The sequence below is a fragment of the Rhipicephalus microplus genome, chromosome 8, assembly GCF_043290135.1.
Source record: "Rhipicephalus microplus isolate Deutch F79 chromosome 8, USDA_Rmic, whole genome shotgun sequence".
Classification (NCBI taxonomy): domain Eukaryota; kingdom Metazoa; phylum Arthropoda; class Arachnida; order Ixodida; family Ixodidae; genus Rhipicephalus; species Rhipicephalus microplus.
The window spans coordinates 27,804,929-27,946,626 of record NC_134707.1 but is presented as its reverse complement, the minus strand read 5'-3'; the positions used below and the strand labels follow the sequence as shown (position 1 = coordinate 27,946,626).

At 45.3% G+C, this 141,698-nt stretch overlaps 7 protein-coding genes, 1 long non-coding RNA gene and 1 other non-coding gene across 11 annotated transcripts in view; 6 read left to right on the top strand and 3 right to left on the bottom strand.

The window, feature by feature from the left end:
- The window catches only part of LOC119165279 (transmembrane protein 45B), a 4,378-nt gene extending 4,205 nt beyond the window's left edge, over positions 1–173 (bottom strand). Inside the window, exon 1 of the mRNA XM_037417459.2 lies at positions 1–173. This exon is cut by the window's left edge and continues 31 nt beyond it. The gene's annotated coding sequence lies outside the window, so the exon portion shown is untranslated.
- Positions 174–10,313: 10,140 nt separating this feature from the next.
- On the bottom strand, positions 10,314–13,535 carry LOC119165278 (transmembrane protein 45B-like). Its single transcript, XM_037417458.2, has 2 exons — positions 13,385–13,535; positions 10,314–11,597 (listed from the first exon to the last, which is right to left on the bottom strand). The coding sequence occupies exon 2, from the start codon at positions 11,534–11,536 to the stop codon at positions 10,694–10,696; it is 843 nt and encodes a 280-aa protein (XP_037273355.2). The 5' UTR covers positions 11,537–11,597; positions 13,385–13,535; the 3' UTR covers positions 10,314–10,693.
- A 5,119-nt stretch (positions 13,536–18,654) lies between these two features.
- On the top strand, positions 18,655–18,727 carry TRNAF-GAA (transfer RNA phenylalanine (anticodon GAA)). The gene has a single exon. It is a non-coding gene; the product is annotated as a tRNA-Phe (tRNA).
- Positions 18,728–20,179: 1,452 nt separating this feature from the next.
- wmd (serine-threonine kinase receptor-associated protein wmd) lies at positions 20,180–35,913 on the top strand. The gene is made up of 7 exons (XM_037416480.2): positions 20,180–20,338; positions 22,447–22,586; positions 25,198–25,348; positions 28,832–28,931; positions 29,695–29,832; positions 33,276–33,412; positions 35,525–35,913. The coding sequence occupies exons 1-7, from the start codon at positions 20,182–20,184 to the stop codon at positions 35,794–35,796; spliced, it is 1,095 nt and encodes a 364-aa protein (XP_037272377.2). The 5' UTR covers positions 20,180–20,181; the 3' UTR covers positions 35,797–35,913.
- Positions 35,914–42,836: 6,923 nt separating this feature from the next.
- Positions 42,837–50,390, bottom strand: LOC119164310 (NADH dehydrogenase [ubiquinone] 1 beta subcomplex subunit 8, mitochondrial). Its single transcript, XM_037416479.2, has 5 exons — positions 50,233–50,390; positions 48,956–49,179; positions 46,659–46,723; positions 44,664–44,766; positions 42,837–42,954 (listed from the first exon to the last, which is right to left on the bottom strand). Exons 1-5 carry the CDS (start codon positions 50,324–50,326, stop codon positions 42,895–42,897), a joined length of 546 nt encoding a protein of 181 aa, XP_037272376.1. The 5' UTR covers positions 50,327–50,390; the 3' UTR covers positions 42,837–42,894.
- Positions 50,391–53,317: 2,927 nt separating this feature from the next.
- On the top strand, positions 53,318–89,274 carry Unr (cold shock domain-containing Unr). Of its 2 annotated transcripts, XM_037416477.2 has the most exons (14): positions 53,318–53,807; positions 55,663–55,764; positions 56,022–56,118; positions 56,830–56,984; positions 59,188–59,499; positions 60,399–60,658; positions 61,776–61,941; positions 66,159–66,302; positions 72,296–72,448; positions 73,685–73,818; positions 75,720–75,955; positions 77,260–77,423; positions 84,709–84,899; positions 88,503–89,274. In XM_037416477.2, the coding sequence occupies exons 1-14, from the start codon at positions 53,787–53,789 to the stop codon at positions 88,816–88,818; spliced, it is 2,451 nt and encodes an 816-aa protein (XP_037272374.2). In that variant the 5' UTR covers positions 53,318–53,786; the 3' UTR covers positions 88,819–89,274. The 2 variants fall into 2 exon arrangements, with proteins under 2 accessions (XP_037272374.2, XP_075727496.1); XM_075871381.1 differs by lacking the exon at positions 66,159–66,302.
- A 31,884-nt stretch (positions 89,275–121,158) lies between these two features.
- On the top strand, positions 121,159–124,122 carry LOC119165276 (achaete-scute complex protein T3). The gene has a single exon (XM_075870399.1). The coding sequence runs from the start codon at positions 122,028–122,030 to the stop codon at positions 122,691–122,693; it is 666 nt and encodes a 221-aa protein (XP_075726514.1). The 5' UTR covers positions 121,159–122,027; the 3' UTR covers positions 122,694–124,122.
- A 3,983-nt stretch (positions 124,123–128,105) lies between these two features.
- Positions 128,106–129,608, top strand: LOC142768428 (uncharacterized). The gene is made up of 3 exons (XM_075870398.1): positions 128,106–128,257; positions 128,373–128,537; positions 129,404–129,608. The coding sequence occupies exons 1-3, from the start codon at positions 128,213–128,215 to the stop codon at positions 129,503–129,505; spliced, it is 312 nt and encodes a 103-aa protein (XP_075726513.1). The 5' UTR covers positions 128,106–128,212; the 3' UTR covers positions 129,506–129,608.
- A 6,796-nt stretch (positions 129,609–136,404) lies between these two features.
- Positions 136,405–141,698, top strand: part of LOC142768891 (uncharacterized) — a 139,617-nt gene continuing 134,323 nt past the window's right edge. For both annotated transcript variants that reach the window (XR_012885521.1, XR_012885522.1), the window contains exon 1: positions 136,405–136,557. This is a non-coding gene — a long non-coding RNA (uncharacterized LOC142768891). The remainder of the gene's footprint in view (positions 136,558–141,698) is intronic.

Here is a 141,698-nt window from a genome sequence, read left to right as displayed (position 1 = left end):
GGTTGACGAATGAAACGACTGTAACACTGAGCACCTATTGCACGTTTTAAGCCAGCTGCTCATCCTAGAGGAATCGATGAACGCAGCGCCTCGCAGAGGCCAACAACTGTCGCAGAGAGATGCGCACGTTTCCCCAACTGCTGCACCTAATAATATCTCCTCGACTTCATCCATACCAAGACGCGTCCGCACAGCTGCCCTCTAGTGGAGAAGTATCGCTGATGCTGGCTTGATATGGCACTTACACCTTGACCTTTTTTTATTCCTCGGCGCAATTTCGTCAAAAGCTGCAGCCGATATCAACTTTTCAAGTAGAGCCATCTGTAGAAACTCCATTTGTAAACCCTGACCTTCAGGTACTGCACGGTGTCGGTTACATCGCGACACCCGCCAGGCGTAATAGTACAGAAGCATACGTACCACTTGCTCAGACTGAGTCATCTTTTATTGTTCAGCCTGACATCTCATACATCTCGCAAGACATTGGCATTGCGATACGTCTTGGCTTGGCATGCTAATGTATGCCTTCATGACGCTTATTTTGTTTAATTATTCTCTTGTGCTTTCAGGCGTGATATTATGCGTATTGGAATGAACAGACTCATTTGGTTTTTCATCAGCACAGCTGCGTAAGCCTGTCGTGAAAACTTTGGTGTGTACAGATGTGTACGAAAGCATGGCTGATGCCTCTGTTGTAGGAATCGGTATAACATGAAAGTGAAACGTGCGTTCACAAAAATATTTTAGAGTTTATTGCGCTCACCGCAAGCTCAACCGGGCCCAATCTGTTCAATGGCGGCAATTACAAACAGGCACCTACACTAATCCCGTAATTATGAAACACATTTACCCTGACTTGTGTATGACCAATTCGTGCAAGTATTGTAGTAATCGGGCCACATTAGCGCATATTCTCTGGGAGTGTCTAGCACTAACTGGCAAAACGAGAGACGTGGCCTCCAATGAGGACCTACGGGAGCGTTGGCGGACCGCGCTGCTCAGCTCAGGACTAGATATATAATCAACTCTGAGAGGTCCAGCAGGCCAAAGAAGCTGCTGAGAGACATGGTCTCTCAACCAGCTCCTAGGCGGGAACCCAGCCCGGTAACCTGCAGGAATTGAATAAAGTTGTTCACTCACTTATTGGGCTGCGTTCCTTCCCAATGACGAAAAAATGAATGCAAAAACACAAATTGCAATATGGGGCAAAGAATGAGTGTACTCGGCGACAACTTGTCTTGGCACTCAAGAGAAAGCTACGGAGGCGGAGCTTCTGCAGATGTAGCATTACACGAAGTAGTTCGTTCTGGCGCGCGTCGCATAACGCTACGGAAAGTGACGGGGGCGCACCATCAGCGTTCCATGTAGACGCAGACGCCGCTTAGCGTTTGAGGTGCACGTAAAAAGGCAGGACTTCCTCACGCCGTCAAAAACGCGAAGTCACAACGAATAAATTAAAGCAAATAAGCCTATCTTAATGGTGGGAGCTGTGTCCTGTCTCGAATAGCTCCACGTAAGAAGTAAAGGGGGCACTTGTATATTTCACGGTGCAAATGCAGGCGATGTTGTGGAACTACATTCACTGGTGGTAAAATGCCCGCGATTTGGCTCTGTAGCCTTCGCTCTAATGCCAAGAAAAGTTGTCCCCGAGTGTAGCAGCTCGAAATGTGCAACGCGCTGCTCAAACAGAAGACACGCACGGAAAGAACACACACAGGGTGAGTGCGACCTAACCAAGGAGCATAAAGAAGTTGCTGGAGTGGAAATCATGTCCTAGGAGTGAAGCCGTATCTCTGGCAAGATGGTGGCTGTGGGGGCCATCTTACTAGGGGCATAATAAGGTATCACGGTTCAGTGATTAAGAACGGAGCGTTTCTCTCGAACGCCCAACGAGTGTAACGTGGAAGCTTTTTCGGGTCACATAGTGCTCCGAGTGCGTCTTAGTGTTACTAGTTTTCCTTAGTGAGCCTCCGATTGGAGGCAAAGTACTTGGGGAATTCAGTCACCCATACTCGTTTCTGTGTGTTATTTCGTCGGGAACAACTGTCTTTTAATATAAACTATCATAGAATTTGCACTAACATATCAAAGCACTTGATCTGTAAGTAGGCACTATCAGAAAAGAGCATGTTTGCGCCATCTTAGCAGTGGCAAAAGATGGCTTCACTTCTGCTGGCAAGGCATTGCGGGAGCTTCCACTCCAGCTATTCTTTAAATCCTCCTTGGACCTGACAATCACCATAGCTCGACACTTGAAGCGCGTAGCCTAATGAATCACAAAGGAGAACGAACGAAACGAACGCGCAAGTATACACAGGACGAGCGCGAACGAACAACCCTCACAATTGTAACTTAATTGTGTGTGAGCTGTGCACTCCTTTCGGAATCGAGGCCACGGCAGTGAGCGAAGGTACCTTGATGCCCTCTGTAACGTTAATACAAACGATGAGAGCACAGGACGTAGTACAAAATGTAAAGTGAAGCAGGACGTCGATCAAGATTGTTTTAAACGAAATGGTTTGGGTGTCTGTTAAAATCCCCTTTTCGCAAAGACGTTTCAGGATCCCTGCAGATCCCGAATCGTATTTTTTTTCAAAGACCTTGGCTTTGTCAGGCACAAGCTTCATTTCTAATGTTGCGTAAATTGAGCATTGAGCAAGCTAATATAGAACCTTACTAAAATGCTCAGAATAAAGAGGGTGGTTTCCACGTTCAACTCAACTGTTAAGATGTGTTCCAAACAGTCTGTGGTTGTTGAAAAATTAACACGTCTGCCTTTCGGAGAATACCTTCCCATGGTAGAGTGCATGTAGCGCTATAAAGCGTTCATAATTTCTTCTGAACATACGCTGACATAGTTGTACGCAATTATACCAGGAGCTAAGAAGTAGCCGGTGCCATAATTGAGGGTCAACATCTCTTTATATATCATATCAATAAAAAAATGCCAGGGACATTTTATGGCACCCCATAGGAGAGTGCGTATAGTGCTCTAAAGCGTACGCAATTTATTATTAACATACCTTGGCTTTGTGAGGGACGTGCTTTGACACAGCCTGCGCTTATTCTTTCAATTTGATCTCATTTCAGGTGCAGCGCTGAACTTCTCCTGATTCCGGTATTTGTCCATTGGCTCTCCGAACTCCAGACTTAGCTCCAATTCCCCTCTTCAACCAGCTGCGCCTCTTCGATTTTTATGTATTTTATACAACCACTATGGCATCTGCAGCTGCGTTTGGTTAAACGCTTTCGAACAACTAAAACAGAAATTCAGGATGCACGGGATTTCGACTTCCCCCTTCTTCAGTGGAGGTACCTTGCGCAGACTGTATTTTGCGGTCGCATTTGGTGTATACGTTTATCACGTGGTGCAACCACCTTGACCCATCGTAAGATTATTGCAGTCTTCTTTGTCTTCCTTCTTTTAGTCCGGTGGTGCCGAGTTGGTCTCTTGTGCGGCGTCTGGACAGCAACGTTCACAAGGAGGCTTTGCTTTCCCTTCGTTGTTCATATGGTGCCGGCTACTGGTCCTGCGCTTGTTTTTGCGCCTCGTACAAGGAGAGGATTCTCTCGCGTGAACTCTCGCATATTAATTTCGAGATACTCGCCTTCGGTATTTTCAGCCAAATGTACATCCTCATCGGGATCCACAATCAGGGACACTTCCTTTGTTTTATGCAACAGCTGCTCCCTTTTTTTGCCCCATCCAGTCGACTTTTCCCGGGGTATAGATGTGTTGGACAGTCTCATCGACACAACAGCCGCTTTGTCGCTCACGTTAGTTCCTCCGGCCCACCGCAGCCGCTCTAGTCGTGTGTCTTTCAGCGCACTGGTGGCATCATTTCTGCCTGGCCACCTCCGGAACTTCATGTGGCGGTTGGGGTGCATTGGGTGCTCTTCCTACCCTTGACCGCCTCGAAAGGCGGAGAATGGTTCAATCAGTGACATGGCCAAACTGCTCCCTACGGGAAACAAATCAGCACGTTTTGATGGAATGCGTCGTTGCTCGTGTTTTCTGGTGGGCCGTGCAGGACGGATTTCGTGGTCTCGGAGTAAATCACGCGTCAGGAATGTCCCGCGTCCTTGTACGCTACCCTTTTCTTTACCTCTCCCTTTCTCTTTCAACCCACTATTCCCCAACCCCAGTGTAGGGTAGCACACCGGATACTAGCATCTGGTTAACCTCCCTGCCTTCCTTTTTTCTCGTCTCTCTCTCTCTCTCTTGTACGCTACCCCGGCGCAACAAGAGTAGTAAGCAACTTCATTTTAGAAAGCAACTATAAAAATAGAAATGGTGGAGAGAAAAATAAACTAAAGGTATGGGTTATTGGTGATTGTAGAAAAAGTTGTTTACCGTTTAGTTCGTGGTCGAGGCTATCTGGTCGCAAACAACCTTGCTCGCGTAATCGAAGTAACTCTTTTGCAAACTGTCCAATCCTTCGTCCATGGCCTTGCCGCCTTGGGTCTGTCTCTGACAGACCCAAGGCGGAGCTTCTCCTTCAGACTGCGCCTTGTTTTCGTAAGTTTATGCGTTGACTGTGATTGCCATCAGTGTATGTGATTACGTGCAGTGTACGTATTTATATCCTACTTTTAATTCCTGTTGGAACCTGGAACGTGTACCTGCCTCTGAGCTGTTCGTGACAAATTATTCGTACATGTATGTGTGTTTGTGTGTGCGTGTGTTTGTGTGTGTGTCTGTGTGTGTGTGTGTCTGTGTGTGAGAGAAAGAGACATATCAACCGTCCATGTCTCCATAATATTCCACATGTCGGATTCTGTCCTTGCGACGAGAGCTTGCTTTTTGCGGTTCTCGTAAATGTACGCCTAGTAAAGAAATGCTTTATTGTATTGTTGCTGTTTTTAATTGTCTGTCGTATATCACTTTTTTTTCCAAGAACACACATTCCCTATACTTTTCTTCACATTATCGTCTATTAGTTCTCATTAATATTGCGTCTAACAAAGAAAAACGAGCCCATAAGATTACACTCTTACCTTCGGACTATTCTGAAGCTTTCATGTTTTAGAGTGACCTTTAATGTTCTCCCTTTCTTTCATTGCTTTTTTTGTAAGTGTGGTTCGTGAACGCAAACGCCCAGCGCCCTTCAGGTATCAGTGACTTAAATATTAGGGAAGAGCATTGTTTACTCCTTTTTTCGTACCGATGACCTAATAAATCATCTCAGGACTGAGGCACACCGATTACCTCTCTTCTACAAATCTCCGCAGTCGGTAGTCGTAGCTTGAAGTTGACCAGCGGGACCATTAATGAACTGTGTTTATAACTCCATACGGCACCTACAAACTTAAGTTTCCTTTTTAAGATTGGGTTGCATTATCGACGCTCTTCAAAGAATCAGGGTCATGGTTTTGTCTAACGTCAAGAGGCGTTTAAGCGTAGTCTATTTTAGACGACGTAGACCCGCCGCGGTGGTCTATAGTGGTCTTGGTGCTCGACTGCTAACCCGAAGGTCTCGGGATCGAATCCCGGTCATGACAGCAGCATTTTTAATGGGGTCAAAAATGTCTCAGGCTCATGTGAATGTATTTAGGATTTAGTACCACACGAGGCCCAAATTTCAAGATCCCTCCACTACGGCATTGCTCGTAATCATATTATGGTTTGGGTACATTAAACCCCATAAACTATTATTAACTAGACGACATAATTCTTTTTCACAAAGAACTCAGTAGTTGATGTGGTATAAGGATATCCGTACCACCCGCTTGTATACGAAGCCGGAAATGTGTCCCTATGGACATTCAAATACGAGGTGTTTAAATTCCTCGGCCGGTAAAAGAGCTGTTCATAATAAAAAGCAACGGCAATTGCTCTGTTCTGAATAGAAGACATATGATGATATACGCAGTTTTCTATGGCCTTTGCGCGTACTACCCCCATTCTTTGTCATTTTTTTTTTTGCAGAAATCTCCTAACTTCTGCAGCAAATATACTGAAGCAAGGTCCATAGCTGGACTTGTTCGTATAATCACAGATTATTTAAAGCAGTGCAAACGACAGGATGAAAAAGTGCCGGTATCCTAATGTTAGCAACCCAGGTTCATGCTCTGCATTCAGCATAGTTGTGAAAGATGTTTTTATTCTTTTCAACATCAACGTCTTCACAAAATGTCAAGGAATGTATCTGCGAAGATAACGACCTAGCGCGTTTCCGCGAAAGAGCTGACATCTTTGTTGAAGGTTTATAGATATATTGCCTTCTTACCTTGTGTCGACCCTTCAAGTATGGAAGGGGGAGTTGTTCTTACAGTCATCCGGTGTCTGTATTCATCGCGTAGTTTGCGCTGCTTCAAAAAAATATGGATCTGATAATATGATAATATAGATCTGATGTGGAACACCCAACAAGGATCGCGACAACTTCGTTGTTACAGCTTCAACAGCACTTACGAACTCAACTGGCCCATGTTCACTTTAGCACAGAAGCGCACACCGGTTGTACATACTGATGCTACACTGTAAAAAAAAAAAACAATTACTCCCAGGTGGGAGTAAAATGCCTCTCCTCTATAGCGTCCCCACTATTCGGAGCAACTTTTATTCCGCACCTCCGTAGCAATCTTTTTACTCCGGCTGGCCGGAGGAATTGCGTGGCGCACCCGGAATACTTTTGACAAATAATTCACTCCAGCCGACCGGAGTGATTGCCTGGCGTCGCCGGAATACTCTTTACTGGCATTTGAATCCGACTATCTGGAGCTTTTGCGTGGCACCTCCGGAGTATTTTACGAATGTCTTTACAGTGAGGTGGATCAGTATTTTAGGGGCGAAGCTCCTTAAGGCGTGGGCTGTGCGTCCCCTGTATGTAGCCACATCTCGTTTAGTTCTTGCAGTGTTTACTAGATGGCGGTACTTGTAGCTGATGATGAAACGGTGCAAGATGTTATAAACTAGATGGCGGTACCTGTAGTTAATCGACGTAGCGCGTTTTAAAACATAGAACAGGGGAAGGGACAGAAGGGAGCGCTTACTTCTAACAAAATTTTATTTCAAGGAGCGTACATATATATGCTCATGAAATTCGAAAACAACAGACAAACAGATGAAAAACCCTCTATTGCTTTGCGCTAAAAACTTATGATCTCAAAAACGACAATTCTTTTTCACAAAGACCAAGAGAAAGATTGCTGACGCAGTTCATCTCTAATCTACTAATCCTTTCTGCTTCAATATTCTCCCTTGTCACTTTATTTCTGTTTTTTCCTATGATTACCGTACCATGAAAAAGTGGTTTGCAGCCACACGTGCTGCAATGTAGTGCCAAAAAACCATCTCGACCATGTTTTCAAACGTGCTACGTCGATTAAGTATGTCTTACCAACATGCCCAACTTTATACTCTAGTCAAGTACCTGTAGTTGTTGATGAAGGACGCGAGTTGTTATAAAATAGGAATGACGTCACATAATGCACGTGTCATTGGTGGAAGGCAATCGTTCAATTTAGTGCGGCGACGTACGCTAGGGGGAGCGTTGTAATAAAATCGAGGGAAAAATTTTTCGGAGGATTCATGGTTTACCAGGTGTACCTCCGGAGCTTCTCCCACTCATCAAGATACACTTCGTGGATATGGCGGCCCTTTCTTTTGAATGGCTTGCTTTACTGTTTATTTGTCCTATGTTGATCATGTCACACGTTAGTTAAATGAAGAAATTCTCATTTATCATGAAAGCACTGCTAAGTCACTATTGTAGCAGATGAAGTTAAATAGAACACTTGAGTTTTTGTTGTTTGATTTATTCGAAATAAGCTAGCGTTTCTGGTTGATCACCCAGCATTAGGGAAAAGACAAGAGAAAAACATGTAAAAAGCCACCTAGAAAGAAAACACAAGAGAGGTCTCATAAAATCAACAGCACTCAAGTGTTAAGTGCAGCGCTTTGAAATGGAGTTTTGAATGTTGAGAAACGATGCACGACAATCAAAGAAAGCGTGGCAACCTGGAACAGCAGTTCATCATCCCCGATGTACCATTTATCGGATTCGTTGACGTCATTAGTACGAAATTTCAGGTTCACTGCATGCTTTAAATCGTAACCCCCTCCCCCAAGCACAAAAAAAGTATGGTATGGTACCTAGGTAGGGTTTCAAAGGTCACCAAGCAGCTAGCACTGGCAGCGAAAGAAACTTCCAGAGTAGGCTGCTGTACTTCCCTTCCCGAAGAAATCGTGGTTTGTCGACCGGTAATTAATGCTGCTATAAGCAGTAAACATAAGGAAACGTCAAGACACGGGTGTTTCAACTACAATTGTTTCAACTTCAACTACAATTGTTTCAACTACAACTGTTTCAACTTCAACTTTCGATTGCGTGTAAAAAAGGATCAATCAGATGTTAGGCAAGTTAAACTCGTGCCTATTCAAGAAGCACTTTTAATACCGAAGCGAGCGGTCGCAACAACGCTGAGCTGCTATAACCGCGACATCGAAAGTACCCGCGTCAAGAAAGCGATCGGCGCTCACAAACGTGTGTCCAGAACAACTGCGCATTTGGGTGCAGACTCAATTGGAAAGTATAGAATAAAACATCTAACTCGACCATTCCCTTCATTCGATTCCTTGAGTAGCAGTGCACGAGAGACGAGCCGGATATAAACCAATGCGATCGCGCCTGTCCTACCCAGTCGTGTTTCATTTCGCTCACCTTCCTCCCCGTATTCGCGGCACTGCCAGAATAGAAAGCTTTACTACCGCGTAAACAGAATCGCCGTTTGGCCAGGCGCGAACACGTTGTCGAGCAGATCCATTAGTAGCTGCTCGCATCGGGAGCATGAGCATCGTCTTTAAACACTGGCGAGCAACGACGTACCGCTTCGAGGCATCGTAAGTACGCATATAATTGGGCTATGAGGTAATTCTTAACACAATGCGTTAACGCGCGGTGTTAAAACGTTTTAAACGCGCTGCTATTTTTAAGGTTCGTCCGCACTCCCAAGCAAACTACGCGTGCGCTCTTAGTAAACAGCTTTCATTCGTCGTCGACACTGGATCACGTTTATACTGATCTAACGGCATTGCTGCGTTCAGTGACGTTTATTCAAAGGTAACAGGAAAAACAGCACGCACATAATCACGTCAAAACGTCGGCAATAGTGCGCATATATTACCAGCACTGGCGGCGGCTTGTGGCCCCATTACGACTGGTGGCGCCGCTAGCGGGATATTTTGTCCCTATATCAAACTTTGGGCGGAGTTTCGTGACCAGAAAGCATTGAAGGACTCTGATAGAATGTAGAGAAATGTATAGAGAACACATTGTTGCACTTTTTCATAAATAATTAAATAAACAATTACAGATGAAACATCAAACTATGTGTAAGGTTTTGTACATGGTCAATACTATCGTTCTGTATGTTGCAATTATTTTTGAGTGTGCTTGAGAAAGCCCTAAAATCTTTTATCTGAAGTGGTATGTTACTCCACATTTCAGCTCCTACGAACTGTAGTAAGCGTTCACCATACACGTTTTTAGTAGGTGGAAGAATAAAATTCCATGATGTCATGCATTATTGTTGTGTTGCAGTAACATTCCCCAAATACTCGACATTTTTAGAGTGTACACCGACAAAATGGCGCTTTTATTTAAGCTAAGGCAAGCTCGTACACGACAGCAAGCATATCTTGCGAAGTATATTATAACTGCAGGCCGAAATATAGCAGTTACTACATTATTCAAGGTGTTCTACTTTGTCAGCCGCTTTTAATTAAAAACTATACATAAATAGTAATCAATTTTCCTGACTTAACGTTATCATAAGTGTCACGGTGAATATGTTGGATTGATGACACTGACGTTTCGGCGACACCGCAGTTCTAGGTCAGACCGGCATCAGCATGTCTTAAATACAACATTAGTCCTGTAAGTATTTGGACGGCATGTATCTGTACACACCGATGATGAAACCACAAAAAGCAACACGTGACTTCGGGCACTTTTTGTCATCGCTTGGTACAAGAAAAAAAAGTTCAAAGAATGTTCGTTATTTTGAATATGTAATTTGGTTCCAGTACCGAGTCGAATAGGACATTACTCGACTCGTCATTCGAAGTATGCCAATATGCGTACACCACTATTGGGTGTGTACACATGTGGACCCAGATTAGAAAGGAGAAACAAAAATGACAACTACCACCTAAAGGGGCAAAACGCCTGCCTAATTTTTTGTGTGTGAGGAACAGAATGATAGAGGAAAGGAAGGTAGGAGGAAAAATAAATGGGGAAAGAATGCTAGGAACGCTAACAAAGAAATGATAAATAATCGGGTAAGAATAAGTCAAAACCATGAGAAAATGACTATAAATGGGTGGTGTATCCACTACTTTTTTTATTTGATAAAAAAAATTGCACGAGGATATAAACTACCAACGAAATGGCAAGCCAAGGAACTAAATTAAGGCAAAAACTGCTCTGCCATTGAGACATACTGTTCAAAAACTTCAGCTGTGCCTCTGGCACCATTTACTATGACATAAGTCAAGTAAGCTCCTTTTTGAAAAAAAAGTATTCCTCGGCATCTTCACTTTCGTAATATTTCACGATACTGTCACCTCGCGCGTGAAGCGTCAGTCATCGAGCCCTGTAAAGGTTCTCGCGCAGTAAGGTTCAGGATATGGCACCACCTTTTCGCAGCTGTGGTTACTTAGCTTAAACATCATCGCTCACCCACAGCATCACCAGGTATCTTCTCCAGAGCCACGTTCAGGTCGACTTCGGATTTCACGCTTTACTAATGATTCACCGAGGTCATCAGCCTCATCTCCGGAAACGACATCGTGGCAGAACCTCCCGAACGTTCGGTTCACCCCCAACGCCACAGCACCCAGCACACCAATGTAGACTAACACAGCCATCATGTGCCACGCGAATGCGCTGGCGGCCAACATCATGGCCATGTGGCTGTCCACGTCCCAAGGATTGTGGCCGTAGAGGATGAAGGCGATCTGCCATATCCAAGTGGCTTGCAAGAGGCAAAAGTATGCTCTACCCAGGGATACCAGTACGCTCTGCGGCCGACACACCTCGGCTATGATGCAGACCACCACCGCGGCTATGGTGTACACCAAGAGGATGTGCACCATGACGTCTAGGGGCGGCCTTCCGTGGACGTGGAAGTAGAAAAGCAGGCCCTCCGAGGCGACGGCAAGCAGCAGCGACACGTAGTCCGTGTGCTGCGGAAACGGGAACCCGGCGTTGTACAAGACGTCCACGATGCCGCTGAGAAGATAAAACGCGTACATGCTCTTGTGCTGGGTGACCGCCGCGTCCTCGGTGCCACCGAGTGCCGTTATAGCGCGAGCCTCGCTGGCGATGCCGTAGGAACAGGTGACGATCTTCAAGATGCCTTCTATGCTGAACTTCCGTGAGAGGCAGGGCACCGGGTACGAGCAACGGCATGCGAAGGGTTGTTTGTTCTGCCTGCTGCGGATGTAGTTGCGCCACATCGCGAAAGTCCACCATGTACCGAAAATGAAGAGGAATGTTCCGGGAATCGCGTGGCCTATGAAGGTGCCCATGGTTGTTCAAGAACCACTGGACGACGGTGACGGTGGAGGTGGCTCCTACTTCGCACTTGTACTGCAAAGTAATGGAAGAGAGGCAAACATATAGAATTAAGTTTCATCGCCGGTCAGTTGTCGACGCTTCTGACTATGATTATCCTATTCGAAGATCATTGTATGCTTAACGCTGGGGACAGGTCACGAAGGTAGACGTCGAAAACACAATAATGTAATGTAAGTGCATTAACTATATGGCGTGCATGTATGAAACATTGTGGTGAAAAGAAATAACACATTTTTGCTGCCTTTCTTTGCAGCTTGAAAAAAAATGTTCTAAGAAGCCTTTTTTTTATTACAAAAAGTGCAAAGGGGGTTTCCGAAGACGCTCTCGAACTTCGAAAATTTCATTTGTTGTCTAAGGTCAATATTTATCAAATTAGTTTACTAATTCTAAATAACAAATTATTTATTTACAAAACCAAAAAGTTGTCCGTAGCACGAAAAGTGGCTGTAAGCGATATGCAAATGATTTCACTCGGCTACCTCTCATACTGTATTTTTTTAACCCTTAGCAAAACATAGCTGTGACACCCGGTATGTGTTTTTTTTTACTTCGATAAAATTCTGAGTCCATTCTTCGTGCAGTGTCCTAGTATATAGTTTTTAGCTTTTCAGCCCTTTCGGTTTACTGCTGAAGGTCGATCATCCTCTGTACACTTTACGCAGCTGACGTATGCGTCTTCTTGATATTTATGCGTCGCTTTCACATTACACGCAGAAACTCACTACGTGTAAACACTTTAGTGCAGCTAGCAATCCACCTAGTCCCTTTTGCAGAAGAAGCCATGGAGCATATGGCTTTCCCTAGTGGGCAAGCCGCAAAACGCTTCTTTGCCTTGGATGATTTCCTTCTAGCAATGCCAGTTCTCCCGGACCCTACCAACACGGTCAAGGGCAGCACAGAATTCAATGTCGACAGGAAAGCTGCTCGGCTTGACAACATACAACCAAAAGAATTTTCTTGACGCGTACGTGGCGTGCATCTCGTTAACATTGTCCGAAGGACTGCGAACAGTTTCGTAGAGTCTCACAACTAATATTTGAACAGCTACACATGAAAAAGCTACACATTCTTCAACACATGAAAGAGACGCAAGCGGAGTAAGTACTGCATGGTTCATATTGTCAGACAGACCTGTTGTAAAAGCCGTCGAGAACCAACCAACCGCATGCTCGCGTGCCAGATGCCTCTATGCATAGTCGTGACCTGACGTAACCACATCGGACACTGATGGGCCCGCGACAATCACGCGGACTACTGATGGGACTGTTACGTGCGACCCATTTCCAAAGCAGTTTCGATTTTGCTTATCTATCTATCTATCTATCTATCTATCTATCTATCTATCTATCTATCTATCTATCTATCTATCTATCTATCTATCTATCTATCTATCTATCTATCTATCTATCTATCTATCTATCTATCTATCTATCTATCTATCTATCTACACACAAGCCGACAGTTCACTGCTGAAACAATTTCAAATTATCTACAGCGTGCACATTTGTTTTAGAGTTATTAAATAATATGAGTTGCGAAACTCCCGATAGGCTCCATGTATCAGAATCCGGACACGTCGTTGGCCCCTATGTTGGGAGTGAGCAGATCGTCGCGCCACCTGTTAATCTGCATGCCCAGTATTGAACGCATTATTAATGTTTTGTGTTGTTCCCTGGTGACGCAAAAGTCAGCTAATTTTCGAGAAATTGGGCTAACTACGTGTACGGGTTTTAGAGCGTAGTTTCGCGACTGGTATGATTGAATAACTCTCCATTTACTTGTCACGGGGCTGTACTTACGTTCAGTGGCGCACGTGGGTTCTGTACCGTAATGCTGACCAAAGAAACGGACGAAAAATGAACGGCGATGACACGCTTAGAGACAGCTGCTCTTTAAAAGCCTGGTAAGTTAAGAAGAATACAAAAATGCCACCGCTTCGAACAAGCCAGCAGCACGTGTTCCCGACTGCTGTACTTAATACTTCCGCGACGTCTTAAAAGTCAACATTTTTTTTTTTCAATTCACCCTGCCCTTTAGTAACCGAATCATTTTGATGCTAGCTTGATTTCTATTTTTTGTTTGTTCTTCTTTCCCTTTCACGATAAACATCCGTGAAAGCTGGAGCCGCTAACGACATTTAAAATCGAGCATTAATTCACTAGAGAAGGAATTTGTGGACCTCGATTTTCAAGAGATGCGTTGACTGAGAGTCATCGAGCTAACTGTTCAACTTATGTGTTAAGCTACAGCAGGTTATGTCTACTCGAGTTTCTGCATTGCCGCTCATTTTTAGTCTGCTTATTTTATTTCAAGCCAATACTCTTCCCATATTCTGATCAACAGTCTTAATTCTTAAGGTAGAAGGCATTATCAATCGACGAACAACAAGGACAACAGTGCAGATGATTTACTGTGTGAGGGCTGGGTGGGCTAGGCATGAAGGCTGAGGCAATGAAAACGACAAGAACGCGCTTTATTCGAACATACTGAAAACGTGCCGTCCGCGCCGAAAGTGGGAGCGAGATCTTGGGCCTGCAGTTGAGCTGCCATAATAGCGCCACAGGTGGCGCTAGTGATTAGCTAGGCCAGCTGTGGCCTAGCTAATTTAAACAAATAAGTGCTTTATGCACCTCAATAGACAAGGATGAATCAACTGGCGCAATGGCTCCATTTTCACAACAAGAGTGGGAAATGGCTGAGAAAAGGGTTGTACATCAACAGGCCCAGATGGCATTCCAATTATGCTGATAAAGACATTAGGTCCGAAGTCTAAGCAGGCTTTGAGAGAGGCAGTGAGCAAAATAATAATCGATGGAGAAGTTCCCGATGGATGGAAACTTAGCAGGATGAGCATGATCTATAAAGGAAAGGGGGACAAAGCTGACATAAACAACTACCGTCCTATAACAGTGGCATCAGTGGTCTACAGGCTGGCGATGCAGATTATAAAGGAAAGACTGCAGGCATGGATAGAGGATGAGGGGGTGCTGGGGGAACTGCAGAATGGGTTTCCGAAACACAGGAGGTTGGAAGACAATCTGTTCTCACTGACGCAGTGCATCGAAATAGCAGAAAAGGAACACAGGCCCCTGTGGCTAGCATTTTTGGATATCAAGGGAGCGTACGATAGCGTGGTTCAAGAGGAATTGTGGGAAATACTGGACACACTAGGCGTGGAAGATGTAGTCACTAATCTTTTAAAGGATATCTATAAAGGTAACAAGGTAATTATAAAGTGGGAAAAACAGGTATCCAAGCCAGCAGAGGTAAAACGGGGGCTTAGGCAGGGGTGTCCCCGGTCACCCTTATTATTCATGATGCACCTACAAGGATTGGAGGCCAAATTAGAGGGAAGTGGACTGGGCTTCAACCTCTCTTTCGTGAAACAAGGAAAACTCATTGAACAGGCACTACTAGCATTGATGTACGCAGATGATATAGTGCTAATGGCCGACAACAAGGAAGATTTTCAGAGATTGGAGGACATCTGCGGTAATAAGGGAGATAGGTTAGATTTCAGATTCAGTAAGGAAAAATCAGCAGTCATGATTTTTAATGACAATGAAGGTAGTGAGCTTAGAATACAGGAGGTCACGCTAGAGATAACAGATAAATACAAATATCTGGGCGTATGGATATGCAATGGGGCCGAGTACCTAAGGGAACACGAAATATACGTGAACACAAAAGGTAACAAGAATGCAGCGGTAATGAAAAACAGGGCACTGTGGAATTACAATAGGTATGATGTTGTGAGAGGAATATGGAAAGGGGTCATGGTTCCTGGTCTGACATTCGGCAATGCGGTCTTGTGTATGAGATCAGAAGTTCAAGGAAGATTAGAAATTAAGCAACGTGGAATAGGTAGGCTTGCCTTAGGAGCTCACGGGAATACACCAAATCAGGGAGTACAAGGTGATATGGGATGGACATCATTTGAGGGCAGGGAAGCTAGCAGCAAGATAAAATTTGAGAAGCGATTGAGAGAAATGGGGGAGGAGCGTTGGGCTAGGAAGGTATTCAGCTACTTGTACATGAAGAATGTCGATACAAAATGGAGGAAGCGAACCAGAAAATTGACTGGTAAATAGTTGGAAAACAGCAGGGGGCCAAACCAAAAAGAATCAGTGGTTAAGAAGAAGGTGAAGGAAGCTGAGACCGATATATGGAGAATTGACATGATTAAGAAGTCCGCACTAGAGATCTATCAAACTTTTGAGCAGGAAATTGCCAAGGAAAAGATCTATGATAATACTTGGGGTGGTTCTCTACTGTTTGAGGCCAGGACGGGAGTATTGCTAACCAAGACATATCAGGCCAAATACGAAGGCGTAGACACGGTATGCAGTGCGTGTGGAGAGGAAGAAGAAACTGCCGAACACTTGATAAAGTTCTGTAAAGGGCTTCACCCTATAGTTCCGGATGATGGCGCAGAGTTTTTCAAAGCACTGGGGTTTAGGGACAGGGAGGGCAAAGTAGACTTTAAGCGGGTAGAATTAACTAGAAGGAGGTTATCTGATTGGTGGATAAAGTCAAGGCACGAGTGAAAATTAAACCCTTCACTGCAAAGTACGAATCCTCAGCCTCACTATTTAAGGGGAAAAAATAAATCTAGTTTTTGGTTCATTAAGTATTACGGCTTGGTGGCGCTAGGCGCCGCCCGATCTAAAGGGTACAGCCATATCCATCCATCCATTCATCTAGCCGCCACGCTACCATGCGTGCGGGTGCTCACATCCGGCCCTCCTTGTTGAACGAAGTCCCTTTGGTCTGGAAAAGGGGCACTGCTGGGTGGATTCTGCGATAGAAATAGTCCTTCAAGCGCTCGGGCCCTTGTCTGAGGCATTGCAGGCTCTATATACGTGTCGCATGGTTCTTCACATCCTCCGTGATTGGCTAGCTTTTGACCAAGCAACGATGTGTGATGATGTCATCATGTGACGTCACGACGCAGTCGGGTGATGTCACTCATAGCGTCACGTTACATTCAGACCGCATGTCGCGAATTATACATAGTGTGCACGTGCGTCACGCAGCACCGATTCGTCACTTCCGAAATACGCCACCGACATGCCTGGGTACCTACTGACTCCATGGCCGACCGCTGCCGTGTTGTTTCCTCGTGCGTGCGCCCGTACAGTTTTGCCTAACGATGCAAGTTGGAGCAATTATCAGCTGCTGGTGAGGCAAATTGATATAACAGTCCACGAAGAGCGAGCAGAGCGTCAGGGTGTTCTATGTGCCGAAAGTTATTACCTAAAATTGAGAACGCACACTGCGATTTTCCGAAAAGCACCGGCATGTTTGGCTGGCAGAGATTAACAAAAACGACTTGAAGAACCAATTATATTTGCGTCTTCAGGCGTAACTTCATTACGGGTAAGTAATGAAGTTACACCCGAAGCACCTACCTGCAAACAGAGATAGGTACTGAATATACAAACTTGTTCGCGACCGCTACGCGCACAATCAGCGTGTCAATGAAGCGGTTAAAATTGTGAAGGCAATCACGGGAATTCGGATATTGCATTCAAACAAAGTGTGAAAATTGATGTGAAACAATATTCGTTCACTCGCGATTTAAATTATAGGCGCACTCGCGATTTGAAGTACAGGCGATCGGTTCAAGTTCGGGGACAGGTTTTTTTTTTTTTAAATTAGTCTATTGATTCCCTAAAACGGTCTGCATCATTTTCACGGACAATACTGTACATTAGCGCACAACAACAAAAGTAATATACAAGGTAAAAAATGAGTCATAACATACGCGAAAAAAAAAAAGTGACCGGCATTAGCGCAGCACGCACCACGCTAAGTCTCTGCCTTGCATAATATATTCCTTGGCTGTTTCCACGAATTCCAATCAAAGACGCTCAACATCATCACTGTTTAAAACACTCGGGGAGCCGCCTTGCTACTTTGGTGGTGTGGGCCACAGCAACATATTGAAATTGGTTTTAATAGTATATATCCTGTAAACTTGCCTAGCTCTGCACGATGACTCATTTTCCATGGGAGCTGTGCGCTTCGCTCATCCACGTTTAAAATTGCGGCTCGAGAGACTTTGAGCTTTTACTTGTTCTTAAGCGATATAATGGGCCCTCGTAGATCGTGGCGGGCAGCCGGTGTACGCGGTGACTTGTATACGTGTCACACGTTTCGATTTTTCGGTCTTGTATCGAGTGAACAAGCGAAGCCTTCCTGACCCGATGAGCTCGTTAAAGCGTGACAACAAAAAAACCGCACGGCTTCTCTTCAAACATCGCGCACAGCAACAGATGACGAGCCCTCAACAAACCGCGCTGAAGCACGCAAACTGTTGTAGGTACTAGAGTGTACTAAAACCTATTCTAGTACACTGTAGTAGGTACCCAGCGAGGTACCCGGGCATGGCGGGAGATGGCGACAACGGCGGAAGTGACATCACATGAACACTGTGTATATCGGTAGGCACTGAATAAAAGCTGGGAAAACTGAAGAACGAAATTATATTCGAAACAAGCTACTGTTACGACCAATAAAGTTTATTTCAATCATTTTTGAACAATTGGCTTTATTTTTTAAATTTTTGGTGGAATGTGAGCACGCAAGCCGTGACGTCACATTCTCTGAGGAGCATGGAGGGTGCACGTGTTCTTGTCTTCGTCTTCCTTTTTTTCTCTTCCTTCCTAACTTCTCTAGTTCCGCAGTTGTAGTAGTGGTTCAGAGGAAGAGAGAAACAAGGCGCTAACCTATGTAGCCCATGAGAGAGCATGGCTAAGCGCTATGAGGGATGTGTGAAGGGGGAGACAGGGAAGGAATAAGAAAGGTAGCCCACATAGAGGGTGCTACACGTGGATTTTGTGAAAAGAAAACAATAAATTTTTTATTTTTCTTCAGTTATTTTGTTTTCCTGAAATTGTGGTTGTCTATCAATTAGAGAACTCATTGTTTTAGTGTGCTGGAGAAGGCAATCGAAAAACAAATTAAGTAAAGCGCAATATAAGAAAATACCAACACGTGCAATGAAAAAAAAAACACATTGAGGTCCCTGAATGACGTCATTTGTCTTTAAACAGATTTCCCATCAGCCGAAATAGCTCAGTTGGGAGAGCGTTAGACTGAAGATCTAAAGGTCCCTGGTTCGATCCCGGGTTTCGGCACTATTTTTCTTTCATCGTATGCGCTAGTTTGACTAAAAGAAAAATTGCCTTTCTTTTTAGGGCTATGTATTGATCTTCCCTCGTCCCCTCCAAAAGCTTTCGGCGCCCCTGACCCACCTTCGATAGTGCGGCGATGTTGTATGACGACGTCCATAAAGTAACAAAAGTTTGACGATTAGTGACCAAATTTTGTATATATAACATTGTGTTAATTTTTCGCACTGCTCGTGTGGACGCTGAAGACAAATATTCGCGTTTGACGAGACATAAAAACTTTACTTTGTAGTTACGAAAAATTTTTCGAAACCTGGGATCAAACCAGGGACCTCCAGATCTTTAGTCTGACGCTTTCCCAACAGAGCTATTTCAGCAATTGGCGCTTCGGGATCATAAAGAATACAGACACCCCGTAAAAAAATAATTTTGTTTTGAGAAGTTGGGGTTTAGAGCACGGTTTGTTGCACAAGCAGTCGCTGTTTCATGCATTTATGCAGCTCGAGACTGGAGAAAGGGTCACACTAAAAAAAATGCATGTGAAGGGAAAATAGCGTGATATGGACGCTTGGACAACATCGCTTGCTGCTACATCGCTCACCAAGGCACACGAGTGATTGGCCGTGGGTCCATGCATTAAAGCTACAGTGTCTAGAAGTATACTACCAGTACATTTCTAGACACTGTATTAAAACCGCAGGGTGCCACCATGATGGAACAATATTTAGCTTTCGGGTGACGTTCACTCGTACTCTCCCCTATATGCTGCAATAACCCCTGGCAGTTTTTGTGTTTTGCGGATCTCTGTTACATCGCAGCAAGAAAATGTCACATGAAGTCGAGTTTTTGGCTCGTGGTAACAAAGAACACGGATGACGAGGCTTCACTCGGAGCGCAAGCAGCGTGATCGGCCGCACCGGCACGCTCTCAACATAACAGAGTCTTTTAAATGTTAAAAAAAAAAAAACTCCAATACCAACTTTACAAATATGGCGACGTCATCCTCTAAACAAATATGAAAATGCTCCATTCCGCGCGCAACACATCGCGTAAATGGCCAGTGGTATCTCTCCTAAAAGTAGTTAATATAGACTTCATACCATTTTCGTTTTTTTAAAATGCGTGAACACGCCTGTTTATACACAGTTTGTATTAAAATTGAGTGTTTAAACGTCTAAATTTATTGTTTATCTAATTTATTACGATAACAACATTGAATTGTCCCATTATGTCAGCGCTTTGATAGTTATATCCTGATCCTATATATTACTCTATTGTTATAGCAACTCTTTTTCTCGAGGGTCAGTATAATCAAGGAGGTTTAAATAAAAGCAAATATTATTTTAGCCTCCTTGAGTATAATACCTTTATACTTTATGCCTTTGGCGTCCGAAATTTCTGAGCAGAGCGATGCGGCGGCGCCACGTCTCGGAGGTCACGGGAAGTCAGCTGCTCGTCGCATGCCGGTCTCCCAGTTTCCGGCGGCATTCGAAAAAAACATGGCCGGCTTGAGGCAAACGCCGCTCACTTGTTCTGGTCACACCCGCCCCGTGGTGGACCTGTGTTTCTCACAGTTGTCTCCGACGGGAGCCTACTACCTGATCTCAGCATGCAAAGGTGAGCGCGGCCAGGCGCTTCGTAAGATCCGCCACCGGTAGTGGTAGAATGAGGGCTACGCGTTACGATGCGAAACGCTCTTTCATTCCTTGATTCCATGTGCTTCGCTCAGAACGCCGCTTTCACCGCCAAGCCCTCATTTATAAAGCTTATGCCATGCTTTATTTCTTTATCCTCCCCCTATAAAGGTCGTCGTATTGCGATGTTCTTACGATTTGTCGTTCGTACGTAGTTCTAGTGTTCTGTGTTCGTAACTGCGTAGGTATGCTTAATGCCAAACCAACCGTCACGCAGAGATTGCGATTGCAGTTAACGTTATGTGTCTTCAGCGCTGACACACAAAAAAGGAGGTTTGTATGGACACGCCAGCAAACATTGACATGCCGAGTCCGTGTCTTGTGTTCGTTGATGCCCCCCAAAATACTGATCGCACCTGCCGGTTGACAAGTGATGAATCTTGTGGTGTCTAGGAAAGGCGGCTACAGGAAACTCGGGTAAAAGTTTGACGCCTTGGTTTAGCAGCGTTAATAGGCTCGACATGTTGGGCATCTCACAACACGTAAACTAGATGTACTCGGTAATGGTATTAAATGTCAAAGGATTAAATTGTTGGGCGTAAACTGCGTAACACGGCTTGCTCGTTTGTTCAGGCGGACGCAAGGAGCCACGTAAAGCTAGGCTACGCCGGATATCGCTAAGAATTCTCACTGAACCACAAGCCTATATGTGAAGTTTCGAGGTATAAATCACGGTGCTTACACATATGCAACGTCTGCAGCCTCTACACACACCGTGAGGTTGACATAATAATAATAATTGTCGGGCTTGAACGTCCCAAAACCACCATGTGATTATAGACACCGTTCAGTCGAGTCTTCCAGTCTGACTGCAGCGCCAGAATACATAGCCCAGAGGATAAAAAAGGCAATTTTGAGCAACGCCTCCTGCGACATTGCATGCTTTTCCCTAGAGACGGGAAGTTCTTTGTAGTTCAGTGCTTTCTCCACAAGGAGCACTTGAAGCCAACACTACTACTTCTGCTGGATTCGGAAACATGACCATATTGCTCTCAAGACGGCAGTAGACATTGCTTCAATCTCAGAGGCTGCAGGCTTAAAGTGGTCGTCGCAGCGAGTGCTCGCAGCTGACACTGTTTCAGGGAGCTAAGGAGGAGAGAACAGGAGAGGGCCAGCAACCAACTCTTCGGCTCAAGTCGCAGGCATCTTTCAAGAGGAGGCGTTGTGTTGAGACCGCTTTTGTGAAAATGGAACGCGACATGCGCGTCTCGCACCCTGCATCTGTTGGCGGATCGTGGCCGAGATACATGAAGGACGCGTGCATGTGCTTATTTTCTGCATACCAATATTGGCGAATGTCAGAGACGTTGAGACTGGGCAGTGTGAGCAACGCAGCTCTCTCTGGCCACTGTGCGGTGCCTACGAGAGACACCGTAATGGAAGGCTCCAGAAATTTCTATCATCCGGTATTCTTTAACGTGCACCTAAATCTAAGCACAAGGGCTTCAAGCGTTTTTGCCTCTATCGAAAATGCGGCCAGGATTTGATCCCCCCACCTGCGGGATCAAATCCTGGCAGGGTGTTTAGCCACTAGACCACCGTGTGAGAACCAGCTGTGAGATTGGCCACTTTTGCCTGCGGTGACGTCGTGAGTTTCTATCATGCCTGAAACATGGGCGTGTGCGATTTTGCTTTGCGAGAGGCTCAGAAGTTTATTGATCTCGGTATGTTTAATCACATGTTTGAGTGCAGTAGTGGCATATATTGGAGCAGATACACAGACACTGGTTAGCAATCTTTTCATAGATACAGATGGTCTGCATTGGTTTGATTTTGGCCGCCATCTTGGGGTTCTAACTTACCGAGGAAACACGCATACAAGAGTCGTGACTTGCTAGGGGCGAGAGGTCAATCGGTGACAGCGATAATCAGCTGAAAAACTGCCACCCGAAAGGACGCAGCAGTGCTCGTGTGGGATTGCGTACTTGTGGTGCCGTGGCCGCCATGTTTGGACTGCTAGAACACTGAGAAAAGCTGCTGTGTCAAGGTATGCCGATGTGTTTTGCTGACAACTTATTCTGTGTATTTCAGATGGCAAGCCGATGCTCAGGCAGGGAGATACAGGAGACTGGATTGGGACATTCGTCGGGCACAAAGGTGCCGTCTGGGGTGTCGCTCTCAACAAGGACGCGTCCAGGGCGGCCACAGGAGCTGCCGACTTCACCGCCAAGGTGGGTGCCCTTGACTTTCGGACTGGGCAGGTTGATTCATCCGGTAGGCATGCAAAAAGCATTCGACCTTCGAAGGACTGTGAAGAGAAAAAATGATTTCGCTTGTATCCATCAATGTCATGAACATAGCCATAGACAGTGTTAATGAAGTACCCTCAATATTACGATTGCGAGTTAGTGTCTTGATGTAGGGGATGCATTTATATTGTGTATCATATGTACAGGCACCTCCAGCTGAACACTGCATCTACTTCTTATGTTGAAATGATTCTTGCAATTCTTCGTTGGTTCATAACATGCTGAAAGATGAAGTGCTATCAGATAGCATCAGTACGCTAGGGGCATTAAAAGTTGACTTCAAAAATGCAAGGCCACCAAATTATTTTATAGCACCACCTTCTAGTGACATTACCTTCTTTGCCTAGTGACATCCAATCTGCTTCTTGTCAGCCACAAGACGCAAGTTGTGCCTGTGTCTAAAAACTTGGAACTTGTCCAAAGAAAAAAGGAGATAACGGTTAAGGTTAAGGTTTGTATTTCAGGGTATAAGATGAGGGCTGATTAACTGTCACCATAATGAATGAAAATTGTCTTCATTTAAAGAGCTGATGCTTTGCTTGCGAGCACCTGGGATTGTGGTGGCCTCTCAATGAACTCTAGCAGTGCGTCATTGCACAGCCTGAGTTGATTCAAAGGCCATACAAAGGTAAGCACAGCCGTGAACACACAATTAAAAGTCGAGAGTACGCTGAAGCTATAGAAGTCAAAAGCCAAAAGTTAACATAAGATCTAACGAAGTCTACCAGAGCTCCACTCCATGAAACACAATGATGTATTCCAGAGGTCAACAACCTGTGTGGCAGTATTACTTGACCCTCAGCACAGCATTAAAGCCCCTCCCTCCTTTTTCTAGCCACTTCCTATATGAACGCAGACATGGCACTTTTCACCTAAGGGATTTTCACTTATAACCTATGCTTGAATGCAATTTTGTGACATGCGCGCTCAAAGTAAACATGATTTCTAATGCAGTTTTACAAATTAGTGTCAATTCATCGAATTTTCACGCTTCACCTGCAAGGCCCCCCATCCTTCCCTCTCTCTCCCAACATTTTTCGTGTGGCTCGCCTGTGTTGGCTTCATGAAACTTGGCCCTTTGCCTCAAAAGGTTGCCAAACCCCGGTCTAGCCCCATTATGAACGCATACATGAAACATTAAAGGCACTGATAGCTGGCCCGACGCACGATTTAATTAGAGTCTGGAGGAAATGAAAAGACCCCGAATTGCAGTGACAGAATCAAGCGTCCTTTTCATGAATTCAGTAGAACTTATATATTAAATCATGTTTAAAATAACAAAACCATATGTCGCATTGTGTGGAGAAAAAGCCTAGAAGGGAGTCGAGTAGTGTCATTATGGAGTTCCTTACTTTGCCGTGCTTAGTGTGGAGCTTCATGCCCACCATATAGAGGTCTCAAAATTAGAGAATGCACATTGTCACATAGTCATGACATCGACAAAGGCAACAGTCAGCGCGTCAATGAGGAAACTTGATTTGGCCGAACTTGTGCCGCGAAATTAAAAGACAGACTACAGCGCTACACTCTGGCACTGATAGCGATGAACGGAGCATCGGCATTTATACATGTGCCATAAAATATTCTAGCCTTATCACTAGTTGTCGTGCAAGCTCTGGAATAATCTCGATGTTGAAATTGAAAATGTTAAAACTAAAACTAGAAACTTGACTCACTTTCGTGGCTGATTTGGTCCTTTCTTCAGGTCCCGAAACGTCTGGTCATTTTTTAGTTTTAATTGTAGCATTAGAAAGTTTGGTCTAAAGGTGGCTCTAGAGTTTACTTATTTGCACTGGTCATTCTTGAAGACATGACTTAATTGGTCCTAATACATTGGGTCAGTTTTTCATTTTTAGTTTTAACATGAGAAAATTTGGATTGAAAATGGTGAGAGTTTATTTGATTCATATGAATTTTTACCCAGCCAGACAAATCTCTGTCGAATCTGTTCACCTTTAAACATGTTGAGCAAAGACGTATGCGCACTTAATGCATGAATGTGCAGCGAACCGCTTTGCACCTACTTGAACTGTTTTCTCGCTCACTTCCCACTGTTTCCAGCAGATGTGCTGTGCTTAGTACATGAATGTGCAGTGAACCGCTGCGCACCAACTTCAATCGCTCTCTCGCTCACTTCCCTCTGTTTTCAGCAGATGTGCTATGCTTAGTACATGAATGTGCAGCAAACCGCTGCACACCAACTTGAACCCCTCTCTTGCTCACTCCCTGCTGTTTTCAGTAGATGTGCTGTGCTCAGTGCACGAATGTGCAGCAGACTGTTTCACACCAACTTAAACCACTCTCTTGCTCACTCTCCACTGTTTTCAGCAGATGTGCTGTCTGTATATGCAAAATATATAGAATAGCCATGCCCACTGCCTCATAACAATATAAATGTGTCACGGCAGCTGCCCTGTTTACCAATCCGTGAACATAAGTAGACCTGTAAGACTTCCATTCTGCTGAAGAAAACGGGCACCGTAAAACTAGTTGGCAGTCATTTAGTGTTGCCTAAATTTTCTTTCCTCCACAGCTGTGGAATGCAGTGGCAGGTGAGGAGCTCCATACGTTTTCTCACCCCCACATAGTGCGTTCCGTGGACTTTGACTCTGATGGCACCAGGCTGCTGACAGGAAGCAATGACAAGTCGCTCCGCATCTTCGACATCAACAAGACGGACTCTGGTAAGCCCTGAAAGAATGTGCATAAGGCTGTTGTGGCAACTCATCCTTTCTATGATGTGTCTGGTATTGAGACATTATTAAATTAAATAAGCTTAACTGTGTTTGTTGATTCCCCTTCTACAGTAGTCATAAATTGATAATCAGGACTACAGAACGCCTGCAACAGGAGACTTGACGAAGCTGCGGGAAGCATGGCAAGGAAACGCCTCCGATGATGAGACCACGACAATGCACCATTCTTTGGCAAGAAACAAATCTTGGAGCTGTTAGTTATGCTAATAATGCCATCATACTTATCTTGAAGGCCATATTTTTGCTCACACAAACCTGGAAATGCATGGTTGTCATGCACCAAGTTCGAAGTGGGATCTTTTTGCGGGTAAGCAACGAAATCAAATTTTGACGAAATATATTGGGCTTGGACGCTTGGCTTGGACGTCAGGCTGCTAAGCAGGATTGAATTGGACTGGAGCAGGCCTGTGTTGCGTGGTCGATCATGGTGCAGAGTGGGGTGGGTGATTTCCAAGAACGAAGTGGAAATTTAGAATTAGCTGTAAAAGAAGAGGGGGTGCTTACTTGGAATGCTATGGTACAGCCGACGTCCGATTTCCTGGACCTTCAAGGGACCACAAAAATGTCTAGAAATACTAACACACACAAAATAGCACCTTTTTCATGGGTATTTCTCACTGAAGTAAAGGGTCATGGCAGGAGTACAAGATTCTTGCTGCAACTCAGTGAATGCATCGTTTTGGTGGCTTTGAAAAAGCAATTGATTAAGGAAGGAAAAAGTGCCGCCATATCCACGAAGTGAATGATGATGAGTGGGCGAAGCTCTGGAGGAAAACCTGGTAAACCATGAATCTTCCGTACATTTTGCCTACTAGATTTTATTACAATGCTCCCCCTAGCGTACGTCGCCGCACTAAATCGAACGATTGCCTTCCACCAATGACACGTGCCATATGTGACATCATTCCTATTTTATAACATCTCGCATCTTTCATCATCAACTACAAGTACCGCCGTCTAGTTTATAACATCTTGCATCTTTTCACTATCAGCTACAGGTCCCGTCATCTAGTGAAACTGCCATCTCGCCGTTGAGTGTGAAACCTATGTAGCGGCTTCCTTTTTCATTGTAAACCTACGAGGCGGATATATGCGCTTCGAAGGCATAGATGAAGACTAAGGAGCAGTCTGCACCATCGCTCTTAACGGCAAATCCGCTTGACAAAGAGTGCAGCGCCAAACTAACATTTGATGCTGATGATCGGGAAATGTGAACGCTGAAGATATCGTGCAGCAGCACTGAATCCACTGCCGAGCTGTCAACACATGAACGACCACAGTGAGGTTTGACCACAGGTTTGGCTAGGCTATGGCTGGGAACGAATTGGCATGTGCTAGATTGCAGAAATTTCGGTCTCGAGGGTATGGCTGCCATGGTCTGGTGCTGCTGGTCACACCTGCAATGATGCATTCGAGGGTACAAAAACAACCAAAATGACGGGGGCGACGGTGATTTCCAATCAGCGGTTAGCTGTAAAAAGTTCAGGAAATTGCATGGCCAAGACTATAAGCATCCAAAGTTTTGGACTTCTTAATACATTGACTCTATGGGAAACTTGATGGGGTCCGGGAAATCAGGCATGTCTGGAATTTCAGGTGTTTTCAAAATCGGACATCGACTGTATGTACATCAGTCAGTTTGTTCCATCGTATAATTTTTATTGCGATAGCAATCACATAGGCACTCTCGGCTGGATTTTGCCGTCTATGTTGGCGTCGCCGTCACTCATCGCATATGTATGCGTATCTATATATATGAAAACGCATTAAAGAAAAAATAATCCAGAAAAAGAATCTGCGTGCGGGATGGAACGTAGGACCTCTGAATGGTGAGTGCAAGACGTTAGCCACTTAGCCACGAAGGACTACCTCCTTGAACGGCAAACTATTAGGGGCGATGCTCCTTATAGAGGCATCCATTCGTCCGTCATAGTCGTAGTATGTAACCAGTCTTACATTTTGACCTACAAGGTGGTGCCGGTGGGAGATTTCTTCTGTGCGTTGTTGAACAATAAAAAATTCGCAGGGTGCGCGTTAACTAAAAGCCGAATTCTCCTGTCTCTCATTCCCCCTTAGCAGCCATTGGCATGTACATTGAGCACTATCTGACAAGAGAGGGTTGGTACGTTAGACTCGCTGGGCGTAACCTCCTTGGTTTTAGAAAGGTTTAGTGAGCGTTGGGCCACAGTGCCATGAATACAGTGAACTAGTATATACCATGAACTCGAGGTGGTCAAAGGAAGTAGACACGAAGTGCAAGCCGTAAGAAAGTGTGCTTGGGCCTCCTCTCGTTCAGTCCTTGGAATGTCCGCTGGATGGCGGTGCTTCTATATGAGGAATATATGATGAAAAGATGCGAGATGGTGGTACTTGGAGTGTTGAATAGGTGGACGAACGGACACACAGGCAGATGCATGGATGCACGAACGGATGGATGCATGGATGGATGCAGGAGTGGATGCATGGACAAACGCAGGGACGGACGCACAGATGTACGTGTGGACGCACGAACAGACGCACGCACGGACGGGCAGATGGATGCACAGATGGCCACACAGACGCACGCATGAACGGACGGAAGCAAGAACGAATGGACTGACGGATGCTTCGCCCCACTCTCCATCATTAACTCCGTGGATATGCTGCCATTTTTTTTATATCTACCACTTACCGCTGCTGACGGGCATCTTGGGCGGGAACTATCATGTTTTCAGCATTACCAGCAAGATGGCGCCATGAGCGTGCGTCGCCACATTGTCACGACGCGGCGGCGCATGCTCTCATCTCCTACGTATACTGTGTCCTGCGGAGAGGGGCCAGAGTGTACGCTCACGCATGTGCTTATCTTGCGGTGGAATAATCGTACGTCTTGGCTGGCCTTGGGCTTTGACCGGAACGATTTTGTTGTTGTTAATGGGTGCACAAAGGTCACTGCACTCGTTGCACAGTCTCCGCTTGGGAAAAGGGCGCGCTTTTCAGACACAGTGAAGTAACAACTGAGATGCTTATTCGCGTTCATCTGCACCTGTCAGTACGTTTCGTGCATCATGTGTGCATAAGAAACACGGGGCACGTTTCGATCTGCTTGTCATACTGCACGTGAGCTTCCGATTTGTTGCTGTCACATTCATTGCTTTGCCTTTGCGACGAAGCTGTGACTCTTTCTTTTTAGTAAATGTATACATTTCAGTGCATTGTATTACTGTAGCATACAGCGAGGGAAACGTTTTCACAGACCTTATGAGTACTTCCTTTTTCTTTTGTTAGTGCCAAGAAGCAATCTGCATAATTATATTTTCAGAATCTAAATGATATGTAGAACCTTAACAAAATAATTTTTAAAAACTGTACAACCTGAGGGAAATAAGTTGGCATTAAAAAAATCGACTAGTTGGTGTTTTCTCCTACCAGATCCAACTGTGATGAAAGGACACACATCAGCCATCAAAAAAGTGCTGTTCCTTCAAGATGAAAAGCGTGTCGTGTCTGCATCAGATGACAAGACAGTCAGGTAACTAACTGCCCTTTTCTGCTAAACTAACCTTATGGAAGTGGCAACCAGAGCACTGATGGCTTAGTGTTGTTGCTCGCATTATCCCAAACAGCGAAAAGTAATGTGATGCTTTTGCTCACTCGTTCTTGCATGTTTCGTCATGTAAACATTGTTTTTCTTTAGCGTTTGTCATAGAATATTACGTGTCCCTATGCTTGCGTTCAATTACTAGTACGCGATCACTGAAATATGTGGGGCTTATAAACAAAATGAACATAACATCGTTTTGCTCTCTGATGCATTGCTACAGCTGTCAGTACGTCACGTTTTGGGTGTGGGTGACTTCATTTTTTTTTAGTACTATTAAGTACTGTCATTCAAACACAAACCAAACTGGAGGCGGTCACAGAAAAGTTCTATTTATAATTCTCTGTATCGAATATATGTCAATGGTGTAATCAAGGGGACTTCACAGTTGTTTTGTGTACACAGTAATTTGTTAGACGTGCCTTCCATGCATGCGGGTTCGACTGTATACCATGTTCTATCACATGTAACCCGGCACCCCTGTGTGTAACTCCCATTCCCAGCTATACAGAGGGAAATTTGCTAAGCACCATCCCCGCATGTCACCCTGAAGTTGGCCTTCTTGCAGAAATTGCTGTTTCACTCTCTCCACAATGTGTTTTAGTGCTAGTTTCATGCCATAAAATATAGCAGAGGCCAACAGTGCATGCTTGTTTCAACGGAGTGTCGCTGATGAGAACACTGGGCCCTTTAGGTTCTGGGATTGCGTGAGCGGGACAGAGGTGGGCAAACTGGAATTGCCCAGTGCCCCGAGCGACCTCGAGCTCACCCCTGATGGCAGTATGCTGCTGGTCACCCATGGCCACATGGTGAGCACATGGAGCACTGAAACGTGAGTTTTCGTTTTGTGTACTTTGGCGGGAAAAAAAAAGAACGTTTAAAGGGGCACTGACACGAAGCCCTTCATCTGTCAGTTTCTTGCGCATCAAAAGAAAGACTCATGAGCCTAGAAAACATACTGTCAAGTGTCCGTGCACCTTGAGGAAGTGATTACACAGTTTCTTTAAAAGCTAGTTTCGGTTCCTACTTTTATTCCATGTCACCGCACGGTAAGAGCTTCCCATCACATGCACGATGTCGTGATGTTTCCACAGTAGTTCAACACAGTGGCTGGTGATGTAGAAACAGCCATTTTGAATGTTTTAGTGACATATGAGCGACCATTCTGGAAGTTTTCATACCGGTGTCGTTGCAGCTAGTCAGATTGCTAGGTGAAGCCACCCTAATAGTATAGTAAGCAGCCTGATATTTAGCTAGTGCCACTGTCGATAGGTGTGTCATGTGAAAAGTCACTTTACTATTCAAATACCTTATCTGCATTTGGTGAGATTCAAACTTGCTGAGAGCCATCTCTGTATACAGGGGATTTGAACGGTAGCATAAACTCGCCACGGCGAAATAATGTTGGTACCCTTTCGAGTTTTGCCTTCAACAGTGGAACGGAATAGCGTTATTGTGCCTCGTTCTCATTGCCTTATCATTTACTTGCCATGCCTCACTACTCTGTGGACGTGGCCATTCTGTTTAGCCACTATGTGTTACAGTTGTACAAGCTCGTTAACACATCTTGTAAACCTAATTGCCTTGAGCAATTGAACGCTGCAACAGCCTTCCGGAATTCGTTGTTGAGGAGTGCGACCCAGACAAATTCAAGGTGTTGTTGTCTTCTGGTTTTAGCTAACTTTCCCGCCATCCAGCTCGTCAACTAGCTTCTTTTCAGCAATAAAGTTTTCGTTTGTTCTTCTTTAAGGTATTCATTGGTGTTCGCATCGGACTGCCTACATGTTGTATTAGTTCTTACACTATTCCAGTTTACTCTGCCTTTTCTGTTTATCTGCTGTGTAATTACTTCGCTTTTTAGTTACTATTCAAACTATGCATTTGTGTCATGACATGTCCCTGATATTATTGTTCCTTCTTATGTAATGCATTGTATAGGCCTTCAAGTGTTAACAAATTATGATGATGATGAAATTGTTACCTAAAAGTGTGCAGTGGTGTTACAGTTTTATAAGTATCAATACACTTCTTGCGCGAGCCCATATCAGGCACACCGCCTACAAAAAAAGTCTGCGCAAGCCCAGCACTAATGCATGAGCCCTGCCCAGTGGGAAAAGTGGTGTAAGATTTAAAACACTAGCACGGACCTGGACTGGCCCAACATTATGATGTCTCTGTTGTGGACAGGTAAATGCTATTGCAGTAACTTACCGTCGTAAAGGGACTGAATGTCTTGCTGATGAGAGTGGGGCAAAAGACAGCGCTACTTGTTAGACAATCATTTTATCGTAGCATCTGTACTTTAAGCCTTAGCTTGGCCCGCTTCGGCTTGTCTCGATTTTTGATAATTTTGGGCTGCCAGAGCCCAACTTTAGGCTTGAACGAGCTAAAGCTTGGGCATGTTTCTATCAATTCATCAGAAAGTATTGAAAGTTAGTATAAGATTGCTATACTATATTGCTACTATATTATACAAGGCTACCTTATGGTCTGATATTGTGCCTGGATAGCCGCTGAGTGGTTGCGATGCCCGCTGTTGGATTGTGGCTAAGAGGATTTGAATCTCATTTCGCCAACAAATCTTTTTGCCAAGATTATTTCTCTCTTTCTTCCCTTCTCTCTTTTCTGTACTCATTCTCTTGCCTATCAGAGTTAACGCTCCCCACTCCAGACAAGCCAACACACGTGTTCTGGGTACAAAGCAGAAAAGGACGGAGAGGGTGCATGCCAGGTCATGATGACTATGACAATTTTCTGTCTATAACTCACGGCAAACTTCGACCATAACAGCTCTGTTGTAAAAAGTATGTACATTCGAACCCCACTACAACGAAACTGACAGGGTGCAGAAAAAATTTCGTTGAAGTGAAAATTTTGTTGTAGTGAAATCGAAAAAATATAGCTGATCTTAGCTAGCAAACCAAAGAAACGTTTATTCTCGAAATTCAAAAAGTCCGCTGCTTCCCATTTTTTTCCCAGCAGCGTCACAACGTAATTCTCACCTATGCATAGCAACGCCATGATGAAAAGCGCACTGAAACAATACCTACAACTGCTTTCGTGAATGTACCAAACAGTTGCATTAATGCGTTAACACCAGAAGCTGTCCGCCGTCAAAGTATACCTGACAATGCCGAGATGGAGGCAGGGTATCGTAGAGCGGTGACTTTTGCCTTACTCTATGCCATTCTTATCATCCACCACTCGCGGCTAGCTGATCTTGCTAATGCGGATGAACAGCCACTCTGATTAGTTACCACAATGACCAAGCGCGAACAAAATGATATGCATTGGCATCGAAAAAGGCATCGTTCCGCACAGCTGCGTGGAAAAAAAAAAACCTTGAGCGACTGAGCTTCAGATGGTCTGCGGCTCAAAAGCAAGCCAGTGGCAGGGCAGTCTCATTGCCATCACTTTCGAGCAATGGCGGCGCCCATGCTTGCTGAACAGCGGTGGTTTATGGTGGTGCCAGCACATATTTTAGGCTTCGTTTACATATTTTCAGGTTCTGAAAATTCATCAAAATGTTAAGGATTGTGTTTAGTATATACCAATAAATATCTGAGCCTGGAATTGCATCGTGAAACTTAGTTGAAGCGGGTCGGCAGAAGAAAAAGTGTTCGTTGTGGTGACAATATTTATGCATTGTCTCCTGTAGACTGGTGACGGGAAACCATGAATTTTTCGTTGTAGCGGAATTTGACCGTACATACAAGGCGAGGGAGAGTGAACAAGGCAAGAACGGGCACTCGGATCCCTGTCACATCATTCAACATGCTTAGAGGCGACCATGTTTGAACGGTGTCGGCGAATGTGACAGTGATGTGCATGCCCCCATTTGCTTTGTCGGCTTGCCTGGTGTATGTATACGATACACTCTCGCACGGTACCCGATGGGTCCATAAAATACGCTCCATTCAACATGAGTTCCATTTACTGGGAGATGACCAGGGGCCCAGAATGCAAGAACGAAACCAATCTTTTCAGATTTATTTGTTTCATTTAAAGAGCGGTTCTGTGTAAAAGAACTTTATTTGCTGAGAGTCCCCTGTATGTGCTTTTTCACGGAAATAAATCTGGCTGGAAGTCTGGCTTTGCCTCTGTTCTGTCCCGTATTCTAATGTATGCACTCGTAACACTGTTCATTGCCTGTGATTGGCTCGGGCATGAGCTTTCGGGGGCCACTTGAAGCCCATGTGCCCGGCTATTTCGTACTGCTTGCCCTGCAGCGCACGTTGGTGTTTGTCTGACAAATGCGTCCGTCTTGCGGAACAGGCTCGAAAAAATGAAGGAGTTCCAGATTCCGAGCCAGGTCAACTCGGCATCCCTGCTGCCCGACAAGTCGGTCTTCGTCTGCGGCGGCGAGGACTTCAAGATGTACAAGTTTGAGTACGAAACTGGAGCGGAGCTCGGTGAGGCTGATGTCTCTGGTGTTCGATCGCGGTACTTCCCCTACTCAGTTAGAACATCTAAAAAGACGTCTGAACCATCCACAAAACCACGGTGTACCTGCCCTTGAAAAAGACGGTCGAGCTAGGTGGTTGCTGCTCACCGTACATACTTTCTCATGGTAAAAACGGTGCAAGAACATGATACGCAATTGAAAAATACACAAGGATGTTCGTTTATTCATTCATTCATTCTTTATTTTCAACAAGTCTTTTACAGTCAGTTGGAGGGTCCCTCATGTCTCGTGTTCTTGCTCCATTTTTAACCATGAACCCACATCAACTTGCCCAGCTGTCAGAGATACATTTTATGGGCTAATATGAATATCACGCATAGACTCACAAACCTCCTTATAACAAACCCAGATGTAAAGAAATATTGATTATAACGAAATAAATGGTAAGAGCCATGCCATATAAAGTTAGGAAACAACCATTATATGACTTTTTTTAAATAACAAACCTAATTTCATGTAAGATGCAATTCTGTTAAATAGTGAGGTATGAGTGTAGACCTATTTCTTGATTTTGAACAGCAGTAGACGTCGTCGACATACTGAGGCGATTGTAGCGACGTCGAAACACATTGGCACCGCGCAGCCCAGAGCTCACCACCGCCTTATATGATCGCGTTACAGCTGGCTCGGCAGCTGCTAAGCTGACTCCGAGCACAGCTTATTGGGGAGCCTAGCTCTGTTTACAAATGCAATACATATCTATAAAGAGTAAAGAGTGTGCATTACTGTCCAAAACATTGTGCGGCTGAGCAGCCATGTCATTGTTCCTGTTGAAACCTACAAGGATGTTAAAATGTCAGACCTTCAGACCTGAAACTTTAACTGACACAAATGAGTGCTGTGTGTGAAAGTCGGCTATGTTACGAGTAAGCACTGTTGGATGGACGGAAGAGGAATTTCAGTGAGAATAAAGCCGAGGAAAGTACTATAGGTGATGTTACTTATGTGAATGAGAAGAAAGCAACGGGGACGAAAAGATAACTCGCCGATGTCAAGGACTGAACGCGCAACTTTCAAATAATGCAGCCAGTGCAATACCAACTCAGTTAAGCGGCGGTCATACCCCCACCTTATACTTGTGTATATATCTGTGATACAAACAATATACCAGAAACATGCCCCATAAAGTGGACGGGGGATCATCGCGGCTGCAGCTTGATTAGCAGAGCATGCTGACGCACTATTTAAAAGTTGCAGGTTCGGTCCCTGCCATCGGCTCGTCATCTTTTCGTCCACTTGACTTCCTTCAAATATAGATCATAATTATTCACATTATTTCTATTTCACATTAGATCATTGTTATAACCGTGGCTGTGGATGGAGCCGACATCCTTTCTTAAATTGCAACTAGGTATAGTGCTTGCAGACTTTGCTGAAATGATTAGTATTGAGAGGAGATTGCGCTTCAGAAACATGTTTTTGTTTCTGAACAGATTATGATACTTTCACCGTTTATGCATACTTATGTGCAGATTCCAAACCTGTCCTTCTTTTGCTACAATATGTACTTCTTACAATAATAATTAAGTTTTGTATTGTTTGGATCAAGATTTATTTCTGAAATAAATACCTCATGAACACCTGATAAATACTTTTTAAGTAAAACAAGAACGGATCTTCCATTACAATGAGAGTTTCGATTCGGTAAGCATTTGAAAATAAGTTGGTGTCAAGCTGAGATTTTGCTCACGGAAGTTCAACACACCATAATTTTTGTCAGAATGGGCCTAGAATGTCTATTCTTGTTTTACTGCATACAGTAATCATTCCATGTTATTGCAATCTTCTGATTAGCTGTGCAAGTCTCGCAGTTTAGAAATAAATCTTGCTCTTAACAAGATGCCTAGTATGCATGATATTTTGAACACTGGAAATTGTACTAGAAAAATGATTGTATATTTTTGATGAGCACATGAAAATACATCAACTGTGAAAGGTTTATAAAAATCTACCTAAAATTAAACAAATATGAGTCCAAAGCAGGGTCTCTTCTTTGTTTGATAGTTTCTGCTGATCCTATCAGCACGTGGTTATTTGACGGTGGTGGTATCCGTTTCAGATTCATTCAAGGGACACTTTGGACCTGTGCACTGTGTGCGCTTCTCCCCTGATGGCGAACTGTACGCAAGTGGAAGCGAAGACGGCACGCTCAGGCTTTGGCAGACGACAGTTGGCAAGACGTATGGCCTCTGGAAGTACGTACAGCCGACTGAGGGCCCCGCCGGTGAGGGCGTGGCCAACAACAATAACAACGACATTCCCACACCCCCCGACGCCGCCGCAGCCACGCCGCCGCCAACTGCCAACAGTGCCGTCAAAGCAGAGGCGTGATGCCCTCAAAAAGGCTAGCGCAGGCAGGAATCGGAAACTGAGCAACTGGAAAGCTTTTGGGGGTAGTCTTGGATTAAGTAGGAACAGAAAAAAGTGCGGGCAGCGCTGTGCGTAAAGCCTACTACAGCATGGCTGAAGGCTAGCCTAAACCGAGGTCGGCCCACAGCCAAGAGTTTCAGAAGTGTGGTTGCTACATGTGTAGGCGGATTGTTCTTCTTCTTTTGCCTTTTTTTTTTCTATCATGCTTGAAAAGGTGTGCATAGCCGTGGAGAGGCGGCAAGTCCTCCAATTCATGTATTTTTTTGTTCCGTCATCCGCGTTATGCGCAGATATTATGTCGGTGTCTACGGAGGTGAGGCTGCCATCTTTACCAAGCTCAGAAGTACGGGCATTTCATATTTTCCCTCGTCTCTTGTTTCGTAACATTGAAACCCATTTGCCAAAAGTCTCAAGGCAGCCAGAAGTACTTTGGAGTTCACTGCAGTAGCACGCACAATGCTCATGCCTTAGTTTTGTTTTTTGTCTGTTTCAGATTCTGTCTTGATAGTAACTTGTGTTGTGAGTGTGTTATAATCGCTTTACCATGCCAAAAGCTTAGGCATACTTCACTTTTTTTGCCAGCAAAGCTTCGTTAGGCTTAGAATTGTGCCCTCTTTGTTATATAATCAGAAAACAGGTTTGCTTTGCTAAAGGTTGCGCAAGTTTTGTACCTTGTTTAGTTTGCAGTGTGTTAGATCGTGGAAAGGAAAGTATAAGTTGAGCAGGAAAGCACTGACTCTTGCTCGCAAGAGTCTATTGAAGCTCTTTGTTGTTAGGTTTAGCCCTGAAGCACTTGTTCCTCCAAAGTCTTCACATTTCTTCCATATGGAGCACATCAGACTTTGAAGGAGAGAGCTTGATGCACAAGAGAGACTGCAATTGAGTGCACTGTGTGTTGACTGCAGTGAATGGTGCCGAAACATTGCAAGTGGCGCTTGTTTTTTTACGACATTAAAATTTTTTTGCACTGTTATTTAGTGCATGAGTGTTCACTTATGTTTTTCTTAGTGATTTTGCAGCATCGGCTTCCTAAGAATACAGAATACATTTTGCATGAATCTTTGCTTAATAGCAGTAAACTATAAACTACTTGCTTACCGACAATGTATGTAAATTTCGTAAAATTTTCAAAGTAATAAATATAGCACAGAAATTCGTAGTTGCAGGGAATTCGGTTTAAGTTAAAATCTTCAACAGACTTCAACAGCAACCTCATTGGATGAAAGACGGCTCCATGTTTGTATTTGCTAACGTCACATAGTTTGGAATGACTTCTTAGAATGGTATGGGTAGTGCAGATGATATTGCGAATGTGTCACACTTCATTGGTACAGTTTTAGATAATGTTCGTTGCCGTAGGGTTCGGTTTGCACCAATGAAACAGACCACTTGAAAACAATGCTGTGCGATGCAAAACTTTTTCCGCTTTTCAACAAAAACATGGAATTGATATTTTGCATTTGTCGAAAGCTTATTTGGCCCACAGACTTTTAATCATAACTGAATAATTCTTGGTGCGTTGGGACTCTATTTGTGCGCTTTAATGTCCGTTGAAGGAAAATGCGCTTGTAATGTAACCATGTTGTAGAAAGAGGAATAACTTTATTTAAATGAAAAAAAAATTCGCAGAGGAATGGCAATCAGGCCGTTTCTGGCTGCCACCTCCTCAGCTCGCTGTATGGCCCGGAGTTGTACTTCTAGGCTCGTATTGCAGAGTACACTTTCCCACGCCTTGAACGAGGAAGTGGTAGTTACGAGGCCAAAAATTACATAACAAGATTTTGTGACCAGCGATTACTTATACGGTTAACCCACTTTTAGCTAAGCCTTTGTATATGCATTGTTTTGGCAGTTTTCTAGTTCTGTGCAACTGTATCTTTGGAGGTGTGCCGCTTTTTGCTATTCGCCTACTCAACTTTCGAGTAACAGAGGATCCCTGTTTTTCACATCGTGTTGATAATAACCGTGCACTTGTCTGGGTAGTCGCGCCTCTTAAGCCGCTGTAAAATAAGTCTCTTATTGCCCGTCTTTCAACAGTGCACGCGTGATGTTTTTTTTCGAGTGCGGACATTTGATTTTGACGCGTGAGACGCATAGGCTCTCCTCTTTTGCTTCCCTCACACTGGCAATCTGCTGGTGAATGAGTTGCGAATGTGAACATTTCGTTTGTGTTATGGATGATTATACAAGATATCCTTTGAAGCCACCAACTGTGATTTCCAAGAATGGTCCCTGCCCTCCTTCACCTACAACGAGAGCGACGCTTGCCTCAAGCCGGGGAGAAAATTGTCGAATCGTTTTGAAATAAAAGATTGGCGCATAATGCCTGAGAAATCAAACAATGTTTACTTTGTCTTTCTGCAAGCATTGCAATTCCATAAGAACCACTCACAGGAAATTTCGATGGCAAGATAATGAGTGAGATAAATTTGTGTGACCACGTATTGAACATCTAGAAGATATCAAGAGTAAATATAGTGACTAAGTGAGTTGCGAAGCACCTCTCCGATGCCAACATCAATGCAGCGGCATTGCGGCCTATGTCACAAGTTTGCGTTGGCTGGTTGCGATTCACACCATGCGCTTGCGCTACCTGCAATTTCTTCCTCCTAGCCCGAGGCTTAGCATGAGCTGGCTGTCAGTCATGGAGGAAGAAATATATAGGCATTGATGCTTCGGTTAAAATGGCCATCTGCAGGCGTCCTCATAAAGTCAGATGAAATATGAAAATAACACGCTTTGACGGAGACATTTCAGTTGGGGGCGCCTTGCGGTGCAAAGTTGCAACCACTAAAAATTGAAAGGCAACGCTACTGGCCAAGCGCAGCCGAACACTCTCCGCGTCCCCGCTCTGTGGCTGCGACGGAACGCGAGTAGCGCGCACGATCCGTACGCTTGAAAACAGAAACGGTGGCGATTCCCTTTTCTGTCAGATGCTGCCAGCATGATTTGGATCTCCGGCAGTGTGACGTTATCTGGCCGCCTTGAGGAGCGGAGTTGCACCTCCTAAATGTTTCTTGCTCCATGCTGTCAGTGCAGCGCATATTTTCGTGCACCGCAACCATGTTACAGTTTTGCATGGTCACATGGCCAGATGTGTTTATCCTGCTACCAGAACTGCTCCTGCCTATCTCAATGCTCTTTGAGAATGAAACTGACCGAGCAAAACGCTCCGCCCCTTGCGACGCCAACATCAACACGGCGGTAATGTAAATAAACCTTTGTCACAAGTTTTTGTTAGCTGTTTGCTGCATTGCTCTGCCTGCAATTTTTTCTTCCGTGTCTGCCGCTTTGCGTGTGATGGCTGCCAGTGCGGTGCCTGATTGTGCACAGCGGCCACATCACAGTTTTGCATGGTTGCATATGTAACCAACTGTGCTTACTTTGCTACCGGAACTGCTTTTGCCTAGCTCGGAGCTCCTTAAAATTGGAACTGCGACTGACCACTCTAGAAGTTTCTCCAAATAAATAACTGTTGCACACTCGTGCAACTGAGGTTGCCAGCAGTGATAGGTGGGTCATAAGCTACCTGTTGCAAAAAAGACAATGCAAAATTTTTGTGTGTGCTCCTTTAAGTGTGTACCCACAGGAATTTTTAATTATTTTCAGATTGCTGCCATAAATTAAAACATAATGGCGTCGAAAACCCTGAAAGTAGCATTGTGGTGCTTTGAAATACATCAAATATATTTCGAGTACCACAACTTTGACATTAATGGTATTGATACTGAGGGGGTGCTTTTTTGATAACGTTTCATCGCAGTGCGTTCTCGTGGAAAGACAACTTGATGACATACGCAAATCTTTTCTACTCGTAATGAACATAGAGTGACAATAGTGATTATTCGCCTAGTTGGTACTTGCTTAGTGACATGCTTCGGCTGTGAATAACACACACACACACACATACATACATATATATATATATATATATATATATATATATATATATATATATATATATATATATATATATACACACATATATATATGTGTGTGTGTAAACACAAAGTACATTAATATAGTACAAAGTACACAATTACATTAAAAAGAAAGGTATATCAACAAACCGTCGGTGACATTATACGTATTGAAGACGAGATTCTTTGAGAGCTGGATAGTGTAAAGCTGTGTGAAGACTGCGCATGTCTGTATGTTGTTACTCAAGTCTGGCTTTGCGCTCAGTCTACTTTAGTTGGAAGTGCCACTTGTGCTCGTCGTTGTTTGTTCCTTTACTTAATGTTATTTGCCGCCGAAGCATGTCACTAAACATAGAGTGAGTGGTGGCCCAGCGAGCCCAACAGTGTTTTCTGTGATTCGTGCTGAATGCGTTAACTCAGTCGAACAGCATTGATTCATGAGGACGATTTCTATTGCGGGCCCCGCCGCGGTGGTCTAGTGGCTAAGATACTCGGCTGCTGACCCGCAGGTCGCGGGAATGAATCCCGGCTGCGTTTTAGATACAGGTGAAAATGCTGTAGGCCCGTGTGTTCAGACTTGGGTGCACCTTAAAAAACCCCAGGTGGTCGAAATTTCTAGAGCCCTTCACTACGGCGTCTCTCGTAATCATATTGTGGTTTTGGGATGTTAAGCTCCACGTATGACTCAATCAATGTCTATTTCGGTGGGGTCGTCTTGCAGATTTTTAGCAGCTAGAAATATTGATTGAGTTTAAAAAATATACTGTTTGTCTGGCACCAGTGTATATAGAAGTGTTAACACTGCATACCAAGAAGACGAAAAATGTCTCTTGTGCGATGCCTCAGAATCGTGCCAGTACCCCTTCAAATGTAGCTTGAGCTGCTTTGCGTTTGAGACAAGCTAGCAGCCTTGTTGTCTTACGTAAGTCTAAGCACACATTTTTTGCCTCCGTCAAAAATGCAGCCACCGTGGCCTGTATTCAATTTATAAACTTCAGGTCAGCATTTGAGCACCATAACCACTAAACCACCATGGTGGATAACACTTAATTGTTCACAGAGCCACCAAATGCCCTACAACTCTTTCGAAACTTTGATGGCCGTTTGATGGTGATTTGAATCTGATGATGAGCAGCGGAAGTGAAAATGGTGCTAATGTGCTCTTTCGTTCATAGTGTGCTGATACTCACTATTGAAAATAATAGAAATTTAATGAGTGCTTTAAAAAAGGTGTCTGTATGCATTGTGATTAATTTAATAAAGTAGTTTTTCCACTTGAAATATGCAAACTGCACGTACGCTCGAAAACAGCAGTATCGTCTTCATCGTGCCGTCTCGCCCTAGATCGCTCACCATGGTTTGCTGCTTGGCAATGTTGAAAATGAAATGCCTATTCATGGCTATGAGGAGACGACATTTTACGTTAAGGCTGTGTAGCAGCGTGACAACTCGTAGAGTTGAAAGAGTCGTGCCGTTTCGATGGCCATTGAATATACCTTTCTGAAGTGTCCGTCTCACGAAAATACAAGATCTGGAAGCTAATATCTCTTAACAGCTCTCGAGGATGTGGGTTTAATTCTTGGTCTGTGCATGCCCCCTATTGTATACGTTCGTCATCTCTGCCATTGGTGTTGACCAACATCCAATAAAGAGCGAGTGATGTTAAGCTCGTCATAAAATGAATCTACATGTTCAGTGCACCTACCTTCTTCATGAAATACCATATTGCTGTAGAAACCACCGTGCTGCATGATTCATTTCATGTTCTGCATTTTGGTGTTTGAGCAGGAAAAAAGTGACAGCTTTGCCGCAGAGGCGAGGCAATGAATGCGATAGCAACGAATTGGAAAGTCACCCGAAGAATGGCAAGCAGACCGAAACGTGGCCCGCGTTTATCGTGCACAAATGATCGCAAATAAGCGTCTCAGTTGTTACTTCGCTGTCTGAAAAGTGTGCCCTTTTTGCAAACAGAGACTGTGCAATGAGTGCAGTGACCTTTGTGCACCCAGTAACTGCAACAGAATTGTTTCGATGAAAGCCCAAGGCTTACGATTGTCCCCATTGCAAGATAAGCGAGCGCACGCGTGCACGTCCTTTCTCCGCAGGGAAAGGTACGTGTAGGAGGCGAGAGCGCGTGCCGCTGGGTCGTGATGATCTTGTGGAGCGCACTCATTGCGCCATCTTGCTGCTAATGCTGAAAACTTGATAGTTTCCCCCTCCCCCTTGAGATGCCCTTCGCCAGCGGTAAGTGATGGATATAAATAGCTTGCCGTTTAAACGTTGAACGAGGTGTTATTTCGTGACTAGCATCTCGCACTCGCAATTCAGAGGCCGGCCGTTCGATTCCCTGTACCGGAGTCTTTTCTCTGGATTATTTTTCTTTCTTGCATTTTTATATATATATATACATACGTATACATATACGGTGAATGACAGCGACGCCAATGGCAAAATCCAGCCGAGTGTCTTTTATAATTGCAATAAAATTATTTGCTTATAAAAAATACTCTGATAATTAGCTGCAGAGATGCTCAAGCCTGCGATTTGATGCTTTCTGTGCCAATTCACTTAAAATGCGCAAATCAATGCACTACCACGTCTTTCCTCTTGTACAGTATGAAGTGTTTGGTAACTGATATGCGAACTTGACACATTTCTAGAAAGTATATCATAATGTGCAGCTGAACGAGATATCGGAAACATTTCAGTCTTCACTTTCTAAACTTGCCTATCACATATGATCACACTGTAAAGCAGAATCACATTGCTTATTTAGTGATTCATATTAGTAATGCTGAAGAAATTAAAGAGCAGGTCAGTAAGACATGCCGAGATTTGCTTGCCCCAATTTTTCTGATACAGCGAGGGCTTGAAATTTTCTTTTGCTGACATTGGCATGCATGCCAGAAGATTATCATATGCATCAGAGGTACCTGTTGAATGCATATGTTGAATGTTGAAAGCCTCAACATATTTTCCCACAATCTATTCGATACACCTTGAATGCCGACTACAGAAAAACGTTCTTAAGCTATACCACACTTCCCACAGCTGGCGTAAATGAGAGAGACTCCACGGGCGTTTGTATAATCTATATTTTTAATATTTAAATGGCCACCGTGTTTACACATCAGTAACCTTAATCTGCCGGCTCGAAAGTGTAGTGGACAACTCCATCATTTGGCATCTCTTGAGGAATCTGGAAAAGTGTGAAAACGAGGAACATCATGAGAATTGGGGGACAACAAATTGTGGAAAGTGAGCAAGACCAGAATGTGAGCAATTATACTCGTACCTCAATATAACAAACCCGTAAATAACAAAACATTGGTTATAACGAATCAAATGAAAAGTACTCATGTATCAGATAGTGCTGGAAACATAGCCAACAAATTTTTGTGCAGGGAACACTGTGCAGTATGCGAATTCGCCTAGACTCTGTGCTTGCGGCTTCGAACGCATTTTGTGGCTTTGTCCATTGTCGGATTTCAAACCTAGTGTGACACAGTGGAAGCTTCGCCATTTGTTTCTTTCTCCGCAGTTCGCTCCCTGCATCATTTCCAGAGGCGGCATTGCTTGCTTTGCATTAGACAAAGCACTGAGCCTGCGTTTCATTGTAAGCTATGTTTCAAGCAGTGCTTAGTTCATGAAAAAAAAAAAATATCTTGCTATTAGTACGATGTCTTGAATATACATTCATATCAAACATTCACCACAGGACATGTTCGTGGTTGAACCTTGCTTCACAGCGAAAAATCTCAGCCTAGGGTTCTCGGACTCAAATCACCTAGGGGGCTGCAGTCTCAAAAGTTAGACCCACAGAACTGCAGGGTCCGGAACAGTGAAAAAGGTTGGAGCAGTAGTGTAGCCAGAAATTTTGTTTCGAGAGGGGGAGACCTTTTTTTTTCTTTTTTTATGTTTGTGTGTACATTAGCAAGTGTACTAAGAGACATGCAAAATTGGAAAATGTTGGGAGGAGGGCAGAGTCAAACGCTCAACCCTTCATCGTCCAGGCCCTTGCAATAGACTAAGTTTCATGACCGCAGCCCGCTTGCCGAGGCGAGTCGAAGCACCTGGTCTACACTCTAATACCCTGGTCACACTGGCAAGTTGGGGGTCACTTTGAGATGAACTTGCGCTCCCAGAATGTCACTTTGGTGGTGCGCCGCTACACAAGAAAGGGAAGTGTTCTTTGGAACTGACAGTAATTGCGAAGGGTAACCAAGAGCAGATGTTGGCTATTTCAGGCAACGTTTCTTGTGTAGTAACGTCTTACACTTATAAGTAGCCCTTAATATAAACTTTCGGTGCAAATGCAACAATTGCCACCATTGCGAGGCATGTGCTGGGAATTCCTCCAGCGGCTGTAGCTGTAAACCACACGAGAGCGAGAAATGCAAATTAGTTTTTTTGTAATACTATAATATGCTTTAATGTATGACCATACTCCTAATGACAAAATGATAACTCAGAAAATACTCAAACCTCTATATAATAGATGCGGTTATAACGAAATATTCATCATAATGATGTAAATGAATAGTCTAGCATTAAATATAGTCTACCAAATAGCTACCATGTTTTCAGATATAATGAACTTATTTTTGTGTAAAATGTAACTTTAACGCAACTATAATGAGGTCTTGAGGATACTACGAACTCGGTTTCCGATAGTAACTCAATTATTCGTGAGCCACTGCCATCAAGACTAGAGGCTCCGCTGCTGTGATGCGAGTTTGGCAAATGATTCACCAGTGAGGGCCATTGACTGCCCCCCGTCTGACAGTGTGCGAATGTTACCACTGGCGTAGTGCACTCCCTCGCACCACACCCATGTTGGCCCGTGCCACAGGGGTACAATACTTTCTATGGGAAGGGAAGCGAATCACCGTGGCCGTTCGTACGTACCAGATCAGGACTGTACTTGAACTGGAACTCGGGCCGGTCGAAGAAGTCGATCAGGTACCAAATGCCAATGACGACACCGAGGAACGTGAAAATCTGCCTCCTCCTGGTAAAAAAAAAAAATAAATAAATAAAAAATAAACCAGGCTCGGCAACAAGGGTGCACAAATACTTGTAGGCCAATGGCATAGCTTTAGAACACGCTAGACTCGAAACGGGACCAAGAAGTCATGTTCCATTTACCAAGTGATCAGTAGGGATGAAGACTTTGAGCAAAAAAGCCATCGTACTACAAGCATTTGTTCCAATGAAGCCGCAATTCGGCTCACAAGATTTCTAGGCTTGTGCAAACATTCGAGCACTTGGCATATTCGAATAAGTACTACATTATTCGAATTTGCTTCATTTAGAACTTAGGCTACTGGAAATTTTTGACAAATAGGTTTATATTTATCTGCACCTGACCCCGCCGTAAAGGTCGCTTCATAGCAGTGACGGGGTGCTGCACCACGAATACAGCTATCCAGGGTAAATGCATTTCTGCAAAGCCACACTTAAAGCTTGAATAAACATCTTACTGTCACATCCATACATCACTTTTGATGTTTAGATGCTTGTTATCCAGCTTATATGCACTAACTATAAAAAATTTCAAAATGTAACGTATTTTACAGGTAATCACTTGAATTCTACCAAAAGTGGAATCCTTCTACATTATTAAAAGTTGGCAATACTGAACGTTGTTCTTTGAACCAGAATTGAATTTGCACAGCACTTGTTTTATTTAAAAAAAATAATGTGCATTTTAGTTGGGTCATTACAAGTATGCTTATTTTTCCTAATATTATGCAAGATATATTACTTGAATTTGATTTGACATTATTCAATCAAATCAATACTTACTTCGAATTCAGAATTTACTATTCGCACAAGCCTAAAGATTTCTGTTCACTGAACTACTCAGAATCCATTTTTACAATCATTCCAGAACAATGTTGATACTAGTGCCCCGAATGCGCAATGACCACAACTGGAGCATCAGGAAGTCACAATACAGGTGGTCATTGACACAGGGGCTGTAATCCCATTTCGTACATCAGGTGCAACGCAATGTAAGCTAGTGAAGCTTCTTGCAGTAAGTGCATCCACACTATAAATTATTTCTATGATGATGCCATTTATACTATTTTTGTTTTGTTGTTACTGCTGAGTAATAATGCACCTTATAAACAAACAAAAACCTCTAACTTATAGCATTGTCACTAGGCTGTTAGAGTGAACAACTTGGCGTGCTGGTATTGCAGGATCTGAGAAAAGGTGTTGTGCGAGAGCGACTTCTATATCTTTATCGCAGAAAGAGTGGAGACTTGTGAACGTGACTGAGCAGCGATAAAACACGGCATCGTCTGCATAAACTGCCCTGATGTTTTTCTTTGGATTGAACCCGTTGAAAGTGGCATCCTGTGTGTGTGTCTCTCTTCTCGTCTGTCGTCGTCTTCACACCTTTTGCCTCTGATCACTCAGTAGGCTGTTTAGGATTGCTTAGCTCTTTGCCTTTTGCATCCCAACTTTTACGATGTAGAAATATAGAATACTCTTGCAGTTAATAGTGTCCCAAATATACGTTTACAAACTTTCAGATGCAATGCAGCTATCTTCATATGAGGTGTGGCTCCATAATAATGTTTGATAGCTTCTATATTAAATGTCAAAAGTGCACGATCAATACAAAAACATTTAGCACGAAACAAGCAACTTGTAAGATTTCAGCAGCATCAGCATTAATGCATTGGCATCTGAGAAGTTTGGAAACTTGCACTACATGCAAGTACATGCATTGAAGTGTCCCTTACAAAATACAAAACGAAAACGAAAAATACAATACAAAAACGAATCTCAGCTGCAATATTTTTAGCTAGCCACATCACTATAGAATGTCCCAGCTCCTAGTAAATGCACCACCTTTTGCAAAGCCAAGTGGCAAAGCTTGTCACTTACACTGGAACACGGTGCCTCTTCAAGTCAAATCTTTCGGGGGTGTACGCATCGACATAGATGTTAACCTAGATAGAAGAAAATAAAGGAATCAAATTTTTCGCAGTGATTTGATAGCCAATCAATTGTGCAAGCTGCTGCCAATGGAAGGAACACTAAAGTGATGCAGTCAATTAATTTTAATTGATTAATTACAATCTGGGAAGCCCAATGCCGGTAATCCCATTATCCTATATTCATTAACAGAGGGGAAAATTATGGTGAAAGTTTCATTCCTAAATTTTGCACTGAAATTTATGTGCGTGACATTACAAAGTGCATTTTCCGTATTTTGATGACATCGGCTCTAGGAATTTTCCCTGAAATTCGGCATGTTGAGTATGGCCTCCTCATAGGATCATATACTTGATTTTTACCAATTAGGAATTACACTCAAACCTCGTTATAACCAAGTTGCATCTTATAATAAAATGAGTTTGTTGTGTCAAAAATTCATTATAAAGGTTGTTTCTCACACTATCTATTGCAAGACTATTTTTAATTTATTTCATTATAACCAATATCTTGTTATATCCATGTTCATTATATTGAGGTTTGAGTGTACATATAAGCCAACAGACACTATCAAAATCTTTGATGTCGCGACCTTTGATGCAGGAGTTTTAAGGCACCCTCATTTTCTTCCTTATCAAACCTGTTCTTTTGGTAGCACTGGTGTTTTTGGTAGTGTGAACTTTTGCTTTACAAAAATGAGAAAAATCATTTCTTTCTTCAAAGTCCGTTTAATCGACATTGCTTCATCCTTGCAGCAAAATTGTCACTTTTACACTGTAGCTGTCTCAAGTCTACTCTGAGCCATCTTGGCCACAGTAAACCATCATGCAGTTCGGGTGGCCAGAAGGTGGAAGTGAATAAATGAATAATTACAATGACGAAGATTATGATGCTCGAGACTGCCTGAGTCAGCAAGTCACACAATCTCCCTTTGCCCAACCAAGTGCAAGCATGCGTATTTCAAATCTAGCGGCGAATTCACGACACCGCATAATCTCACTAGTCAATCACATACGCTCGCCCACTTCGCTGTCCCTATGGTCTTCATGGCTCAATTTTTGTCTAAGTTAAAGGGGTATTGACACCAACTTTCAAAGTTGAGTCTGGCAAAATGATGTGCTTCCGCCATACAATATAACATATAAGATGCATTAAGGAGACTCCTTTCATAACATCCCATCTTTGAATTACAACACATTACATATGTTGGTTGTTTTTTTTTTCAGGAAAGCTTTAAACCCTAACTCCGGTGATTTTCTGACCATGTCAGGATAATGGTGCTTTTATGTTCCTTAGACACTCCTCTCATGCACACGATAACTGAAATGCTCAAATAATTGCAAAATAATTATTAATTATCAAAAAACTACAATATCGAAACCGATACCTAGCCGAGTGTGCTTCTACGTCTGACGTAAAGATTTGCCTGATGCTGCCGGAACCTGCCTGATTGCACAGAATGCCCGCCAGTGGCACTACCTGTACACGCAGTTTGCAGCGATCGGCTGAAATGCTTGCGCTGTTATGGTGAATATATGGCGAATTGTGTGTGGCTCACAACACAACACCACTTGGCACGTATCGCACACCCACCAACACGGAAAAGGAAATCGCACACTCAGCCAAGGAAGCTCTGGCCAAACCCACACAATCCATAGCAGATGCTGCTGTGGCACATCAGTTCATCACTTCTGCCAGGCGAAACTCAACATCACACACACAAAGTTGCCATTAAATTTGGCGAGGGAGGTGAGCGTTTCGAGGCAAGCACTAAAGCCAGCAATCTGGCACGAATGGCGCAAATTAACGTACCCAGTTAATTTCACTGAGATCCGCTGAACTCGACAAATCGCCGAAGTTGGCCTTTACGCACCGGCATGACAATGTGGTATAGAATGCTTGTGTTTCATGCAGAAATCTTGGTTAAATTCCCGCTCAAGCCAAAAATTTTCGTTATTGATTTATTTGCATCTATCTCAATTTTTCACAAGTAAAGAGCACCGATTCCTCTTTAACAACCAGGGACACCAACTCCGGAATTTCACAAAATAAGCTCTTTAACGCTATCACATTAAAACATGCTGTAATTATTTAGCCAGTGTGTGCCCACGCTTACCAGTGCATTTTTCACAAACTCCTGCGGGCTCGGCCTTTCATACGAAGCAAAAACGGGAGGACAACTGAAAACTTTTGTTTCAGTACCCCTTTAAAATGAAAACATTAATCCGTCTCTCATGCTCTCTCACCGGCTCGCCATAGTTTCGTTTCAGGGTGGGAAAGTCGTAGTCCTCTTCGGGATCCCTGGTTCCCGCCGTCACCGTTGGGAGCTTTGGGTAGTCGCCCCACGTCAGACCCTCGCTTTCGGCCCGCACCTTGTAGTCCTCGTACAGCATCTTGTACTTCTTGGCGGCCGCTCTCATCTCCTCCTCCGTCTGCGGCGCCGGACCCGGGCGCCAGTCCTTGTTCCAGTCTATGGCCAAAACACAAAAAGTGAAAACGAAGGTGCAGGCTAAGAAGTCATGTTGAAATTTGATAGTCCTGGGTTCAGCAGAACGTCTGGCGGGAGGCATAGATTTCTTGCAAGCAAACAAGCACTGGCCAAAGTTACAATGAAAAAAAAATTTATGACGTTTCGAGACCCCTACAGATCTCTTGAGATACAAGCGGCAGAAGTTGGGCCATGCCTTCATTTATGTAGTGGATGTCGCAATGATTTAGTGTGTGTATCGGGTAGATTTCCCACGTGTCTAATTAAGAGTATGGGGCGTCGACTGGATTGATAGTGATTCCAAACAAAGGCGGGATGACAGAGATCTGACTTCCAATCAATGTTGTGGCCTGTGCAAACATGATGTTTAGCTAGTACGTTGGCGGCGTTGTGTCCCTTAGCTGCGTACGTCATTTTGGTGCTGCAATTTTTTAGCTTAGCTTTCGCATCAGTCGGCGAACGAACTTGCCGCTTGTAGAATAGCTAGAGCGCGACACTATTCCAGAAGGTGATACTCTATACAGCTCATTGACGAAAGCGTACTGGCTTTAGGACCACGCCATTGGCAACGCACCCGCCACGGTAGTCTAGTGGTTATGCTGCTCGACTGCTGAACAGCAGGTCGCGGGGTCGAATCCCGGACGCATTTTCGACGGATGCTCAAAGCACGTGTGCTTTGACTTAGGTACACGTTAAGAAACAACAGGTGGTCTCAATTTTCGGATCCCTCTACTACGGCGCAATCAATGATCCATGGTTTTGAAAAGTTGAACCCCATCGATGATTATTATTATATTCGCAGAGCACAGAATCGGCAGCCGGCTTCTGACGGTTTATTTTGGCGGACAGCACCCCTTTAGGTCATTTGAAAGCGTCACATAGAAAACTAGTCACATTTTCAGCAGCGAATCGGTTCCTGAAATGGTGAACATCGCATGCCATGGAACATTTATTCCTCGCCGTTACATATCTGCGTTTTGCGCGAACGTGTAGTTAATGCGATATACTAAACTAAACCGCAGGATAGAAACTTACGGCTTGCTGGTCGACATGATGTGATCACTGGAGCCTTCAGCTGGCACCGCGCGATTTGTCCGAAACGACCCGAAAGACCTACGAGGGCGGCCATCTTTTTTCCCCCTAACTTGCTGAGAGCGTTCTAGAGAGATGTAAGTGTCTCTGTTTATCTCTCTTGTTGCTCTACGATTTTTATCCACCGGAAACGCCGAGATGTACCCTGGCGGCGGAAAAGTAAACTTCGGGAGCCAACATGGCGGCATGTCGTCAGTGGTGTGCCGTGGAGAGGTAATTCCTGCATTTTCTTTGCGCCGCATCTCCGCTCGAAGCGGTCTGAAGTTCGTGTCAGGAGCTGTAGTTAAACCCCGACTCGCGTCTTTGACCCTTCGCGCGAATTTGTTCGACGTACCTGCCTTCCTGTCGGCATGCTTTTGACGCGGTGCTGCCATTCCGTTGTTCCGAAGGCACTCTTTTTCCCCCCTCCGTACCCAGTTGAGAAAAATGTGTCTCGGAACGAGGTTTCCTGTGACGTTAGGAAAATTCGAGATCTTCTCAAGAAGGTGAGATGAGCCCGCGTTACCACAGAACAGTCGGGACGCTGGAATCGGCGTCAGAGTTTCCCCTTGCGAGGCGCTCCGGTACGCGTCCCGACACTACAGTAATCATGTGCGCCGTAGGCGCACCACCTCGCCGGTAGGCTTATCACGAGCCCGTCCCAAAGCATTACGCCGCGTTATTAACGACTTCGTCGCGTCGTGTAAGTCTTTGCGCAAACTGTCACCGACGCCTTGACACACTTTTCGTGACTCGGCAAAATGACCCGTACGCTACGGGAACGTTCTTCGGCCACCTCTTCGAAGTAGTCGCCCGATTAGTCATTCTCTGCGGGTGCTCTTCGTTGTCGCCTCTCACTGTGCAATCACGCCGTTTTTTTCGAGGCGTTGGTTTACGAATACAACGAGGAAGCGTGCTTGAACTTGGATCTGCGCCTGCGGCGTACACTGTTCTGTTTTGTTTTTGTCGTAGGGTTGTCCTGTGTCGCGATTGCACCGTGACGTAGCAAGAATAATCCGGGCGTCTTGATTATCGGCCTGAGCCTGATTAATTGCGTACCGTTACCGTGAGCCTTTAATGCGAAAATACTGGCTTCTCCCGCCGGTAATCCGCAAATCTCAAAATTACTCCGCGATTCTGCATTTAAATCTTTTGTTCCCCCCCTTCTTGCTCTGAGTTTCCTCGAGGCCGTTTAGTAGCACGACTGCCAACTTTTTTTTTCTTGCCTATTAATTTTGCGTTTGTCGTTCAGGAGCTTCTAAGCACGTAGTCTTTCAAGGATTTTCTCACATAGGGGTACCGTACACCTTTTCGCTGCCTATGAAGCGTTCAGCTACCTAAAAACTGATAACCTGTGCGGGTGCTTCGCAGTTTGCTAGCTTCAGCACCCGTGCCGCTTTAGGCCCTTTCGTAAGGAACAGGGACTTATCTTAAGCTAATTCTAGCGGTGCTTTTGTGATGCTGTGGTAGATAGATTATTGGCAGCATACAGCAAAGCCCTGAAAGGCAGTTTATGATTATTAATTTTTTTTTAGTACCAGTAGTAGTTGTGACTTTTCTCGAGGCTTTAAGTTCCTGTTAAAGTACATCTATTTGAATGCTCACTATTATTACTAATTATCTCTGGGTAAATAATGACAACCATCGTGAGGCACAGCAGTCCTTCCTGCTCATCCAGCACATTCAATTCATATCTAGCGCTTTGTCACTAACGAAGGCTGGCGGAGTGTGTATTCATTGCTAGAATCGGAGGCAGATTTCTTAGCTCCTGTGGTCACTTGAGAATTTTCGAAAAAGGGGTAAACTAGTTTTATGTCCTAATGTCTCTTAGCCAGATAACTGATAGTAGTCAATAAAACTAGTAATGTAAATGAGGATACTTCAACACTTCCCTGTATTAGCCTGAATGTTTCGCACAATTTCATTCTCATGTTGTCCAATACATTTACAAGCTAATGTTTATACTGCTTTAAAAAGATTTTTTGTCCTTGCCTTCATCAGTTTGAAATAGATTGTGTTTTAATTCTCAATAATGTGCAGTAATTGTTACGTAATGTGCAGATGTTTAAAATTGTTGCCCATTACAATTGGTTTGCAACTCAGTCGCTGCTGTTCGTAAGTATTAACAGTTCACAGTACACGCATGAAAACTCAATTGCTTACTTACTGCTGCACACAACTTCGCGTTGTCATCCATTAAGCGATGACTCACACTCGGAAGAATTTCGTGCATGCAAAGAATGTCGCAATTGTTCCTGTTGTTTCATGCATGCTTTAACCCTTTAGTGCCTAATGTTGCAATTTCGCGACATACCGAACAACTTCGAGCAAGCAAGTCATTGAATGTGTGCCACCTTTAATCCAGGCTGTCAAGTACTAAGGGGGAACATAGATTTTCGCATGAAAAATGCAGCCCTATATTGTGTAATTGTGTTATGTATTTCATGCTAGAACTTATCGCTTTGTAGCAGATGGTGGAGAGCGTGAAGCGCGCGCAAAGAGCGCTCGCTTTTTCGTTTCTTCTTGCCTGGCTGACCCAAGTTCTTTCTTCAATAGTTTTGTTTATTTGGTGTGTACACGCTTAAGACATGCCACACGACATTTTGGGTAGTTATGAAGTACGTTTTTCATTGCAAGGTCCTCCGTTCTGTGGCATGCATAAAAGTATGCATTAAAGGTGCATTTTGGATATTTTAACCGCAGAATCTTTTAAAGGTTGCTCTTTAAAGCTGAAAAATGAAAACAATTTTTATTTTCTTTGCAGTTTCATAATTCAGGCATTAAAGGGTTAATGCTGAAATAACAAATATTTGAATGAGAAAATTTCTTGTTTTTAATGTTAAAATGGCTGATTAGGCTATAGCTCTGGCACGGCTTGCTTTCTGGTTGGCTCAGTGTAAAAAATTAGCCACAGTGTCTGTCATGTTGTGGGAAATGTGTGCAGGGTAGCAAAATGAATGGTGCACAACTACCTCGAGCCTAATGTGCAACTATCCTCTTTCCTTTTTCAGCAAAGCTCACCACTAAAATAAGAAAAAAAAAATTGAAGCAAAACTCCACCACCGAAAAAAGGCACTCACACGACAGATCCGGTCTGATTCATCCATATTCTACGGAAGGAAAGAAAGTATTAAAACCAATTTCGTCCTCGATTAGTCCGAGAAGCTGCCAAAAAAGAAAAGAGGAAAAGAACCAGTTGACAAAAGAAGAAGAAAACGGTGCCGCGTTTGTCCACTATTGGAAAGAAAGCTCATTGAACCAGCGGCAGCATCAGAATTTTTAGGCCTTGAAAAAAAAAAAAGGAACTCAAGTTGGAAACAGTGCTCCAGTTTTTTTTTTGTTTGTTTTCCATCAAGAAGTTTTACATTTCAAAAGAAGGAAAGGAGTAGACGGAAGACCCACGTACTGTTGGGAAATCCAACGAAGCCAGCGTTGGAGGGAAACCCTAAGCCGCACAAAGCACAAGTCGAAGCCTGTCTCTTCATCTCTGGCCGGTTGCGTCCACACCTGGTACCATCATGGCTAGCGCCAAGTGGCAGGTGAGAGTGACCGCATGTCGTTCACAGGTACTGCTTGGTGGTGATAGTGTGATCACGGGAGTACATTCGTGGCCATCTATTCCCGTCTTGAGTGGATACTTGCGCAGGCATGGGTCATGATCATGGTGTGTTGCATAGTGTGGTACTTAGGTGGTATTTGGCGTGGTACCACCAAATAACGCTACATCTGGTGGTAATGGTGGCATTGGATGCTTTGTCTCTCTAGTACTGTGACATGTGTACAATTGCTTCTAATAACATCCCCTATGCATTCTCGGTTGTTATTATTGTTGTTATTGTTATTATTGTTGTCATTATTATTGCATCTAAAAAAAACGAGTCCTTAAATCGACACTTTCCTTCAACCATTGTGTTGGATGGTAATGGGAGTGGTATTAGTTGCTCTGCCACTCAGTCTTTCTTTGCTGTGTATTAGGCAAAGCATGCACAAGTGGAGACAATTGCTGAGCATGATAAGGAAGAGTAATATCCAGTGTGGTACGTAAGTACGAGCCATTGGGTGTGGTAACGCCAAAGAATGCTTGTCTGGCACATACAGTTGGTGGCAGTGCTAACAAGCGAACTTGTTGAAGAGCTACTCACCAGGTCTGGCAATTTCGAGCTAAGTTCGATGCGTAGACGGGCAGGGCATTCATGATCACATCTACCAATTTTTGCGATGCTACGTGCTGCGGAGATGGGTCAAATTTCAAGATGAACGCCCAGAGATTGAGGGCATGACGGTACGGCAGTGCAGTGACATTCATTCTCTACATAGACGACTGTGCTCTGACATTGGAAACAGTGGCACGACTTTGTGAAAATTATTTAACACGACGTGTAGTTTATGTAATTTGTTGCTTGAAGAATTAATAGAGCTCTTGATAAATAATGTGACGCTATAAGGGAGTGTGTGCATCTTTTTTTTTTTCTTTTTTTTGCCCCTGAATTGCAACGAGATGAGGGGCTAATGTGCTGGCGTTTCGCATGCGCTTGTGTCCTCACTGTCAGCGCATCGAGCAGACAGCAATGAAAGCAAAAGTAACACTCCTACGCGTTCACGCACTCTTTGTGCTCACTTATTCTACCGTGTTTAAGCCAGCTTTTCCAAACCATGCCGGCAGAAACAGGCAGTAGACAACAAAATAACGCTGGTTAAGTATAACAACAACAACAACAAAAAAAAAAAGCCGCTCGCATTCTCGGCGGTTGGGTTTGTTCAGTCATGTCATGCGCACAAGACCTCTTGACTGGATGCCGGGGAGGGCAGGGAAGAGATTTGGCTTGCGAAGGCTATGCGGAGGAACAGCAAGCGTTTCGAGCTCGCCTCCTCTCATCCCCGTTTTGCGCTGCTTTAAAAAAAAAAAAATTGTTTTCTCAGCTCATAATGAACTGATTGAAAATGTTATTGTGGCGAAATGCTCCTCATCGGACACACAACTTCTACGGTCTAAGTAAGATTTGTTATTGGGCCTGGTGATTGGTCCTTTAATAATGTAGTGTGTAGTGTGGGCACACATAGCTAGAGGTGCCTAGTGGTACCTAGTGTGGTATCTTCAAACGTTGGAGAGAGAGTGTGATTCAGTACTTGACCAATAAATGGGGCTCATTGCATAACACCAGTAAGTGACTGAAGGCTGGTAGTGTATGGGGTTCCAAGAAGTATTCAGTGTGGTACATTGAGGAGCCATAAGTGCTGACAGTACTGTGTTGGTAGCTTTGGGAATCGTGTTAAACAGGTATAAGAGGGTGCCATATTTTGAATGGTACCTGAGGCATAAATGTGTGTCTGTGTTTGGTGCGGTATCACAGAGTGGTGCTCAGTGCAGTAAATTAACTGTCTGGCACTCAACAGGGCGACGACGAAGCCGGAGACCAGGCGTCGTCCGGTTCGCCCAGACAAAACGGCAAACAAGGCAACGCCCACAGGGAAGCTGGCATTGTTGAAAAGCTCCTGGTAAGATATTACAGTGGATCAAGTTCACTTCGCAGTCAGTGGCGTGCACTCGTCCAAAGTGCATTTAAACCTAAGACAGTTGAAAAGTTGCCACACATATTGTGAGTAAATATACAATATATAAAAGCAATAGCTGATATTCTGTTTGAATATCTTTAACTTTTACCCATTAAAAAGGCCATTACCATTCGGCATCATCTGCAATGCCACCGATTGGCAGTGGTAACATATTGTTTTTTGTTTTGGCTTGGCTGCAGCACTCTTATGGATTCATTCGATGCTGCGAGCGGTCGGCGCGACTGTTCTTCCACTACAGCCAGTTCTCGGGAAACATTGAGCACCTGCGCATTGGAGGTGAGTCACCCTGGGCAGGTGTTTTTTTTTTTCTCGCAATTGTTCAATCTTCGTAGCTGGCTTTCATAATGTCTCATACTGTAATAAGTGCAGATAACTTGCTAGCAAGGTGGGTTGCATAAAACAAACAGTATTGAACAAAAATCAATTCAATGATATCTTAGGAATGACATTTGTCGTTACCATATACCGACAAACCGTAATGCAGGCTTTTATCGTCCGCTTATTCTATGGCCACTGCACGGCAAAGGCCCCTCCCAATGATCTTCAACCGACCCTATCTTGTGTGAGCTGGTTCTGTTTTGGGACCGAAAATTTTTTAATTCCATCACCCCACCTAACTTGCCGCAGTGCACATCATGGAACTTGTACACATAGCTTCTTTTCTAAAACAGGGCAGCAGAATAATGAGTATGAGAAGAGACAGAACGAATGCATAACCCCAGTGTTCAGAGCCGCTCCTTGACTTTCCACCGCCTTCAATGCAGTACAGACGCATTTCGAACACAATCCTTTCTCCATTGCCAAGGCAGCCCAAATTCATTTAAAACGCGCTGTATTGAAGGTGCTGGCAAGTTGAGGAGTGTTTCTGGATATGGGGGTAAGTGTGGTTCTACATGTTTGCTTGAGCTTTTATACAACAGATGCACTTGAGGTGTGTGTAGATTGTCATGCTTTGGCACAACTCCTATGCATTCCATCTTGCCTCAGACCCGGTGGAGTTCGAGATGACCAATGACCGAAAATCGGGAAAGCCCGTAGCCAGCGCTGTGGTTAAGATATCTTCCGAGGCCTTGTCCAGTGAGGTGCTTAGCGATGAGGTGGCAACGGGCTTCATCACGACCGAAGCCAAGGACGGTGCCGAGGTGAGACAAAGAAAAAGCGTATTTTTTGGCTTCGGTCTTTTAAGGGGCTATATCTGCCTCCTAAGGCACCTGCTAAACTCACCAAAAGCTCTGCGACCGTCATATGTAGCCACAATCCTTTATTATTGCGCATTCATCGTCAAAATATATGTGATTTGCTTGTGATCTGTAAGGCATTGATTCAGTTATCGGAACAGAGTATCTGACGTCGCCTCAACGAGATACCCACAGAGCATGGCGGAGTGTGCCGCCCCGCATTTTTCAATATCTTCATTTTTCTTGCTCTCAAATTCTCTGTTCTAACTTCTCTGTTCCAATTAGCAATCGGAAATTTTTATTACACGGGCATTGTGTAACTTGGCTGAACATTTCTCTTGGCACCTTTTAAAGTGACGTGAAGGAGAAGGGTGATCTTTTTCGCATTGCTAAATTTGCACTTCCAAAAATTCTGACACTCACTGCGAGACCGCATCTAATAAGCAAGAAAATGTGCAAGAAGGAAATGCAGGCGACAATACCACATTACAATCCCAACAACAAATGCCGTGACATCGTAGATTGTGACGGTATCTACTAGGTGCTGCATAGTACCTTACTAATGAAAATGAAGTGCTTTGTCCTCCGAGGGGACTGTTCACTTAACCGATAAAGTTCTGGGATATTCCTTGGGGCAATTTTCGTCAAAGTACAAAACATTCACGTCACGCACGTCGACTTCGGCACAAAATTGCAACACAAAACTTCTGACTTCGATTTTGTCGTCCAGTAATAAACTTAAAGTCGTGAAATTAATGTGATTAAAGTTTTCAGCTTATGAATCTAAACCATAGGTTGGCAAGTCTTGTGGGGCCCACTCAGACTCACGAAAATTTTCCCCAGTGAACTCATCCACGAAAATTTCCGTGAACCAGACTCACTTGGACTGAAAATCAGTAGAACATTACTCACCCGTACTCACTCAGACTGACGGCTTGTTAGCCCTGCGGCGGTGGTCTACTGGCTAAGATACTCGGCTGCTGACCCGCAGGTCGGGGGATCGAATCCCGGCTGCAGCGGCTGCATTTTTAATGAAGGCGGAAATGTTGTAGGCCCGTGTGCTCAGATTTGGGTGCACATTAATGGTGCATTCAGACGACGGACCGAATCCGGATTTGTCGTGGACGCGGACAGCTAATCCGCGGATGGTCCGCCTGCAGGCGCATCCACACGACGGACGGTGTCCTAAGGGAAAACAGCCGGATTACCCTCGACAGCAGATTCGGCGCTCACCTGCGCCCGCTCGCTGGCAGCAGACCGGTTTGAGAGTATTCAACATGGATGCCCGCAAGAAGCGAAGCTTGGCTGCGATGTCTGTCGCGTTGTGACAAATGAACGAGGAGTGTTATTCTTTCAGGAGAAAAGGTAGTTGCTGGCAGAATGTTCTTTCAACACCATTGTTCCCCACTTGTAGAACTTCTGAACGCGTCTCTTATCCGTTCTTAGAAGCGGCCCGTCACCGGTTGCAGAAGTTAGAATATTTCACCACCATGACGGCTAAGATTAATCTCGCATATTGAGTGACGGCGGCGACATTTCCCGAACCACCAAAAGTGATTTCTGCATATTTAATCACCTGAGAACAAAGTTTCCGGAAACTAAGTAAACAATGCTCAAGCGTAGATGTTGCCGACCAGTCATGCAGCTGTCCGCGAGCCATGGGGGACATGCCGCGAGCAGACGAAAAGTGTACTGGTTGCCACCGACCCCAAGCTATTCCGCTGAAGTACCGGCTCTCCCCCGCCAGAATCGCGATGTGAGAAACAGGTTGGGTTCATCCGTCCGCGAGCCCCGCGGACGAGTCGCGGACGAGGGGAATCGCTGATGTGAGGTCACGTGACGCGCCGTCCGTCCCGCCACATCGGGATTCGGTCCGTCGTCTGAATGCACCATAAAGAACCCCAGTTGGTCGAAGTTTCCGGAGCCCTCCACTACGGCGTCTCTCATAATCATATGGTGGTTTTTGGACGTTAAAGCCCACATGTCAATCAATCGATTTTACGGCTTGATCAGTCTGAGCGAGTGTGGGTGAGTCGACTCATGATTGAGTTCGCCAACCTACAGTGTAAATCAATTCATTCTTTTGCTTTAGTGTTCCTTTTAGACCCTTTAAAGCCAACGAACCTAGGTGTAGACCCCGTGTGCTTCTTCCTCACGCGCCACGCAGGGCCGTGTGGCGTACGAGAACCGCGGCGAGTGCTTCTTCCTGCCGTACACAGAGCAGGACGTCGAGGAAGGCTACACGCTGCACCAGAACGACAGCGTGCGCTTCTATCTGGCCACCTGCAAGGTGACTGGGGCCCCCTGCGCTAAGCTGGTGCGACCTGAGAACGCCCCCGCCAAGGGCTCACCGGAATCGCGGGCACCTCCGCGCAAGAGCCTGCCGTCGGCCTCGCCGTCTGGGCAGCGCAAGCAGGGCGTCGTCTGCGCCCTCAAGGACACTTTTGGCTTCATCGAGCGGGGAGACGTGGTCAAGGAGGTGAGAAAGGCGGCCATTTGCGGTAGTGGAGTCTCGGTGATTCAAGCTCGAGTCGACCTCAGCGTGTGGTTTTGAATTCATCAGATGTCCCCATAAATGCGACTCGGGGTAACTTGCAGATAGTGTCGAGATGTTTACCATTTCCCAGCCCTGCAGCTTCATCATGGACATATTGCCTGTAACGTTTTTGGACCAAGGGATCATACAACACTCGTTTTACAGAACGTGTGCAAGCGAGTGTAAATAAGGGATAAAATAGTGTGTCTCATAATAGCTTGTAGCACCCTCACATTCTAAAGACACTTCCTGGTGCAACAATTCACCGTGACGTAAGTGACCTGAAGGAACGCGCAGCTCCCAATAGATCAAGACCGGGCCTTTTATTTTGTTTTCTTAGCTTTGCAATAGTTGATGCATGCATTCTGACTATTTTAGTTTTGTTGGTAGGCAGTCGACTTTATTTGTGACTTTTGTGATGTAGACACGAATGTTCTGCAAGAAGCAACAAAAGCAGCCGATGTTTCTTGGCCTGGCCAGGCAAGAATTTATAATTATTGGAATATGAGAGCATAGAGGTCCAACCAAATATTTTAAGATTTGATTGAATTCACCAGAGGTTGGAATCATTAGCAGTTCACTGCATGTTGTAACACAGCGCATTGTGTCGCCTTTTCTCTCGTCATCGTGTCTCTGTGCTGTATGTTTGCAGTCACCAGTGTCAAATTCGTTGCCTGGCATCTTTGCAGATCTTTTCCATTCGATATCTTGACCGCACAAAAAAGACGAGGATAGAGGGACCTCGCTCGATGCTCGTCTTTTTTTTTGTTTGTTTTTTGCGGTCAAGATGTTGAGAAGTAAGCACGAGCTAGGCCAAACTCGGGTTCTCCTGATGCTTGCAGATCTTCTTCCACTCAAGCGAGTGCAGCGACTTCCGAGCCCTCTCGCTGGGCGAGGACGTCGAGTTCACTGTGCAGCTGCGCAACAACAAGGAGGTGGCATGCAACATCACGCGCCTGGCGCCTGGCACGGTCATCTTCGAGGACGTCGACCCTGAGGTGCTCCAGGGCCGCGTGACGGTCGTGGCCGACAGGGGACGGCCGTCGCAGGCAGCCGCCGCGGATCCTCTGCCGGGACGCATCGTCTACATGCGGGGCGAGGAGTAAGTGTCCGAAGAGGGTGCTGTTTCTGTACCTGCTTAAAATGCGTTTCCAAAATCTGCAGATGCATCTTATGTTGCGACTTTACCTTTGAACTTGCTCTATACGATATTTACTCGCATAATCTTCGCTCTTTTTTTTTCGTGGAAAACTGATGCAAAGTTGGGGGGTGCGGGAATTACGCGGGGAAAACGTTCTACAAAAACGTACAGAGCGAAAAAGAAAACGCAGGTCGGGATTCTCACGCGCGAACAATAAAAGCACAAGTTCAACACAAGGCAAGATTTATTTGAGACACAAAAGGCACAATCAAATCGTCGAGAATTAGAATACCGCACGCAAAGCTTGTGGGCGTTGTGGGTATAGCGTTAGCGTTCGTCGCTTAACAGGAGTTGTAAAAGGTAAGCGAAGGACGTCACTATTGGGCTGATGGCCATTTAACAGAATCGACCGCAGTTGTCTTCTGAAGAAATAAAGTTAACCATCAATCCCAATCTTAGGCACGCGGAAGGCCCAGCACGTCTTGGTGGCTTTCAGCTGCCGTCACCAGTACCGAACACAAAACTGCTTTACTCCGAAGGCCCTGTTGCGGTTGTTCAATGCACGATCAATCACTTTCAACTTGAAAGCAGCCGTGTAGCTTCTGTATCACCTCATAACATAACAAGATTACAGACACAACATACAAATCACGCCGCAACGCGCACTTGGCACTTCGAATTAGATTGGATTGTATTTCAATGCAATAATAGTACGCTCTATGCTTAGGAGATGGCGCCAGACAGCGCACGCTATCATCATCAGTCGCTGGAACGAGCAGACAACATTATTGCAGCGATTTTCGGGGGTGCGATGATTACTCGAGGGAAAAAAAATCGTATTTTTGTTGGCCAATGTCGGGGGTGCGAGAATTATGCGAGTACGAGGATCACGCGAGTAAATACGGTATTTTCTTCATGCTATATGCAACAAAACACAATACCTTTAAAGCGTGAGAAGTTTATTTGGTTTGCTGTTCTTATTATACTGTTAGTGTTTCTTTTTGTGGCTTTAAGTGGCCTCACTGGTTTTCGTTATTGTGTGCACTCTTAACCCTGTTTTAAAACCACTTTTCGGCAGAGAGCTGGAGATGCCTTACGGGGAACGCGATCCAAAGTGCGAGTACTCCCTTCAAGTTGGTGACCAAGTGCAGTTCAGCATCGCCACCGACCGCCGGGACGGTCTCCAGCGGGCCACCAACATTGAACTGCTCGACCAGTCGTTTGCTAACGAGGCCCGACAAGTGGTGAGCATGACCACATGTTGTTTTAAGTACACTCAAGTCTCGATACAACGAATTTGCATATGATGAATTACCGCTTATAGCAAATCGAGAAATAGCTGTGCAGTACAGTGGAACCCCTTCATAAGAGACACCAGGGTGCCTACCGTAAAATATGTGCTAATAAGAAAATGCATGCGTAGTGCCCTGCTTATAGACATCTCATATAGAAGACTAGAATTGCTGTCCTAAGCGTGCCCCTTATAAATAGGGTTCAACTGTAGATACAGTGTTGAAAATAATTGTTTATAACTAATTTTCGAATATACCAAAGTAATGTGATGGCAGATGTGACTTTGTTATAATGAAGTTTGAGTGTATGGCCAAAAGAAGTCATTCTTGACTATGTCATGTAAATTGGAGATTCAAGAGGGTTCTGTGGAGTTGTGTGCTTTGCTATTCATCACGTTTGCACGGGGGCTGTGTTCATTACTACTCAGTGCTGTCAGTTTTCGGTAAAGTATTACAGCATTGGTTCCTATGTCACTGAAAGCTGCACGAAATCTACCGATTCATGATGATATGGCTCGTGCACACTTTCTGTAGTGAGGAAAGGCAACAGCATCTTTCCAAAGGGAACCCTGATGGAATGCGAAGCAGCCACATTGCGCACAGTGACGTGACGTGTTGAACTGCGCTAATGCGGGTGCTGCGGTGAGCGCTGGAAGATTTCTTTGAAGCGATGACTGGCTTAGGTCTTGTCGTTTCTGCAGAGAGGACATGGGGGCTGGACTGCAGCTGGCACGCGTTTCGCCTCGACTCCACGACCTTGTGATCAGTGAAGTGCACGCTGAGAGGTTCTTGCTGACATTCGATGTCAAAGTTGGCACACACCAGATCGATGCATGTTCCCCTTATCGTGGTGGGTAGTTTTCGTTCCGCCGACACACACGTCAGCGAATGCACGTCAGTATGTAACCGACGAGCCATTGTCTTCCTTTTCCTCTGACGTCAACATTGAAGTCTCCCGCGACTATAAGAGGCGCACGTCGACACGCCTCGCTGCAATTAGTCAGCATCTCCTTCAGACAGCTCTGTATCTGCTCCTTCGCAGGTTGAAAGCAAAGTACAGGGCGAGAATCGCAACATCGCCGATGAGCAAAGCAAGCACACTTGGATATAGAGTGTCTTCGAGAGGTTCCGGATTGTTCAGCCAGGTCGCCTCCAGATTAGTCGGCCGATACCGGCACTTGCGGGCGGGCGTTCAGTGGAGGGGGCGCGACCCTTTCAAGACGTTGCCGGCGTTGGCCTTCCGCTCGGTTTTCTTAGCTCACGTCTCGCAGGTGTTACCCGTGCACCAGCTCCATTCTCGAATGCTATCCACGTGCTTGACTCGCACCTCCTTGGTGTCATTGGTCTTCCACTGCCTACGCTTGTGTTCGGCTTCCTTGGCTCGCGCCTCGTAGGTGTTGTGGGCGGGCAAAGGAGCTCCGCTTCCCATGGTTCTTTTCATCGCAGATAACAAGCCGAAAGAGTGTTCACTCTATGTGCGTTCGAATGTTGCAAGCGGTGAACAGGGTGAGGCGAGAGAGAGGTGACATGCGGGAAGGCGTGATTTACTTGGCGCCGCCCCAACACCTGCGGTGACGGGATGGGAGCGCGGTGCAGCGCATTGGCACAGAGACTTGAAAGAGCTGCTTCGCATCTAAAAATCACGAGACGCCTCTTGATGTTTGTAGCTTTCGTTCTGGCGATGGATGTCGTCCTGGCTCCAGCCATAACCCAACCGAAGTGGCAAAGGGCAGCGCAAGATGTTTGGGTGCTGCTTTACGGAAAATTTTGGTTAGATTATACAAAAACTGTTCATTGTTATGGAACATTCTTATTTGCAGTGTGGAACTTAGTGCAGCATTGTGGAAAAGCTGTGTGCAGTGTTGTGGGACATTTCGGTGTCACTTTACAGAAATGGGTGCAGTGTGACAGAACAATTGTATGTTGCAATATGAAACTGTTGTTCGTAAGAGTGAGAAATGCTTTAGTCAACCGTCCTTCACTTTTTCAGATGAAGAGTACGACTGTCTGGCTGCCTGTACATGAGTAATGTTGTATTGTCACACATGTGCAAACATTTGTTGGCTAGTTTTCATGTATGTATGTTTCCATTTCGAAATGAACTTAGTTGCTGGTTCATCACTTACCGCATTTGCTAGAATGTGTAGGGCATTTAGTAGAATCTGGGGAAAAAAACCCGCTACGTGGTTTTTTTTCCCAGACTTTGGCTACCCAAAGCTGACCCTCGTGTTACTGTCGCATAGCAAAATAAATGTTATTTACGACTAGGGTGCTGTAGTAGTTCATAACCAGTATCGTAACGGCGTGCAATGAGGAGAAAAAAAGCTAAAGGAATATTTAGGATGGAAGTGGCATTCGAACCTGGGTCCTCTCAGTAGCAGCCCAGTAGTCTACCACAGAGCCATACCGCTCCTAGCAACTCCTCTGCACAAAACCCTAAGACCCTATACAAGTGTTTTGCCTGGAAGGAACTGCACTAAATTGCATTAGATAGCGTGGTAAAAAGCAAAATAACAACGAGGTGTTACACAATATAAATTGCAAAACAAGTGGTTCGTTGAGTGCTCAACCCATTACAAAGGGCCGAGCTATAATTTGTCGTCAGCCACCTCATCGATTAAGAGGTGGCTAGGAGAAGCGGATGACTGCTGCAATTTTCAGTGGTGCGTGCAGAGGGAAAAAAACGTCATTTTCGTTGGGCAGTGAGGAGGTTGCAAGAATTATTAGTGCGATGATTGCGGAAGTAAATATAGCAATAGTGGTTGCATTACAGTCAAGTAAATACGGCATCTCGTTCACATGCCTTAATTGTTTTGTAATTTATGTATACTAAGAGAATTTCACAGCTTTATGTCAATGAATAATGTTTTTAACTATGTCATCCTGTTAGCCCTGACACATATTGTGCCCCTGGGAAGTTGTGTTCTCATCATGTTGGTAGGGGCGTATTTTGCCATTGTCATTTTAATCTCAGTGCCACCAGAAGTGTGCCCTATGCCTTGTTTGTGTTTGTTGGTAAGGTCATTTGGCAAGCCCGGAAGGGGTTGCCACAGCATGGAGTGTTCTCGTTATAGCAGCGGCCACTGTTTCGTTCTACATATGGGGAGTTGCCAACCAAGGCATGCTTGAAATTTTTGTCTAGCCATTGCCACGCCTGGCATTTTCACACCGTATCTCTTGGCTAGACTGAAGGCAATCTCGGGGCTCGACGTACTGGGGTGCCAACAGGTGCTGACCCTTGTTGCCAAATACCGCCGACCTAAAGGGCAAATAGTCATCCTGAGAAACCCATTAGAAGCAGTGAGATCGAATTTTCATGAAAATGATGTTCATTACAAGCAGTGAGAAGAAGCAGAAGTGCAGTAAGTTTTCTTATTTTTGAAAATATTTTTAATTATGAGAAGGGAATAGTACCGGTCTTATGGGAAGGCGAAAAATATTTATAAAGTATTTATTGTACAGCGGAAATATGCACTAGGATGAATGTGGGTCCCCAGGTTAGCCTCTCCAGTATGCTTGCTACATATTTTGCCAGTGCACGAATAAAGTTTCTTGTGGGATCCGAACGTAGGATCGATTTCAATATTCACGTATTTAGTCATCGACAGATTTGTGGTTGGAGTATGTGACGAGCACTAAAATAACCGTATCTTAAGGAGAAACGTCAATAAGCGCAAAAAATGCAACAGCAGACCAACAAATTTGTGAACGTTGTCATGGATTGTGGCATTTTCGGTTTCGAGGGTACGGCAGCTACGGCACAGTGGGCTCAACGGTCCGAAAACAACCAAAATAGCGGCCTCGATACTGACTTCGAGTCTGCGGTTATCTGTAATCGAAATTTTGACAGGTTGTCAAAGTGTTTACCCCAGCAATACAACATGTTTGTTAATTTTTCATTTCTTCGAGCTTCTATGTTACCCTGAAGTTCTGCCTTTTTTAGACGGTAGACTGGATAATTGTACAAGTGGCCTGGTAAGCAGAGGAGCCTAAGTCCGCATATAAAGAAACTGTCAACTCTAGTGGTGATAACTCGTTCATATTCATTGCCTTGTGTGGCGAAGTTATTACGCCCTACCGTAGAAACAAGTCCAATGGCAAGGAATCCTAGGAAGTGGCGAACTTTCCTTCTTTTCTCTTGTGCTCCTCTCTCTCGGCGCCCGTCGTAGGGTGTTGTGGCGACCGTGAAGGAAAGCTTTGGCTTTATAAGCTGCCAGGACCGCGACAGCCAGATCTACTTCAAGACCTGTGAACTGCTCGACCCGGACATGACTCTGCATCCGAGCGACGAGGTGGAGTTCACGGTGGCTCAAGTAAGGGACCCTCCACCGGCGCCCGCTGTTGCTGCACTCGACTTGCACATGCTTCCACACTGACGCACGTGCATGCTTGCGATCTCGGGGACGCTGCCTGCAACGCTTGTTGCAGCGACATGGAATGTTGCTTCGACAAATGGCTCTTTGCATGTCTCAATCTTCATTTAGGGAGAGCTGTTTGATGGACAAGTGCAGTAGACTCATTAGACAGAACCTGAAGGGACCAGGAAAATATCTTTTATTCTGCAGGAATTTTTTTATTCCGAGATGAACAGTGGTTCAGAATGCATGTACAAAACCAATCATATTATTCGTGTAAGCAGCAGTTGCACTTGAGAGCTTTTTTTTGTTTACTAAGATCTACTGTACATGCCCGGAAAGGTTTGTATGTTGTTACTACTAGCTGTTTTACTATGAAGTCTAGTACAGGATGGCATAGGGCAGCACGAAAACGCAGTCCTACGTCATGTATTCACACCAGACCCCAAGTCCTCAGAGACTGAGTCACTTTGGGATGTTGAATCCTTCCTAAAGGAGCTCAGCAACACGTTTTGTGTGTAGTCGGAAAACGCTGCCCATTGGTAGTTGAGGCTCCTGAACACGCAAGCCAAAATTATAGCACAGCACGCTTTGAGAATTTACAATAGTCTCAAAGTCAGCTAGAAATCACTTTATCTTCTCTCAAGAGTGAGGCTGTATACTAAATATCGTATTGCAAGCCCGATTAACATGCCATAAGCATATATGAGCATGGGGGGCTAGGGAACTACCGTAATTAGTCGAATCAAACGCGCACCTTTTTTCCGGTTAAGCAAGTTCATAAATCGCATGCGCGTTAGAATCGAGTACGAAAAAAAAAAATGAATGCGGTCATTATATTGCCATTGACAATTCCAAAATGGCCGCCCCCTACGTGCGTCGGCATGGCGCGTCGGCCATTTCTGCCTATGTGTTTCCTTTGTGCAGCACTTCGTACGTGTGCTGAAAAGTTCGTCATCTTGTAGTGCATTAGCATCGACGGCATGGAAGGGCCAACTCCAAAAACTCGAGTGCGCCACGATGCCACTTTTAAAAGAAAAGTCATCGCGTGGGCAGAAGCGGACGGAAATCGGGCCGCATCGCGATCGTTCGGAGTTCCCGAAACGTGCGTGCGGGACTGGCGTAAACAAAAGCAGAAAATTGTCGACAGCAGAGCTTCACGCAAAGGCTTCAGTGGACCACAGCAGGGTCGGTTTCCTCAAATTAAAGAGCTGCTCGGCGAGTATGTGCTTCAGCACCGAGCGGCACAGCGGCCCGTGACGACAGAACTGCTCCAAGTGCGGGCTATGCAATTAGCCTTAGAAAAAGGTCTGATGCGGAGCCAGTTTAAAGCGAGCAGGTGCTGGCTAACTAACTTTATGAAGAGGAAAGGCTTTTGCCTCCGAAGGGGAACGGGCCTATGCGAAATGTTTTGTGGAGGAGTACGATGAAAAGCTTCACAGTTTTCAGAGGTTTGTCCTAAACTTGCGGCACAAAACGGCTACCTGCTTGGGCAAATTGGGAATGCCGATCAGACGCCTCTTTACTTCGACATGCCTGGCACCACAACCGTCAAGAAGAAGGGGGCGAAGCAAGTTCGCGTGCTGACATCGGTCTACGGTAAAACTACAGTGACGGCAACGCTCTGTTACACGTCAGATGGGCACAAGCTTCGCCCGTACCTCATATTAAAATGGAAGACGCTCCCGAAAAGAGTTTTTCGAGTGGTGTGATCGTGCGGGCCAGCGAGAAAAATGGGTGCGCGTTGCAATCGATGTCTTATTTTTCTTTTTTATTTTTCCGTCGTGCAAATCGGGTGCGCGTTACAATCGAGGGCGCGGTAGAATCGAGTAAATACGGTACTAGGGCCACCGCGGGAGGCTGCGACATGTCTCTGTGTGCACACGTAAATGCACTGAAAAGCTGCGACATGTCTGCATGTGTGCAGGCGATCGCACTGAAAAGCCGCGGCGTGTCTGCATGTACGCATACGATCGTTCTGGAAAGCCGTGCATATAAGAAAGGTCACAGCTTTGCTGCAAAGGCAAAGCTACTAACACGATCGCAACGAATTGGAAGGTCATGCAAGGAATGCTAAACAGGTTGAAACGTGCCCCGCGTTTTTCCTGCACAAATGACGCACGAAACGTTCTCACAGGTACAGATGAACGTGAATAAGCATCTCGGTTGTTATGTCCCTGTGTCTGAAGCGTCTCGGTTGTTACTTTGCTGTGTCTGAAAAGCTTGCCCTTTTCGCAAATGGAGACTGTGCAACGAGTGCAGTGATGTTTGTGTGCCGAGTAACTGCAACAGAATCGTTCCGGTGAAAGCCCAAGGCGTGCGATTGCCCCTACCGCGAGATAAGCGATAAACGGGCGTACACGTGAGCGTCCCATCTCATGGGCTAAAGTACGCGCGGGAGATGAGAGCGCGTGCCGTTGCATTGTGACGATCTGGCGACGCACGTTCATTTCACCATATGAATGCTGGTAATGCTGAAAACATAGTAGTTCCCCCGAGATCGCCATAACAAGCGGTGAGTGGTAGATATAAATAGCTTGCCGTTTGAACGTCAAAGGAGGTGTTTCTTCGTGGCTCTGTGGCTACCGCCTCGCACTCACAATTCAGAGGTCGGGCGTTCGATTCTGCGCGCCGCAGTATTTTTCTAGATCAATTTCTTTTTTTTTTCCCCTATATATAGGTACGTATACATGTATGGTGAGTGACACTGACGCCGACAGCAAAATCCAGCCGATAGTGTCCATATAATTGCTCTCGCTATCAAAGTGCTCAAGGTCATGAAGCATGTGTCGCGTACCTCCTCCTCCCATGCGATCCCTCCCTGCTTATCTTCCAGCTCTTTAATCGGAACGAAAGAAGAAAGCAGTTGCAGTGTGTGACAAATATTTAACTCCGTTGGCTCGTAGTGGACAGATTCTAAAAATGTTTTTACGGTGGTCAATAGTCAGGCAATAAGCTCCTTTATTGATTCCATTGTATGGCTACTTAGAAAGAGGTTGCAGGGTTCCTGACATAAAATTTTTTCGCTGAGGCAGCTTGTGTAATCGATTCTTGTGAGCATGCCTATATCATCTACAGATCTCGACGGTAACTGCAGCTTTGAAGATAATTTATATGAATATTGTAGTTGGCGCACGTGATCCAGCACAGTACACTGCAGCTCATAACATTGATATTATACAAAGGGGCCTCAAGGTGGCCCGATCTTTTGCGTTGTCACGACTGCGACCAAGCTGTGAGCCGGTGCAGCTAAATAATGATGTCATAGCCACCATTGCCCTTTTTTCGGCACTTGTGCTAGTGGGCAGCCATTTAGCGACTGCTCACAAGTCCATGCCCTCGGCCAACACGTGGAATCTCCATGAAAGTTGTTGGCATGAGATGGCAATAATCATGACAGCAACCACATTACACGGGGCACGTGGCAGGGCAGAGAACACAAGCAGATAATACAGGCAGCGCGGAAGTGCATCAGTTTTATGGCAGCTTGTCATTCATGGAGTTCTTCCTAACTGGAACTTTCTTGCCGCTAATAATGCCCGTGTGCTCAGATTTGGGTGCACGTTAAAGAACCCCAGGTGTTCTAAATTTCCGAAGCCCTCCACTACGGCGTCTCATATTCATATAGTGGTTTTGGGACGTTGAACCCCACATATCAATCAATCAATCATCTTGCCGCTAATAAACAGACTTATTAACTCTCCCACGTTGTAGGAAGAAATGTGTCCTGTTAGGCCTAATATGCCTCCAGCAACACATTGCAGCAGAGAAACTGCCACACAGAAGATTTTGAGCGTCTCTGTAAACCAAGCTAAACCCAGTCTTTACTGATGTTGTTGTATTTGGAAAGGCATGTTAAGTTGCCATACTCTGCAACTCTGCTAATACCGTATTTACTCGCGTATTGAACCCACTCACATAATGAACCCACCCCAACCTTGATCCTTGAAAAAAAAAAAAAGGAAAAATATTTTTTCACATGTATCTGTTCATTTTATTTCGGTATGATAGCCAGTATCATTAATGAACAAAACAACTTTAAATCAAGCCATTGTATGACAAAATAACAATGAAATGAAAGCAAAGGATAGTTATGCAATCATGCTAAACATTTGCTAGCGCGGGCGACATAAATGAAAATATGAAAGCATGCCTTGTATGGCAAAACACCATCTATAGAATGCAGGAGAAACCTCTTTGCTGATAGCGCCATGCAAACACAGCGGCACAAAAGCAAAGCACGTGGCGTCCAAAATGGAGGTCACGCTGCGTCATGGAACACGCCGCGCGCTCGCCATCTCGGACCTATGCAAAGCGCAACCGCACCCACCGCGCCGATGGCGTGTTGTGCACCCGCAACATCTAATACGTTTGTGCGCCGCTATCCAACGCTTTGTTTTCATTGCTGGATTTGTCGTTGTGAACTTAGTTGGGACACCTCTGCGTAGGGCGCGTTCGGCCGGTACACTAGCTCTAACAGCATGCGCTGGAGCATTGGAACCGAATGGCTGGACGACACTTCGGTGTCGATCCATGCACTTTCATTACGGGATGAAACAGAAAGAGCTTCGGGCTACAAAGAAAATTTGTGGCGCATTTCACGGGTCTAAACAGGCTAAGTCGTTACCCAAAATTTTCGCTGTTATAATTCCCGTGACTTTTTTTTTCGTGCGTAACGAACCCTCCCCCTAAATTGGCATCAACTTTTCTGGAAAAAAGGTGTGTTTATTACACGAGTAATATCAGCATATAAAAACTTCATGCTGCAGAAAAATCGATATATTCCACAATACAAAAACAGCCTTGAATGCCACGCTACAGTACAAGCTCATGTTTGTATTGAAGTGCGCATTTTGCATGGAGCGCAAGAAAATATGAATCATGTGCCTCTTAATCTCTTTTCATGTTGCACGCGGTGGTGGTGTAGGTTCTAGGGAGGTAGCAGGTTGGGCGAGGCTGTTGTTTGAGCTGGCCATCTTGGTATTGGTTTTACACATAAGGCTTAGGGGGTGACACTGAGACATTTCCTTACGAAGCCTCGTCAAGAATTCTCATTAACTGTTTGCTGCAAGGCATGCTTCTGCACATCTGCCTCCTGTGATCGGGTGGTGCTTGTTGCGGGTGTGATTGTCTCTAATTGCAGCATCAGCTGCATGGATGGCTAATGTGATAGTTATATTGTTGTGCTTGCCGATTGCGAAGAGCTCTGAGAGTGGTTTTACGGAGCCTGCCCATTGCTGACGCTGCTTGTTTGGGGCAACCTTGCCTGTTGTGTACAGACTGCGTGACTACGCTCAATGCAATAAAGTCTAGTGTTCTACAATGCACAAAATATTACCTTATTGTTTATTCCAGTCTTAAATGTAGAGTCTTGTGCTATAAACTATTCATCTGTATGCCATTTGCACATCTTTGTGATGTGGTTATTTGTCTATTGTTGGCACAAGGAAAGAAATTGTCTCCTTAATGTCGTTTATTAGTAATGTACATACATAAAAAATTATTTTTATGGTCAAGTGAAGCAGCTAAACAAGTGTACTAGCTTTCATCAATTTTGCTTAGAAAACAAGTAAACACCGCTTTAAAAGGGCACTAAAAGCAAAGAACATTTTAGGTCACTGTAAAAGGTCACTGCTGGGGTACAATCTGTACAGCAATGGTTTTAGTTATACGAGAAATTAAGGCGAACGTAGGACATGATTAGTGCCACCAGTGGGACATTCTGAAACATAAGCGTGAAAGCGTAGTAGGACCTTAGTACAATTAACCACAAATATTCAAGCCACTCATGAAAAGAAAAGAATAAATGCATTACAACACTGAATAAAGTATGATACAGAACAAGTGCAAAAAGAGCATGTCCAAATTTAGGAGGCCTTACATGTTTGTATTGTGACGCCAGCTTTTTATTGTCAGTAATCACTGCTTCATTTTCTTTTCACTGAATCTAGGATCCCGCATCTCCCAGTCGTTTCTTGGCCACCCGAATTCGCCGCCTGTGGTCCGTGTGCGATGACCAAGACGGCCCTCGCACGAGACGCTCGCTCTCCAACGGCGATGGGTCTGCCCTCAATGGCGACGAGTCCAAGAACTTAAGAAACAGGGTGAGGTCCAGCGACTGTGTATAAGTGCAGGGCCTTAGGTACCAAAAAAAAAAGACAACATTTTGTGAAGTGCTCATGCGTCAACTCGTATCACCAAACTTGGAAATATTTTTTTCTAAATTTATGGGCGCAATGTTCATAATACTTGCTATTATGAAAGTGTAAACGAAAATGCATTTCATGCACCTGGAAACATTTTGCACTGAAGCCATGATACATGTTGCATAGAAGAGTTTCAAACCATTTCTGATGATTTTTGAATACTTCAAATTGCACATTGAGTTGATAACGCTGTCATGATCAACAATGCCAAAGTAGGCAGTGCTACATGGTGAGGCCACGCGTGTGCCTAGCAGTTTGATTCTGAGAAAGTCTCTTCTCCTCTCTGTACTTTTCGGTATCCCCTCGCTAACCATGACATCAACGTTCTTGTCAGCTTAGGCTATCCACTAGAAAGAACCTGTTTTTTCGCAGTGTATGTGCACTCCTAGCGCTTTCTCACTCGGTGAGCCGGAGCACTTGGCCAAGGGGAGAGATGAGGTGACGAACGAAGCATGTGGAAGGGAAGACCGGAATAAGCTAGGCCCTCGTTTGTATCATTGAACACATTGAACTCCGCTATTACGATGTCATTTCATAAAACTGTCACGGCTACGTGTTCATTTAGGTTTGCGCACAACTGCAACACCACAACTAAATTTTGACCTCTGGGTCGTTCAGGGGTACCTTTAGTACATTGCGTATATACTGTCGCAGTGCACTTTTCATATGTTACAGCAAAGTAACAGAACGAGGCTGAACTACGAAATCTTACCTAACGGGAAGAAAACTCTCAAAGTTTGCATAGTATGATGTGCAGCGGTGTTTGCACTCAGGTGATGAAACGGCACTATGGAGTGTGCTGGAGCGTTCATGTCCATGCCAGTCGAGATGCTCGATTCGAATCTGTGACCAAAGTGCAGTGCGAATGTTCTGTGTACTGTTAAGCTTCACCACTTATGTGTGGTAAAGATTTCACATTTCTATCTTGTTGTTCTTGGTTTGATGTGACCAGTCAAAAGAGCACCATGACTTCACATACACACTGTATGCCTGAAGCGTTCTAGGGAATGTTTTTCCCAATTCGCAATACTTGTGACATCGTTTTACGTGCAAACAGCGTTTGGTTGAGCTTACAAATTCTTGGAGTGTGTTGCTATACATCTAATCCGCTACGCTGTCGATCGCTCTATGCAGGGAGAGTCTGGCAAAGGCCGTGGTGGACGAAATGGATTCCGGTACACGCACCGTGGCTACATAGCGGCGTTGAAAGAAAGCTTTGGCTTTATTGAAAATGAAGAGCACAACCAGGACGTATTCTTCCATTTCAGGTATGCACTGTGCAACTGTGCACTGTGAGATACCTAACCGGCGCTTTCTACAGAGACATGCGTTTTAAACCACTGTAAATACCCACGTATAATACAAGGGTCTTTTCCAAATATTAGCGTTCCAAATTTCCGCTTCGTGCTATGTGCGGATCCGAACAAAAACTTGCTCGAAAAACGAAATTGTGCTTGGAAGTTTCGGTTTTGTAACTGCCGCTTGGCTAGGCTTCGCTTTGTCTACGAGTGGCTACGGCTTGGCTTTGTTGTCTTCACGCCGTCGCATGTCAGTAGTGAGCGCTAGCGCCATTTCTTTCTTTGTTGTTGAGCATTTGGGTGCTTGGACAGCGGACGGGGGACGTGTGAACCTCGCTGTGTTCTGTGCCTCACTTCGCAAAGGTGCAACATGCCAGGGCATCGAAACCAGTTCTCAGCTCATTCAAAAGAAAGGTCATCGCAGCTGCCGAGGAAATCGGCAACAGTGCGGCCGGAAGACAGTTCGGAGTCACCGAGGGAAGTGTCCGTGGATGGCGACGACAGAAAAAAGTGCTTTTCGCGCGCAGCGGAAAAGTTTTCGCGGTCCAAAGAAAGGGGCCTTCCCAGAAATTGAACTCTCACTGGCAAAGTTTGTTCGACAGCAGTGGGCAGCGCACTTGCCAGTCAACATTGAGCTGATGCAGATGAAAGCGAGGGAGCTGGCGTGAGAAAAGGGGATGTTGAGCTCGGACTTCAAAGCCAGCAAGCACTGGATCTACCGTTACATGTGCCAAGCCGGATTTTCCCTACGCCGGCGAACCTCCATTTCTCAGAAGCTCCCTGAAGCCTTTGAAGAGCTTCTTATCTCATTTCAATGCATGTGATTACGTTGTGTCACTCGCAGAACTTCCAGCTGGGACAAATCGGCAACGCCGATCAAACGCTAGTTTACCTGGACATGCCATCGCCCCTTACAGTTCATGAGAAGGGCTCGAAGCAGGTTAGTGTCCCTACCTCCGGCAATGAAAAAACGCGTGTCACAGTGATGTTATTGTGCACGGCGGACGGCCACAAACTCCCACCTTATGTCGTCTTCAAGTGCAAGACAACGCCCAAAGGGGGAGGAGCTACCAAAGAATGTCATCGTGAGATGTCACGATAAAGGCTGTATGAATGAAGACCTTGTCCTAGACTGGGTAAAGTCCGTGTAGTGCAGACTGCCTGGTGCCCTGCCCTCTTTTCCTTCCATTCTGGTGCTGGACGCGTTTCGCTTCCATTTGGCCGACTCATTGAAGAGGCTCTTGCGCGACTGCGGCACAGAACTGGTCGTGGTCCTGTGTGGGATGACCTCTCAACTGCAGCCTCTCGACGTTTGTGTGTGTAAATAAGCCGTTCAAGGATGCGGTTATGCGTTGCTACGTCGATTTGTCTGACAAGGAAATGGCTGAGGAAAGCGCAGTTGAAGACGACAGCGATTGACATTGCGGATGTGTGCTCAATGAATGTGTTTTTGGTGCCCTTTCCTACATTGTTTTATGCGCAGGCACAATTTTTTTTTTTTTCATTTCGCGCCTCTAGAATTTGGCCTCGTATTGTATTCGGGTTCGTATAATATGCGGGTATTTATGACAATATGCACTAGGTTGATATAATACTGGTGAACCCTTTTATAAGAAACATAAACTGGGGAGCAGTTCTTGTCTTGCATATGAGCTGTCTTTATAAGCATGGCACCATTTACGCATTGCCTTATCAACCCCCATATTAATGTATTCACACAGGTGTCTTTTATACCGATTTGTCTGCTACGCCAGTGTCTCTTATGGAGGGCTCCGACAGTAGATTGGTTATTGAATTAAAATTATAGGCACCTTTTTTCGGGGGATGCATATTTCTTGCTCATCCCACCCAACCCTTTGTTGTGTCTGCAGCGTGTTTGAGGGCAACCCACAAACCCTGGAGCCTGGCCAAGAAGTGGAGTATGGAATGGTGCTCAAGGGCACCAAGCGCAGCGCCGAGTGCGTGCGCAAGCTCCCAGCCGGCACCCTCGCCGATCCCCAGGAGGTCGTGAAGCCTGAAATTCTCAACGGCACCGTCGAGCGCCCCGTGCGTTGCTTTAACCCGGATCAGGAGCAGTATGCAGGACTCATCCGCCTCAGCACTTCAGGTGAGTCAGCCGTGAGCAAGAGAAGAGAAGCGAGATTGGTAAAAGCAAACACGCTGAACATGAAATAACAGGGCACTCACACATATCTGCTCAGCTGTTTCCAAGCGTTCTTTGATGTGCACACAGTTGCGTTCATTCAACTTGCAGGGCTTCGCACTGTTTGAGGCTCTTCGAAACAGATCGCTGACGCACCCTGTTGTCGGGCGTTAAGCTTTATTCAATGCAACAATGAATGATCACAGCCGTGTATCGACCAGACACTTGAATGGGCTTAAGGGGGCAGACTGGTCTTTGGGACCAAAAAGTCACACAAAAAAATCATTTTTTAAAATTCACAAATTTGGTTTTTGCAAGTAATTTTATATATCTGTGCAAATTTTCACACACCAATAAATGGTAATTTTTTTGTAATGTCATTCTAACTGTCCAGATTCTCGGTGCTGTTAACATGCAGAACCTGCGAAAAAATTGGGAACTGACTTAGAGGCTTCTTTATAATTTGCCGGCAACTGTGCTAGAAGCTCTGCTAGATATTTATGAACACCTTTATCAGGTTTGAAAAGCATGCGTACCATGATTGTTGCTCTTTGAAGAAGCTGTGTGTTTTCAGTTTTTTTTTTTCATTTTTCTTAAAAAAGTAAATTTACGACTGTTGAATTTTGAGGCCTCAATATCTCTGCAGCAAGGGCAGGTACAACAATAATTCTTTTTTCAATGGAAACCTGCATGTGTGTAGAATGCAAGTATGGGAGCAGAAATGAGAGTACAAGCCATTTTATTTAATTACTCATAAAAAATTGTGAGACATTTCTAACTGCTTTGAAAATGGATAGTTAATTTTGCTGTAAAATAGCCAAGAAAGGCCTAAAAACAGCAAAAAAAACCTCTTGCATACTTTCAGTCTTTAGTAATTAGTATATGTTGGCATATCTTAAATATCACTTTTAATTAAGCTTTTTTTATGGCGGCCTTAAACAATAGAGGGTGAACGTCAGTTATCTAAAAAACTCGATGAGTTAACAGGAAAACTGATTAGATATTTGAAATCAGCAGAAAGAACTGCATAATTTTGTGCAGTTTGATCAAGATCCCTGAAGAAATAAACAAAAAAAAAAGTCCAAGAACATTCTGCCTGCCCCCTTGAGTATAGGTACGTGACTGCCCGTCTTTTTCGTAACTGGCGTGCTTCGTTCACTTTAGTTTTTTTTCTTGAAAAGGAACATCTAGGCTGATTTCGGTGCCAAATCGCTGCCCTGTCATTTCAGGAGCGCAAAGAGCTCGACGTTTTTGTTACTTGCGTGCAGGGGAGAGTGCAGAGCCCACCGCCAGCTACCCGTTTGGCATCACTAGCTTGGCGGATAAGCACGAGCTGCTCCAGAAGAACGATGTGGTGCAGTTCCAGGTTGCCGTCACCGGATCGGGTGTGGAACGAGCCGTCAACGTTGTGGCTGTGCGAGCTCGAGTGCAGGTCAGCGTGGGGGCATTCTTGTTGTCTTCTTTCTCGCTGTATGGTGGAAGTCTTCGCTTACCACTTCTGGCAAACGCCATCTGGAAATACTAATTAGGGTTTTAAATGGACACTAAAGGAAACTATTATGTTGACGGCGATTCTTGAAACGGCGGTCTAGAAACCTCGTAGTGTTACTTTTGTGTCAAGGAAGGGCTTATTCTGAAATATAATCGTGTTATAATGGGTTAGCGCTCTTCAAATTACTTGCCTCGAGTGCAACGCGTCGCGTCACTGTTGCCGTGAATGTCGCCTCGAGCTTCAGTTCTGAGAATGCATCAAAATGACTGTGTTTACGATATAGCAATAAATATCTGAGCCTGGAATTGCATTGTGAAATTTTTTAAAGAGGGTCAGCAGAAAAAACAGTGTTCGCTGTGGCGACGATACTTATGCATTGACTCCTATAGACTGCTGACAGGGAACCGTGCATTTTTCGTTTAAACGGCGTACGTTGTAGCTGAGTTCAACTGTACCTAAATTTTCATTGTTTATGCGAGAAATAATGTAATTACTCATTATCTTTGGGAATTAATTAATTTACATAAAATATACCTGGATAGTTAAAATCTATCTTTAAATCATTAGTATAATCATTAGTTATTAATCATTAGTTAAATCATTAATCAGTTAATCATTAATCATTAGTTAAATCAAAGTTTAAATCACTATCTCGAGAAATAATGTAATTACTCATTATCTCGGGAACTAAATTCGAACCGCAAAATGCGAAAAAATGTGTATGAAGGCATCGTGGGGGCTCAAAATTTCGTGAATTTGCACGGATATTGGCCATCTTTGACTGCGCGCTGCTCCCCGTCGCAGTGCCGCCCGCCATCGCGATCGGTTGGGAAAGTTGCATCCGGCCTTCTTCTTACAGCTCCGACGACCGCCAGTTTCGTACGTGGGCAAGAAAAAATAAAAAACGAGGCCTTTTTATCACGTGATTTGAGCGGTTTGAAACGCGCGGCACCCTAAGCCGCATCGCCATTGGCTACCGAGTCATTGTCAGCTGTGTTGGTGGCGGCCATCGGCATTTGGTCCGTCTGCTTTCCTGCGCGTCTACGCATATTTCCGCGATGACAAGCCCGAAAAAGTGCAACGTGAGACCGCAGAAGTTTCGAACGAGGCACAAGTTCAAGGGAAGGCGGCGTAAAGCACCCCGAACGACGGCGACGAACGAGAACGCGCCTACGTGTGCTAGGCCTGACGGCGGCATCGACGAGTGCGCGAGCGACAGTGGCTGCGATGAAGGAATTGACGCTGCGCTTTCTTTCGTCAGTGCTTCGGAAAAGAAGCTCGGCTTCTTCAAAAAAGACGAAAGACAGCGCGATGAGGTTTGTGCAACGACAGTTTTGTGCGACACCCTCTTGCTGACGACACTTGTGGCAGGTGCGGCATGCCCTGCTTGCGGTATTCAAAAACTTGCCGTTCGGGAGCCGGCAGAAAAGCGCAAGGGACTTTCGTTGCTCCTCGAACTTCATTGCGAAAACAGCGAATGCTCAGCGACTGTTCTTTCGTGCTCCTATACGTCACTGCGTGTTACGGCGGACGGCAGCAGCCGAGTGAGCCAATGGTACGACAGAAGGAGCTCCCGAGATAGTTTCGCTGTAAATGTGAAGGCTGTGGTGGCTGCACGCGCTGTCGGCATTGGGTATGAGCAATTGTCAAGATTTTGCTCCATTATTGGACTCCCAAAGCCAATGCACCACCGAGGATTTTTTTCGATAGCAAAGAAGGTGCACACCGCTGCCATGGCAGCTGTGAGTGAAAACTTGCGCCGATCCAGAGAGTTGACGAAAGAAGTAGCAGGCGAAACTGATGGGGCTGTTATGTTCTACGGCACTTGGCAGAATAGGGGCCACAAAAGCCACAACAGGATTGGCGCAGTTATCTCCTTAGATACTGGCCTCTGCTTAGACTTCGAGGTCATATCAAATTACTGCCTGACATGCAGTAAGCACAAGGATATGGGCCCAGACGAGGAAGTGTGGCAGGCATTCCATGGCCCAGTCTGTGAAAAAAATGCAGACTGTTCCTCCCATGCCATGGAAACGGAGGCTGCAATGCGCATTTGGCAGAGAACATTGACTTATGACACCCCACTGCATTTCATGACATTCTTGAGTGACGGTGACAGCAAAGCTTATAGTGCAGTTGCAGAGCCAAAAGTCTATGGTGCTGTCAATATAGAAAAAGAAGACTGCACTAATCATGTGGCCAAGAGACTTGGCACCGCGCTACGGAAGCTGCATGTGCCATTACCACGAGGGCAGAAAATGAAAGAGCCAGCCATTCAGAAGCTCCAAACATACTATCAGATTGCCATAACAAGCAACAGGGGGAGTGTACGGGGTATGTACACTGCAGTATGGGCTTCGTACTTCCACTCATGCTCTACTGACAATGCTGGCAGCCACAAGTTTTGCCCTGCAGGAACAGAGTCGTGGTGCAAACATCAACGCGCTGAAGCACTTGTGAACCTGCACCACGCCACACACCTCTCCTGACAAAAGCACAGGGATTGGCTGTTTTGCCCATTTATAAACGGCTAACGGATGAGAAGCTCCTTGCTCGATGCATCAAAGGGAAAACCCAGAACGCATCGGAATCCCTGAACAGCAAAATTTGGCTACTTTGCCCCAAGACTAAGTTTGTCTCTCGAACGGTTGTCGAGACTGCCGCAGCTATGGCAATCCTGTAGTTCAACAAGGGTCATGCTACTTTCGAGCATATCCTGGAAGAGCTCAACATACTGCCATCTAGAGATCTAGTTACTTTCAGTGATTCCCGCGATGCGAGGCGCATCAAGAGAATGTCCGAGCGTCCGACAGCAGAAGCAAGGGCCCACCGTCGTCGTGGAGTGAAAAGGGCACGGCTAGAAGAGAGTGCTCGCAAGGACCGTGAGGGCACAACCTATGCTGCAGGACAGTTCTAGTAACTTGCAGTGCTTTTCAAAGTTCTGTTGAACATTATGGCCAAAGATTATGCATTTTTAACAACTCTGTGATAAAAAAAAAAAGGTTTCAAACTTTCAAATGCGTTTTTCTCCTTTTGCAGTTTTGTGTGATCTGTGCTTCTTATACACGCTAGTTCGTATACTTAGAATTGTCATACCTCTATGAAATTTTGCACATAGCATGATGAAGGCCCATAGAGTGCAAGTATCTATTCAGATTGTCAGTGCTGCTTGATTATGTTTTTCAAAAATTACATAACATTGAAAGCCCTTGGCAACTAGAGCCATAGTAAATTTTTGTATTTTATTATTGTATTTCACCTTTTTACACACAAAATTTATATAGTTTTTTGCACTCTACAGTTCCAAAGGATCATAGTCAGCTATATCTGCATGCTTTATCTCAAATTTTTATAGGTCAGAATTGTTGCATAACAATGGCCATAATTTTTCAGTATCTGACCTGCAGAAAGAAAACCAAGCAATCTACATGAAAATAAATGACATATTTGAAAAGAGGAGAAAAACCTTTATTAGCATGCCAATTTGTGTTAAATTCAGACTCTTATTAAAGAAAATCGTTTTTCGAGTAGCATCTCCCCTTAACCCGGGGGGACATGGGCCTTGGGCAAAACATTTATTGCTACTGCTACTAGAATAATGAAACTTGCAGGTAATATGTAATTTAATGTGCCGATTTCAAATATGCAACCAGTTTTTCTGTATCTCACGAAGAAAAAATTTTATACAACTTTTTCTGTTTTACACTTCTGGGATGACTGGCAAAAAATATTTTACAATAACCAAGCTAAAAATTATATTTATATATTCCTGAATGCTCAATGAGTGCAAGAAGCATAATTTCGTGTTTCTACATTTATTTTATCTCAAGTTATAAAAGTTCAAAAATTTTTATTGAGACATGAATTCTTTGTCTGTTGTTTGCCCAAAATTTCAAAATGTTTCAGGGTGAAGAAACATTGTATTATAGGCATATTGCACTCTTTGGAAGTCTAGCTATAAGACAAAAAAAAACCCCATTAAAATTGGATGATTAGAAGGGTAACAACAGCCACCCAGAAAATTGGAGACGGCCAATAAAAGTGTTTTGAGAAAAGTGGGAAAAACTAATAGACATGTGAAAAAAGCCTTTTATTCTCCTGGATGGGCGAAATTACAACAGCCAGTGGCTCAGAAGGCTCCTGGAGAATAGTCTGGGTGGGGCTTTCCTCTTTGCCTCCGCTTTGCAGCTGCCTGAAAGGCTGCTGATGACCCCCTCTTCCTTTCTGCATTGATAGTGCGTTGGGAGTCCTTTTCATTAGCCCTTCGGCTACCCTTGGCGGTTTGCTCTACTTGGAGCTCTCGCAATATGCTTGAGCTGGCATTGTGGGTGCCAAGGTTGAACCTCATCACAGCCTCTCCAACTGCTGCCTCGACTGCATATAATGAGGCATTTTTGTCTTTGGGCGCGAGGCTCCATATGACTGAATGCAGTGCCTCATTAGCGTTCTTAGTTTGTCCTTTCAGGCACCGCTGCAGCAACTTCTTGTCAGCCAAACGCTCAAAAATGGGCCGCAGTGCACTGCTGACCGCTTCTGGCAAGTTGTACGTGCTTTTTGGTGGTGGTTCGTTTTTTGCCATGGCCGAGTTATATTTACACCATGAGTCAGGACCATCCGGACAGAAGTTATGATTGGGCTTCTCATCTGTCGACGTAATGTGATAGAATGTGGCCCACACTGCGTTGTGCATTTTATCTAAGTCTCCAGCAAAAGACTTGATAGCCCATCCATAATAGCTGGAGATCTTGGTGATCAGGTCTGCGGTCAGCCGTCCTTTACCACTAATGCGCTGCGCATCACCTGACTTGTGCTTTTGCACAAGGGTGCGAAGCGCTGTGCCCATTCGCTTCTGAATGTGGTTGGTGCACTCTTCTTTTACCACAGGAATAAAGCCATAAACTTTGGCTTCATCAATGGCAATGAATGAGCGGCTATCACCATCACAGAGCATGGTTGTATACCTGAGGCCATGCAGAGAGAGTGAACGTTGAAACAGAATCTTTGCTGCCTCAACTTCCATTTGGCCTGCCTTGCAGCTTGTGTTTTTTTGGCATAAGTGCTGTGCCTTCCATGCAGCATAATCTGGGCTATCTGGCTGCGGCCCACACTCACAGCCGAGGCAGAAATTGGAGAGAACCACGTAATCTAGCACATATCCTGTAAATAGCTCAATCACGGTGGCCACACCAATGTGAGAAGAGTGTCCACGTGTGTGCCATGAGCCATCAAAACAAACAGCAATGTTACCCGGATTTCCAAAATTCAGGTCACTGTACAGCTGTTTCACTTCGGCAGCACACTTTGCCAAGTTCTCAGAGCATGCTTTTGCCGTAGCTGGGTTCAGCTTGGTCTTCAAATAATGCTGGTAGGTCTTATTGTGAAGATCTCTGTGAGAAACTCCAATGGCAGAAAAAATGTCATTTAGGGCAGTCTGCCCATTCCCCGTGCTTTGCACCGCCCGTGCAGCGAGAATATTTATTTCGAAGGGATTGCACGTCGCCGAGCCAGCAACTCGCCGCGAGCTCCACTGCGATCGCAGTTCACCGCAATTGCTGCACGACACTGTCAGTTTCACGGCGATGCCGTACTCACGCGTGTCCCTCTCAATAGTTAGATCACCACGGCACACACGGCAACTACCAACCTCGAACAGGTTATTTACAAGGTCCAGGTCAACAACCGTATACGCCGTGGTTGAACTCGGGGCACTGTCACTCGCGACGCACTTCATTTTCCTTTCCGTCGCCGATACTGACGCTAGCTGGGAAAGTCTCTGCTGCGTTTGTTGCTCGCGCAAAGCACAATCTGCACTTGTTAAAAAAGTCGAGTCCAATCTTGTGCGCTCAGGCCGCGCAGCTCCGGTGTCCTGCACGGCCGCTGCCGCAACCGTCGGGGCGAAGTCCAGGGTGTGCGCGTCAGTCGCCGACTCGCGTTCCGCCGTTGTCGTGTTATCTGATGCCGGTCCAAGGTGCACAGCGGGCTCCGTCGAAGGCAGCGATGCATTTCTTCGCTTCGCAACACGCTTCCGTCACGATTTGCCAAACTTGTGCGCGGTGCGAAATTTCCGATAACCGTTAGGCATGGCGCACGACGACAGACGACAATGGTCTCTTTCAAAATGACGGCAGTTCGTTTTCGCTGCAAGCAGCCGGAAACAACCACGGACCAATGAGGAGGCGCACTTTTGTCACGTGGCGGCTGTGGGCCAATGAGATAGCTAGGTTTTGTTTTCTTTTTTGTTTGATTATTCAGTTACAGCTTATCACTGAAAACTCGCGTTTGGCGGAAAAAAAAGGGCGAAGGATGCAGTTTCAAAGGAGGCCAAGATGGCTGCGCTCCGTGGCACGGTTGCAAATCGGCGGCGGCGCGAAACTGATCGTTTTATGGCGTTTACCGCGAGCGAAACTAGAAAGTTCGCGTAGTAAATATGATCGTCCGGGAAAACTATACTGTTTACAGGCCTAGAGTTTTGCGAGAACGTGCAGGAAGATGTCCTGAATGCAACAACAACAAAATTGAAAAATCATTTTTTTTCGCTATTTTTTCGCTTTCAAGACCCGTGTCCCCTTTTAAGAGGCCTTGTTGTATTCGAGGCAGTCATCGCATTGTTCAAGACAAGTGGTTTTGTCTTCTTCGGGGCTTTGAAGAAGAGAAAGCCACCTGTGAAAAGGTTGACCCCAGCAACACCATGTGTTGTCGTGTTCAAGCAATCTTCACGTGGGCCATTGAGAAGCATAATTATGATGTCAAGATCTGGGCTGTGCTCAGTCGGCTGGTCTGCGATTCGAACAGTTATTGCCTAGGGCAACTTGTCACTCTACGTTATTAATTGTATAGAATTTTCACAAATACTATGTTCTAAATGAACCTTTATCATTTATAGTCTGTGTGCAAAAATTTAGAATTCGCAATACGCGAGGAAAAAAACCTAATGTTCCCACTGTGTAAATATCCTGGAATTCAGATTTGTGGTCTGCCCTTAATTGTGTCTGCAACATGTGCTGTTCAGTTTGACGTAATATGGTTTCTTGATTTTTTTTATGCCCACTGTACTTCCGAGATCCAGCAGAATATTGCGCATATTCCGCTTTGGGTGTACTGTAATAGCAAGGCCTCGTCTGAAGCATTTCGTGTGTCCTAGGGTGCATCTAGTCACTGCGATCTGGATGTGTCTCTTAGTTTTCTTGCATGAAAGGGTCACTGTGTCTTGTAAACCGCTTCACAGGCTACGGTGGAAGCAATCAAGGGCCAGTTCGGCTTCCTCTCTTACGAGGCCGAGGAAGGGCGCAAGCTGTTCTTCCACACGTCCGAGGTCAAGTCCGGCAACCACCTGCAGGTGGGCGACCGTGTCGAGTTTGTGGTGGTCTACAACCAGCGCACCAAGAAGTACGCTGCCTGCAGCGTCGTCAAAGTCGGGTATGCTGCCGCTGCTCTCTTGCTGCGCATTTTCGCGTGTGATTCGTTTGTGCGTAATTCGTCGTGGAGTATCGGTTAGCTCTGCCTTGCACCACGCTTGTTTTTCAAGCAGCTCATTTGGCTTTCTGCGAGACTACATAAGTATGCATGGACAAGTAAAAAAAATTGAGAGATTGGAAGCAAACTTGATATAAATACAGTGAACTTCGCATATCTTTGGGTGCCTAATTTGTGAGGCATTCTCAAATACAGCCGAGCCCACTTGTAGTAACGAACCTGAGTTGACGCGGCGTCCGTTCGCTGTATCCCGAAGTTCGTAGTAAATGAAACACAGCTTTTAAAAAAAAGTTACGGGTGAAAACACAAAACTTTTTGCCCAAAAACGTCCGTGACCTACGTGTTCCGAAGAGCAGAAGCGATAAAGGTGGTCTTGAGTTTACAAACGGCGGGGTGCTCTTCTCCAAGGCCCGTGGCATAAAGTGCATGAGGCACTGGCTCCAAAGTTTCGTCGTTCTCGCAATCCTATTCCTTTAAATCGCTCTTGCTGCGTATTTTATTCTCAATGCCCTAATCCGTGCACGATTCCACGGTGTCAGTATCATCATCGGCCGTAATGAAACCATTGCGACATATTCTCACCTGCTCTCCCAGGTTGGAGCCAGCAATGCGCTGCCACAAATCGCTGCCGCAGTAGTCCTGTTCGGAAGCTTCAGGCTCGGCATAGAACCCGACGCCCACGAAGTCGGCCTCACGAAAACAGTTTCGTGTGCCTCGTCACCACCGCCCACGAAATATTCACCACTACCGGGACGCCCGGAGCGGCAAGTTGGCTGCGAGGTGGTCAACAGCTATGAGCTCCGCAGCGCGGCACCTAATGTTCGAATCGCGCCCAAGCCAAGCGGTCCCATTTTCGACGTTTTTTTGAGCGGCAGGAAAAAGCGTGCAAAGCCTCCCGTCCGTCATCCTGACAACACACGCGCACATGCGGCACACATGCCAGAACGCGTGGTACAGCTCTGGGCCCCTTTCCAGTCGGAAAACGAAACTTCTAAATTCCAGCCAGCATAGCTGGCGCTGCGGAGCAGTGGAGCTCGGCGAGGGAGTTGCGATAAAGAGAGGAGAGCATATTTGCGAGAGAAGGGAAAGAAGTTGCGATAAAGTGAAGAGAGGGGAGGGTACGGCAGGAAGGCGGAAAACCAAAACACGTGGGAAGGAGGCAGGTCAAGTAGCTTGCTTAAAAGGTCCGCGAAATGTGCAACTCGCGCGTAGAAAAACTTGGAGTGCTTGCGCGCGCAAAGCGCGGCCGCCTGGATAGGCGTGCGCGGCGTTGAATGCATCGGCGGCCGGGGTCAAAGAATTGTTTTGTTGGACCAGCGGGTTCGCTTGGCCTCACCGACTACAATATATTGGGATTCAATCCGCGCAAATTAACGGTCGTTTTTACGCTTCTGCATGCGTGCGGAGGCATGCTGAGCCGAGTGCGAAGGGAGCGAGAACAGGTCCTAAACACAAAATGAATCGCGAATCATCAGAGTTGGTAGGGTAGCGTACACGCGTGCACTAGAACGATACTCTAAAAAAAAGAGCGAGTAAAAAGGGTGTCTTTTTGTTCCACAACAATAATCGTCATCTATATTGCGTTCCATCCTTGCTCTATCGCCCCGCATCCGGTACTTTCCGGTCACGATCGACATGCCCATTATCAGGGTTACATTGCATTCGCGATAGGAACGTGGCCAGCGCAGAGTTTTCGAAAAAGGAAGCGCACGCAAGCCTGATGACGATTATTGTTGTGAGACAAAAAGACACCCTTTTTACTCGATATTTTTTTAGAGTACGATAAGACAAGACGCAGACGATCGGATACAGTCGGTGGACGACGATGTCTGCAAATGGTCTGGTCACTCCATGCTGGCGATGCCCACGACAGTACCAGCGATCAAAAACAGGGGAGATGGCAGACCGGTCTTCGAAAGATTGGAGGCAGTGTAAAAACAAGGGCTTCGTCTGGCAATGCGGGGTGCTCAGAGTAGCGGGGGGACAAAAAACTGAGGGGTGCGTAACGAAAAGCGGTCGGGGAGAGCGGCAACTAAAGGGGCGCGAAGGCAGGGGCGGCGTTTAATAATAGGAATCTACCATATTTACTCGCACAATTCTCGCACTTTTTTGAGCAGAAAACCAACGCAAAGTTGGGGGGTGCGAGAATTACGCAGGGAAAACTTTCCACAAAAACGTACAGAGCGAAAAAGAAAACGAAGTTGCCGCAAATCGTGATTCTCACACCGGGAACTAACAGCTAGCTTTGAGAAGTATTAACTAAAATTTACCTCAACAATAAAAGCACAGCTTCTACACAAGGTAAGATTTATTTGAGACACAAAAAGTGCAAGCAAATAGTCGCTAATTAGAATACTATAAGCAAAGCTTGTGGGCGTTGCGGGCGTGGCAGTAGCGTTCGTTGCTCAACAGGAGCCCTCGGAAGGTAAGCGTAGGACGTCAGTATTGGGCTGATAACTCTTTAACAGAATAGGCTGCAGTTTCCTTCTGAAGAAATTAAGTTTATCATCAATCCCAGTTTTAGGCATACGGCAGGCCCAAAGCGTTTTCGTGGCTTTCAGCTGCCGTCACCTGAAGCGAACACAAAGCTTGTATGCTCCGAAAGGCCTACCGACGGCCCTGTTGCGTTGTTTAGATCATGATCTATCACTTTGAACTTGAAAGCAGTCATGTAGCTTCTGTATCGCCCCATACCGTGACTAGATTACCAACACAACATACAAAACGCCGCAATGCGCACTAGCCACTTTGGCTTAGCTTGGATTGGATTGAATCTCCATGCAATAATAGTACGCTTGATGCTTAAGAGATGGCGCCAGATGGTGCGCGCTATCATCAGTGGCTGAAACGAGCAGACGACATTATTGCGCAGTTTTCGGGGGTGCAATAATTACTCAAGGAAAAAAAAGAAATTGTATTTTTGTTGGGTGATGTGGGGGGTGCAATAATTATGCCAGTGCGAGGATTGCTCGAGTAAATACGCTATAGGCACCTCGCAGATGCCAGATTGGTTATCGAAACTGGTTTCCCAAAAAGTCAGCAGAGCACTGACTCCGTTCGCTGTAAGGGATTGGCGGGGCTCGGAGATGTTCGTTGTAAGTGCGATTTTGTGCCATTAAAACAATGTACATTTTCGCGGTCACGATGATATTGTTTGTTTCAAGCGAAAGTTCGTTTGAAGTGGTGTCGTTATATGTGGGCTCGACTGTGTTCGAATGCTTTTGTGGCACCGTCACCAGCAGGTGATGCTATTTGTTTTCCTCTAATGTGCGGGCTACTAGCAATAGGTCAGCGGGCTGCATGTTTGAGATGTCTGGTATTCACGAATTGAAAAGTGCACCCAAGAAGTAACAGCCTTCGTGGTGAGATAGTATAAAAGCAGTTTCACAATTGAAAGGAAGGTTGTTTGAAAGCTCGGTAAATGGTGCTGTTGTAATGGCATTAATTGCTTTTACCCGTATCTTATTCCATAATTCAATTGCATGTAAAAGTGCACGTGGCTGAGCATTGATTGCTTTTTGTTTCTTTTCACACATGTCTATACAGAGAGTCGCAGCCAACGCAACGTCCAGAGCGTCTTGTAAGCCGGCTACGAACCCTCTCCACGGAGGACTCCGGTCCCCGCATCATCATAGTGCGTCAACCACGTGGTCCAGATGGCACTAACGGGTTTGCCAGCCGCGGAGGGGAGGCAAACTCGTCGGCAACACTTCTCGAAGAGACCGAGGATGCCACCGAATACGAAGAAGGACGGGGAGACGTAAATTCTCAAGACGGAGCCGAAGCCAAGCCCGACGAAATGGAAGTCACTGACAACACGCTCGGTGCTATGACCCCTGTCGAGGGTGAAGTCCAGGCCTAAATGGTTTTTAAGCTTAGCAAGGGAAATCTAGGGATTTTGTTATTCTTTTGCTCTTTTTTTATTGCTCTTTCGTGATCCCCATTTGTGCCGGAACCCTCTTTTCCGGTGCAAGGAAAATGAAATGGAAAAAAAAAGTGGGTGCCACGAGACTGTAACGCGATTTTTCTTCTGCATACCACCTGTTTCTAGGTTCTGCGCTGGAGCGTGTTCGTGGCGACTTTTCTTTTTTTTCTTGGTTTATTTCTTTCCTCTGTCAGTGTATGGAAGTGAAAACAATGTGGCGAATATTATCTATTCTCTTCTTCAGTTCAGCATGTATGTTATGTGTGTGTGTTCTCATTTTTTACTAGTGTCTTTTATATAAGTTTCACAGTATGCAAGTGTTGAGAAAGCTTGTTGTTCAGGTATTTGGAATTTGAAGTCAGAACTGTGAAAAAAAAAAAAAAAAAAAGAGAACGGTGCGATTGCTGTCTCGCAGTGCTTTCCAAGCGACTATGAAAGTGGTGTGTGCGTCTCTTCACCATGGCTCCAGTCTTGTTTGTGTGTCGTCCTGCCTCGGCTTGGGTTTTTCTTACAATTTTTCTCCCAATCCTCTCCCCTTATCACCTGTTGAACTGGTACAATTAGATAATGCGCTCGTTTAGGAAACTTCGGAGTGGTGCAGTTTCTAAGAATCCGGCCGAGGCAGGCTCCTTTTCTTCCGTTACGTCGGGTATCCCGACTATAGGCCTGTACTGGCGCACTTCATTTCTTTTTGCAGTCTTTTCATACTTCTCCATTCAGTCAGCTTTTTATGTTTTTGTTATACCTCTTCAATCTATGCCCCCAATCAAGCTTATCATTTTTTTCTCCTGTGTGGTGATCTGTAGGAGTTGCACAACAACTTTGATGGATCTTTTCGTGTGTTTGTGCGTGAATATCCAAGCAACGAACAGCATCACTAGCACTTATAAAGGAATACGAACTGGCTGATACGAGTTGATTAAGCACAATGTTATCATTCCTCTCCCTCTCGTCGAAACCGCGGCGTGTTCCACCCGTATGTCTTCTAAAATCTTTTGCCTCCACACACACACGATGCCGCCGCCCTAATACTGTCACGTGAAAGCAATGCTCTTTGGGATTAATACTCAAGGCATATGGTCGGCTTCTGTACTTGCACTAACCCCCCCTTTTTTTTTTCACTTGTTGCTGCTGCGAATTTGGCAAACTCTGGATTCAAACTCATGGTAAGTCCCTCATCGAAATGCTTCTGCTCCAGTTTGTCTAGTATCAGCATTTCGACTTCTTGCCATATTTTAACCAAGTTTACCTACACCGAGTTTGAAACAAAATGTGTCATCAGCAGTTTACGGTTACTACACGACTACCCTGACGACGACAGTTTCCTGTGCCCTGGTATATGAGTTTCTTTGCATGATTGTTGTGTGCGGGTAGAAAATCTAGTGCACGTGGAAGACAACTTGAAATTCTTTCTGACCTACCACTGGCCTGGTATATCTGGAATTCGCTGTACGACTCGGCATTTGCGGTTGTCTGGCTGTGCTTTTGCAGAGACAGGCTCATACTGTTTGGTCCCAAAATTTATGGCAAAAACCATACTGTATGTATGAAAACGTGTAACAAAATCCAGAAATATACACTGTTGAAGGAAAAGCAAGAAAAGTATGACCAAATGAGTTTCCTTTGCATCTACTGTTCACAGCTTGAGTGCGTTTAGAAGCAAGGGGCAAGTGTTGGAATGAACTAGGTCTAAGCGCGTACTTGACACTCCTTCGTAGTTCTTAATTCCGACAAGGAGCAAGTGTGTTGTCGAGCACTTCGCAGTCATCCACCGTGGGGAGTGACTTTTTAACATATGGAAAGTGCGGGTGAGTAATTCAACAGCTTTGATTTCCAAGAAGTTTTCAAGTGTACGTCGAACAGTCTGCACAGTTTTGTCGCGTCAGTTCGGTCGCTTAGTCATCGAGAGTGGTGTTTGTGGCATGTTATAGATTTTGTATGCCTTTACCGTACGGTGCGTTTCTTTGCAACTCTCCTGTAACAGTTGAGGCCTTCCTATTAAGGCTATCTGCTTTACCTTCGTTTTATTTACATTGGCTGAATGAATTTGCTGTTCTTTGTTGCTGCCTTGAAGATCCTTGTTTTGTTTGTACACAGCGGCATATAAGTAAAGTTTAAAATTTTTTATTGAGGTTACAAGTGGAGTTGAATGTTTTATCCTCCCTAATTAGGGGATGAGAAGCATTGAACAGCACCATTTCAAAGCGGCAGCACTGTAGGAAGGTTTGTCACTTTTGTAGGCTTACAATTGCAGTACTGCGCTTGAATGTCAAGGAAACATTTTCATTTTTATTTTTTTTTTGCATTCCCAATTTCGGAGCTAGAATGCCAATGTCTTTGTTGCCCCCTTTTCTATGTCCTTAGCCGGATCTGCACCATTGCAGGTACCATTGGAACTTAGTTTTGCTAACTTGTACACTTTGCTGCGATTTTCTTTGAGAGGCCTTTATATAGTCTTCGAGGCGTTTGCACGCTGCGTCGAGCTGGAGCCCAATACCACTCCTGTTTCATCTCCGTGTTGAACGTTTCGAGCTCTCTGCCTGCTTTTGAGAGAGGCGGGAGTGCAGTTGATGAATGGATGTGATTAGCAGGAGTGTGCATACTGTCTTCTAGTACAGCATATTATGCAAAATATTCTTTTGTGCCCAATCGCCTATCACTGGAGAGGCTTGTGAGGCGGGCTAACCCTGTTCTGGCATTGCATTAGACTTGCATTTCTAGTGCAATGTTGTGGTGGCTTTACATCGTACCTTAGTTCTCTTTGCTGCTCGGCTTGGGCAGTGCTTAAAATAGTGCTTAAGGATTCATTGTTAATATGGTGTCTATTATATTAAAATTTACTAAATTTTGCCTTGGAAGGCTTTCATTTCCCAAACGTATTTAGTGTGGCTTTTCTCCCCTCTGTTCTCACTGCTTTGAACATTGCAGCAGCGAGCTATTCGATTTTGCGATTTCTTTCGCATGCTGATGAGTGCTGCAAGTTTTTTCGGCGCTGGACCGTATTTTACAACTTTGTAGCCCTAAAAAAATCATCATGTGCTTTTGTTTTTCATCACATTCTTTCTGAGAAAACTAATGAGGGCGTAATTAAGAAAGAATGCACAGAACTTTTATTGGTGCAGTCAGCAGGTTCCTAAAAGATTCCAAGACGGTCTGACTTTCAGAAATTGTATTTTTTGAAGCGCCACTGGCATATTTTCATTGTAGCATTGTAAAATTTCAACCAGACCACTTCGTGCTTTGCGTGTAATAATTCTTTGAATCTGTAGGAAGCACTTGCATGGCTTCAAAAAAGGAATGGATGTGAAGTCTTACCAGTAGCATTAGCAACTCCAAAAAATTGCGGTTACACAGTGCGTTGCTTTCAAAAACTATTCACATGTGCAGTGTGGGCATCATTTGGGTATGCACTGTCTAAAAATGCTCTCCTCACTTTTTTTAGACATTTTTCTGTGCATTTTTTTTTCATGTGTTGCGAGTGTTATATGTGTCCTGCTCAAAATCAAATGCAAGAAGTCCCGCCTTTATTTAGTTGTTCTGGGATATAATTGCTTTTGATAGTCAAAAGTCAGTTCCCATTAGTGAAAAAAAAATACACCCGGCATTGAAAACGCTGGCTGCCAGACCACTTGCTGTGTCAGCAAGTTTCCCCTGTGCCCGGCCAATGCAGGCATGGCCGTAAGGTACCAATAAAAGTGGCCATCGTTTCAGTGATTTGACAATGCCGCAGCATGTGATGTGAAGAAAGAGACTACTTTGTATAAAGGGCTGAGGAAAGATTACTAATGAATTTGTCGCGTTTCTTTTGGCATACTTATCCAACGAATCGGGTTTAACAGAGCTAGGGAGATTATCTCAAAACGATTTGTAGGTGTTCCAAATCGACAGATGTCGTTGTGCCTCGCAGTGTCGAAGGAGGCCCCTCGATATTTTTTTCCAGTGTGTCTAAATGCCTGCAGTCTTTTTGGATTGCATGCAGAAAAGTCTTCGTAAAGGAAGGCAAATAAAAGAAATGTTTCTAGCCACTTTTTTGTCAATGGGTGATTTCTTGAAGAACTTGCACTGCCTCTACATAAACTTTAATGGTTACCCGAATGATCAGATTGAAACAAGTGGTCTTGGTGACACCTTCATGACGCATTATGTGCGCAGGATTACACTTGTGATCACTGTCAAGTGCCAGAAGCATTTGGGGGCTGTTACTCCTCTTCGAAGTTTTAAACTGTTAAGAGAACAGGAGCACAGCTGCACAAACAAAATGGCACGAATATCACACACAAAGTAAAAGTCTTCTTCACAAAGTGAAAGTCTGTGGGAAGTCTGCATGTAGTGTGTGTATTTTCACCCATCTTCATTATGTAGTTTGAAATTTTGCTGAATCCACGAAACGACTAGCAGCATGCCAGGCTTATGTTATATTGAAGGTCATGTCTGTTGATTTGGCACTGAAGACAATACAGAGAGAGCCGAGGTTGTATCTATGCAGCATATGCATGAGAATAGCAGAAAATAATTTTTTGGATTGCACGAGTTGAGAATTCGATAAGGTACTGTTACGTCTTTGGGCTCGGCTGTTCTCGTACGAGCTCTTAAAGCCACAGGACAGACGAACTTCATTTTGTGTTGATTTTTCTATCTCGCGCATCTCAAACAGGGCGCATGCAGTTCTGGCTCTTCACAGCCTGCACGGAGCCGGTATTATAGCAGTGGTATTGGTCTTTCAATTTTTGAAGATAAACGAGCAGTCGTTTCTTTTGGGAAGTGAACGAGGGGTTGAAAGCTGCTGACCCGTTGCATATGGATGAGCTGTTACACTTTACCATCATCATCGGCAACAGCTACAACCTCTACGAACTGCTGCGGCTCACATGACGGAGGTAGCCACATGGTATGGCTTCCGCTTTCAGGTACTTTTAGGTGAGTGCATAGGGGCCCTTTGTCGTTCGGTGACTCAAGCACAGAGCAATAGTATCTTTCAATCACTTCCAGTTGAGCACTTACCGTTTTCGGAAAGTACCTATAAAATCTTTTAAAAGGAAACTGGTAGAAAAACAACCATCCTGGTTCAAGTTATCCAGTCTCGGAGCTCGGAAGAGCCCTGCGACATTTTTCCAAGTAGCCATGGAATGGATTCACCGGAAGAGCTTATTGTCTGTCTATTTGAGTGCCGCGAAAATATTTAGAACCCGTTAAGTGCGATAGGAGTTGCAAAAAATTTGTTGCACGCCGCGGCCCCAACAGTGCTAAGCTGGGAGGGATGATACAAAGGGAAATAAAGCGCGCCACGTGACCTTGAGAACTTGCCGCGCAAGTATGCTCGGACACGTCGCGACCTCCCGCGGCGGCCCCAGTAACTCTCGGGCGCACCATTCTCAATTCAGCCAATGGCATACTTGAACCTGTGACGCAATGGTTTATGAGTATATAGCATCATTAGTCGAGAGTAGAGAACGCAATTCGTAATCAACTTAGACAACCAATTGTAAATTTCAGGCCGTGTGCTGCGCTATACTGGCTCGTGTGTTCTCGGGAACCTCGACTACCGATCGGCCACGCTCAAAAAGTGCTGCTGGGCTCCTTTGAGGGTCAATTAACTTTCAGGCGAAGTAATAAATTTTTTAAAGACTATTATTTATCCTGTACATGACACGAGCAAGCCAACCTGGCTACTCCCCGATGGAACATTTACAGCGGTGAGCACTGTTAAGGTCAGTACGCGAGCGCGTAGCCGACGGCACTGTAAGTGCCACGTAAAAACCATCGTTGGAAACGTTGCATGTGTGCTGCAGTACACTCTTTACGCGCGCACCACGTCATGGATACGCTTGTTCGTTGTCTGCTAGATGCAATTTATTGCGATAGCGATTATATGGACACTCTCGCCTGGGTTTTGTCGCCGTCATTCACGGTATATGCATACGTATCTACATATATGAAAACGAAAGAAAAAAATTTATCCAGAAAAAGACTTTGCCTCACGGAATCGAACGTCCGACCTCTGTATTGTGAGTGCGAGGTGTGTTAGCCACTGAGCAATGAAGGAGCTCCTCAAACGTTTGAACGGCAAGCTATTTGTGTCTATCAATTACCGCTGGTGATGGGCATCATGGGGCGAACTATCGTGCTTTCAGCATTACCAGCGAGATGGCGCAATGAGCGTGCGCCACCATATCGTCATGACGCGGCGGCGCGCGCTCTCATCTCCCACGTACTTTGCCACGCGGAGAGAGTACGCTCAATCGTACGCATTTGGCTTTCACCAAAACGATTCTATTGTAGTTACCGGTCGCACAAAGGTCACTGCACTGACTGCACAATCTCCGTTTGCGAAAAGGGCGTGCTTTTCAGACCCAGCGAAGTAACAACTGAGACGCTTAATCGCGTTCAACTGTTACTGTGATTACGTGCCCCGCGCATGAGAAACGCGGGGCACGTTTTGATCTGCTTGCTATTCTTCGCGGGACCTCCCATTTTGTTGCTATTGCGTTCATTGCTTCGCCTTTACGGCAAAGCTGTGACTTTTTTGTCGGCCAAGGTGAAGCATCCTGCATTTAAGTTATTTTCATCTTTTCAGTTTTCGTTAATAGTCGAAATTTAAACTGTTCTATACTCAATTTTGCATTCACGCACCAAATTTTTATCCAGATGAATCTTGAAGTGAAGGATGCGCCAGTTTGACAGAAAAAAATAAGGCTAGCAGACGGCAAACAAGCGTAATCATGACGTGGGGCGCGTAGTGGAAAAAGTGTATCGCAGACATGATCGCAGAGCACATGCTGCGCATGAGCAATCGTTATGACGATGGGCGTTACGCGGCGATGATAGTGCCGTCGGCCACGTGCTCGCGTGTTCACCCTAACAGTGCCCACCGCTGCAGGTCGAGCCTCCTGGCACTATTGGGGGCGTACTGGACAACCAGGACTTGATTGTGGTAAGTAGTTGATTTGATAAGTCTTTCCAAGCGGTCCCGCGTAATGCCGGGCCCCAGTAAACCGCAGTCCCAGAGAATGTGTTCTAATGTGCATGTACGTATTTTCCTTGCAAGTTTTGCATGCAATTTATATCCGCTCCATACCACTCCCTAATTTGAACCGGGAAACAGCACGATTTTGATTGTAGTTTTTTTTTAGTGTTATGGTAATTTCGTTCTCTTTAGGGTGGCGTGGGGGTGCGGATAAGCTTTTGTACCCACATAGAAGTGTTTAGTTATTCCATTTTACGAGGTTAATGTATGTTTTTGTGGTGGAATCCGTAGGTGGAGAGTTACTTTTTCAACACAACATATTTTGCAAATATGTTTGAGGGTCAGTTTCTACTGAATATTTGGCTTGTCACTGACACATTATCCATTGTGAAAAGCACACACACACACACACACACACACACACACACACACACACACACACACACACACACACACACACACACACACACACACACACACACACACACACACATATATATATATATATATATATATATATATATATATATATATATATATATATATATATATATATATATATATATATATATATATATATATGGGCCTTCTCCTTGAAGAGAACCCTGATGGGATGCGAAGCACTTGCGGTGCTCCCGGCATTGACCCGGATGAAACGGGCGTCGACGCGGGTGCGGGAAGAATGGTTTCAAGCGAAACTCGGTGTAGCGTGTACTCGACTAAACGTTTCTTTCAAATGCAAGAACAAGAGAGACGGCTTGGGTTTCGTGCAAGTTTCATCAGCTGCAGATGTAAGCTAGCCGAAAGAGTAGACAGATTTAGTCACGCGTCCACAGCAGCCGTACGGAAGCAGCCTGCTAGCCATTTGCAATGGCAGGACGCGATTTGATTGCGGACACGCAACTAAATCTGTCTAGTGTTTCCACTAGGCGTGCGGTCGAGCATTGCGGGCAGTAGAGAGGGTGAATCGAGAGGTTGTGAGCGGGAGGAGGAGCCGGCAGCTGCTGAGGATGAAGGAGAGTGGGACGTCAAAGTTCAGTTGCGACTTCACTTACTTGGCACCGCTGCAACACCTGCGGCGAGGGAGTTTGTGCGGACTCACGGGACAGCGTTACACAGACGGGTCAAAGAGCTGCTTCGCATCTAAAAGAGAAAACTTGAATGACGCTTGTGCTCAGTGGCGTAACTAGGGGGGGGCAAGGGGGTACAAGTGCCCCGGGCGCCACTAGGGAGGGGGCGCCAAGCCGAGTCCTCGGGTTGGCGCCCCCTGGAAAGGTTGTCAATGTTTTTTTCCGTAAAACCGCCTGGAAGGGGGGAGGGGCGAGGTTGTAATGTACGACTGGAAGTGGGGATGGTGGTGAAGGAAAGGGTTGCCGCAATGGCTTTTGCATCGGGAAAAGGATCCTCTATTTTCATTTTGCTGCGCTACCTCCGTGCCTTCCCATGACCCTCGGCTAAGCTTTGTTTTGTGCTCCGCAGCACTGGGTTAGATGAGTTTCAGCGAACCCCACCAGCCTCCCAAACCACTTACTGAAAGCTTCCCTGAAACCAACCACGTACGTAAACAAAATAAAATAAAAAAGTTCGAATGCACCTTTTTTGAGTAAGAACAGAAAACTCCAACGAAATAGCCGATCGTCCAACGACTAATCGTCCACGCAGCGGCGGAAGGAAGGGCGAATATAATCCGTGACCTCGGCACCAAAGGCTAAACAAAGGCGTTTATTCGCAGAGTTCTCTGGAGGAAAGACGGAGAAAGCGTGACACGACGGCGACGTTTGTTGATTCCCTGCATCGCGGGCGCCAGCAAAGCAATAGAAGGGCGGGGGTCAACGTTTCCCACATGCCATCCACCGCCATGGGCAGGTTCATCCTTTGGCCCAAAGAACACGCACCTGCGAAAAAAGCGCAGAGCGTAGTGTACCCGACAGCATGTGCCGACTGCCCCGCTTCGTACGTTGGAGAAACCAAGAACTTCCCTGAAAGAATGCGGCCGCACAAGGATGACCTCCATCAATGGAACAGCGAACGGAGCGAAACGGCAGAACACTCCGACCAGTTTAACCCCCATACCAGACCCGAGGGCGCGGTGTCTAGCTGGTTGCTTTGTTTTGTACTCACCCTGCATTCCTTGGGATGCACAAATAGCGCGAAAGCTTAGGTACGAGAAACTTGGGCCTGGGAAGCGCCCGTGCCGTCAAGATTTTTGCAGTGTGGACTGGAAGAGAACAATGACGGGTAAGGGACTTCCGGAAGTTTGAATAAAAAAAGAAAAATACTATACAAAAACGCGGGCGTAGCTCATCGAAATCAGAACTGGTGGCCCTTGGCCTCCGAAATGGCCCGCCGCGCGCCAGTAGGCAATCGCGGAAGCCTACATTAGCGCTAATAATAATAATAATATAATAATAATAATAATATTATTTAATATTATTATTATTATTATTATTAATATTATTAATATTATTATTATTATTATAATTAATATTATTATTATTATTATTATTATTATTATATAATAATAATAATAATAATAATAATAATAATAACAAACATTATCACGGGCATAATGAGGGGCGCGGAAATATATTTGCCCTGGGCGCCGTCCTATCTAGTTACGCCACTGCTTGTGCTTCGCCATCAAAAGTAGCATGCGATATCACAGTCGGACCCTCGCACGCATGACCTTCTAGTCTTTCTTCGCTTTTCCGTGGACGTCTCTACTGCACCGTAAGGAAACGAATGACTGGCTACTGCAAGTGCCGTCACGTGACCATATGGCATCGGTTTTGTCAAACAGCGAAGGGTCCATTGAGTGCCTGTAAAAACTCGCGAACCTCGCTGCTCACCCTATCGATGGGGCCTTGCAACACCTTTCGAGCATTGTCAGAAACGCTGCCTATTGGTAGTCCAGGCTCCCCAGAACACGCGAGCCATATAATATAGCACAGCACGTGGCCAGATATTCAGAATAAATTCTTAAAGTCAGCCAAAAGAGTTTTCTCTCTGCAAATGACGCAACAGGCATAAACAAAATCACTGCGTCTCAGGCCAATTATTATTAATTGGCTGATTTGAGCATGGCGCGCTTGGTCGTTACTGGAGCCGTCGCGACTTGTCCACGGATGCGCGTGTGATCGCGCTGAAAAGCTGCGCATTCAAAGAAAAAAAAGCGAAAAAGTGCTTAATGTCGACAAGCGCAAGTGCCCTCCTTGCTTAGCTTCCAGCGCTTTCGTCGGCGTGATTGAATGCAATTGCAGCGTGCGATGAGTATATCTAACTCGTGCTCGTGCTGGATGGATTTAATTTTTTTTTCGGCGTTGGTGAATTTCTCAGGCAATAAGCTCCTTTAGTGAACCCATTCCATGGCTACTTAGAAACTGTCGCAGGGCCCCTAACGAATGCAGATGATGACAATTAAGTATGTCTGAAAACTTTATAATTGGTGCGCCTCAAGACAACCATTCCTCTCGCAATTCACGTGTTTTGACACAGGGCGTGATTCTACTTTTCTGCCACGCAGTATTACATAAGCATGTAATGGGTGTCATGTAATGGGTGGACCCATTACATGACATTTAGTTTGTTTTTTTTTCGATACGATTTCAAGCAATAACGTAGATTGGTGGTAAAGTATACCTGCTTGCCATGCAGACAGCCTCGGTTCGATTCTGACTCAAACCGAACATTTGAGGAGCTTGTTCGTAAAGCTTCTTATACTCGCGCTTTGTCTGTGGTCGACGGCATGTACACTACTTCTCATTGCGTTCGCTAGAGGCGCCACGGTGTTACCCTCGCAGTTACGCTTTCTCCGGTGAGTCACGCAAGCGCCACGCTGCCACAACATAGAGTTTCCTAAAGTCAACTAGAGGGGAGAGACTATGACGCTGCTATCGTTCAGCGACCATGGGAATGAGGGGTAGCACACAGATTTCCCTAGTCATCGTTCTTGCACGCCTCGAATCGCCCTTGTGACTTCGTTTACTGTCGTGTTTCGGTTTCGTTTTCTAAAGGAAGAACGAACCCTTTTGAACTTTGTGATCCAATTTGAAATGGTAAGCCTAAAAGATTAAGGTGCACGGAGAAACGCAACTGCACAACATTTGCTGATTTTTGTTTGGTGAAAAACAGATTCAAGCCACGTGAACCCAAACGGAGCCAGAAGTACGAATAATAGACAAATCCGTGTACAAGCCATCATTCCCATGCTCGCTGAAGCATCGTGCGTTGCAGCTTCCATAAACACAAGCGCCAGAGTTCCCTCTGTGTACTTATAGGAAAGTCTATGCGCCACTCAGGGTACCTGCACACCACCTGCACATTCGACGCCACGTGCTCTGTTAGATGGGTGACCGATAGAGGGCCGAGCGGGTATACAGTGCTCGCGTTTGGCGTACTTCCTATCTCTTCGCTGAAAGCTCACTCAGTGAACACTCTTCGTTAACGCTACGCATGATAAACACACCAGAAGCCAAGGCAGCAGCGCGGCTCTCCGCCAAGACTTTGCGGTGAGAGCTCGGGAGGCCAAGTGAAGTCTTGCCGTTAAGCAAAGCCGGAGCTGCACGCCAGCGAATTAGGCGCGTCGTCAAGCAATTCCGTCACGTCTTTATACGATTTTAGAGGAGTGTGTACGAAGGACTCATGGATTACCTGATAATCTGCGAGCAAGCTCTCTAACATCATTCACTTCCTGGAAATGACGGTGATCTATATTCTTCATTTTATTTGCATCATGATTTTTTGGCCATGGAAAGAAACAAAAACACAATGATCAATTTGAAACAGTCTCGAAAATATATGCCAGACAGGACGGCCAACTGTCCATTGTCTATGAACAACATAATCTCGTTAGAAAATATATTCTAAACAATAAAACTACCTCTCGGGCTAGATGGTGTTGAATCTTAGACGTCATATTTTTTGGTACAAATAGAAAGAAAACAAAGAAATGGCTGAGAAGAAAGGGAAAAAGCAAGCGCTAAGCATCAACTGACTTCATTTAGGGAAACCATGGGAAAGACAAGTTATATAAAGCGCATGCGCGCATCCGTAGCATAGCTAATCAATCATTGATCTGAATGATCCGAATTATTTGTCGAATATATCAATTAACGTGTCATTAATACACTCAGTGCCCTTTTTCTTAACATGGAAACGTTTTGGAGACATTGTGCAACAACAGTGCAAATAACAGCACAGTAAATGCACAGGACATGGTCCACGATGATTTGGCGACACGGTGCACTGGTGCTATTTGTCGAATATTTTGTAAGGCACTATCTCGTCTTTGATAATCAGCTTTATTTCTTCTTTTATTTTTGACTGCAGGTCTCCACAAAAAGCGTTTTGGTTCGTTCGCGAAAGCGCTTATGCGTATTTGTTCCAAAAATAGTTTGGCGATGATGATGCCGAAAACGTTTTTTTTTAATAGAAACACGGGAAGGAGCATGTGAGGCGCCCGCCACTACCGAGCAGCTAGAGCGCGATTAGCGACGATCGCGCCCCGAAGCGGACCCCCCCCCCCCCCACCCACGCGCACTTGAGTGATCCGGTCCGTTTGTCACGACTCTCCATTTAAATCAATTCCTCGCCACTCGCTTCTCTAGTGGCGCAGCAATCACAAGGGTGCCCCCCTCGCAGCTACGCCCGAGTAATCGTCCCCTTACAGAAAAATGACTGGGGATTTCCCTCACGTCCTGCGGAATCACTTTCGACGCTTTTGAAGGGAAGGAGGGGGAGTGCAGTCCAGCTGCATGAACCGACAACTGTCGATCCTAATTCATCGCTTTGCGGGCCGATCGTGCCTTGGTTGCTCGAAATCATTCCTAAAACGATGTAAGGAAGCAAGCAAACGAAACACTGGGGCGAGAAAGTACGCATCATCTATCTTCCCCGCAGTGAACTAACAGATCTCGTGACAGACATGTCCGTAGGTGTACTTACGCGGCCACGACAAGAGGCCGGTAATTTCGCCGTACCATTTCGTAGCCGGATCATCTCCGATGATATCGCGCTGTAGCCATGTACGAACGCTTGTGAGGTTGGGTGTACAACTGCTTGTCGTACATGTTCACGCCAATGTACGCAGGGTACCCTGTTGTGGTTCTCATGAATGAATCCCACCATCCGCTTCCATACTACGAATTGCGTACGCATGCCGTTCGTACGCATTCCCGCATAGAGTTCTGTAGTTGCAGTTGTCGTGAGAACGGCTGCCAACTCCACGTACTACGCCGCATCATCTCCCGCTGGATCTCCTCGTGACGTGGGCACCAGGAGGGAGATGTACATGCAATGGGTAAGCGGGGAGTTGCTTCTATTGTTGTTATTTGCCTCGCACTCGCTATGACGATTACAGAGGAGCACCCATACGTGGTCTCACGACTCGTGGGACTCTCTTGCAGAGCTTACCGAACGCGCGCTTTTATACTTGACTCCCGCTCCGTGTGGCCAAGAGTACAATTATAAACGCGGTCGGCTTTCATAGCTCTCCAGTGAGTATTTCGTTGGTCCATTTGACATGTGCACCCAACGCTCCATGCGTGCAGATATGCCCGGTGTGCTTAAAATAAATGAATGGACCGGAAGCTTATTAGTGAGCCATCTGTAGGATATGGAACGTTCTGCTTTGGCGCGCCGTTTCGACCACCCAGGGAGTCGGGCACGTATGGTATCGCCGTACGCGCGCGATCTATTTACTGTTATTAAACCTGCTTGCTTCGAGACATGTTTTAGTCATGTCTCCAAGCAAGCAAAGGTGATTCAATAGTTCAGCAGAGCCACATAGCGCAAACCTGATGTACGGCGTTGTCCTGTTGGAGACAGTACAACGTTATCTGTACGTCCAATTCATACTAAGGAGACATGAATCAATATATGTTGTGGATTAGAGGACAAAAGAGAGTATACTATTTGCTATTTAAGATTATTAGAACAAAAGACAAGGTTGGACGGGAAATTACAAAGTGTACGGTAGATACACGATAATACAATCACAGAATGGGTACCAGGAGAAGGGAGACGCAGTTTATAGAATAGCTCGAGAACTGGGTGGTGTGATGAGATCGGGAACGTTGCAGGCATGTGATATGATCAGCTTGGTATGTTTAAATTTGATATCTTGCAGGCGAAATATTACGTCAGCTTGGCACAATTGAATATTGCACTTTGGAGGCATTAGAAAGGTTCTTTGGTATCACAAAACTGGGAACGTTGTTCACATCAGATTGGATCGACATGGTAGAATCAAACGTAGATCCTTGCACACACAGTTAGGATGAATTCAATTTGAGTAAGACAATTGTAATTAAAGGTATGTAGCGGTAGCCTTCCCAATTCAGTGCATATAACTTGACCGGTGGTGCTGACGTCGTCGTCTATTTCGAAGAAAACAGCTTGAACTGGCCGTTCGACGTAGTCGGCTTCAAATCGACTGGATGAATTTTTTTGGTTAAAAGGCCAGCCCTGTGCGTGTTACTGCGAGGAGGAGGCTTCTAAATTTAATAAATTCGCTCTTTGTCAGCGCGGCCGTTGTCATGGCGACACAAGTTCAGCTGAGGGAAAGACATGAATGACATTCGAGGTCGCGTACACATCCAGTTTCATTTCTGCTGCGGCTTGAACCAACAACGACTTATTCACTTGCTGCTGTGGACTATACAGGAACAATCAGCTACTTTTACTTGCTTACTTATAAATTTAGTGCCTCATATGAACGCTCTCTGTCGCGTGAGAGGCACTTCCTGAAAGACGATCCCTTCATGTTCGCAAACCGCGTGCTGGCCCACTTCTTACGCTCTCCTATCTAATTCCAGCACCCTCTTCCCCCCATAAACGTGCACTCGGACATGCTCAAACACACATAAACGCATGCACACAGCGGCTTCCGTCTGTGCGCACGTTTTCTCGCTAATACAGCTCGGCTACCATACACCGGTGGATCATTTTCAATTTTCCACTCGGCTCTGACGCACACATGCTGAAGCGTTAAATGCTGCAGCGACAACCCGAAACCTTCCATTGCCTTTCCCTCTACGCTTTCCCACACCCTTGCGGTGCCTGCTGCATCTCACCGTGACCGCTGCATCTCAACCGTGTCATCGTCTTGACGGCCGTTAAGAACTGGTGCGCACGGGACTCCACCGCATCTTCGAAGGGGGGAGATGAGGGGGCGTTGCCTAAAAAGCGACCGTTCACACAGAAAAAAACAACAACTAAAAGTATTGAAGTAGCTTTCCACCCATATCACTTTCTTCCGTTCCTTCTCCTTCCTCTACTCTCAGACTTTTTCGTTTCCCATCACTGTATCTCAAAAACAGCAACTTAAGGTGCTCACCATTGCACAAAACACTGCTGGCTGGGTGCCGGACTTCATGTCGACGTTCACCTTGACTGCTCCTTTTTCTTTACTATTCGTTTCTTCTTTCACAGAGCTGTAGATGGGTAGAAACAGTCACGGTAGTGCGCTTTTCTTTCCTGCTTAAAAATCACTTACACCAATGTGCGGGACCGTTCTTGCCGCCTCCCTCTGTTTTTGTAGCGTATTCCTTCCTTCTGATCCTTCTTCTCCGTCTTTCCATCGCCGCTTCCTTCTTTCGTGTTTCCGCTACGTAGACAACGTAGCCATTCCATTCTCCCTTCTTTCCAATACCGGCGCTGCTTGTGAAAGGAAGTGTCCAATCAGACTGACTTACCTGAAGCCCAGCTAGAAAAAGAAAGCTAGAAAACCAGTGCAAGACTCACCAGCCGCCTGGTGCTCTCCGGGTTGTTTCACATGTGCAATGCTGCTCCTCTTTGCGAGTCATGTATACTGTAGTGCCCCGCACGCTTTGCGGCCGCGTATATAGCGATTGAAGGGCCTGAGAAAAAACAGCAAAGCTCAGAAGCGGAAGTCATGCATGTGCGTCCCACACAGACCGTGACTGCAGAAGTGTGATAGTTGGTCAGGCGTTTGTACATGGGAAAAACAGTGCGAAAAAAAGACAGAACAAGGGAAGGAACTCATAAGAGCAGTGCTGACCATTGGTTATGAGCTGACACGGGACTGCAGAGTTGAGACTATAAATACGCGGCAGCAGTTAATCAGAACGTTGGTTCAGAGGGTCCAAACGTTCTCTATTCCCCTCCCCTGTTACCGCATATTCACATACACCCCTAAAGGTGTTTTCAATCTGTTGGGCTATACGTCGTACTTCCGCGCATGGCAGAAAATTCTTTTCCGGGCTATGTACCATATCAGCGTAATTACTAGTAGAATTTGGTTCTACAATCGCGGTATACTCCGGAAACAAACTTTGCGAATAAAGCTTTCATACTGTGATGAAAAAAAAATGATGAAATTCTTTTGTGTGGAATTTGTGGGTGCAGCTTCGAGATAATTCCCTCACTGCAATACGTAGCGTTTTTGCAGGTCAATAGGTCACTGCCATGTTGGAAGCAGAAAATGCTCCATTGGGGGTCCATGCAGCATACGCATGATGTAGTTGCTAGGACATGACTGAGCAAACACCCTTGGACATGGAATTTGTATGCAGCATACGGGTGATGTAGCTGCTAGAACGGGGTGGGGCAAACGTCGTTGGACATGCGATTTCCAGGCAGCAGACGGGTAAAGTAGCTGCATAGAACATGGTGGTGCAAACATTCTTGGGCATGGAATGTTCATGCATTATATGTGTGATGTAGCGGCTAATGTAGCTCCTAATTCCGCCTTTAGACATGAGATGTACATGCACCATGAACATATAGCCGCAAGCGCACTGTTGTGTAGTCAGTGTGGGACTTGGAATGTCCATGCAGTATATGTGTGATGCCGGTGCTAGTACGTGGTGGTGTAGCTACTATTGTCCATGGGATGTCCATACATGCATGCATTTAGCTGCCAGTGTATGGTGGTGAAGCGAGCACAGGACACAGGGTGTTCACACAGCATACGTGTAATGTAGCTGCTCGTATATAATGGTGCAGCCAGCAATGGAATGAAAGTCAACGCACAAATTTCGCTACAGCTTGCTTTATTGCAGCGTCAGACAAATGTTATACTCGTCATGTTTGATGAGATTCAGCTAAGCTACGCGTTTCGTATGCGACAGCTTGGAAAGAGTACAATCCTACGTGATTATATATGGACTTAAAAAAAAATTTAAGTTGCGCTTCGAAGACTAAGACATCTTGTATTATGTACTTGGAAAGATTCGCGAAGCATAGGCAAATGCCACAACAACGTCTCCGAAGCACGCAAGACCAATGAGTTAAAAATTCTTAAAGATGAAGAACAGGAAAACAAAAGAACAACCGCTGGAAAAGAATATGAGTGGCATATAGCTGGTTCTTCCGATCGTCTACCTTTTCGATACTTGTTTAATTTCAATTTACTTTTTTATTCATAATATTATATTACGATAGATAATACAGAGATAAGGGTCTCAAAATCAAGGACCTCACCTGGACCGTTAACCGGTAACATAAAGTAAAATACACAGCAGAAAGTGTAGTTACACTAGCGAAAAATCTACAAACAAGTTGAGGACACAAAAGCGTTGTAATAAGGTGAATAAACAATCATGGCTAAACTACTCAGGTACAAAATAACAAATTATCTGCCAATTTTATTTTAAGTCGTGTACCAGATAGCCTATACCCCGCGACAACTTTCTGTGGCAGCACAGCCAAGGCTACGGAGCCGAAGCACGCTTGTCTTACTGCGCCACAGCATGTAGTCCCTCAACGAAAACGTTTGTATACTGTTCTGGGTAACTAAGATTTTACCATTCGTCACTTACATTTTTCGCGGATTTATTTTTTAATTAGTGAATAAAAACGTTGCGCAGTAGAAAAAATTTCGTTTCACGCTCTCTCAGGTTTTTTGGGGGTTTTTTGGCTTCCGTCACCTTAATTTCCGACGCTTCCGTCGCCTTAATTGATTTTGCCTACTCGTCCGCCGCGCGGCCGCAGAATGCCCAGAAAGTGGTCTAGTTCACTCCAGTAATTTTAGCGCATACTTGAAACTCGGCGAGAAGACGAGCGTATCGCGACCATCTAACACCGCGAAATTTCTTCACCAGGCGATAGAAGTACACGCCTCGCACGTATTTTTTTCTTCTTCTTCTTCTCTGCAGCCACGGCTTCACGACGCCTGTACACATATACATCGAACACACGCGCGAACAGATCGGCATTCGAACCCCCTCGCTCGACCCCTCCACGGATTTCGGGTTCGCGCCAAGTAACCCCGGATGAGCGTGACCTCGCCCGGTCGATTGCCCTTTGATCGGCGCCGAAGATGAAAGGGAGCCGCCGATCTCCTCCTAAAGGACGGCAGTGCGTGCACGTGTGCATGCGTGGCGTATTGTGTGCCGATGCGCGTCTGAGGGCGCCCTTGTAGCTCCTTCAGATGCGATAGCGCGTATAGGTGAAACAACGAACCGCGAGGTTATATTAGTCAAAACTTCTGCCTTCCGATAATTGCAAGTGCGGCGGGGCGGCGTTGTAGTGGGCTTACATTTTAATTGAGAAGTTGAAAGATTGGGGACCTCGGTCGGCTAGGACTCTTAGGCACCACAGTGTTTCCTAGATTATTTTCCGAGGCGAAACTCGTCGCTGCGATCGTTCAGCAAGGGGACGATTGGTGGTGTGTGTCTTTGTCTACACTCCGTGCGTGCACGTTTGGAACGCGCTTGTGACTTTTTGCGCAGTTGAGCTGGGGTTTTAGGGGCGAAGCTCCTTAAAGCGGCACCCGTTCGTCCCTCGTCGTAGTCGTAGTGCGTAACCAGTCTTGCGCTTTGACCTGAAAAGTGGTGCCGGTGGGAGATTTCTCCTGTGCGTTGTTGAACAATAAAGAATTCGCAGCGTGCGCGTTAACTAAAAGCCGAATTCTCCTGTCTCTCATTCCCGATTAGCAGCCATTGGCATGCACATTGAGCACTATCTGGGAAAAAAGGGCTGCTAGGTTATACTCGCTGGGCGTAACCTCCTTGGCTTTAGAAAGGTTTAGCGAGTGCTGGGCTGCAGTGTCATGAATAAAGTGAACTAGTATATACCATGAACTCAAGGTGGTTAAAGGTGGGAAGTAGACAAGAAGCGCAAGCCGTAAGAAAGTATGCATGCGCCAGCTCTTGTTTATTCCTTGGAATGTCCACTGGATGGCGGTTCTTCTATATGCGGAATATATGATGAAAAGATGCGAGATGGTGGTACTTGGAGTGTTGAATAGACGGACGAACGGACACACAGACAGATGCATGGACGGACGCATGGATGGCTGCACGGACAGATGGACGCATGAACGGACGCAAGGGTGGATGCATGGACAAACGCAGGGGCGGACCCACGGATGGACGTGCGGATGCAGGAAGAGACGCACGCACGGATGGGTGGATGGACGCACGGACGGTCACACAGACCGACGCATGGACGGACGGATGCTTCGCCCTACTATCCATCATTCACACCATAGATATGTTGCCATTTTTTTGTTTCGGATAAAAGACCGGCTCGTATAAGCTCCACAAGCTTATTTGAATTAGCGAGCCTAATGTAGTCAACGTGGTGAAATTAGCCTGCTAGGGTCTTGCTGAACCTTGCGAACTTCTCTCCGCGGAAAAGCGATTGCAGGTCACACGGAGATTCGGAGCTGAATGAACGAGACATAGGCAAGTTCATGTAACACTACATTCTATAGGCACCACATCAATAAGCCCATATGTTGTACTGACGACAAAGACGCCGCTGGAGACATGAACTGGTCGGTGTCGCTAAGCAAAATACAAGCGTTTATTGTGCACTTGAAGCTTATAGCATGAAAGAGGGGAAATAGAACAGGAGAGAACAAGGCTAGAGAATGAAGCATGCACGTTCTGACTTGCGTCCACTTCAGTAAATGCTGGCGTGGCAACACTTCTTCCACCTTAGTAACCATTACGGTCCACCAGTTTCTCTGTACTCGTTGAACGTCGTAGTTGCGCTTCTGACGGCGTGTCCTTGGCGTCTTCGGTAGTTGCTTTGTTCTCAAGGGGTGCCGATTCCTGAGCGTCCATGCTCTCCCAAAACAACTCTTTGTTGCATTTTCTTACTTTGTCCACGTGGTGACGGGCCATGCCTGCCTCAGTCTCGCCTTCCAAACGTCGAGCACTGGTCGTGGCCCTGACCCTTACCGTAGTCTGTTTGTCACCTGTTATATAGTTTCGCACCGAGGCGAATTGACCGTGGGAGAAAAATTCTAGTCAGTGTTTTCGATCACCACTGGGGGGTAATCACCAGAGAAGGATTGGCCACCCTGGTGCAGTATATGGCACAGAGATCTGTACCATATCTCTGTACCCTGGTACAGAGATCTGTACAGTAGCCGGGACAACGACGACTTTAATACTATAAGAACTAGCAGTGATCCAGATGACACGCCACCAGTAATGATAGAAGAAGTGAGATAGCCTAGGAGAGAATGCAAAGAGGCAAAGCTGCTGGTGAGGATCAGGTAACATCAGATCCGCCGAAAGATGGATGACAGATTGTGTTAGAAAAACTTGTGACCCTGTTTACGAGGTGTCTCCTGACGAGAAGAGTACCAGAATCTTGGAAGAATGCTAGAATCATCTTAATACATAAAAGAGGAGATGACAAGGACTTGAAGAATTGCAGACCGATCAGCTTGCTCTCCGTAGTATACAAGCAATTTACAAAAGTAATTGCTAACAGAGTTAAGAAAACATTCGAATTAAATCAACAAAAGGAACAAGCAGGATTTCGAACAGGCTACTCAACAATCGACCACATTGATACTATCAATCAGGTAATAGAGAAATGCTCAGAATATAACCATCCACTAGACATAGCCTTCATATGTTACGAGAAGGCGTTTGATTCAGTAGAAATATCAGCAGTCATACAGACACTGCGGAATCAGGGCGTCGATGAAGCATATATAAACACCTTGGAAGAAATTTACAGGGAATCAACTGCTACCATAGCGCTTCATAAAAAAAGCAACAGAATACCGATAAAGAAGGGTGTAAGTCAGGGGGATACAATCTCCCCAATGCTATTTACCGCGTGCTTACAGGAGGTTTTCAGAGGCCTAGAATGGGAACACTTAGGGATAAGAGTTAATGGAGAGTACCTTAGTAACCTGTGCTTCGCCGATGACATTGCATTGCTGAGTAACTCAGGGGACGAATTGCAACTCATGATTACGGAGTTAGACAAAGAGAGCAGAAAAGTGGGTCTTAAAATTAATCTGCAAAAAATGAAAGTAATGAACAACAACCTCGGAAGAGAGCAGCGCTTTGAGATAGGTAATAGTCCACTTGAAGTTGTAAAAAACTATGTCTACTTAGGGCAGGTAGTAACCGCGGAGCCGAACCACGAGATTGAAGTAACTAGAGGAATAAGAATGAGGTGGAGCACATTTCGCAAGCACTCTCAAATTATGAGAGGTCGATTGCCACTATCTCTCAAGAGGAAGGTATATAGCAGCTGAATCCTGCCGGTACTTAGCTACGGAGCAGACACATGGAGACTTACAAAGAGGGTTCAGCTTAAATTGAGGACGACGCAGCGAGCAATGGAGAGAAAAATGGTAGGTGTAATCTCAAGAGACAAGAAGAGAGCAGAGTGGATCAGGGAACAAATGGGGGTTAAAGATATCATAGTTGAAATCAAGAAGAGGAAATGGACATGGGTCGGGCATGTAGCGCGTAGGCAGGACAATCGCTGGTCATTAAGGGTAACTAACTGGATTCCCAGAGAAGGCAAGAGGGTTAGGGGGAGACAGAAGGTTAGGTGGGCAGATGAGATTAAGAAGTTTGCGGGTATAAATGGGCAGCAGCAAGCACAGGACCGAGTTAACTGGCGGAACATGGGAGAGGCTTTTGTCCTGCAGTGGACGTAGTCAGGCTGATGATGATGATGATGATGATGATGATGATGATGTTGATGATGATGATGATGCGATCCGCATGCGCAACAATACGCGCAGTGTCTGAAAATTTTGTTGCGCACCCATATTCAGTACATTGTATAGCTAGGTGCGAATAAGGATTGTCTACTAATTAGCCTATGTGTTCTTGTTATGTAAACAGTGGTCTGTTTGGCCTATGAAAACATGTTCACACGAAAAAAGCGCCTCGCAAATAACGACCTTTATGCATGGAACAATCGAGAACATAAGTTTTGCAGTGCAAGCTTTTTTATTAACACCTGTTGTTTTTACATGTAACTTCCTATCAAGTATGTTATCGCAAATGCCTTTCAGTTTATTTGGGGCTGACAAAAGAACTTAAACGTTGAATATTCTTGCTACCGTTTTGAACTCATGTGACAGTTTATGTGCAGAGGGTATGACGACAATTTTACTTTTATCCGCAGACTCCTAATCACTCTCTATGGCGCGTGTTGTTATCTTCATACGTTTAATGAGCTGCTGCACATTCATCCTAATGGCATTTTCTGAAGATCGTGCAGGTCTGAGACGCTCGACCTGTCTTACACAAATGGCGGGGATAACATGAACAAGCGTTTTTTAAAATGAACGCCTACGTTCCTGGTTGTTCTCGGCTTTGTTGTACCTTATACAACTCTTCACTTATACCATTAATTTATTTCATACATTTTTAATATCTTTTAGTGTGTTTTCATAATAATAGTTCTAGTGCTCAAATCGCGGTTCGCTGAGGATCAAATTCTGGTGTGCTGCTTGAAACACGTCATTTGGCTAGGGGCTAGCGGCACAAAAAAACTCACCATAGATGTGCAACACATGCACTAAGATTCGTATTAACACACCAACCTTATTCTTACACCGAATTTTCCTTATCCGTGTCGTGCGTTTGATAAACAAAGTAGGTCAGTATTCCCAAATAAATGTTGTTGCTGTCGTATACTCGGTTGCTGTTTTTTTGTGTCCATATAACGCACGTATCGTGTTCAGGGACGTACACTGTAAAAAAAAAAAAAGGTCTCATTTGACTGTACTTTTATACAAGAGAGAGGGAATGTGTAGCATTCGGTTTAAAAAGGCACGCTGACACTCACAAAGGGGTACTGACACCTTTTTTTTGAAGGCAAATTTACTCTGGCACACAAACCTTCTGTATACAGACATTACTCCGAGCAAGTGTGATGCTTGGCAAATAGTGATAACATGTTTTATTCCAATAATGAAGTCACATTTCTGATGGCGCACACTGATGTCGACGCTAGCTTGACGTCAGGCTACAGTGCTAATTCTAATGACTTCACGATGCAGTCTGGCCAGTTGCGGTGACGTAAGGTACCGAAACTTCCGAAATGGCCGCTTGTGCGTCAACAACAAAATCTGAATGGCTGCCTGTGCGTCACAAATGCAGCCACGGCTCACGGAGCGATGCGGTCGTGGAAACGTCACTTTATCTTGCGCGAGCACGTGGCGAGAAGTTGATTGATTGATTGATATGTGGGGTTTAACGTCTCAAAACCACTATATGATTATCAGAGACGCCCTAGTGGAGGGCTCCGGAAATTTAGACCACCTACGTGGCGGGAAGTCCATGCCGTGTTGTAACGTCAGGGGTAACCGTAAGTAGATTTTTTGAAAACACACTGTAATGACTTTTTCAGGGTGCACTAGCGCTTAGCACTACATTTTCAAGGCTCTTGAGGGTTTTGCCTTTCATTTGATCCAAGAAAGCGAGAAACGTAAATTTTTGGGTCAGTATAAAGAGAGGCACGTAGCGACTCTTTTTTTTTTTTTGAAAGTTGTGTGTCCCTCGAGTCTCCTAAAGAGAGTATGCGCGTCTTTAAAAAGGGAGTGCTGCACATGCGTGACATGTATAAAAAGGGAGTCATCTCATACAGTGGTCTATAATAGCTAAGGCACTCGGCTGCGGACCCACAGGTCGCAGGTGCGACTACAGCCGTGGTGGTCGCATATCGATGGAGCTGAAATGCTAGAGGCCCGTGTGATGTATATCACTGCATGTCAAAGAACAGTAACTGATACAACATTTCCACAGCCCTCCGCTATATGGCCAGCCTTATGATCATTTATGAACATTTCACAAACTCAACCACACCAGCATGATGACATCTGTTCACCTTAATCTAGCACATCGAACTCCGAGCAGACTAGATAACACCTTTAACTTATCACGCATGTACGGCAATATTAACGCTTTCAACCAGTCGGCTCTTCCACGAGCTATTCGTTTGTGGAATGATTTGCCAGATGATCTTGCGTCAGAACAAGACCACACAAAGTTCTATCAGACCCTTAAAAATACATATGCACCAAAAACTGCTTTATCGCATCTTCGTAATCATCCGTGCTTATAGGACTGTTGCAGATGTTTTTGCACTATTGCTAGGTTGTATAGTTACTGTCATAAATTTTTTTGTACTTCATCTTCACATACTGTAACTCACTTTTCTAGTATGTATTTTTGCTTACATGTTCATAAGTTGAACTGCATTTCCTATTATATTGAATATTTGCCTATGTATATATATATATATATATATATATATATATATATATATATATATATATATATATATATATATTTATAACATATCTGTACCGCCCCCCTTACTTACACAATGCTCCTCGAGGGCTCTGTAAGGTACTGTAAATAAATAAATAAATAAATATGGTGGTTCTAGCTCCAAAACCTCAGATATTAGTGTTAAAACCACCCGTATTTACAATAGGCGATGTTCTGCATGACTTAATTTTCTGGTCACGAAAGTATCGTAGCTTAATTGGGAGACACTCTTCCTACCTGTGGAGATGCGAGGTCTGCAGTCATTGTACAGACTGGTTCACTGTTAGAGGGAACAATAGCGTCCGGGACGTGTGCGGATTTCACCCCCTTGCCAAGTAACAGTGGCGTAGATTTGTATAAGACTATACCAGTGGCGTACAAATATGAGTTGGTGTGCTCATCGGTAGCTTGGAAACCAGCGACTTTAAAGGAACTCACACATGTGGGCCCTTTTAAATTGGACGACAATGCCCGTAGTAATGATGTATACCGCATTCGGGGACGAAAACAGATGGAGCAATATTGCGCACTCCCGTCAGTACAGAACGAATGAGTCTAACAATGCGCGTATACAGTTAATCGGCAATCCTTCGGGGCATTCTTTTAATGTTTTTTTTTCGCTTATATCTTAAGTGATAGTATATCTGCCCAGATTTGGGATTAGCTTTAACGCAGCGTTTTTCTCTCTGCTTTTCTTTTACATCACAGCGCGAGCCGCGCACAGAAATTAGGTTAACGCATTCGGTCGAACTTAGGAAGCGTCTGCAAAAAACACTTGCGCTTCCTCCACCACATTCGCACTTTGCCTTTGTCTTACCTTCGGTTTCTGGTCGGTATCTCATTACTCTGATTTTTCACACCCACTGGCCCATGTATATACTCTGTGCTTTAAGATGACGAGGGAACAGTTATAGAGACCTACAGATGGATAGATAGATAGATAGATAGATAGATAGATAAATAGATAGATGGATATATATATATATATATATATATATATATATATATATATATATATATATATATATATATATATATATATATATATATAGATAGATAGATAGATAGATAGATAGATAGATAATATGAGGTTGAATTGGTAATTTGGTAATTTGGGAATCGGTAATTATTTACCAAAAGCAGCGGCCACTAAATATACAAGTCTATATTTAATATGTATATTTTTATATTAACCGGAGGCATGAACACACAGATTAATTGCGTGGAATGATTAATTTGAAGCAACTCCTGTGGCATGTGCTTCGAACTGCGAGAGCTGCGCCCTCGTCCGCAAGTTTGTTATGTATACCTTTGATAGGTCGATTTAATTTCTCAAGTGGCGGCCGCTTTTCATATGCATGTAATTATCAACATACTTAGCGATACTTTGAGTTTGGTATTAGCATTCCGATACGATTGATTGATATCTGGGGGTTAACGTCACAAAACAAGCATACTAATTATGAAAGCCGCCGTAGTAGAGGGTTCCGGAAATTTCGACCACCTGGGGTTCTTCAACATGCACCCAAATCAGAGCACACGGGCCTACAGCATTTTCGCCTCCATCGAAAATGCAGCCACCGCAGCCGGGATTCGATCCCGCGACCTGCGAGCCAGTAGCCGAGCACCTTAGCCACTAGACCACCACGGAGGGACTTGGGGAGATGGTTATGTTGCTAGATAGATGAATAAATAGGCCCTGATATAGCGGAGCGTGTGTAATAACCCAAAAAGCAGGTATAATAATGATATTAAGAACATTGCAGTCATAAGACGTTGTAACTTGGTTCAAGAGGCATCTTCGGTCGTAGAGCCGTTCTATTCGCAGATATTATAAAGTATAATGATATTGATGACGACGAACAAAGTCTTTTTGAGGTATGCATGCAGTCCTTATAATACTACGCATGTACACGTTGTAGTTCACGGTTTCTATACAAATAAAAAGGGTCGATGAAGATAACACATTAGCAATCACTGTAGCACTGGTTGACGCACATGGCTACGCAGGGACACATGCATGGGCCCGTCCTGGTGCGTGTTTTGTTGCACGGTAATTTTTATGGCGTAAGTCTGATATAGATGCTAAAGAGATGAAAGATCCTTGGACAGGAGGGGTCCCTGGAGCTAACCCGCTTGTCTTGTTCAAAGCAGTTGCAGCCTCCAAGAAGAAAAAAAAAAGATAACTTGTCCAAACATTGGCTCCAGCGACCCCCGCCATGAAGCTATAGCTAGAAGGCAGATGTATCTGAAGCTTCATGACACATGCCCTGAAGTATCGCTTCAACTAACTACTGAAAGCACCTGCATTTTCAAGTCCTCTGCCTTGACAAAGTAGGTATCTTCAAGGCGCCTGCCTCGAAGCAATAGCTTAAAGACATATATTGCTGCAGCCAAAGTTTGGACAAGCGATCTTTTCTTCTTCGAGGTTGCGTGGGACGGCTTTATGCTCTCCCATAGTTCAGTACCTAGTACTCTAAATCGTTAACCACTTTTTTCTAAACACACACACAACTGCCTTCAAGAAGACAAGCGGGTTGACTCCGACGATGCCTGCTTTAAAGAAGACACGACCTCTTGCTTTTTTTCTAAGGAAGGCAAGTCCACTTGACCAGGCGTTTGGCGCCAGCCATACCCTCTGCTTAAGCATTTTTCGTCTTTTCAAGTCTCCCTCATTCTTGTATACTTCTGCCTCGTTAGAATAAATAGTAAAGACATACCATGTCCTAAATACGCGTTGATGTGGTGCATGTTCTCACCGGGTCCCCGCTCTGGGACCCCTTCGCGAGACCCATCTCAATCTCTCCGAATCCATGTCTTGTATGTTTGCTTCTCCGCGCGTCCCTTGGGAAGACAGCGTCAGCAAACTCGTTAGGCAAAGCAGTTTTCTCTGCTTGCGGCCCTACAGTGCCACCGGTGAGCTTACAGATGACGAGGTGCTGAAGGCAGGAGAGAAAAAAAAAAAGACAGGGAAGTAGGCCACGTCTCGTGTCGGCTTGTTTGCCTCATGTTTCATTCGCTCTTTCTCTCTCGTCTATTCCTTCACCATACGAAGTATTTCCATCAAGAGATGCACGGGGCGTACACAGAATGCTCGGGAACTTACTTTGATCAGGTGTATACCCACGAGAGTCTTGCTTCGCGCTCTAAATGCGTACAAAGTTTTTTTTTTTTTTTGTCGCACCTTGTACTAGTTGATACAAGCGGCCGACGAGGCTGATTGCGAAGTCAGCAAGAACAGCCATCGAGAGAATTTTTTCTGAGCAGTCAATCCATTGGTATCTATCTATCTATCTATCTATCTATCTATCTATCTATCTATCTATCTATCTATCTATCTATCTATCTATCTATCTATCTATCTATCTATCTATCTATCTATCTATCTATCTATCTATCTATCTATCTATCTATCTATCTATCTATCTATCTATCTATCTATCTATCTATCTATCTATCTATCTATCTATCTATCTATCTGTCTGTCTGTCTGTCTGTCTGTCTGTCTGTCTGTCTGTCTGTCTGTCTGTCTGTCTGTCTGTCTGTCTGTCTGTCTGTCTGTCTGTCTGTCTGTCTATCTATCTATCTATCTATCTATCTATCTATCTATCTATCTATCTATCTATCTATCTATCTATCTATCTATCTATCTATCTATCTATCTATCTATCTATCTATCTATCTATCTATCTATCTATCTATCTATCTATCTATCTATCTATCTATCTATCTATCTATCTATCTATCTATCTATCTATCTATCTATCTATCTATCTATCTATCTATCTATCTATCTATCTATCTATCTATCTATCTATCTATCTATCTATCTATCTATCTATCTATCTATCTATAAATGACATCAGGGGTTGTAAAATTATGTAGCTATTTTTTATGCTAACGCATTTGCTGCAAGAAGTACCACTGCAAGAAGTATAGCGTTACATCGGACATATGAAACAGAGTATAGGATGTGTATTTACTGAAATTATTGATGTTCAATGCAGTAAAAAAAGATGCCCTACTTTGATGCAACTTCGAGCACCAGTGCGCACGATGTTTGATTGGGTGGTCTACCGCCTGAACTGAATAGGGCATGAAAAACAGGCATTGATTTGCATTCCTTTGTCGGAAGGCTACATGCGCGAGTGTAACAGAACACGTCGATCACTTCCTGGTCATGCACTTGCAACAACAGCGACAGCCCACCTTCTAACCCAGCACCACCATTGCTACCGTAGGCTTCGAGGGGTTCCAACAAGTTTCTGAACAACTACTGTTTGTTCTTTGTCTTTAGGTAGACGTGTACCTATTCATCGAGCCACGGCCACACGCAAGGAGGCGCGTTGATCTGGGAGGTCCCCTTTTGTGCTCAAGCTTCGCAGCCACGCAGCACGCGTGCGGAACCCGTGTGGTCTCTTAATCAGCGACCGGCTGCGCATGTGAAGAGATAATATTGAACGTGTTGCGTTGTGCTAGCGTGATACATAATGCTCTCGAGTCACTGAATGTATTCGAATGTTTTCACGCTGGGCGATATTATACCAACATTTCAGTGACATTTTGTGGCACGTAGCACAACCACACTTTTACAGTGAAAGCTGTTATGAGATCACTTTTCGGGTCACGCGCAGTTGCATGTTGTCCGCCGCCGCCGCCGCCACCGGTGTCCGTAACCACATCGCATGGATTTAGAAAAAAAAAAGCCTTGCATCAATCACATAGTAGGGCTTGAACCCGGGTCCGCTGGGTACCAGCCCAATACTCTACCACTGAGTTACGCCGGTGCCTGTAACTTGTCAAACTTGCCTTAGGTAGGCATGACCTAGCACCAATGGCACTGTGTGGCTCGATCCTGGGTCCGCTGTGTGCCAGCCCAGTATTCTACCACGGAGCTACACCGGTGCTTGTGAGGTGTTGGCAAACTTGCCTTAGACAGGCTTGATGTCGGCAAAGCAATTGCATTAATACGACTTATAAAGTGTTTTACAACAGCGAAAGAACAACCAGTCGTCACACAATGTGAATATCGTAACGATTGGGCTGTCCAATGCTCCAACCCATTACAAAATCTTGTTCTTTTTCCCCTATTAACTGTGCCGCATATCCACTTCAGCCTCAATTCCGCATCGTCGTCAGCCACTGCACAGACGATTGGCACAAAATTCCTTACAAGTGTTTAGCGGATACCACGCTTCTGGGAAGAATGATGAAAAGCAGCCTACTGAATGCCGGCCTACTACACAAAAGCTTATTATTAATGTCCTAACGGGTACCATGCAAGTGTGCTTGCAGTAGTTACCCAATGAGTGTTCTGAAAAGGCTCTGAAATGCCACTCTTCTAGCTTTTGCTGTGACTGTACTGTGCCTACCGCGCAGGCCTGGCGTTTTTGTTTTATGAACGTATTGTGCTGGCATACGCGTTCCTGCGTTGCTTGGGTTGTTTTTCTGAAGAGAAGTGAAGTATAGTACGTTATCCACATAGTCATTGCTGACAATGTTCACCGGCATTTGTTTTACGTTACGTCCTGTTAATAGATCAGTGTCTCATCGTAGCATATGGGACTAAAGGCGGTGCCACCAATGCTATTCGCCCCGCCGCGGTGGTCTAGTGGCTAAGGTACTCGGCTGCTGACCCGCAGGTCGCGGGTTCGATTCCCGGCTGCGGCGGCTGCATTTCCGATGGAGGCGGAAATGTTGTAGGCCCGTGTGCTCAGATTTGGGCGCACGTTAAAGAACCCCAGGTGGTCGAAATTTCCGGAGCCCTCCATTACGGCGTCTCTCATAATCATATGGTGGTTTTGGGACGTTAAACCCCACAAATCAATCAATCAACCAATGCTATTCATGACTGTCATAGACTGCCGCGCCACCAAGCGGACTTCATGAGCGGCCTCTCGAGGAGGGTCAGTAGACGACGCAACGACAGCACTACCTGGTAGGTGTTCTGTGGCACTGCACAGTCGCTCACTTGTTTGGCTGTGCTAGTAGCCTCAATGTTAACGAGGCGTTAGCAAGAAACAAACACTATGACTATTCGTGTTTCCTGCATCAGTGAACAAATTGGGTCATCTGTGACACGATGAATTTGATTCGTTTTTGCGAGACGCAAAGCTTTCGTGACAATAAGTGGCAACTAGCGCTTTCAATGATAGCCCACAGCGTACACCCTTAAGCTCTCGCGAGGTTTTCTGTAGACGCGTATATACGATTGTTGAATGTTATCGTCCCACCTTTTCAGTTGAAAATCAACTTGTTTTACTTGTTATATAGCCTTAATCTATGCTTTTGTAGTGCATGAATTCCATAACATTGTGCACGAGAAGCCGCACAGACCCGCTATTCGCCTTCCAGCGCTGCGCTGCTTGTTTTTACGTTCGTTGACAGGTGGCAGCACTCTGCAAGCTAATTATTTGTTGACCAGTTTCAGAGCTAAGTGTTCTCTGCGCCCAATTAAAGTGGTGACGCGGAGCGGTCGTAGTCGATCGGTGGAGGAAATTCTTCAGATTGCTTTTAGCAGTTATGTGAAAAGAAAACATCAAATGCGACGCGATTCACATTACATTTGACTCGGCAAGTTAAACTCGTCTGAGAGATCACAATATGGTCATGCACCGTTGCGACCGCATAAGCCGCCGCAGTACACTCGCAGACATAAGGCAGCTGTAAACGTAATAATATTTCATCTCAGTATTAAATTTGCTGCGACACGCTCAGCGACATATAATGTTCTCGTACATGAACAACTCCCTGTTTCAGCCCCATATTGCCTTCTGTGTAATAATGAAAGACCATGATTGCACAAGCATATCAATCTAAAACCATCTTCAGACAATTATTAGGCTGTAAATGAAAGCATAAAATCAGTACGCGAATGAAAAAAAAAAAGGTGTGGCCCCATTGAGAACAGAAATAAATATTGTATTTACGTTGTGGTTCAGAAGAATGGGCAACGAAGCAAGTAGATATGTTTACAAAAATAATTATTTCAAGACGAATTTCACGGCACCCTTTATGCGACCGTACCATCCGCGTTCCACGGAGCAGAGCCCAACAAGTCGGCGTGACCCAATCAACGGAGCTGCATGTTTGTTTCGTTCCAGTCCGCATCGAACAGGATGATATCGGCGATGCAGCAGCCCATTTGAAGCCACGTATGACCCTCCCCGCAACCTCGCTTGTAAACACTACCCCCCTTCTGACATTGCAGGCGTATCTTTCCCTCACGACTTGGATGGCAAGCATAGGTACCGCTTGCAAGGAGTGGGGAAGCAGCATGGTTTCACAGATGCAGGAGGAGGGGGAGGCGGGGGTGACGGAGTTGGGGGGGTGGGGGGGGGGGGCGTGCTTTAGCGGCGGGTGCGCGGCAAAAGTCACGAGAGAAAACGCGCACGCAGAGATCCCCATGGTGGCCTGGCAGCTAAAACAAAAGGACGAGGCACGCGATCGCTTCAGTGAAAACGTGGCTGCAAGGCAGTTACATGGCAAGAAGGGGGGGGGGGGGTCGAGGGGTAAGAAAGTAAGGAAGGGGGGGCTGAACACGCAACTAGGGGGGCGGGACGAGGAGGGATGGAGTTAGCCAGAGGTGCGGGTGGTAGGGGGGGGGGGCATGTTTTTTGGCAGACCCCTCCTCTTGCACGCTCGTCTCCGTGATCGACTTCCATTGGCCACCCATTGGGAACTGGGAGGGAAGAAACATGCGGAGTGAATGAAGCAAAGAAAAGAAAAGCACGTTCAGTAGTAGTAAGCGCGTGCACAATAACTACGCAGGTTGCCTTCGGTGTGTGCGTGTGCGTGCTCAGATCGGCAGCGTGCTTCTTGAAGCACAGAGTCTGGTCGCCGTCACCCGGCGGACCACGGCTGCATCGGAAAGGGAGTGCACGAAGCGCAGCAGCATTTGCCTCTGGAACGGTAGACCTCGAAGAGACAGGCAGCACGGAAGCCGCCGACCCGTCTCGCACCCCGCACCTCACTTGGTCAGTGTGTATGCTCCGGCCTGCCTCCCGGAACAGGACGAGTGTGGTGAGACTGGCGCGGTGCGTCTCGTCACGTGTACTGACGTCGCTCAACAGGGGTGTGTAGGTGTGCTCGTGTTTACGTCCGCATTGCACGTGGTTCTACCCTTCCTTCAAGTACATTCGCCATCGACAGTTTTCACGGCGGAACTGACAAACCTTGTTGGTACGTGACATTCGCTCGATACAGACTACTCCAAAAGCACCGAAAGTAAGGAACTGTTTGTCGATCGCTAAAGAAAGTGCTCGCTTCTGGTAGCTATGCTTTCGGCCAGTTGAACGGGGGTGACCGCGGGACTTGTCAAGTAAATTGGTATTCAAGAAAACTGCTGCTGCTGCTGTTCACCGTTCACCAGAAATACCTGGTGTGATCACATGATTGGTGCTTCCGATTGCTTAGCGCAGGTTGGCTTGATTTCTCTCGAACGCCCTATTTTTTATGGTTTTGAACTACTGACAAATTGTCACTACTGATGATTAGCTTTCTGGAACGCATTTGCTTAAGAAGATCTTAAAGGACAAAGAGAAAAAGAAAAAAACTACTGTAACTTGTGAGTAAAGAAACGGCGACTTGAACGAGCAAGATTAACCCGAAGCTATCCCCCACTGATCGAAACCTGTGGTGCATGGAAAATATGTCGATATAAGCGTTTCATGACACTAGTGAGTTTCTCATCACCAGCTGGCTCCCGCGACAAGACGTGCGAGACACGGGTGGTCATGAGTTCGTACAGGACGATACGAAGTGCGTCGTCACCTACCCACCACAGCGGTCACCCTCAACATTACAAGGCGAGTGAGGTGCTGCGATTCGCGAGAAGGACTCCGTACCACCACCAACCAGTCGTGTCTTCCGGCTACTCCCAGGCCGTCGCTAGAAGAAATGAGCGGGAACGCAACCGCGTACGTCTCGTCAATATGGGCTTTGCTGCTCTGAGGCAACACGTTCCCAACTTCACGCAGAACAAGAAGATGAGCAAAGTTGACACGCTACGATCGGCGGTGGACTACATCAAGGCCCTCCAGGAGCTGCTGGACCGAGGCGCCGGTCAACAGAGGCATGGCGGCTCCGAGAGGGACGTCGAAGATGACGATGACGACACTTCGTACAAGGCTGACCAGGAGCGGCGGCACGGGATCACGTCCTTCGAAGACGCCGAGGGCTTCTACGACTTCTCACGCATCGGCGAGGACAATGCTCCGTCGTCACCTACTGGGCTGCAAACTTCAGAGATGTCCGAGTCGTCGGCAAGCGCCTTGGACTGCTACGGTACGGATGATGCGGAACTGATGGACTTCTGCCAGCCGTGGCTTGTGTGAGAACTGAGACTGTGTGGTGCCAAGTTAAGGTTTTGTAGGACACGGCCGGCTGTAAAGAACTCAAGAGACCCCTTCATGACAGAAACATGACATGGTATAAGAAGATCGGTCACTGTTGTGTGACATATAGAAGAAACTATTTTATGTGACCCATGTTGCTGATCCATACGGTACAGCCAACTGCGTACGTTGAAGTGTAAGAATGTGTCGGTGTTTTAAAATTTAAGACAGCGAAGTAGCCAAAACATGTACGTTCAACTCGCTGTGTACGCAAGGTGCGTTAAGTTTGTCGTCTGGATGAATGTCGAAAAGCGTGGCAATTACAAACTTGACGTAACCCAAGGGTATCACACCCTGTGGGATGGCGTCCTTTTCTTACAGTGAATTCGACAGAATGTAACAGTGCATCTGCAAAACATATCCGCAAATTCAGAAAACCCACTTGCGTACAAATAAAATTGGCAGGGAATGTAAACGTCGTCTTCATTCAAGTAAGTCCATTCTGTGACAGTGCGCGGGTTTCCATTCTTAATTAGTTTCTGTTGGAGATCATATTCTACGGCCGCCCCTCAGCATACCTGAGCTAAGTGCCACCATTTTTGTTGAGGCCAGCGCTAAGCATTTTGAACTCTAACGCCTGCAGCGCAAATATAAACTAAGTCAACGTTCAACGTTCAACATCTTGGAAAGGGCGTCAATTATTTTGTGTGGCTGTGTGTACCTAATCAAAGGCATTGGTCACACGAGCTCTTAGCAACTTTTTCTGTCATAATAGTTGATTGTTTAACTAAAAAATGCATCGAGAATATTAAGTTCAATTGCAAGCTGCTCTCCATATAGAGAATGACCGGCTTTTTGGATACGGGTATTAGCATAAATTGTCATGAATGTGGCTTTCGGAGAATGCCTATATGATTATTCCTAGAGCCTATTTTTATGAGAGGGCACGTTGCTTCATGTAAATCCAAAGGGTCCACTGTGTCATTACAGGTTGCCTCTAGCGTTACAGTTTGTCTGTCTCTCTTTTCAGCTGTTGTGTGCGTAGTGGTAAGCATGAACACATTAGCAACGCCGTGGAGTGCAGCTCTGGCCAAGTTCTTGTGTGCTGTTTGGGCTGACGGCATGAATGACGTTATCAAGAAAGTTGTTTGGGAAGCAAGAGTAAGCGTTCTTGTTGTTATCAAAGTGGGGTCTTGATAGCAATATTTCTGATATATTGGTCGTGAAGATATAAGACTTCACAGTACATCTGAACGTATTTCTGAGAAGTTATTCCTTGTACGTTTGAAGTGCGACGTTATGAATGATAGATTTCATAAATAATTGAATTTTCATAGTTTATTCTAGCTACACGAGTCGGCTTTTCACTTTTCCTCGATTACAGCGGCCTCATTTTAAAGAAGGAAATAAACCTTGATCTTTTTTGTGACTTCCCGACTATGTGTTTTCTTATTGTTTACAGTGTGGGGATCATTTTATTCTTACATTAATTTTTCGAAAAACAGGAGAGAATATCTTCCCACTACATCATCATGATCATCAGCCTGATTAAGCCCACTGCAGGGCAAAGGCCTCTCCCGTGGTCCGCCAATCAACCCGGTCTAAACACGCATCAAATGTCTGTTACGTTTCATTGAGTCAGAAGGCTTTTCACAAGTAGAGCCATTTAGTAGCAGCTAAATATAAATTTAGCGCAATTGCACGAGCATTTCGCAAAGGTCTGAATCGTCGCAATGTTCCAGATTAGGTGAGTGCTTTCATTCTTAAATAGCTGAAATTTGAAGCTTAATGCAGTGCCACGATGGTCAAACGCTAGGTGACACAACCAGGTCTGCTTAAACACAAAATATAATAATCATAATAATAATTATGATCGTTATCAGCCTTACTACGCCCACTGCAGTGAAAAGACCTCACCCACAATCCACCAATCAACTGATTTCACGTTGTATTCATAAACATCTAATCCCGTCTGCTCACCTAAATTTTGGTGTCCCCATCATGCGTTTGCCTTTCTTGTAATCCATTCTGGGACTCCTAATGACCAACGGTTATCTTGCCTTCAGGCTACATGCTATACTCATGCCCATTTATTCATCTTGATTTCAACAAAGATGTCCTTGGCACCCATTTGTTACCTGATGCACTCTGTTCTCTTCCTGTCGCTTAAGGTTGCACCTATCATTTTTTCTTAGCGTCATCCTTGGCTGTAGTTGAACCTAGTTTGCCTTCGGGTTGCTGCAACGTAGGTAAGTACCGGTAATATGCAGCTGTTACGCATATCTTCCACTCGAGGTATAGTGATAAACCACCGTTCATGATTTGTGAATGGCTGTCGAATGTTCTGCAGTCCGTTCTAATCTGCCGTTTCCTTTTAGTGTTTACGCAGAAGAATTAACACAATAAACGAAGGGTGGGGAGAAACAGGGGTTAACGCCCTCTTCCCCCACCTCGCCCGGTAAAAACTGCGGGACTTTAAATAAAGTCTATTCATTCATTGAAAGCGAAATTAGAGCTCAGAAACAAGCCGTTGCCTTCAGAAGCGAGAATATTTGTACAGTTCTGTAACACTTACAGACCATGAAATGCAAAAAAGCCTTATATTTCAGGTGCTTCCGCAGACAGCATGAATTAGGGCTTCAGGCATTTTCATAAACGCGCAAGCACGTACTATGAATTTCAACTGAACGCAGTCCCAAATTGCTGGGAAATTAATGTTTTCTCAGACAAGTAGTCTTTAAACAATTGGCGCCGATGGTACATGTTACAGAAGAAGCAGTTAACTGTAGTTACGACTGCTTTATTCACAAATGCGATTGAATATCTTTGCAAAGTAATCACGATTTATCGTAAATAGAATTTCTTTACGTGTACTCCCTCCCCCGAAATTCGTTTTTCACTATTAGAACGCAACTCGAATCCAACGGCTCACACAAATACAAAAAATCACAGCATATCCACGGAGTGAACGATGATGCGTGGGGTGAAGTGTCCGTTTTTCTGTCTATCTGTCTGTCTACCTGCAGATATGCTGCGCTGACTATGCCGGAGGGACACGAGAATGCCCTAGACCAAGAGGTTTCGTCCTTAAAAACCCACGCATCTCCAGGAAGCGAATCATGACAGGTAGGCGAAGCTCTGGCTATCGTCTCGGTGAGATCCATACATTGCCCGAGTATTGCCCTACATAATGTATACGAGTGACATAAAATGACCGAAAATGTCAGTGACAAAGCTAGGTCCTTATAATGTCTACATTGTAGTCACCGACTGGTATAAAAAATTTGTGTCATAGGTGTCTTATATTGCTGAGTCACAATTATGATTGTTATTCGTTTATTGAAACCTTTTTTTAATTCACATCGGTAGGTATGTGCCACGAGTGAGAGACAGTTAATATCTATTCAAGAATGGCGAGGATAGACATTGGTATATTTGAAGCGCGTGTGCGTTAAAGTCACCGACTATAAAAGATTTGTGCTTGTAGGTGTTAAATATTGTTCTGCCACAATTACGATTCATATTAGTCTATTGTTAAGCTTTATTTCTTTGTGTGAGTCTCACATTCATGAAACTTTCTGTGAAGGCCAGATGCAGATGGTCGTACAAGCGCAGTCTATAAGGTAATTCGCTCCCGAAATTCGGAGGACGCTTCAGCATAGCCTCATGAACCACGAGGATCATCATCAGTGCGATCAACAATGCCGCAAGAAAAGGAACTTTTGCTTGCGTAACGTTTGCCTTTTGAAACAGTCACACAATGTCTTGCGGATGTACGGCTGCGAAGTGCCCACTGCGCCATAGTTCTGCCTTTTGCAAATTGGTAAGGTACCCGGCCAGTACGCGTCCGTCTGGTGCGGCGAGCACACGCCCAGCTATACACCTTATCATGGGCGGGTAGCTTGAAGCCACCCTCTCGTCACTAAACTCATGTTGTTTCGTTCCACGCCTGCTGCGATACTATATATGCGATTCTGCCACTCATTATTAGATGAATGTGCTAAGGAAACTGCGGACATTCATATAACCAGTTCCTTTACAAAGTAGTTTCCAGAACTGGCGCATGTCTTCGTGGTAAAACACTTGCTCTGTGCTGAACACTCCGTGGTGGCTAGAACACGAGGGATAGGCAGACTTACTTAGAAAAATATTCTATGATACAGGTATCTATACAAAATACTGGGAGCCTAAAATACAGATAGTGAGATGGATTTGTCTTTGACGTATTGGAATATTTCCAAAATGTTTTTTGATGTAACAACTACGTGGAATACAGATGCAGGAATACAGAAGCAAGAATACAAATACTTGAATATCTTATTCATTTCGGGAATACTGATGTTCTGAAGAGACCTTCCTTAGGCGCAGGGTAATATTGATTGTTTCAGCGCATTGAAACTTGCAAAAACATTTGACTGTAGCATATTGCTACGTGCCAGTGCACGTAGCAATATGCTGTATAGCACTGTAGCAAAAGCGTATCACTGTAGTCGCCGACGAACACCAGTTTATCAAGAAAGAGTACGTATTTATTCTAGACCAATTATCTCTATTGCGTAAATGATTGTTGCGTTAACTGCGCTGAAGCAACAGCAGCTTCTTGAATACGTTGTCATTCAGACAACACTGGTTCAGTCTCAACATGGATAAATAAATACACAAGGATCGCGAAAAAAAGATAAAGATGCGGCGCCTGCCTAGAGAGACTGTGACTTTTGTCGGTCGAGAATGACTGCCTTCGTAATGTTCCCGAACTTTACGTGACATCATCGGGCGCTTTACTGCATCGGTAAATTTGCCTCCGTGGGGAATCCTTCGGAGCCTCCTAATGTGCTAGATACCAGTGGCAAACAGGGCAAAAAACAAGGACACAAAGGAAGAAAAAAAATTTAGGTAGAAGCCCAAACAAATCAGCTCGTGAACTGTGGGAGGCGTACCATATAAAGAGAAAAGGTAGCAACTGCGTTAGTGACACGTGCAAAAACGAAATTAAGTTTTTTTTTGTATATCACACGCCCGTAACCTGATAAGTGGTGCAGCACTGATACGGCCTAGCTGCGCTCGCGCACCATTGTGCTAATATGACATTGCAATCTTTGCAATAAATCACGTGTTAGTAGCGCCTGTCAGTCCTATGTCTCTCACCTGTGTACGTCTTTTGTAGCGCTAAAATCAACATGTAATTTAATCACCAACTCACTCAACAAGTTTGCAATAACAACAAAAATCACCGAGTTTCAACCAAGGATTTTTAATCAGAATTATCCAGTGCGCTTCTGATACGTACAGCACCCAGGCATGCGCAAAGAAATATTTCCACCCTTTCTCGTTCTACAACCAAGGCACACCTATGGTACATACTTCATGTTGTAGCTAGATACAGCATTTGCATATGATGCAGCGCGACGCCGATGCCTGGATGACTCATGTGTGTGACAGCTTGGGAGTGTGCGCGGCCTCAACAAGTCTTCGTGCTTTTAGGCTTACGTGTTTGTATATGAAACGGAAGTGGAACTAAAATGGACGTGGTTTTTGCTCCCACCCGTTGTAATAGCAGGACGGGGGTAGGTCCGGTCTTCTTGTTTTGATTTCCGAGTTCTCGGGGGGCCAAGTGGTGAAATTGTTTTGGTGGGTGTGTTTCGTTTCGCAGCATTTTTTTTTTCTGTCGCAATGACGCAGGCAGACGGAAAGCAGCTCCGATCTGGGACGATCTTGCTTAACGGTGGCATGGAGGATTCATCCTTCCAGACAGTGGAACAGCTGCTGGACACATTTAATCGTGTCGCAGGAGCTGTGCAACATGTTCATGACCACATGAGCCATCCGCCCATGCAGCCACAAAGGGTAAGTGAGCCACAGTTCCGACCGAAGGTCGAGCTACGCCCGCACGTAAGCGAGCTACTACGACCAAAAATTAGCGGCTGACTTCCTAGACGAAGTAGACAACAGAGCTATTGGTGCCTCAGGAGCACTCATAATGGAATTATCGTGCCATGGCTTTACGAGATGCCGCAGGACTGTGGCGGAGGCTACAATCGCCTTTCACCTTATGGACAGACATTGAAAAGTGTTTCCGAAAGAAATGTGAGCCCCTTGGGTATGAGCTGCGAGTCCAGCGTGAGCTTGAACTTAGAACCTAGCATCCGGACGAAAGTTTGCTCAAGTACAGCCGCGGCCACGTCTGCGATAGCGCGCGAGCGGCCGGCCTTGATCTGCGGTGTGACATCTTGTGGCCGTCGCGGATTGTGACGTCATGTGCACGGGATCACGTACGGCCTTACATTCATGCAGGTATGCTCTGCACAAGTGATCACGGTGGCAGGTGCGCTTGCTTAGCCGAAGATACGCGTTCCCTCAGGGTGCTTTCGTCATATCTATTTCATGAGACGAAGCGCGTTTCGACTGATGAAATGCGCCCGCATCAACAATGAATACTTTGTGGCTGTTTTGAGGCATGCGATCTTATGAAGATATATAGCTAACAGCTACGTAAAAGAATTCTAAATGGCCACAAAAACAGAAATCCTAGCTTGGTATTGGTATTTGTTGACAGATTGCATAGCTGTCATTTCATTTATGGCAGAATAACGAAAATTGTGTTCAAACTACGGCTTCTGTTTTACTTGGCTACAAATTCGGCAATAAAGGTATATGACGCGGTTGCTTTGGCTAATTTTAGCGTCAGTGTTCGCTCTTTGAAATCTACTCAGCGGTCACCCTGCGCGTGGCCCGGGCCACTTGCGCACTGCCCTTGGGAGAGGTGTCTTGGCGGCCAGGAAGGACGGATGCTGCCACCCGGCGCTGACGGATAGCTGCTGCCCGAAGGTCATGGTCGCCACGACACTGTCTCGTGTCCCTGGGTCCACGCTGCCGCATGCCGCGTTTAGTTCAATAAATTAACGTTGTTTGTTTTGATTTGAAGACTCTGTCGTCCTTGCTTTAACTCCGGACGTGACGCAGCAAACCCGATAACTACAGTAGTTACAAGATTTTACACGATGTGGACGGGGCAGCAGGATTGACATTATATGCAAATTAGAAATGCTTTGATATACAGTCATTCATATATATTAACATTCTCACACAAGGCGTGCGTAAGCGCGCTCAAATAAACCAATTTCTATTCGGAGCCATAAAGAATAAGGGTCAGACTGATTGAAAAGAGGTGCACATTTTATTATACACAACATTGCGAAAATTCTTCATCTGCAGATAAGTTTATGGCACGTAACAAAAAACTCAGGACGGAGACGCTTTCAAGGAACTGCAAATAATTTTGCCGGAAGAGGATCTTGAGCAGGGAGCAGAACAATAAGGAAGAGAGGCAGGCTAATATATGAGAGTACAAACGTATTAACGCATAGTTCATAGCTAATTTAAGAGCATATGACCATCAAGTATTAGCCAGCTGGGTATCTAGGATTACTCAACAGCAAGCCAACGTTAGGAAGTAGTTAGCCAACGGTGGCCATGTGTAAGCTAACCTAGCTGTTGCTTGTATCATCTGAGTGAATGCGACAGGCTTCATGTTTCAAATAAAGAGCGCAAACAGAGTTAACATTGTACAGAAAGGTAGGTTTGGCAGCCGTTTACAATGGGAGCTTGTTTGTCTGGCTTTAATTCGCTAGTGGAATCATTAGTGTTTTTCACTAGATGAAAAGCGAAGCTGATATGCTTTTGGAATTTTTATTCGTAATTCACATAGTACTACGCGAAAACAGCGAGAAATTAAGGTTGTATAATCATTTAAGCACTCGTGAATCTTGACAGCACTAAATATACAACGAGGGACGCAGACAGGCCGGACAAGTGGATGTCCTGTTTGTGCGTGTCTCTTGCTTGGTGTTTCGTGCTACCTGAGTGTCTTAAAATAGTATAGTTCTCTTTCTGATGTGCCACCTGTGCCTCGATCTGGCCTACTTCCTACTTCACTTTGATTGGAATCGCTAACAAACTGTACATGCGAAAATTTGGGGAAGCTTATGCGTCGCCTTTAAGAGCTGAACGCGATAGCGATATCCTCTCCCCATAGTGTGTACTTTAGCTACTTTGTGCCTACTTTTAAATACGATAGTCTTTCTTCGGGACCTTCCACGCAAAAGCTTTGGTCTGTCTGTCTGTGTGTTTAGAAAAATGGCAGCTTATCCACGGAGGGAATGATGGGGAGTGGGGCGAAGCATTCGTCCGTCCATTCGTTCTTGCTTCCGTCCGTTCCTGCGTACGTCTGTGTAACCGTCCATGCGTCCATACACCCGTCCGTGCATGCGTCTGTTCGTGCGTCCATCCCTGCGTTCGTCCATGCATCCGCGCCTGCGTCCGTTCATGCGTCCATCCATGCGTCCGTCCGTTCGTTCATCTATTCAGCACTTCAAGTACCACCATCTCGCATCTTTTCATCATATATTCTCCATATAGAAGCACCGCCATCCAGCGAACATTTCAAAGACTAAACGGGAGGTGGCACATGCACACTTTCTTACGGCTTGCGCTTCGGGTTCACTTCCCACCTTTAACCACCTCGAGTTCATGGTATATACTAGTTCACTGTATTCATGGCACAGCGGTCGAACGCTCGCTAAACCTTTCGAAAACCAAGGAGGTTACGCCCAGCGAGTATGACGTAGCAAACTTTTTCAGTCAGATAGTGCTCAATGTACATGCCAATGGCTGCTAATGGGAAATGAGAGGCGGGGAATTCGGCTTTTACTTTCTTACGGCTTGCGCTTCGTATCTACTTCCCATTTTTAACCACCTCGAGTTCATTCATGCTATATACAAGTTCATTGTATTCATGGCACTGCCGCTAAACGCTCGCTAAACCTTTCTAAAGCTAAGGAGGTTACACCCAGCGAGTATAACGTAGCAACCCTTTCTTGTCAGATAGTGCTCAATGTACATGCCAATGGCTGCTAATGGTGATCGCAGCCTGCGCGTTACCTAAAGGCTGAATGCTCCTGTCTCTCATTCCCCCTCAGCAGCCATTAACATGTGCATTGAGCACTATCTTTTATTGTTCAACAACGCACAGAAGAAATCTCTCACCGGAACCACCTTGGAGGTCAAAATCGTAAGGACCGCTATTTCGGGTATGTGCCACTGGTGGTTACGTACTACGAGGGACGCACAAGCCACGCCATAAGGAGCTTCGCCCCTAAAAAGTGGTTGACGATTTAGAGTACTCGGTACTTTACTATAGGAGAGCGTAAAGCCTTCCCGAGCAGTCCTGTGGCCCAAACAACACAATGGGCATCCGACTACAGTGAACGCCCTGAGCTAACCATCAAATACGATGGTAGCTTTGCATACCTGTCTGTCTTCCTGTCTGGCGGTGAACCTTACTGTTTGCCGAATCGCTACCAGCAACGGCGAAAATCCAGCCTCAATCCAAGCGCCCACCAATATTGCTCAAGCTTAAGGGTAAGTACTTGTGGAATTATTGATAAAAAAGCGATTATTGCGCATATCTGAGGCACAGTAAAAACGCGTCAACATTCTGTACGTATCTCTTTATACTAAAAAAGACATACATAAGTAATTCTAAGGAACGTAGCGTTTATCACGCTGCGCTGACAATGCAACGCTTGCACGAAAAGACAAGTTTTTCCAACGCTTTGCTAAGACGACACGGTGGTGGCACCTATCCGTCGCCTTGCGTTCTACACCTCATCGCCTCCGAGACGGGCGCGCATGCCGTGCGCTTCGTTTTCCAAGATAACTGCCAGGTAGCGCTCATGTCTCACGTGTGGCGTGCCTCAATGCATGCAGTGGAGGCGAACGAGCGCATCGAGGCAAGTCACACGTGAGACATGAGCGCTATCTGGCAGTTATCTAGAAAAACGCAGCGCCCCCAGAATACCAGTCACCGATTTTCTTGCGCAGGACATCAATTAAACGTTTTGTTCACTCACTCCAGACGCAAGACTATTGTTTTTCGACGACATTCGCAGTGAAACATGCAGATACTGGGTAAATTTTTATTGTATGATGTTACTCGAGAAGTTTAAATTGTGGACTACTACAACGTAACCGATAAAATTGAAAGTGACTTGTGGCAGTGATGCTTTCAGATATGGCTGCCCTCTGTGTACTGGGTATAATGCCTCAAACCACGTGCAATTATGTGCGTGAAATGTTTTTGAACTTACTATGCATACACCCACTACTTCGTATTGGGAGAATGCGTGCAGTAACGTGTGTGCCTTTCGAAATGAGTGAAGGGCTTTAAACAATGAAGTCGGTATTGTGATCGCATGTTTTCACACTTGGTGGCGAAGTACACTTGTACAGCGCAATACTACTGTGACATTATATGAATTGTGAAGTCTGTAAACAAGACGCGTGCATTTGTGCATGAAAGTTCTTTTCACTGCATTTCCAAACAGAAGTTATTTTCACATTACTTCCAAGCATACACACAGCTGTGTGGTAAAAGACCAGCTTGCCATGCGAACGGTCTGTGTTGAAGGCTCATTCGTACCCCGGAAATCTTTATTATTTGTTTTATTTGCATCTTTCTCGATTTTTTGGTCATGCACAAGCTGATTTTTTGGTAACAACCTACGACACTGCACTAACGCTAGAATTTCTGCATATCGAGCACTTTAACGCTATCGCTTAGAAGCTTCTACGACGCTGAACGAGACCGTGCTCAGCACGGAAGGTTTCAATAGAATTATCGCGTTTCTTGCGGAGATCAGGTTTTAGAGACAGCCTTTAATTAGTGTCGGATATTCTTCTTTCCTTTTTCCCATTTTGCTGCTCTTATTTCTGTCGTAACATTTTTTTTCTATCGTCATTATGTTCGATACCAACCCCTCCACCTAGCACATGGTAGCCAGCTGGTCTAAGAACTGGCTGACATATATGTGCTTCCGTTGTCTCCCAATGCTTACAATTACACTTCCTAAGCAGCTGCAATATACTTCCGGGAGAACTCACTGTTGCCAAGACTTCGAAGTTATATGGCGGATGCTACCTATAGAGCTTAACGCATGGAAGGAGTAAGCGAAGTGCATTATACAGCACATTATCCGAGAACTAAGACCAAGCACGGTGTTGTTGCAGTAGTTCCAATTCGTTATGTTTCTTTCTGTTCAAGCTACTCGGTATACCACCAGCAACAGCAAGAAAACTAAAGGATAGAAACACCGCCAGTAAATCAAGAGGAAGAGTACTTGTACCTTTTCCTTTACCTGTGGTTCTTGTTTGCTAACCGTTCGATGGCATTATACGGCACATTTATTTTACAACACGCTCTTAGGAACTGTACAAGTTAATGTTAGAGGACGCATTTTCCTCTCTGCCCGCCCATGACAAGCTTCTTCCCCCTAGAAACCATCGTCAGAGCGCAACTAAACACAACCCACAAGACGAAACAAACGAGGACAGGTAGAAATACTACCAGAACGCTTTTCCTCCCTCCATGTTATCGCAGACGTGTTGTTCACTTGCGAGTTAAAAGAGTGTTTCGCCGTGGTTGGTCTCGCATTAGCGTTCAGCCTGGCGTTTTTGGAAGGGGTGCGCTCAATATTGAGCGCACGCAAGCTATGTACCTCGCTTATGCCCTTATGTTGAATTGGATGCGAGCTAGGCAGCTCAGTGATAAAACGCATGTTGGAATGTTTATAGAGCTCGTTGGAAAGTATTTAGCATTTAGAAGCTAAGGCAGGTACGAGACGTTACATGTTACTACGTGCAAGTGTTACACAAAACCTACCTAGTTAAATCAACGGACGGTGAAACCAACGAAAAATGAATGATTTGTTGTTTCTTAGTTATGGGGAAGTATTTAAGACATAATTGTAAAAGTATACAAGTGCATAAAAAATGATCTTGCTGCTGGCAGAGACCAATCCCGCAGCCATGGAACAATGCGAATGAATGAATGAATGAATGAAAACAGCTTTTATTAGGTCCAGCAAGAGGCGATAAAGTCCCGCTCTCATCTCGATTCCAGGTTAGGGCACATTATCATCAGCCCGAATTCTCCCACTGCAGAGCAAAGGCCTCTTCCATGATTTGCCAATCAACCCGGTCTTGTGCTTCCTGTGGCCACTTCATAGCTGCGAACTTTTTAATCTCATCGGCCCACCTGACTTTCTATTTCTCTCTTGGGGAGATAGGCTCAGCCAATTTGCAACCTCATGAGCTGAGAGTTAAAGGTGGAACTTGTGACGACTTCTCATCAGACTGCGGTTGCGACACTCCGAGTACAGATTTTTGGAAGTCGACCATGATGGGCTGTAGCACGACGGGTTCATCACACGCGGAACATCCCCTGTTAGCGTAAACGTTGGGGTTCGCCTCGTTGTAGTATACAAATGCGAAACCCGACGAATCAATTTGCTTCGGGTAAGCTCCGGTTGTGTCGTGATTACGGCCCAACGGCTAAAATATTTCACGAAGCTTTTACCAAGCACCGAGTCGCGCGAGCCTTGCAACAGCGAAACTGCATGATTCTGTAGACTAATCTGGTTGCTTCCTGTTTCCAAGCATTAGCTATAGGTGATCAGGATTGTTTGTATATTGCTTCGAGGTCGTCACTAGGCTTTAGCTAGATGAGGATAGGCTGCATCTGCGTCGATTATCAACGCAGGGAGGTTCGAGTTAAAGCCCACACAAGTGACACACACGAAACGCACATGCAAACTCTGGAGACAGAGACTCGCGATGAGACCGAGCACTCGCACCTCTCATAAAGTCACAGACTCGGCCTGAATGTCCAACCAGAGAGAAACACGCGTTCAAACCGAGCATTCGTAACTGTCATAGATCGACGGGCCCGTCGTGGTTCGCGTAGGCCTTCCATTCCTTCATGATCTCCTCGCAGCCACGGTTGCTTTTCCAGTTCCGCAACGTTGGGATAGCTGTCACTTTCTTTTTTAGGAATGTAGTTGGTATTGGTGGGACTTAATCAATTTTCTGGTGCACACCCGCTCATGAACCATGATACGACATGCATAATACGGCAGCTTAAACAGCTTCTCTGTTAAAGACTGCTTATAATATTTTTTGTGTCTCCCTTGACTTCACCCTCGGCTGGTTTATCTAGGTTTCGCCCTACAAAGACACTGGCCTTTATTCATGTCTTTTCGCTTTTTTTTATAACGACGGCTTCGTGCCGGTAGATTTGATACTTTCAATCAAACCATAATGCTGATACCACAGGGACGACAGAAATGGGACAGGATGGGCGCTTTCTGCTGGGATCCCTGCATCAGCGCCATGACTTAAACAAACGTAACATCCAACAAGGCCAAAAGTCTGTTCAGTTTGATGCCTTCATCTAGCCTAGGTGGTTTTATTTGTCAGCTTCTAGTCCGTAAGATCACCTGCCGAGTGACGCCAGCTGGCAAAGACAGTGTTCCATGCTCGCCGTCATGGCTACCAGTGGCACTGGCTAGCTTCCAGCGTATATATATAACACACTCAGAAGTACCAAACAAAGTAGATGGAAAATCGACCACTGCTACAGCTCATTTCGTAGAGTACCGGACCTTTTACACCGTGGTGCATGTCCGGCAACCACACTCTCCGGAAAAAAAAAAAAACGAGTGTCCGTATTTCTGGCACTGATGGACATCTAGCTTGCCCGCGTTTGTTTTCTTGAAAACCCTCATCCCGGCACTATCTTATGAAGAGCTGTTCTGCATTAAGGATTGCCCTGTTTTAAGAATTTTTTTTTCGTTAAATCCGGCGACTGTTGCGTAATCAGTCTGGCAACCTGTCACGCTACCGTGGGAGTCATTGTCGCTCGAGCAGCCGGCGCGATTGGATGCTAACTGCGAGCGTGTCGCCTCGAAATGGTCAGCATGTGGTACATGACGCTTCTCACAGAACGCATCCCGAGGACACCTGTTAAAAGGTGCGTATTGTTCAGTATTTCACTTTGCAGTGGCTACGATTCGTCGTCATGCAGCGGCCATCGCACTTCTGCAAGAGTACATCTCTTTGCCTCTGCAGTTCGTAAAACGCAAGAAATTGACGACCTAGTATGAAGTTGTTGCGGGAGTAGTTGGTGGTGTGTACTTGTAGATATCTTCCTTTTAGAGCTAAGACACATAAGAGATAAGACCAGTGCTGGTCCTAATGCCTGCAATGTGGTGCTCGTTTAGCGCGGAAAGAAACCGTGGTTGGCACACAACCGCTGTTTCGTTAACCGTGGTTTAGGCTGCCCGTGTAACAAGGGTGGAAGATATCGACCTAAATTGCGTACCTCAATGCACTACGGCGGCATATCAGCGGCACCATCAGTCTACTCAGAATGAGGTCGCGGGTACTGTTCCCAAATGCATTAAACGGTGGGGTGCTAAACGCAATGCAATTCCTATACTTAGAGTTTGGTGCACGCCAAAGAAACGTACGGGGTCAAGAAAAAAAAATCAAGCCCTTAGTTTATGCCATTTGGTTTTTTTTTTTACTTTAGCGAGTGCAATGTGCCCGCAGACTTGACGCCTTCCGGCAGCATACCAGGGTTTATTTGTCAGCTGCTAGTCCGTAAAAAATCACGTGTCATGTAAATATATTGCGTTGTTAACGTGTCGAAGCTGTACCGAATGGATTCATTTTTCAGTTTCACGTTTTGAGTGCTGCCGTGTGATGATGCCGACTTGTGAATTCGAGCTTTGTAATGATTGTCGGTGCAGTTTGGAGTAACGACGTCGACAGCACTAAGAACGCTTTGAAGAATCCCAATACCGTTGAATATGTGGCCGTCGGCGAACTGTCAATAACGCTTGGTAAGCTAGGTCAAAAATGAAATGATTCAACCCAGATAAGCTTATGCGTAGGCGCTAGCGAGCGTCTCGAAGCGAAGCGAAATGCAGCGCTGTCTAACTCTGTGAACAGCCCCCCTTTTGCGCTGCAGAGGGGCAGCTTGTGAAATTGACGTGCTTATGGAAGTGTTTGACGTGCTTATGAAAGACAATGCATAGCGCATTTGCCTATGCATTGTAAAGCCTGCGGGTGTGTACCACGTTTTAACGAGGTTAAGATTCTAGGTAGAAGTAGGCATTAAACTGCGCGTGAGTTGATGCAAGCATATTACATTAAAAAGAAAGGTGAAAATTGTATCAGCGAACCATCGGTGACATTGTACTTATCGGAAGAGAGATTGTTCGATAGCTGGATAGCGTAAGGCTGTGTGAAGACTGCGCATGTCTGTATGTTGTTACTTGAATCTGGATTTTCGCCCGGTCTACTTTAGTTGGAAGTGCCGCTTGTGCTTGTCGTTGAGTGTTTCTTTACTCTCTGTGTGTATTATTTGCTGCCAAATCATGTCAGTAAGCAAGTACCAACTAGGCCAACAATCAGTATTGTTATGGAAGTGTGCTCGTCCTAGACAAGCCTTGTGTTTGCTACAAAATATGCGATGTCGACTTTTGTGCAAGAAGACTAGCCGGCGCCACGCATTGGCACCAACCTCTCCATATATACATTTAATAATTAAAAAAAAGGTATATGTAAACTGGTAGTGAAACTTCCATAAAAACCCGTTTTTCCTGTAATTGGTGGCTCATTTGCACCGTCCCAATCTACGTATAAAAGAGACAACTAGCAGCTAACAAAAAATATGACGTCACAACAGGAAGTCGTAGCGACGTTGTGACACTTGAATTACACGGTGCTAAGTGAAAATTTTTCTTAATTGCTGACCTTTTACGCACCACTCTAAATACGTAATTTTATAGCACCTTATGACTCTCTAATTGCGTGTGCCAGATAAAATGAAGACCAACCAGAAATAACAAGGAAGCAAAGTTGTTTTATTAGCGGAATGGTGTACTTGCAATATACACTAAAAATTTCGCAGGTGAAATTGTGACAAAACTGTTCTCGAGCGCAATAGCATAATAGTTCGGCAACCCGCGAACGCGCTAGCTACAAACAAATCGAGTGACGCAAACCACCGGACAAGAACAGGGGAAAGGAAATAGTGTGCGCTCGGTACTAATGATTTATTCTTGCCAAAACCACAGCAATATATGCACTATGCAACACATGCGCAATAGTACAGATACGTCACATTGCAGAATCAGGCACCCACACTACACGTGTCAGTTGATAAACCCGCGAAAAAAAAAATCCATATTCCGCTAAACGCAGTACCATCGAAGTATCGCTAATACGAATATATTTTTTCTTCCTGATAAGAGAGCATAATTTGTCGACCAAAAATAATCTTTTCGCACACTTGCCCATGCACTGCGGCAGGTGTGGATGAGTGGAAAGATTTGGTTACATCACCGTCCTAGGTAGAAGCAACGAGGTGATTGAGTGAGAGATGCCAGAAGCATACCGTTACTGTTTTCGCGCAAGAGTTCTCACTTTTGCTAAGACGGTCATGTACGGGCCGCAACCACGAACCTCTCGAGTTGCGTGCTTGATATCCCATGGTATAGTATAAACGGGTTAGAGGAGGAGGAGGAAGCAACAAAAGGGAGAAGGCAGGGAGGTTAACCAGAAAGACATCTGGTTGGCTACCCTACACTGGGGGATTCGGTAAGGGGACAAGAAAGACGAGAAAGAGGGAAGAGAGGGTTAGAAGCGAGTAAAATTATTCTGACAACATAAAGAATGTTTTTTTTCAGACCGTGCAGATTTTCAAATAAAATTTTATGACGTAAAATTCCATGTCTTCACAATCGAACCTTATACGCCGAGGTGGGAACACTTTGCCGCACTAAAACTGCGTTCAAGTGAGTAATAACATATTAGTACGAGGGTCTTTGTTTCAAGTGGAAGAGTTGTGGTACGTGATAATTTATGGTATTCCCATTAAAAAATCAAAATAGAGAACGTATGTAATTCAAAATACTGATAATCGAAATTTAGAGCGCAGATTTAAGTAATAGCAAAACTGAGCGCACTTGGTGCGCAGGAAATCCATCAGCTGCGTGACGTCAGACCGGAAGCCCACGTGACAAACTATGAAAGGAGGCGCGTCGCTACTGAATAGGGTGCGAAAAAATGGCAAGCCGTCTCCAACAGCCCATGGGATATTTTCGAAAGACTAGCCTGCGCATGCGCAGCGGTGGTGACGTCACGCGCGCCATGTTTTTTTGGGGGGTCACTGGGTGGCGACATTTTGAAATCGTCACGAAAAATACTTTGCCATAACCTCGCCACCACGATTTCGTACGGACAACTTCGGAGGACACTTGCCTCCATTTTCGATGTCGGCGATCTCCGGGCAATGGAGGCGCTGTTCGAACATGAAAAAGGTCCATTGTACCACTCATTCTTCGCGGTTGGTGCTTATAGCAATCTGGCCCGGCTATGCGGAAAATGCATCTCGTTAATATTTGGCGGTTCCCGTCTGGTGCTAATTACGTTGTTCACTACAGCGACGGCTACCCACTGCAGATCTCCGGCATGCCACAAGTTTCTGAGAAAGAAAAACAACAACAACAACAAATAAACGAACAAACAAAAAGAAAACGCCACGATGTTGACTCGGTACGACACGAGAATGTAACCGATCGGGGTGGGCCTATGGGTACCGAAGCGGTCGATGTGCTACGGAGAAAGGTGGGGGGAGGGGGGTCCGATCATCGTAGCAGGATCTGGCGGTACGGAGTATAGCAAGGGATGAATTCGTCACGGGCAGACATTTTCAGTCGGGGCCGAACGCCACCACCTTTGCCGACCATAGCATCAGCCATCACGTTTCTTACGAGAGGGCTATCGGAAAATGACCGCCGCCGTGCCGTCTCGCACCATGGGACCCCGGAGACGGACGGGCCTGGCTCGGCGTACACGGCGTGTTGCTTTGTATTAGACGCGCGTGCCGGTGTGGGCATAGCGTTCTCGGTGCGTTGATCGCCTCGCGCCGATCATTCATTTGCAAGTTCCACAGTCTCGGGTTGCACGATGGCGGATGCGTCAGAGTGACCCGAGGTCACCGTCCGTGCGTGAGCACTGCACGATATCTGTAGAATACTCCTAGTGTATCGAATAAGACGTTACAATATCATAAAATGTGGTGCAAAGATACTGCACTCTCTGCATGTAATATGGTGTTCTTGGTGAGGCTTAGGTAAGTGTTGGACAGGACAGATCAACGAAGGTATATTCTGTGCTTCACACAGCGTAAAGGTGTTCCAGAACAAGCTTGATGTGCTTATCCGTAAAGTAGTCAACAAGTAATGAAACCGACAGACATGCGCGGGGGAAAAACAAACGGTTAATCATTCTGCTCCAACATTGCAAGTAATTGAGTGAGGTTTGAATGAAGCATCGGGATTAACACACTGATGGACATCCGGGCCGCATGCTCCACCCTTCTCCTTTTAACCATCTGTATACAGAGTCCTTGGGTGGTGACTGAAGGCGTGTCAGTTCTCTGGGACAATTATTCGCCAACTACGACTCACGGCAGACATCGGCCATACCAGCTCCTCCGCGAAGAGATGTCTTTTTGCTTTCCATCAGGCGCATTAGCGAACGTAGAAGGAAATGAATGGGATTCTTCCAGCATCGATATCTGTCAGAACCATAGTCGACGGTGACGTGCTGCTCTGTCAGTGACGCCATTGACGCTTCCGACTAGGTCACGTGACGTTCTTTTGCGCGACGTTGACCGACACTGCTAAAATCTCCAGGATGGAAACGCGCTGGGCGTTGGCTATGTCACGTATCTCGCTCTTGTTGTTTCTCACATCCGCTTTCGTCCCGCCACCTGCCTCCCCGTGCTTCGATCGAGGACTTCCCGGCTGATCGGCCTGCTTATGCGGCGGCTGTGCACACCGAGGGTCCATCAATGGACTCTGATCGTGCGTTGTAAGAAGCAGCGTGAGTTCGTCCCGAAACACAATGAAACGTCCGGGCCTTCGTTTATCGAAGCGGAAGGAAAGGGTATGTTACCATAGTATACGGGCTCACTTGGCAACGTGCCTCGATGGCTCTCCGAATGAATGGGACGCGCGACCTAGATAGATGCATGAATGGCCGGCGCAACCTGCCTCGGGGGCTCATTAATTCTACTTCCTCCCGCCACAGCAACCC

Coding starts and splice junctions, on each gene's coding strand:
- LOC119165278 (XM_037417458.2), bottom strand. CDS start 11,536: ATGGGCACCTTCATAGGCCACGCGATTCCCGGAACATTCCTCTTCATT.
- wmd (XM_037416480.2), top strand. CDS start 20,182: ATGCCGGTCTCCCAGTTTCCGGCGGCATTCGAAAAAAACATGGCCGGC. Junction 25,349..28,831: donor CATCAACAAGACGGACTCTG/GTAAGCCCTGAA, acceptor TTCTCCTACCAG/ATCCAACTGTGATGAAAGGA. Junction 28,932..29,694: donor TCAGATGACAAGACAGTCAG/GTAACTAACTGC, acceptor TGGGCCCTTTAG/GTTCTGGGATTGCGTGAGCG.
- LOC119164310 (XM_037416479.2), bottom strand. CDS start 50,326: ATGGCCGCCCTCGTAGGTCTTTCGGGTCGTTTCGGACAAATCGCGCGG. Junction 46,724..48,955: donor AACGAAACTATGGCGAGCCG/GTGAGAGAGCAT, acceptor TCTTCTATCTAG/GTTAACATCTATGTCGATGC. Junction 42,955..44,663: donor TCAAGTACAGTCCTGATCTG/GTACGTACGAAC, acceptor ACACTTTTCCAG/ATTCCTCAAGAGATGCCAAA.
- Unr (XM_037416477.2), top strand. CDS start 53,787: ATGGCTAGCGCCAAGTGGCAG. Junction 56,985..59,187: donor AAGCCAAGGACGGTGCCGAG/GTGAGACAAAGA, acceptor CGCGCCACGCAG/GGCCGTGTGGCGTACGAGAA. Junction 73,819..75,719: donor GACGTATTCTTCCATTTCAG/GTATGCACTGTG, acceptor TTGTGTCTGCAG/CGTGTTTGAGGGCAACCCAC.
- LOC119165276 (XM_075870399.1), top strand. CDS start 122,028: ATGACACTAGTGAGTTTCTCATCACCAGCTGGCTCCCGCGACAAGACG.
- LOC142768428 (XM_075870398.1), top strand. CDS start 128,213: ATGGACGTGGTTTTTGCTCCCACCCGTTGTAATAGCAGGACGGGG. Junction 128,258..128,372: donor GTTGTAATAGCAGGACGGGG/GTAGGTCCGGTC, acceptor GCAATGACGCAG/GCAGACGGAAAGCAGCTCCG. Junction 128,538..129,403: donor CGCCCATGCAGCCACAAAGG/GTAAGTGAGCCA, acceptor AAATCTACTCAG/CGGTCACCCTGCGCGTGGCC.